Source organism: Canis lupus, chromosome 18 (assembly GCF_048164855.1).
Source record: "Canis lupus baileyi chromosome 18, mCanLup2.hap1, whole genome shotgun sequence".
Taxonomy (NCBI): Eukaryota; Metazoa; Chordata; class Mammalia; order Carnivora; family Canidae; genus Canis; species Canis lupus.
Window position 1 is genome coordinate 1468687 of NC_132855.1, and position 141809 is coordinate 1610495.

The 141809-nt window shown below is 48.8% G+C and overlaps 2 protein-coding genes and 4 long non-coding RNA genes across 11 annotated transcripts; 3 read left to right on the forward strand and 3 right to left on the reverse strand.

Moving 5' to 3' along the window:
- Nucleotides 1-15104: 15104 nt before the first annotated feature.
- Nucleotides 15105-18388, reverse strand: LOC140608566 (uncharacterized). Of its 5 annotated transcripts, none has more exons than XR_012010543.1 (4): nt 18004-18388; nt 17396-17926; nt 16327-17103; nt 15105-16184 (listed from the first exon to the last, which is right to left on the reverse strand). It is a non-coding gene; the product is annotated as an uncharacterized lncRNA (long non-coding RNA). The 5 variants fall into 5 exon arrangements; XR_012010546.1 differs by having other exon boundaries at nt 15105-17103; nt 17396-17623; nt 17755-17926; nt 18004-18386; XR_012010545.1 differs by having other exon boundaries at nt 15105-17103; nt 17396-17623; nt 17780-17926; nt 18004-18379.
- A 12485-nt stretch (nt 18389-30873) lies between these two features.
- LOC140609414 (uncharacterized) lies at nt 30874-32013 on the forward strand. Its single transcript, XR_012011246.1, has 2 exons — nt 30874-31329; nt 31741-32013. It is a non-coding gene; the product is annotated as an uncharacterized lncRNA (long non-coding RNA).
- Nucleotides 32014-46949: 14936 nt separating this feature from the next.
- On the reverse strand, nt 46950-50200 carry LOC140608568 (uncharacterized). Its single transcript, XR_012010548.1, has 2 exons — nt 49688-50200; nt 46950-49111 (listed from the first exon to the last, which is right to left on the reverse strand). It is a non-coding gene; the product is annotated as an uncharacterized lncRNA (long non-coding RNA).
- On the forward strand, nt 49978-51456 carry LOC140608567 (uncharacterized). Its single transcript, XR_012010547.1, has 3 exons — nt 49978-50387; nt 51001-51163; nt 51338-51456. It is a non-coding gene; the product is annotated as an uncharacterized lncRNA (long non-coding RNA).
- A 12677-nt stretch (nt 51457-64133) lies between these two features.
- FAM3C (FAM3 metabolism regulating signaling molecule C) lies at nt 64134-116774 on the forward strand. Of its 2 annotated transcripts, none has more exons than XM_072783301.1 (10): nt 64134-64264; nt 77438-77492; nt 81602-81706; nt 89458-89487; nt 90665-90788; nt 100892-100950; nt 102071-102121; nt 104323-104407; nt 113446-113572; nt 114361-116774. In XM_072783301.1, the coding sequence occupies exons 2-10, from the start codon at nt 77480-77482 to the stop codon at nt 114448-114450; spliced, it is 684 nt and encodes a 227-aa protein (XP_072639402.1). In that variant the 5' UTR covers nt 64134-64264; nt 77438-77479; the 3' UTR covers nt 114451-116774. The 2 variants fall into 2 exon arrangements, with proteins under 2 accessions (XP_072639402.1, XP_072639403.1); XM_072783302.1 differs by lacking the exon at nt 64134-64264 and adding an exon at nt 76969-77122.
- Nucleotides 116775-126870: 10096 nt separating this feature from the next.
- WNT16 (Wnt family member 16) lies at nt 126871-136445 on the reverse strand. The gene is made up of 4 exons (XM_072783269.1): nt 136351-136445; nt 135829-136091; nt 134131-134417; nt 126871-127416 (listed from the first exon to the last, which is right to left on the reverse strand). Exons 1-4 carry the CDS (start codon nt 136443-136445, stop codon nt 126952-126954), a joined length of 1110 nt encoding a protein of 369 aa, XP_072639370.1. The 3' UTR covers nt 126871-126951.
- Nucleotides 136446-141809: the final 5364 nt, after the last annotated feature.

Sequence of the window (141809 nt, forward strand, 5' to 3'; positions counted from 1 at the left end):
GTGCGGACCGGGCCGTGGCTCGCACTGCGCTCCTGGGCCATGCGGGGAATTCACGGACAAGGAGCCGGGAAGCCTAGACCGGGTCGCCGGCGCCAGCGTCAGGAGGTTGCCCGGGAGAACAGTGTTAGCCTCAATCTGAGGACTCGGCTTCACTTCGGTTTGAAGGGACTCTGTCTGGAGACTGGCTCCAGGCCCGGGAGGCCGGGGAGTGCCGCCGGGGCGCCCACCCCAGGGGTGATCCACATGCCCAGCGTGCCCCGACGTGAGGAAATGGATCCACCTGGAGCTGAGGGGAGGCCCTGCGCAGGCTGGCGGCGTCTTGTCAGGGAAACAGCAGCACGGCCGCATCTGGCCTTTGAAGGTGGCCACGTGGCCACCGAGCCCCACGGCCCCAGCGCCCCCCACGGCCGAGTCCCTTGGGCTCTTGCCCCCCCAACTCACGTCCCCCAACAGGAGGCCCGGGCCCCCCTTGGCCGAGCCACCAGCTTTGCCTTCCCGGGTGACAAGGGAACATGCTCCGTCCTGGGCCCTTCTCGGTCCAGTTCTAGAGAGATCTGAGCCTTCGTTCCTCCCCCTCGTTCCCTGGGGAACCACATGCACCCCCCACCCGCTGGCACGAGGCCCCCGTGTCAGTCTGGGGCCAAGCTCTCGGCCGCCGCTGACTTCTCCCCCGGGGTCTTTCCTCGTAACCCAGAAAGCTGCTCGGCCTCTGCTCCGTGCCGTTGGGGAACCTGCAGGGACCAGCCTCTGCCCGGGTGGGGGGGGAGGGTGACTCCTACCGGCGCCAAATGCCGGGCTCACGTGGGCAACATTACCGACCTCAGCTCGACCGTGGGACATCCTGCGACCTGGTGACCCTGAGCAGGTCAGTAGCCTCTAAAGCCTCGGGTTTTAGCGTCTGCAGCCAAGCGTCCCGTGTGTGTCCACGGGCGAGGCACGCGCCCAGGCTGGCCCACCACGGGCGCTGCACACGCCAGCCTGGTGCCTCTGCACACCTGCCGTTCCATCGCGACGGCACAGGGCCGTCGCCGTTTCCGAGGCCGGGGAGCCAAGCACCGAGGCGCTAAGGAAGTCCCCAAGGGCCCAGGCGAGCAAGCAGCACCTTCCCTGCGCCCGGGGTCCGACGGCGGGGACCGTCCCCTCTCGGCCTCTTCAGGGAGCCCGGATGAAGACACGGGCACGGAAGTCCACGGGGCCACTCTGCGGCTGGACAGCCGCTCGGGAAACCTCTCCCGCAGGTCCACGCTCCTCCATCGAGGCCCTGAGGCCGTGGGTGTCATCACTGCCCTCAGAACTGAGCTCTCCGCAGCGGGAGCGGCCCAAAGAGGGTTTCCTCTGAGCCGACGGCGGCTGCACGTCGGGGGAGCTGCAGAAATCCCACTCGGTGGGATCCTCTGCGGAAGGCTTGTGGCCCCGCCAGCCTTGTGCTGCAAACAGCGTGTGCGGTACCGGCCGGCCGTGCACGCGGGGCACACCGGGCACACTCACTCCTGCGCCTCCAGAGGTCACACACTAGAAGGTTCCCAGTAATCCCATCCGCAGAGCGGGAAGGGAGCCCAGGCCGCCGTTGCACACCTCTGGGGAGTCACTGAGGTCGAGGCGCGGGGGGGACACACCGTCCCATCCCCAATTGCTGGGCTTGGGCCTGCACCCTCGGGGCCGCCGCAGGACACAGGAGGCTCCAGAACCTGCCTTGGGCTCCCCGCGGAGCTGGTGGGGGGTCTCCAGCCTCCGCCTCCCCTCCCTCCTGCGACACCTGACACTTTCGGTATCCTGCTCCTTTTAACGTCACTGCAACCAGCATCATCCCGTGGCCAGGTGTCCCGCACGAGGCTCCGAGGTGTTGCTCCTCGAGGACACTGTGCCTGGACTATCCCCTTGTGAGCGCCGCCAGGGAACAGTCTGGAACACTGGAGTTGGGAGGGCGGAGGGGAGAAACACTGGGCAGCCAGGACCCACAGCTCAAACTGTGGCCGAGTAGGACTTCTGCCTTCCTGAGGACCAGCGAGGGAGCCCACGGAGCAGACCGGGGCGGGGGGGACACAGACACGCCCCTGCCCACACACGGGTTCATGCACCTGTCCACGCACCCCATGGGGTACATGCCAGGAATTCCTCAAAAACATTGGATCTGACTCAACTGGCCGAGCTGGCGAAGCGGCATCTGGAAGGCGGTGGTGTCCAAGTGTGAGGCTGTGGCTGGAGGCAACCACCTGGCAGGAGGTGGGGGGCCTGGGTGCTCGGTGGGGCAGCGGGCAGCCCGAGCCCAGGCCCGGGCTACAGCCTTGGGGACACACGGGGGCCTGGTCTCGGCAAGGCGGGAACCCTACAGCGGCTGCCTCTGCACACGGGCAAACGCGTACCTGCAGGCAACGGGGACGCGGAGGAAGGACCCAGGGGAACGCTGGGCACATGTGGGGCACCTGCACTTCCAGGCACACCCCCCCCACCTCCCGGGAGCCAGCACCCAGCGCACAAGGCGCCTGCTCCACCTGCCCCCCCCACACCTCCACCTCCAGGCCCCCCTGCACCCCTGGGAGCCGGCACCCAGTGCACGAGGTGCGCGCTCCACCTGCCCCCTCCAGCCCTCTGCACCTGCACCTCCAGGGTCCCCCCACCCCCGTGGGAGCCGGCACCCAGCGCACGAGGCCCGCGCTCCACCTGCCCCCCTCCCCCCGGCACCTGCACCTCCAGGGCCCCTCAAGGGATCCCGCGGGCCCGGCGTACACAGAAACGTGCACAGTAGGAGTTCGAGGGCCCGCAGCTGGGCCAGCAGGGTCCAACGTCGCTAAGCTCCACCAATAGGTCTGTGTGGACGCGGGTGTGGACACGTCTGTGCCCCCAGGAGCAGCCCAGGGCCCTGTCGGAGCGCAGAACCCCCTTGGTTCGCAGGCCGGGAGGCTGCGGTGAGGCAGCTGTGGCCCAAAGGCCCGTGGGGCAGGGACCTGTGTGCAGCGGTCACCAGAGGCCCACCTCGGCCGCGGGCTCCTCCAGGCTCCTCGGGGGCGCCCCACTCTCCGCAGTCCCCCTGGGGCCACAGGAGGCGCGGGCCCACTTGGCCACCACATGTCCCATCTCAGCACCGCCCGGGCCACAGCGACAGGTGCCGCAGCCCCTCCCGGGGACCCAGGCGGGGTGGGGACCCTGGGGACGCCGGGACAGCCACACCCTCCGGCAGACAGCAGGTCTCCTGGGGGGTGCGTCCTCTGCTCACGCCCCCCCCCCCAACAGGCTGTTGCCAAGGTGAGAGCTGGTGCCTCTCCCCGACTCCATGGTGCTGCCTTGTCCAAGCAGCCATCTGGGTCATTTCGGGTCCTGGGAGGTTCATAACCCATGACACGTTTAGAAACGTTTTTGGGGTCTCATGGGGGGCTCAGCGGTGGAGCACCTGCCTTCACCCTAGCGTGTGACCCCGGGTCCTGGGATCAAGTCCCGCATCAGGCTCCCTGCATGGAGCCTGCTTCTCCCTCTGCCTGTGTCTCTGCCTCTCTCTCTCTCTCTCATGAATAAATAAATAAAATCTTTAAAAAAAAATCATCGATGAAAATTTTGAAAACCCAGTGTCACAATTTTTGCGTTAAATTTCAGTGAGTTTTCTTTTACTTTCCATTAAAACCACACGTTTCCGCGGCTGAATGCGGCTCACCGGCCTCCCGTGGAAGTATTGCACTGCCAGGCTCTCCAGCTCCGGATTCCCGCTCTGACCCAGCCACCCGCGTCCTCGGGGCGTCTCCTGAACCCATGTCCCCCTCTCACTGCGACCCCTCGGCTTCCTGACTTCCTGACCCCTCCCTTGTCCTAACTTCCTGACTTTTCCTAACTTCCCTTTGCCAAAAAGCTGGGCCGGAACCCCATAACCGTGTCACGAATCCCTACCACGGGGTGACCCTCGACTTTCTCGGTCTCGGCTCCTGCACCGAGAGACCTGTGCGATCTTGCGTGCTCTCTAACTTGGGGGTCTCCCCTGGTCCCCCTTAGTGTGTGCTTATCATTTCCTGTTGAAGTCCTAGGTTTCCAAAACGGTTCAAAGAAGTATTTTCTCCCCTTAGCGCTCCCCCACCTCCTACCTTTGGCCGATGGTCAGCTTTTGTTTCTCTCCCCCGGTACCGCCCGAGCAGTCTCGGCACCAAGGCCACGCCGCCTGCCCGGGGGACGGTGCCGCGGATAGTGGGGACGTCCACCGCGTGACCATGTGGGACGTAACGTGTTCCCAAGGCCACAGATCTGGCTCAGGCTCACGTTCAAAGGCAGGTTTGCCCTAAGGCAGGCACGGCGAGCGCCGGGCCCTTCGTGGGTCGGAGGCCCGCGGCCCTGGAAGCGGCCTGTGCTCGGTTCCGCGGCCTCATGATAAAGCCCTTCCCGGGTGAGCGGCCTGGAGCGACGGGCTCCTTGGTTCAGGAATCCAGGCTCGGCCTGAGATGCCTCACGGGGCTTCCCGCCAGGACTCGACCTGAGCTGGGATCTCATCCAAAGGTGAGACGTGTCACCCGGGGAAAGTCTGCGTCCACATTGATGTCGCGGGCGGGAGATTTTCAGGTCCGTCGGGCCGTTGGGCGGCCAGGCTCCTGCCTCAGCTGCCGGGGCTGGTGGCAGAGGCCGCCCTCACCACCGTGGCACCCGGGCCTCCCCAGGACCACGCTTCGTCCTCCGGGGCAGAGGCCGCAGGGGAAGCGCCTGCTAGCCAGGTGGCAGTGATGACCGTCGGCGCCCTGCTCCCGTGACAGCCCACGCTCTGGGCCGCGGGGCCCTGGGCCGCCTACCCCGCGGGACGGCTAGTGCCGAGGCGAGCACATCCCGAAGGCCCGGGGCCCTCGGATCGGCTCAGTGGGCATGAGATACGCCGCCTGCAGGTGCTTGAGACGACCGGCTCCCGCCACCTCCCCGGCCCTTCCAGCACGCGTCCCCCGGCGACACCCGCTCCTCCTTGGGCAGTGGTGTTGGAGGGATCACAGGAATCTGGTAACAGAGAAGAAGAAACCGAGTTGGAGATTATTTGGGGCGGGTTTAGTGTGGTCTGTTCAGCGGGTCCGAGGCACTTCCTTCTGCAGCCGATTGATCCCTAGACTCTCAGGTGTAGGAAGTTTCTAGAAACACCCCCAGTTACCTCCTAGGCTGACTCAGCCAGCCTTGCAACACAGGGCAGAGGTCATGTCTTCATAGGACCCTATTTGCGGGTGTCCCGCCCCGTCAGAACTAGGGAGCGGGCGCAAGATCTGCAAGGCCCAGGGCTGAGGGCTCGTGTGGGGGACTCCCCAGCATTACACGGGTCCAGTTAGGAGCGGGGGGCCTGGGGGGCCTGGGTTCTCACCAGCGCCCGCTCAGAACCCTTCTGCTTTGTCAAGGATATACTCCCTCGTGCAACGTATGCAGTCATAAGGTGATTATACCAATTACTAATGTGTAACGTGGAATTAGTCCATTTCCAGAGGGTAACACGACAGCACACGTGACGTTCTGGGCAAAGTCTCACGTATCCTATCACATTGGAACCCGTCTTATTTTTTTTTTTAATTTTTTTTATTTATTATTTATGATAGTCACACACAGAGAGAGAGAGAGAGAGGCAGAGACACAGGCAGAGGGAGAAGCAGGCTCCATGCACCGGGAGCCCGACGTGGGATTCGATCCCGGGTCTCCAGGATCGCGCCCTGGGCCAAAGGCAGGTGCCAAACCGCTGCGCCACCCAGGGATCCCCTGGAACCCGTCTTAATGTGACATCACCAACAGCAAATTGTGAAGTTAGAAGAGAATTTTCTAAATTATCAATATTTTTTTTTAAACTGTGGTTAAATATACCGCGGGGGGTGGGGGGTGGGGACGTATCTTCCCATTCTCTCTACAGAAAATGGCATTACAGTACTGTTGTCACAGGAAGAGACTATAAATGAGTATGTAGGTGAAATTTAAAGAAAATAAAACGTTAGGGCACCTGAGTGGCTCAGTCCGTTAAGTGGCCGCCTCTTGATCTCTGCTCAGGTCTTGATCTCAGGGTTATGGGTTTAAGCCCCTCTTTGGGCTCCACGCTGGGCATGGGAACTACTTTTTAAAAAAGAAAAAGTCATAAACGTGTGTCAGGCTGTTAATTTTGAAAGGCCTGATATTTGTCACGATTTTTCATGTTTATGGTAGTTGTGAGCTGTTTAAGACCTGTACTTTGCATGACTTTGCTCCTTTAAATAAATACCTGCCGCTCGGTTCTGTGTTACTTTTCTTGCACTGTCCAATTGTGTCGGCTCCAGACCCCACAAAACCGGATCTCCCCCGTTCTGGCCCCAGTAGCCCGGACTAGCGTGCGCATCTTCCTAAATGACCTTCCCATTCACAGCCACCGCTGCCCTGAGGTCTTCCCCAGGAAACACTCTACCCACGTCATCACAAGGAAAAATCCTTGCCCCCCCTCATCACGGAAGCTCCCTAAAGTCTTCGGTTCAGCAAGTGAGGGCCCCAGTCTAATTTTTATTGTCAACAGCTCCCTACTTTTGTTTTCTTTTCTTGCCAATATAGCTACTTGCTATTATAGAAGCATCACTGCGGTTCCTTCCGTCTGGGTGCCCCCCTTTTCTCTCATCTTCATCCTCCAACATCCTTCTCGTTCCTTGAGATCCGCCTCCACCTCCACCTTCAGGAGCCTCCTCTGCTCTCAGAACCTGACAGTCTCCTCTTGTCTGTGAGTTTATGTTTTCTCATCGCATATTGGACCCGTACCTCCCGATTTGGGGGTATTCTGGTTCTATTTGCAAATCCTAAACTCTTGGAGAGAAAATGTCACTCCTTTGTCAGCACTGAAATCTCTCTAGCCACTCACAAAGCTGTACTTGCAGAACAATAAATATTACTGGCGATGAATGATTGGATGAACGCATATTGCATCATTTGACCAAGTAACACCTGAATCTGTTCAAATGCTATCCCATTCTTTCATTCATGGGCAATATTTACCGGGGCCATCCTATGACCCAACACTTGAGGTCATGCCTAAGAACCTAAAAACATCAGGCTGTGCTTGCCCAGAGGGAACACGGAGAGGCATGTTCCTGACATTCGCATGAGGCAGACAAATGATCAGAAAATCCCACAAATTAATAGCAAATTGCATCTTTGATGGGGCCTATGTCGTAAAGGTAAGTGGAGCCGTGAGATCGTCCTTGTGGGGTTTCAACCCGTCAGGGCAACTTCATGTCAGCTCCCATCATGGACAAGAAGGTACAGTTCTTTTCTTTCTCTTTCTTTCTTTTTCTTTCTTTCTTTCTTTCTTTCTTTCTTTCTTTCTTTCTTTCTTACTTTCCTTTCTTTCTTCTTTCTTTCTTTCTTCTTTCTTTTTTTTTTTATGATGTTCTCTAAGGGAATATCTGAATTACATGGGATTTCATTTAACCCCTTTCATACTGTTTAATTCCTTAACTAAATGATTGACTTGATCTTGAAACTTTGACAAGATCACAGCAATAGTCTGTCCCTTGTTTCTGTAAATTGGCACATTCTTGGTGCTGCCGCAGTCTAAGGGCGCGAATGAAGCCGAGACGAGACGCCCCGAGGGCAGGCTCAGTCCTTTCTCCGAGTACAATTCCCCACTTGCCCAAGACGCGGCTGCGGGTGGCTGAGCTCATGCTGCCCGTGACGCTCTTGCTTAGTCTACCCGCTGCTCGCTCGAGCTCCGCTTCCACGGACGAGCCTCGTCCTGCAGCCCACGCTGCAAACTGCTGCCACGGGAGTTTGCAGATCAGAGCGTTATGGGTTGAATTCCTTCCCCCAAGGAAAAAAGTGTTGGGATCCTCGCCCCCTGCCCCCCGGTGCATCAGAATAGAGCTTTATTCAGAGAGAGCAATATTCATTATAGAGGTAGTCAGGTTAAGAGGAGGTCACTGGGGGGGTGTTAATGTGACCCGTGTTGTTAGGGACATTTGGACACAGAACCAGAGGAATGACAGAGGAGAGACCATGCGAGGACACAGAGAGACTGGCGCCTACTAGCCGAGGCGACCGGGCCGGCAGCAGCCCCAAGGCGGCAAGGCCCTCAGAAAGGACCGTGGTCGTGGTCGTGCGGCCTCAGCGGAGGCCACGGGCCTCTGCTGTGTCAGCTCCTTAGCTGGTGCTTCGCTGTTGGAGGAGCCTGAGCAAACTGGTAGCGAGCATTTCCATAGAAAAATGTGAAGCAACCTGACGCCTCCCGGATGTCGTCCTGCGGCGTTCCTCCCTCTCCGATCACCGACTTTTCAGCCTAAGTGCAGACCCGGAAACCGCCCATGGAGTCGGGACGGAATACGGTCACTGACCAGCCACCGAAGCTGTCGGGGTGCGAACGCTCCCCCCCGGGAACTGTCTCCGCGTCCACCAGGCCACGTGGGCGGGAACCCGTCCTCGTGCCCGCTGCCCCTGCGCCGCCGAGAGGGAGGAGGGGACACCCTCGGGCCCGTGCAGGAGGCCGAGCGCCCCTGAGCGGGAATCGGGGCGCAGCAGGAGCACAAAGGAGCTTCCTATCCAGGTCTCTTCGTGCGCAGGCTACGGCCACACTGACTTGGGATATTGGGGAAAGCATCGCACGTTCAGGCTCAGCGTGAAAGACATTTCAAAATTCATCCCAACGGCCGTTCCCGGCGAAGGAGCGGCTGCGAAGGCCTGTTCCTGTCACACTAGGACAGCAGCCGCCTGCTTTCCCCCAGCCAGTGCGAAGCGGGAACTCAGAGAGTCACTGATGGCTATTTTATTGGACTTATTTGCATAGATACACATTTTTATAGGCTAAAAACTCTTTAAGAAAAATCGTCTCTGTACCTGTCAAGTATCAGATGTTGGGACACAAGCTGCGGGAGGCAGCGAACCGTCGAAAGAAATAGGTAATGTTCTGTGCATCCCTCTCTCTGCCTCTTTTTTATAGGGACGCCTGTGATGGCCTTCAGGGCCCACCTAGGTAGTGCAGCATAACCTCCCAGTCCCATGGCCCTTAATTTAATCCCATCCACAAAGTCTGGGCCATACGCGGTGGGTTAAGCAACGTCCTAGAACACTTCTTTGTTGACCTGAGAACTCAGAATGTGACTTTATTTGGAAATAGGACCTTTGCAGATCCGATGAAGGTGAAGACCGCAATGGGATCATCCTGGATTAGGACGGGCCCTAAATGTAATGAAAGTGTCTTTAGAAGAGGCAGAAAAAGACGCACAGAGACACAGGGAAGGAGGCCCCGCGAAGATGGACAGACGGGAGCCGCGAGCCCGGGGCGGGAGGACCGCAACAGCTGGCAGGCTGGGAAGGGTTCTCGCCTCCGCCGCCCCCCAAGGGCCCGCCGACACCCTGGTGCCGTCCTCCAGCTTCCAGAACTCCGACTGAATGCATTTCTGTCGTTTAAACCCCCAAGTTTACGGTGATTTCTTGAGCCGCCCTCGGAAGCTCGTGCACCATGTGAGATAACAAGCCCAGGACCCAGAGACTGGGGAACAGACACATTTTGGAGGCATCGTTCAGCCGGCCACACCGACGGGGGGGACAGTCACACATCACGTGGGGCCGCTGACATCACCGGGCCCTGCCTGCTGCCCGCGGCTGACCGGGACTTTCACCAGACAAAGCGGCAGTCAAAAATCTAATGAAAACGATGATCAATAAGCGCCTGGGGACTGGAGGATGACCCGGGACCGCCGCGCCCCAAGTGCGCAGCCGGTGACGCGTCAAGGGAAGCAAATGAGGAAGCATTTTTAAATGATAAACGGTGGGGCGCCGGGGGGGCTTGGCCGGTTAAGCGTCCCACGCTGGATTTTGGCTCAGGTCATGACCTCGGGGCCGCAGGATCGAGCCCCGCCTGCTCCACGCTGGGCAGGAGCCTGCTGAGATCTCTCTCTCAGCACCTCGCCTTCAGAACATGGGAAATGGGAGGGACCTCGTGGGGGGCACTCGGAGGGGACCCCCTGCAGATGCTGTGGCCTTAAAACAAAGAGCGAGAATCAGAGGCTTTTATTTCGCTTTATTTTTTAAGATTGTCTTTATGTGAGAGAGAGGAGAGCCCCCGAGTGGAGGGGGACGCGCAGGTGCCCTGCAGAGCGGGGAGCCCCACGCGGGGCTCGACCCCAGGGCCCGGGGTCACGACCTGAGCCAAGGGTAGATGCTCCACCGTGAGCCGCCCGGCGCGATTCCGAGAAGTTTATAAGGAAAATAAAGTTGGCCTTGAGGCAAGCGGTGCCAGTTTAGTGAAAAGAGCAGGATTTGAAAGGGGCCCCTCCCGGGTGGCAGGACGCAGGGACCTAGGCGGCCCCCAGCCTCCACCCGCCTCCCGTCTCCTGCCCACCCCTGGGCCTCCGACCCCCAGGCCTAGCCCACCCAGCGCGCCATCCCCCCCCGCCGGCCGCCCGCCGCCCGGAAGCCCCCTTGGGCTCGCTGGGTCCTGTGTGCGGCTCCACGTCCTTCGGAGCCTCGGGTTCCAGGGTCCCCGACCCCAGGGCGCTCCGAGCACCGGGGTCTGTCCTCTGGGGCGGCCTGCCTCGCAGCCCGGACAAGGCGCTGGGGCCACACCCCCTCCTCCGTGACCCCCCGGCACCCCTGCGAGCACCATCTCTGCCTCTCACCGCAGAGTCCCGGCGGAGACCCACCCCAGGTCGCCACCCCGACCCCGTCCGTCCCTGACCCCTGGGAACCCACGTGGCCAGATCAGGGGGGCGAGAAGCTGCTCAGGAACTGCGCCCTGAGCAGGGCTGCCTGACCCTGGACTTGACCCTGGACCCGCGCCGGGGCCTTTACTCGTGGGCTCGTCGGTCAGGGAAGGGTTTCCCAGGTGAGGTGGGCCCGGTGAGCCTTCCTGCGGGTATCAGGGACCCAGGAGGATGGGGACGGGGTTCTCCACCCGCAGGACGTGGGGTCCTCGGGCCCTGGGCTCCCTGGGGGGGGTCAGCGGCTGTACGCGGCCCGCGGCCTATGCGGGAGGAGCAGGTGTGGACACTGGCTGCCTCTGACGGGCCCTCAGCCCCCGCCCCTCCTGTCGCCCACCTCTGCAGCAGCTGGGGGCTCCCGTGGCTCCTCGGGCCCTCAGCTGCCCCCTGCTGACCCGGCCCTTGGCCCCCGCGCTACTGGGTCTTCCCCGCTGACCCCCGACCGCCCCCCGACACCCCACATTCTGCTCCGTCATCTCCTCCCACGTACATTTGTTCTTATGGTTTTATGTGCTCCTTAAAAAATCCTTTTCCACCCATCATCAGCGAGGTGCGGGGTGGGGGTCGGCGAGCCAGCCCCCACCCTCCGACCCGCCGAGCCCCGAGAGGACTAGCGGTTTTAGGCGTTCAGCCCGGGCCTCACCGCAGGCACCAGGTCAACCTCGCACCCACGAGCTGTACCTTAGGAAGAACTTCTGTCCTTGTGAAAGATGAAAGCTTTCGACTGTCCCCGGCCTCCCCCCTCCCCCCCGCCGCGGCTCATCCGGACAAACAGGCTGCAGTTTGCTAGACTTCGGGGACTGAGGGCAACCTGACGGCAGGTCACACTGATGAGCCTCCTTCACCGATGCCGGGCCGGCTTCTCCCATCGCCCTCCTCCTGAGTCCTGAAGCCTTAATGCATTTTTTCATGTTAACTATTTCCGATGGAAATTGCCCATTTTCCTGCTTCGGGAGGGGGAAGATTCCAGGCGCCTTCTCCGGGGAAGCTGCTGCTCGTTCCCCGCGGCGGCGAGCACAGGGGGCCCTTCGGCGTCCGGCGGCGACCGCTTGGCCGAGGCGAGCCGGGCTCTAGGTCACAGGAAGCATCGAGCCGAGCGGATAACGGCGCCACCCGCGCAGCGCGGCCGAGCGACCCTAGGCCCAGGGACAGTCCCTGAGGATGCCCCTGGCCGGGAAAATAGGTGCTTATTTCTTGAAGCTAACGGTCGTGCCCTTTCGTTCCATCACTTCATTCCCCCTCACGCGCTGCTACGTACCCTCGACGGATGCTCGAGCAGTGGCCAGCACCCGCCAGGTGGGAGGGCAGGCATGTCCCCGGAGCCTTTCTCCCTCGGCCAGGCCCGCCGCCCTGGCCCGCAGCCCCCGTCCCTCTCCCCTGCTCTGTCGGGCCTCTCTTGCTTGCTTTTTTCCCATTTTAAAAATGCTGTTCTCCGTCGAAAGAGCGCGTATTTCTGTAGTAGTTTAGGAGCAGGGCCGCGGTGCATTTCACGGGACCTTTAATTGCATGAAAGTGACTTCATTTCACCCTCACGCCTGGCTGACGGTGGGCCTGGTGGACAACGTCTACGCGGCACCTCGTTCGTCTCGGAGCCCGAAGGGATTGCCCGCCGTCCTTCCCTTCCCTCATCTTTTGGGTACGACCTATTGTTTTTTCCTCTCTGGAAGCTCTCGACACGCATGTGTTGCCCAACTGGGCTGAAATTTGACGATTCCTTCCTTTACTGGGATTCTTTGCAAGTTTATCACGTGTGGCGTTCCACGGGCCGCTCCAACTGAAAACGCGCGCATCTTACCAAGTGCTGGGCAACTTGCCCGCGTGTTCTTGTTGGTAACGTGTTCCTCTCCCTTTCCCTTCCCTCCTGACGTCCGTCGATCGGATATTGCATGCTTTCTTTGCATCCTTTATTGCAGATTTGTCCCATCCTTTATTTTCCGCCTAATTCCTGGGTATTTTGCTAAGAAGTGCTCTTCACCCTTAAACTTTAATTGAAATGTCTTATTCTATTATCTTGGTTTCAATCCCTAATGACTCCGTTTTCTGCCGTCCTTCTCTTATGCCTTTTTATTCTCCTTCCGTGATGTCATAAATACCACGTGTTACATCTGCGAGGCTGCAAGTTGTAGGGTTTTTTCCCAAGTTGTTTTCTACATTCTACAGAATCTGCCTACATTTCTTTATTTATTCATTGCCTGTTTTCATATATATATATATGGTTTTCTGGTTATGTATATATTTATTTATTGCCTGTTTTCTCATATATATATATATATATATATATATATAACCAGAAAACCATATGTATATGAGCAAACAGGCAATAAATAAATATATATATACATAACAAGAAAACCATATATATGAAAACCATATATATATATATATATATATATATGAAAACAGGCAATAAATAAATAAAGAACATAACCAGAAAACGAGCAATGAATAAAGAAATGTAGGCAGATTATATATTTATATATATATATATATATATACCCTTCAGTATAAAAAAAAAATCACTGCAGAAATCTCACCAATGAGACCCGGTGTCCAAGCGCAACGGCGTCAGGTGGCGGCCCTCCCGGAGGCCGCGGACCGTGAGCAGGTGTTTCCGCAGTGACCCCATGGCAGCAGCGGGGAAGGGGCAGTCCTGTCCTACCTGGGGTCGTGCCCGCGCCCTGGAGCCCTGGGCGGCCAGGGGCCTTCGGGTCCGTCCGCTGACCCCCGTTGTCGCCCCTGCACCCGGTGCTCAGCCTGCCGGAATGAGTCGCCCGACGGTCACAGTTTGTGCAGAGAAGGGCCAGCTGTCTCCTGGGGCAGGTGGGGACAGGCGTGTCCCATTGCCGGCCCCGTGAATGGCAGGGGCCCGTCCTCAGCACCCCCCGCTGCCCCGGGGTATTGGGGTCTGGTGTCCCGGACGCTCCCCTGCGAGGCCAGCGAGTGGCCGCCTACCGGGACCAGCCCTCCGGCAGCCGCTGCTCCCCTGTCCCCCCCCCCCCACCCAGCAGGAGCCCGAGTCCCTGGTCCCTCGGCTTCTCTTCCGCTCCTCTCATCTCCTCCTTTCTTCTTGTGCCCTGATCCTCCCTTGCTCCTTTCTTATCATTTTAGGAGATTTAGCAAAAGGGAACACTGGCAGAAGGGACGTTGCCCAAAGACCCCCGGACGCTGGCCTCCCGGTACTGGTCGGACTCCACGGTACAGAGAGGCAGTTGCCTCCAGGCGAGGCTGCGGGCGCGGGACCTGGCCCCAGACGAAGCCCCACACCGCCTGGGCCTCTGGTTCACTCCTGCAGGCGACAGGGCGCGTCGTGCTGAGAAGCTGGAGTCTGTCTACATTTCCTAGTCCAAAGTTTCTAGATCTTTTATTTAAAAAGATTTATTTATTTGAGAGAGAGAGAGACAGAGAGACAGAAAGGCCACAAGCAGGGGGAGACGCAGACTCACCCCAGGACCTGGAGATCATGACTTGAGCCAAAGGCAGACGCCTAACCACCCGAGCCACCCAGGTGCCCCCAAAATTTCTAGATTGTTAAAGGAAAAAAAATTAAAGGGGTGCCTGGGTGGCTCGGCCATTGGGAGTCTGCCTCCAGCCTGGGTCTGGTCCCGGGGCCCCGGGCTCCCTGCTCAGAGTGGGGCCTGCTCCTCCCCTCCCTCTGCTGTTCCCCTCACTTGTGCTCTCTGGTTCTCTCTGTGTCTCTGTCAAATAAGTAAATGAAATCTTTTAAAAAGGGGAAAATTAAGGAATAAGTGCTTACCAAGTGTCAATTTTGTGGTCTCACGAACAGAGCTCTCTAATTTCGCCCTCACAGAGACCCTCGGGATGGGTTTTGCTCTACACTCATGACTGTTTTTATAGACAAGAAACCCAAAGTCAAAGGTTCAAGGAACCTTTTTAGGGTCCTAAACACCTAGAAAATACTGGGGTGAGGGGCCATTCAGGATTGGTTGCTAAATCCACGCTGTCTTACAAATCAATTCATGTGATGCCTCAGCGTGAGGCTGAACATCCTGCTAAAATCCACCGGCTTCTTCCTTATTCAAGCGGTAGATTATGATCGGTTATGATCTCTTCTGAAGTTGCCCTATGAATCATGGCTTGCAAACTATTCCTTACGTATCACGTGTATCTTAGAAATCATGCATTTACATTGAAAAGCCAAAAACACACACTTCAAAAAACACAAAGGTCAGTTAAACTCATTTTTCTTATTCAAGTATTTTACTTTTAAAAGTCGTTTTGGGTCAAAGTTAAAGACACTCTTTTTTGTCTTTTCTTTTCTCTTTTCTTTCCTTCTTTGTTTTTTTTTTCTTTGACTTAAATCCCCATCTATTAAAACTACCCACATGAAAAAATAAGGAACTAAAAAGCAAAACTACCTAAATGTACTATCTTCGAATATGTGGAACGTAACGGTATTTACCAACTTTGGGCAAAGAGGGTTTTAAATTTTTTTTTTTTATTATTTATTTATGATAGTCAAACAGAGAGAGAGAGAGAGAGGCAGAGGCACAGGCAGAGGGAGAAGCAGGCTCCATGCACCGGGAGCCTGACGTGGGATTCGATCCCGGGTCTCCAGGATCGCGCCCTGGGCCAAAGGCAGGCGCCAAACCGCTGTGCCACCCAGGGATCCCAAGGTTTTTAAGACTTATTTTGTTTTCTGTCTTATTTTTAAAAAGAAAAGTGGTAAAAAAAAAAAAAAATCTTTGGCCAGGCAGTCTTGGGCTTGATTTTCAGCTCTGGGACTCACAGTAGCTAGGTGAATCTCAACAAATCAACAAATTTCCTAATTTAGCTTTGTTTTCATATTCTAAGTTGGGGGTAATTGTACCCAACTTGCAAGTGTGTTAAGAGGGTTAAAAAAAAACAGTGCCTTGAAAGGCCTAACGGAGTGTGTCCTTAGCCCTTGTCTCACCTAGATTTGTTTGTTGCAAAAATAATAATAATAATAATAATAATAATAATAATAATAATAATAATATGACTTGAGCTAGTCCAAGTAAAGCGAGGAACTGTTGTGAAGGTGTGTTGGGCGAAATGGAAAGTTCCCTGAAGATCCATTAAAATGAAGGCAACCTGCTAAACAAGCTGCACCTGCTTTCCACACCAGGTGCAGGGCGGTGGCCGCGGTGCCACGTCGCTGCTCTCTGGGCTCCCGTCCATCCTCCTCTCTGCTGACCCCGCGTCCTCTGCTTGGCTGTCGTTCGGCTCCTCCCGCTGCGGCTTGCGTGTGGTTTGGCCCTACCCCCACCCGCGCCCCTTGCTCGTGTTTCCCAGTGTGCCCTCTCGCTGCTCCTTGCACTCACAAGCAGTTGGCAGATGGCTTCTCCCCTAGTTCGGGTTTTCAAGAGCGGGGAGCTGATGGGCCCGTTCTCCTTGGCCGCTGAGGCCTGGGGGCGCCCGTCCTCTCCTCTCCTTTTTTTTTTTTTTTTTTTTTTCCTCTCCTCTCCTCAGAAGCTGCATTCGTCGGGCAGAGAACTCGGAGAATTCTGGAACAGCAACCTGTACCCTGTGCGCTTTAGTTTCTCTTTCCCTTTGATTTAGTGTGTCCTGAATGACAAGAATATTGTACAGAGTCACCTCATCGTGAATCTCATTCCATTTTTCTTTCTTTTTAAAGGAATGAGTGGCACGGTCAGAAACAGGCAACCATAATTCACTAATACCCCCTGCCGTGGGCCTTGCCACCTACCCTGGATCTATCAGAGTCCGTGCAGGTGGCTGGCAGGACGGAAAATCAATTTCCTGAACCTTTGCGGAGATGATTTACGAGCTCCGCACGGTGCCAGGCATCGGAGTTCATGTAAACAACTGTAAGGATTAGGCCTTATCTTTAAGCAACTCAGTCTTCTTCATTCTTGAGAGAATAATTCACAAGAAATTGTCTAGAAAAACTAATAGGGAGGTAGTGAGTGTGGTAGAAAGATAACAGGATTTGAGGCCGGATGTTGCTCTAGCCCGGACACCACCGTCCGCTACTCAACTTGCTCCCTGGGCCTCAGCTAAAGGAGGATGAGGGAATTACGCCAGGTTATCTCTCAAACCCACTTAAAAGCAATAATCTGTGTTTCCGTATTTTTCTCTCAAGACAAGAAAAGGTTTTTTCGTATGCCTTTCCCCCTTGCCTTCCACTAGTTGGATTTAGAGTTCACGCAGTAGAGTTTCTGTCGTGTCGTGTAACTAACTTTTCTCAACTGATGGAAATGCCCGGGAACGGCCTTTGTTGCCACCCAGCCGCACGCTGCTGACTCCTGCCGACCCCCGGGATGGGCGTAAAGATCACGCTCAGTGGGGGCCTCGCCCTGTGCTCTCCAGGTATTAGCCACATTCACCCTACTTCAGAGGAGATGCATCCATCCCTTAGCCCGCAACGTGCGGGACGTCTGGGCTTCTCCATGGGAGTCGGGTGATGGCTCCTCGTGGGCTCTTTGCGGTGTTACAGAAGACACTATTCTGGCCCTTGTTAAAACTGCAGAGACGAAAAAAAAAAAAAACTGCAGAGACGACTTCAGTCAAGGCGACTGCAATTAGAGAGAGAGATTAAGCTAAACTCCAAATAGAGCAGAGACAGCTGGAGATTTACAGCCGACTGTCAGGAAGGGGATCAGTGGATGGAAAACGGCTAAGAGGAGGCATCAAAGGGAGGAGGATTCCTAACCCATTAATAGGATTCTTGCTAAAGGCAGGTCGAGCACTTAGACATGACACGTGGGGGGCGAGGAACTGGATCAGGTGTCGAGGGTGGAGGGATTCTCACCAACCTGACGAGGCGGGGACGCCGGCTGCAGAGGGCTGGGAGGGCCTGGCTGAGGTCTGGTCAAGGGGAGAGCCTTTGTCCGTGATGGCTCTGCTTCCAAGCTGCCGCTTCTGCTCAGTCAGCCTGATTTAGGATGATTTACTGTCCCGCACGTGTTGTCCCTGCTCCACACCGAGTTGCCTCAGGTCACAGAAAACGCAGACAGAGCCCTGCGTGGCTCCAATGAGGCTTTCTGGAGAAAAGATTATACGGCGGCAGTGGAAAACCCAAACATCACAAAACAAAGAGGTACAACAGACAGTGGAGCACTGGCCGCCCGGGTATCACCGTCGCGGCCAGTCCACAAGGGTAAGCCGAGCCTACTCGTGCCGTGGCAAGGAGGACGGACCTCCACAGAGCGGGGCCGGTACCTCGGAGCAGGAAGGCAGGGATGGAAGTCGTGGGGAGGCGGACGTTTGGCTTCGGTGGTTCTTTCCGTTTGGGCGTTGGGCTGGTTCTTCGTGGGCAGGGATCATGACTTAGCAACCTAGGAGTGCTGGGAAGAGCGAGAATTGAGGCAAGCAATTCCAGGAGGCTCTTACTGTTTTCTATTGAAGAGCAGGTGGTTCTTACCTGGGACGTTCCTGTAACAATTCATCTATTTGCTTAGGCAAGAGACCCCGGGAACCATGAGGCCTGCCGGCGGAAACAAGGAGCAGTGCGGTACCGGCAACCTGGAGTCTACACTGTGCACGGTAACCCGGGTGGGTGGCAGGGAGTGTCAGGGTTCAGTGTCCAAGCCGTGTGCCTGCACAATGGCTTCGGTCCTCAGAAAGTAAAATTACATTTCAAAGCCCTGGTCCTCGGAACAAAGACTCGCACTTTGTTGCTCAATCCCGTCTTCACTCTCTTTCCTTCCTTCTTCAATCCTTCTTTCTCTTCTTTGGTCAGAAATTACAAAACAAACTCTTCCTACTTTGTTTTTTGTAATTATTACTCAAAGCTATCAAAGCAATACATCGCATGCTTTCAAAATCATCACAGGCAATTACATTTAGTTCACTGAGAGCACCTAAATCATGCTTATATTTCCGCTTCAGGATTCTCCACCGTTAGACATAATCTAATGACTTCCAACCGTAGAAGATGAGAATTTAGCTATTCTATTCCACTTCATCCTCCACTCTCAAATATTTCCCCTTTGTTCCTCTTTCAATTTAGTTTTCAAAATAATTTTGTTAAAAAAAAATAAAATAAAATAAAATAAAATAAAATAAAATAAAATAAAATAAAATAATTTTGTTTGATTGATATTCAGGGTCTACACTGATCAAAAGGGACACATGCACACCCTACGCTCATAGCACCATTATTTACCACTGCCACATCACGGAAGCAGCCCAAGTGTCCGTCAGCTGATCAATGGATAAACATGTGCTACATTGATCCAATGGAATATTATTCAGTCATAAAAAAAAAGAATGAAATCTTGCCATTTGCAACAACGTGGATGGAGAGTATTATGCCAAGCGAAATAAGTCGGTCAGAAAAAGACAAAAACTATATGAATGCACTCACATGTGGAGTTTAAGGAACAAAACACACAAGCAAAGGGAAAAAGAGAGAGAAATCAAGAAACAGACTCTTAATTACAGAGAACAAACTGGCGGTTACCAAAGGGGAGGTGGTGGTGGCGGGGAGAATGGGTGAAACAGGTGATGAGGATTAAGGCTCGAGCTTGTCATGATGAGCACTGGGTGTTGTATGGCATTGCTGAATCACTGTGTCGTAACCCAAAACCAACATCACACTGTATGGTAACAGATTCGAATTAAAATAAAAGCCTAATATTTTTTTCCTTCGATTTATATCCAGAGTTTATATTACTGTAAGTAGGTAACTGCCATTCACGTCGTAATGTTTATTACCATTTTCTTTCTTACACTGTTTTCATTTTCCCGAAGTTAATAGATTCGATTTTTACTTACTTACTATTTTGTGCCCCTGTTATATTACTAATTTGGCTCCACACTTTCCAACAGAGAGACAAAAATATCCTCAGTTTAATGACGTAAATCAGACAGGTCGCACAATCCCTAGCTTCCACCTCTGCTGGAAGCTTACAGCCCTAAATGGTGGCTTTGCTAGGGTTGGAGGCAGGGTGGCTGCCTACCTGGTCCACTAGGAAAAAGGGCTTGAGAGTGTGGTTGCTCCTTACACAGAGTCCCAATCTTTCTTTGTTCAGCCCCAGTACATGCCCTGAACTACAGGGATGCACTTGTGGGGTTCTCGTGGGGAATTTCCCGGTTCCTTCTCACCTTCTCACCAGCGCCGCCACGCTGTTCCATGTCCTCCCCTCATAGTTCCCAGGTATCCGACTTCTTTCCATCTCCCCAGAACATCTGGTTATCCTGTGTCTTCTGTGACGTTCAGCTCATATCCTTCTGGCCTCTGTGGTTTACATCCATTTTAAAAATATTTTATTTCTATGTTAGCATGATTTCCGGGGCGGGGGGGGGGGGGTAGGAAGCAAGGAAAGATGTGTACATTTGATTTACCACATTTAATTTAAAAATCCCTACTTTCCAAGGTGGAGTGACTCAGTTCTTCATAGCCCTGTCCCAAGTCCAGATAGCGCCTTTCTCTCTGTCCTGAGGACCCAACAGAAACCTTATGTGAAAGTACTTAGGGCAGCCCGGGTGGCTGAGTGGTTTAGGACTGCCTTTGGCCCAGGGCGTGATCCTAGAGCCCCGGGATCGAGTCCCACATCGGGCTCCCTGCATGGAGCCTCTTTCTCCCTCTGCCTGTGTCTCTCTCTGTGTCTCTCATGAATAAATAGACAAAAATATTTTTTAAAAATAGTACTTAGCTTTTTTTTTTTTTTTTTTTTTGAGTCTTTGGACTTTCAGCTGGAGTAGAAACGGAAGAGTAAGAACATCTAACAACCCGTCAGCAACAGCTAGTGAGGCGGCAGCACAGCCTCTCCCCTTAAGGCGCTTACTGTCTGTGGGTGACAGAGCCTGGTGGGCTGAGGTGCCGGGAATATGGTCACGTGAGGGCCTCCCATTCTGCTTAAACCCAGAACGGAAGCTGGACGATGCATCTCAGATCACTGAGGGAGCATTTGAAGTAGCACTTGTGGAAGTTGCTGAGAACCACTTCCTTGAAGGGAGCGGCTGATAGTTGACCGCCCCGAGCGAGCCTTCGGCTTGCAGCCCAAGCACACCTGCCGCCACGGCCGGGCCAGGACCACGGGGGGGGGCGGGGGGTACTGACCGCCCAGTGGGCATGGGAGTGACTTTGCAAGAGTATACAAAGGACATTCAGTTTGGCTTTTCCTGCGAGTGAGACACACACATACACGCACACACACACGCACATGCACACACACACACACACAGACGGAGAGGGCGGAGGGAAGGGGGGCAGGTTATGCACCTTCGCCAAGTGATGAAGAACCAGGATTACTTTGATAGCGGTTACACCATAACCCGGGTCTAACTGACACACGTTTCTAAGTCCTTTCTTTGCTGGCTTTCGTCTGAGCTGGAGTTTAGATTTGATCACCCTGAACTCTTATTCTCATTCTCCCACCTATTCTCTTCAAATGAGCTCATTTTCTTGCCCTAATAGAAACGCGTGCCCGGGATCCCTGGGTGGCGCAGCGGTTTGGCGCCTGCCTTGGGCCCAGGGCGCGATCCTGGAGACCCGGGATCGAATCCCATTTTGGGCTCCCGGTGCATGAAGCCTGCTTCTCCCTCTGCCTATGTCTCTGCCTCTCTCTCTCTCTCTCTCTGTGACTATCATAAATAAATAAAAATTTTAAAAAAATTAAAAAAAAAAAAAAAGAAACGTGTGCCCTTCTCTATCCTTTCTCTCTCTCTCGGGGTGACTAGGGGCATTAACCCCGGTGGCCGCAGATCCTTCATCCCCTCCTCTTGCCCTCCATTTCCAGGCCGCCACCAAGTCCTTCGATCCCTACCACCCGGCTGTGCGTAGAAGCCACACGCTGCTCCCCACACTGGTTCGAATCCAGACCTTCATCCCGCCCGCTCAGGCCTGGAACCTCCAAGGGGCCTCCGTGTCCCCAGGCCCTGCTCTAGGCCTCACGCTGCCGTGGCTTTCTTCCTGAGACACAGATAGGATCGTGACTTCCCCCCGGTTTTGGGTGTTTTAAAAGGTTTCCATGACCTGGGAAATCAATTTTAAATTCCATAGACAAGAATTCTAGGAGCTTTTCTGGTTTGACGGTGCGTTTCCAACTTGACGCGGGTGGTTTCCTCCATTCTTCCTCGGATCCCAGGCACATCGCTCACATTTGATATGCACGCGCCCAGCACTTGCTGTTCTCTCTGTCTTGTCTGCCGCTAAAATCATGTCGTCCCATCTTAAAAACTACCTTTCAAGACATCCCTTCCCCTACTAGTAAATGTGGGTCCTAAAGGCTCGTGGTCCTCTGCATACCCTTCCATTCTAGCGCCTCTCACATTGCAATCTGTTTGTTAGCCTTTTCCTCCAACTAGAGCAAGGAAAAAAGAGCGTTTTACTCCCCTCTGTGTCCCTAGCATCTAGTGCAGTGCCCGAGACAAAGAGCGCTCTCCTTTCATGTTGGCTGGATGAATAAAGGGTTTCCCCACTACAGGAGTCTTGGGGAGAAACCTAATTACTCTCCGTGCAATACGAAGTACCCGGGGAAGGTTCCTCTGCCGCACACCCAACGGTGACTTCAGGACAGATGTCTAGTCTGGGATCTGGGGGCACAGCCCTCATTCTGATACCTTCTATCACATTCCCTCCGAAGGAAATGAGGGGTTTCACATTCGAGCGTCGCATACAGTACATGAGTCCACTTCACCGCAGGAGAGGACGCCGAGCTCTTCACATGCACGGGGATGTCAGCGGCAAGATGACTCTGACAGGTTCAAGTGTGTTCCCACAGAAGACACGGAGAGGTCCGAACCCCGCTATCTATGGGACGCCACCTTATTTGGAAATAGGGTCTTTGCAGATGCAGTCAAGTTAAGATAAGGTCATAATACATGAGGATGGACCGTAGTCCAATCTGCCTGGTGTGCTTGCGGGGAGGTGAGGCAGGACCACCGTCCAGGGACAGACGCAGGGACAGGCGGCCCCGACAGTGATGGTAGCGGCAATGTGAAGACGATTTCAACCTGTCCTGTTACCAGAGCTTCGGGGGGGAAACTGAGGACCAGGCCCAGGAAGGTAAAGAAAGACTTCAGAGCGCTGCCAACACAGGAAGTGAACGCGAGGCGAGCGCGAGGTGCGGGTTAGCGCAGGTGGTGGTGCACACAGGACGCTCGCAGAACCTTCTCGGGCGGTCAGCAACCTGAGCTCTGCGCGTCCGTCTGCAGAAGGGCCACCAGCCCTGGCCTCCGCCCTCTTCGGCTCCTGTCCCTGCATCTGCACCCCCACCCGCACCCGCACCGCCTGCACCAGCACTCGCACCTGCACCCTGCCCTCGTACCTGCACCATTTGCACCTGCACTTGCACCTGCATTCGCACCTGCACCCACACCGTCTGCACCATCTGCACCTGCACCTGCACCCACAGTCTGCACCTGTACCTGCACCCACACCGTCTGCACCCGCACCGTCTGCACCTGCACCTGCAGCTGCACCGTCTGCACCGACACTGTCTGCACCTGCACCTGCACCGTCTGCACCTGCACCGTCTGCACCCGCACCCTCTGCACTCCCCCCCCTCCGCCCCTGCGTAGCAGTGCAAGCAACTCGAGGTGAGACAATCGGGGATCCAGCGGCGGCGAGCACCATTAGCCCCCTCGCCGTTGACACGGAGCAGCTACCAGGGAGGGGGGCCCCCCGCGTCCCGGAGTCTGACCCAGGGGCCACTCCGCGTGTGCTCGATGTCCCCCCGCAGCCTCCGGGGTCCCTCGCGCCCCCTTCCCCACGCCGCGGCCCCTCGGGATGACCTGCCGACGGTCAGCATCTCCGAGTCTAAAGAATGGCTCCTTCTCTCCCTGCATCCACGCAGCCCTGGGGACCAGAGCAGGACGGCCGGGCCGAGGCCACCTGTCTTGGGGCCTCTGTGGTCACTGTAAGGAAGGGCTGACCCCCCACCACTCCCTGGCCCCCTCCCTGCCCCCCCCACCGCTAGGCGCCCCCCCCCCCCCCCCCCCCCCCCCCCCCCCCCGGGCTGCTCAGGCGGTCCTCACCTCCGGGGTGGTTCCTCACCCCATTAGAGCACTCTCGAACCTGCTGCCTGGCTCTGCTGCCTTTAATTTTCCCTGCCCATCATTAAAAAAGAAAACCTAACAGTTTCCAGAATGAGTTTTATGGAAAAGAAGCCTCCTTATACCCAGCCCACCCCTACCAGCACTCCAGATGCACCCCTTTTCTGTGACCTATTCTTTTAAAATTTCCTGCTAAAATCCTCCTTTGGTCTCTCCTTCCTCCACAGGAGATCATCTTTTGTTATTTAAAAACACCCACACCGCAGTCTCTCAGACCTCTGCCATTCACATCCCCCCCTCACAAAATTCCCTGTATTTAATGACCACTTGAATAATTATCCATATAGAAACTAAGTGAATAAATAATTAAGTAACTATTCATTTAGCCCCAAAATCTTGGTGCTTTCTCTCGGTAGCACAATATACCATACTTTGGGAAACCTGGTTTTCAATAATAGACATTTTTCCACCAAGGAAGATGAAATCTATTCCTTCACATTACAGTATCATTTTGTAGATCCATTACTTTTCTAGAAAAAAAATCATAAATGTGTTAATTTTGTTCTTCATGTACACTTGCTATTGGTATTTATTAATGCATTTGTGGCGGTTGACAGCAAAGTTGGTGAATGAAGGAATAGATCGTAGAGAACAGGACGCTGAATCAGCAGGTTGTCATGTTATGGAACCCTCCTGAGTTCTCACTCAATACAAAATTTCCAAGAAACTCAGACCCCTCAGGCACCTAATCATGTGATTAAATTATTAGCCAAGCTCTTGTATGACTTCAGTGCTTTTTTGGGCTTCGCTGGTATGGTTTTAAGTAAACTCTCAATGAACCAAAGATAAGGTTGAGTATGATCTGTAAGAGGATCATGGAGTATTTTATAGCGAATAATGATATCTTCCATTTCATTGAGTGTCATTTACTAAAACGTGCATTTGTGTTTCAGGCTTTCAAAGTGTCTCTCTTCATGAGATCTAAAAGTTGGAAATAAACTTCTGTCATCTGTGTTTGTCTTCTTTGTGTATATAACTTTTGAATCACAGAATGATTGTAGGAAGTTATCAGGAAGCAGCAGCTTTCAAAAACTATTGCAAACAGTAGGAAATTGAGTTTTTCGGGTGTCCTGTAACCTGAGCAATGATCAAACACTGAAATATCCCATTCTAGTTAGTTTGCTCTTCAGAATCCAAGTCATGTCTTTCAAAGACTTTAGTGAGTTGAGCAGGTTTTGAGGCAAAATGACTCAATTCCCCAAATTGTATTAGGTTTCCCATCACTCTCATGAGAAAGAAATATGCAGACTCTTGGCACCAATGCCAAAGAGAGAACAATGCCCTGAATGTCTTTTCATCTGAAGTGGGGAGATAACATCCAGGAAGCCCTGAGTTAACATGAGTCTCTCAAGCGGCAGCCTCTCAACTTCGAGAAAGCAACTTTACTGTACTATTCGTGTCATTTAATTGTGTCCTTATTCCCTGAACACCGTCATGGTTAAATCCAAGGTCTGTAACGCTTTATGGGAGGCAGCATAATCCTATTACTTGGAATGTAATTCTAATCTGAATACAGAAAAACAAGAGATACTCACGTGGACGGAGTAAAACAGCCATTTGCCGTTACTAAATCATAATGGTTGAAAATGTAGGGATTTTGTAAGAAGACAGAACTGAATATTAAAGAATTAAATCTAAATAACTTTGACATCAGCAAGTATTTATAGTATGTGAGCATAAAGCAGTCTAAGATATATCATAGTTTTGTGAATTGAATTGGAAAAGGCTTGATGGACTGATGTGATGAATTCCAATTTTTACCTGATGAAAATTTTAGATTTGTCAGGTGAACTGAGCAATGACCCTAGTAGAAAAGCCTGGAATGGAAAGTGCCATATTACTCAGAAGATCCAGGTTTCTGAGATCAAAGCTCTGTGTGGAATGGGTTGGTACACTAGCAGGTGGGCTCCAGGTAAACAGGAGGCATTCTCTCATACAATGTTGCGTCCATATATAGAAGTAAACATTTACCCTTTGGTTATCATATTTATCATTGCAATTGTAAAATACTTATTTTTATGTCAGAAATCCATGTAATATAAACAATTCTTATAACAAAATCAGGCATTGATGAAATAAGAACTGAAGACCTATAGAAATACATTAAAATCTTGGAAATGAACCAACAGATAGATGATACCTGAAAAGATGCTCATCATCACGGATCATCACAAATCAGAACCACAATGAGATCCCACCTCATATCTGTCAAAATGGCTAAAACCAACAACACAAGAAACAACGGGTGTCGGTGAGGATGTGGAGAAAAGGGGAGCCCTCAACACTGTGGGTGGGAATGCAAGCTGGTGCAGCCACCGTGGAAAAGAGTAATGAAGCCACTCAAGAAGTTAAAAATAGAGCTACTCTACAATCCAGGAATTGCACTACTGGGTATTCACCCAAGGGATACAAAAGTACTAATTTGAAGGGATAAATGCACCCCAGTGTTTATAGCAGCTGCATCTACAATAACCAAATTGTGGAAATACATGCACACACACACACACACACGATGGAATATTACGCAGCCATACAAAGGAATGAAATCTTGACATTTTCAGCATGTGGATGGAGCCACAGAGTATCATGCTAAGGGAAGTAAGTCAGTCAGAGAAAGACAAATACCATATGATCTCACTCATATGCGGAATTTAAGAAACAAAACAAATGAGCAAAGGGAAAAAAAGAGAGACAGAGGCCGACTAAGAAGCCAACACTTAACCACAGAGAACCAAGTGATGGTTTCTAGAGGGGAGCTGCATGAGGAGATGTGTCAAAGAGGTGATAGGGACTCAAGAGGCCACTTGGCATGATGAGCACCGGCTGTTGTGGGGAAGTGTTGAATCGCCGTGTTGTATACCTGAAACTAATATTACACCGTAGGTTAACTCACTGGAATTTAAAACCTTTCAAAAAAGAAAACAATCAAATTATGGAAATGAAAACCTTGAGAGCTGGGAAAAACTCTAGAATGGAGACATTAATATATTAGAAGATTGCATTGAGGGGTTCACTCAACATGGAACACAGAGACAAAGAAATTAAAAAAATAGAAGAGAGATGGATCAGATATTAAGACGCTCCAAAATTTGTCTGATAAGCTTTATGGGAGAAGAGGAGGACGTAGTAGAGAAGCGATAGGTGAAGAAGTGGCTAAGAATTGTCCTGCACGGAGGGAGAGTAGGCGTCAGATTAAAAGCAGCTTCTGAGTATCAAAGAAACACCAATAAAACTGAATCCATGCCAGACATTTTCTAATGTAACTGCACATCCATCAAAGATAAAGAGAAAATCTTAAAGGCTATTAGAGAGAAAGACCATCTACAAAGGAACACGAATCAGGATGACGGGGACTTTCGAACACCGTAATGGATGCCGGCAGAGAATTATATAAAATACAAGGGAACAGTCACCTGAAAATGTCTGGTGGCGTCACACATTATACTCCCGAAGTATAACCTTCAAATATATAAAACAAAAACTGAAATTAAACACAGACAGTGAGAAATGTGCTGTCTTCGTGGGATACTCATTGTAGCGCTCGTGGTGGTTTCACAAACGCGGACACAAAGAGAAGGGACACCATCAGGGTAATGATTCAAGAGGTCATACCTGTGCCGTTGAATATCACTCAACCATCGCTTAGAAGCATGTCAGTTCCTGTTATGTCTCCACCGAAGAGAGAATATCACAATGGGGAGAGGTAGATAGGACAGGATGCCAATGTTTAAAACTAAAGTGATCCCTGTGTAGACAAACCCCATTCGGCTCAGGGGTGCACATATTTGTATATGATTAGAGGAGCACGAAGAAAGTCATGGAAAAATGCATATCAGCTTACTTCACTAAGGGTTGGGGGGGAGGATGGACACAGACAGCGGAAGGAATGAAAAACTCATTACATTTCAATTATTACGGCAAAAAACAACTTCAATCCAGAGTACTCGCCTAAAATTCCTCCGTAAAGGCTCCGATGCAAGAAGGAACAGAAAGGAAGAGGGGGAGCGCAGCGTGCGGTGTAAGGAGGATGTTTTGTTGTATCGATGTGAAGGGCACGGAGGGCACAGAATGTATTGACCGTGTTGTGGCCCAACGTCGCCTCGCCTTCCCGTGTACAGGGCTCACGTCTTCATTTCTTCCTCTTATGGTACTTTTGTCTTTAACATACATTTCTGATTAGAAAAACATTACTTTCTGTTATGAGTTGCCCAAGAAACAAGGAGAGTCATTAAATGATTCCTGTCCATTGTGGACTGCCTTGTTTTTGAAAAAAAAAAAAAAATGCAAATGATAAAAACCACACCTCTTTGACGAGAAGTCAAAATATCCTTCTCGGGTCCATGAGAACGGAGGCTAAAAGTAGAGTCACTGAGCGCGGAGAAGTCCGCTGTGGAATTCACGGAGAAGGAAGTGGAGATGGGGATTGGTGGCTGGGGATCTGCAGTCAGGAAGGTTCCAGTAAGAGCTGTCGCGTTTGCAGGAGTGTGGTTAGGAAGCGAAGCATAAAATGGGGATGGGAAAAGCCTGACGGAGGAGGGAAGGGTCATGGGAAAGAGAAAATCATTTCTGAAGCAGCAGCCCACAGCCGCCCAGCAGAGCCGGGCCTGCAGGTGTCCGCGGGGGCCTGGGCTCGGGGGGCAGAGGCGCATCACGGGGGGCAGCCGAGCGCACCCGGGAGACACGCCAGGGCTGGGGCGCGGGTGTGACGCTGGAAGAGGAGCACTTTCCTAGGAGCTTCCATAATCCCCATGAAATCAGAAGCAAGGTCACCGGCTACAACGGAGGAGACGAGGGAGTGCTGGAAATTTAAGGTGACTTCAAGGGGAAACAAAAGCAACTGGAAGAAAGAAAAGGTCAGAGGAGAAAGCAGGAAGGCACTCAAGCAGCAGATATTCATAAGTGAAGCTACTTTAGTTCAAAAGGAAATCGAGGCGTAATTATTTACGATTATCAAAGGCCCAGAAGAGCGAGGGGAGCATAAGGCCGAGGCGCTCCACCGATTTGCAACGTGGGGAGTTAACACCCAAGGGAGTGGAAGAGACCCTCCTCCCTCACGTCCTCGCTGGTCTCTGAGCCGCTTCTGGCCTCGAGATGCTCCAAGCGGCAGGATCTGCTAAGGCTGTAGCCCAGCGGTGGAGCGCGGGTCGGGCTGAGCTGCTCAAGTTTCCTATGACGTGTGCCATTTATGTATGTTTTATTTTATTTTATTTTATTTTATTTTATTTTATTTTATTTTATTATTTATTCATGAGAGAGAGAGAGAGAGAGAGGCAGAGACCCAGGCCGAGGGAGAAGCAGGCTCCATGCGGGGACCCGACGCAGGACTCGATCCCGGGACCCCGGGGTCATGGCGTGTGCCCTCTCACGTGACTGCCCTGCCAGTGGCCGCGTGGCGTGCAGAGAAGCGCCGCCCTGCCCGGTTCAGCAGCTCTGGTGTGCGGCCCGGTGCAGGCCGGAGCTCCGTCCCTGGGAGCACGTACCTTGGCAGGAGCGTGCGTGGTCACGGGCCAGGGAGCCCGGGGTTGCGTCGCTGTGCCCGCGTGAATGCACCTGAGCACAGAGGGACGTGCTGTCATCCCGAGGGAGCATGAATTTGGCCACACTAAATACGAAGATCTAGAGAAGTGCCTTCCACCTGCGTCTCAGAAACCAGTGCAACTTGGACCCGAACGTCGGGGTAAGTCCAGAGCTCTGTGCCACCAGCCCCTGGTAACTGTTTAAATTCAAGTTTAAGGAAGGATAGAGAAGGTGACAACTGTGTTCCTCGGTTGCAGCGGCCCCGTTTCCACGAGCGGCCAGAAGCTACCGCAGCGAACAGCCAAGCTGGAACCCACATCACCTGCGCAGAAGGTCCTGTGGCCGGTGCTGGCCCCGAGCGGGCACCTAGCTCGTCCGCCGGTGCTCAGGGTGGCTCGGCCCGGGAGCATGAGGACTTGGGGCCCTGGCACGGCCTTGGGGCCCCCGGAGCTGAGCCCCGCTGGCCGGGACCTTTCCTGGGGTGGGCCCAGCAGGGGCCGCATCGGCCCGGGCCTTGGAGGAGCACGACACCCCTTGGGCCTCAGATGGCAGGACGGGCCTGGGGAGGCTTTTGGAAAACTCTAGAGTGCCAGGCAAAAATAAAATAGTCCATTTGGCCACGCCACGGCTCTGTGGCTGGTCTGGAGTGTCCCGGGGCATGGGCCAGGCCTGGCGGCTGCGGCCTGGTGACCCGGAGCAGCCCTGAGGAGCTGCTGCCAGGGAGCCGGTGCAGGCCGAGGCTGGGAGGGAGCCGCGGGCCACCCCCCACCCCCGGGCTCCCGCAGGCCCGCCCCTCCCGGCACTTCCTGGGCCCCCCCCCCCCCCGAGTTGCTCCTAAACTCGGCCCCTTAACCCCACTACCACCGCACGCACTTGCCCCTAGTTAGACACTGGCTGACCTTCCCCCCACGGAGGTCCTGTCTCCAGTCTCTTTTGTCCGCTGCGGTTTTTTCCCTTTTCTTTAGCATCATTTCCAGGTGCTCTCGGGAGGGAGATGAATGTCCCCGGTCACTCTGTCATCTTTAAACCCCTTTAGTGGTGAGAATCTGCCACGGTGCCCGGGAGGAGCCCGCATGCGGAGAAGGAGCTAAAGCAAGGCTTCCTGTGCACCGGTGGTTGTCGCAAGCCAAGTGGCAAAGGTCGGGATGCTCCGGGATAGGCCATTCTCTATTAGAATAATCCACTGAGGCCAACAGCTGACCCTCCAGGGAGGCTGGAGGGGCCCGGCCTGCAGGTGTCCCGGCGGCCGCGCTCCCTGCCTCAGTGACAGGGAAGTGCGAGCCCATTGCGTTGCTCCTTTCCCTGTTTGGGTGGTTTTCACTTTGTTTTTTACTTTTGGATTGATTTCAGGTCTTTGCTGTTAGACATTTTTTTGTTTGTCTACTTAACAAATATTTAATAACCAACTAGGAGGTTCAAAGTATTACGTCGTGTCCTAAAAGACAACGATGAAGACCCAAATCTTGCTTCAGAAGAGGTTTCGGTCTTTTCAAGAAAAAGCGATCTGTATGCGAAAAAATACAAAGGGAGAAACATTTTTGAGAGAGCCGGGCAGGCGGGAGAGAAGACGAAGAGGAGTAGGTGGGGCAGCAGTTACTTGATTCAAGAGGAAATATTTGGAAGGAGGCAGCCTCTTGGTGCCAAACTGGAACGCTGGCGTTTCCAGATGTCTCTTTAAAATCCCAGGATTTTAGCAGGATTAATACCGGAGAGACTCACCCAGCCCGAAGGGCGGGGCCGTCTGTCTGTGAAGGTCTCCCGCTGAAACACGCAATTTCACTCTACCCTTGAACTATAATCTACGATCTTTTATGGCCCTCAGTTTTCTCATTTAAAATGTCTAAGGTTGTTTCAAGTTCTAAAATTTTAGCATTCGAACCCAAATTCTGGCTTCCGGACAGCCTTCCCATCGTCTTCCTCTTTATACCACATCCTGTCCCCAAACCGATGAATTATTTTACTTTCACCCCGACTTGGAATTCTACATTACTTATTTCAGTCTCCACCCTAAACATATTTCTTCTTCCCAATTTATTTTCAAGGTTGAAGGAAAGTTCAAGTGAAACCTAGCAACACATAAACCTAGAAAAAGAGAAAGAAGGACATAATTTCTTTTTTGGTGTAGAAGACGTTATTTGCAGCTGAAAGCGTACCAAGCGCTCCTAAATCCGTGAGTACAGTTATATTAATTATATTTTCAAGGATGCCCTGAAATGGGATTTCTCTGACCTAAATGAATCATCCATAATAATAGCCCTTCCAAGCTGAGAAAGCCCAGGTTTTTTGATACTATAATGTACTGCAGAGTCATCATCCCTCTATCATATAATTTGGACAACAAACTCTAATTTTGTATTCCTCCATAATTAAAAAGGATGTCTTAAAATTGGATGACCTTTGGAAATGGTTGGGAATTCTTTGGGTTTTTTTTTTTTTTTTGGTTCTCTATTAGAATAATCCAAGGTTATATACCTCCCTCCATCCCACCCCCCAAAAAACTCTAATGATACTAATATAAAACTCTGAAAAGATAGCGCCATCTAAACAGTGCTTCGCCCCTTCTTCTCATTTTGACACACAGGAAAAATGATCATATTTGCACGGCATACAGAGGTGAGCAAGCTTCGGAGACTCGTCAGCCAGAGGCAACACATCTGGTGCGGGTAGCAGCCCCGCAGGCGGCGGGACCAGTATTACAGCATCGAGATTCAGTGCCAAGGCACCCCGAGGGGAAGCTCTGGGGTGCAGCCTGGGCTGTGGTGGAAGACTTGCCTAAAATTCCTCCCACTCCTCTTCCAAATAGCCCACCAACCCTCTACCCCGACCTCACTCTCCAAAAAACCATTTTGCTCAAGGTGGGCTAAGCATGTGTGATCTCACGTTTACGGTGGTTTAATGATTTTGGAAAGTCACAAAGAAAACATCAGATGAAAACAGAATCTTACTATTTCACATTAAGGTAAGATTATTGTGGGCAGCCCGGGGGGGCTCAGTGGTTTAGGGCCACCTTCAGCCCAGGGCATGATCCTGGAGACCCGGGATCGAGTCCCACGTCGGGCTCCCTGCATGGAGCCTGCTTCTCCCTCTGCCTGTGTCTCTGCCTCTCTCTCTCCTTCTCCTCTTCTGTGTATTTTCATGAATGAATGAATGAATAAATAAATAAATAAATAAATAAATAAATAAATAAATAAAATCTTAAAAAAATTTATTGCATTACACATACGGTTTCATAGGTAGGCCTACCCTGGGGAAAAGTCAATAAAATCGTTGACCTTCGTAATCTGTGTTTAGTAGTGACCACATGACCCACTAGAGGTACGTGCTCACCCTCCTTCACACGACTTGAGCTTGCATCTTTAATCAGAAAGCCCAGCAAGGCATTAAGAATTTTTTTTATTTATTTATTTTATTTATTTTTTTAAAAAAGATTTTATTTATTCATTCATTCAGAGAGAGGCAGAGACACAGGCGGAGGGAGAAGCAGGCTCCGTGCAGGGAGCCCGATGTGGGACTCGATCCCGGGTCTCCAGGATCACGCCCTGGGCTGAAGGCGGCGCTAAACCCCTGCGCCACTGGGGCTGCCCAGAATTTTTTTTAAAAGTGTTTCTGCAGTTACCTAGGAGTTTAACTCTTTATTGCCTCTATGGACGTCGGTGTGTAAAAGACGCCACGGAGATCATTAAATTAGATGTTGGTGGTTGCTGTTGCACAGCATTACCCCCAAATCAGTCCCATTTCATAGAGCAAGAGGAGGGACAGCAAAGGGAGAGTGAGGGACAGAAGGGGAGTCTCGGCAGGGATCTTTTCTCCTTTTTCAGAAATTAGTTTTGTAATAAGGCAAGACCTATATACTCCTCGTGAGATCTCTGGAGCATAAGTAAAGAAACGCCCGTGTCACTTTCTCAGGTGACTTATTCCGGCTTGGGGACAGAGCACAGAGATTAGGAGGCTACAAGGTCCCAAGGCCTGGAGAGCGACTGTGCACCAAACGTCTCCCTCGCACAGGAGGCCCGGACGTGGGCATATCCTGGTCGCCTACAGGAGGGGACAAAGCAGGCTGCGTGGGGGGCCCCCGGCGGGCACGAGGTGACTGTTCGGAAGCTAAACCTCCCCACTGTTAATTTGCAGCCGGGTCCCCACCTGTGTCCCACGCCGCAGTCGCCCGGGAGCATTAGGGTCCCAAACACCCAGGCCTTGGCTCATGCGAGGTCAATCGCCGTGTTTGGCGAGGCTGGGCCCGACCACATGTCCGTAGTTTGGGGTTTTTAGGAGATCCCTGGTAACGTCAGATGCAGTGCGGCTGGGGCCCGAGGCGGTGCTCAGCGTGGAGGTGGCGGCCGAGCTGCTGTGGTGCAGCCGCAGCCGTGCCGGGCCTGCCGGGGTCCCCTGCCCGCCGGGGTCCCCTGCCCGCCACTGCCCGTGCCCGTTGGCGCCGAGCGGTGCACACAGGCCTGGGCAGCCGCGCCGGGTCCGGCCCAGTGCGCTGAGGCTGAACGACGTCGGCCACCGGCCGCTGGCTGGACGCTGCCACACAGGCCGGCGGGAGGCTCGGGCCCAACACTGGCCCTGGGACCCACCGACCCCCCACCTGCTCACCCGCCTTCACTCGCCCCGTGTGCCCCGCGTGTTACGAGCACAACCCCTCACTGTAGAGCCTTCTGTTCCTGCGACCTTTCATGCTAGGCGGGAAGTGAGGAGGATCTCACAACTAACCCAGGCCTACGCCTTCACGATAGAGTTGGGGAAAAGGAGACCCCCAGCCGCCCCCCCCCCATTGTCTTATTCTCCCAGCAAAGCAGCTGCAGTCCTGGGGCGTCCCGCTGTGGCCTGACCCTCGGGGACCACGGGGCGGACGCTGTCAGTGAACGCGGCTCCTCCAAAATGTATCCGTTAAAACTGGTTTGTTTGGGTAGGAGCTGTGTCGGGTCCACCCGCATAGGCCAGTCGGGATCTGGAAGCAGGTAGTGTCTCTTCTGAGTCTGCGTTTCAGCATCTCGAAAGCCAGATACGCGTCTACTGTCCTTTTCATTCCCACGTATCCCCCCACCCCCCCCTCCGGCTGCAAAAGAAAATCTTATCCACCGTCGGCTGAAAATCTCCCATCATCTCCGATTCTCCATCCCCACTGCTCTAGGCAAAAGCCCGTCGCCCCCAAATCTTTTGAAATTGTATATCCCTCCACCCGAAGCCCATCTGTCCCGACGCCAAAACCTCCCCTCGGGTGTTGGCTGCAGCGCGTTTGTAACAGGAAACAAAAATTGCTCTTAAGGGAGCTGACCCGAGCTGGCTTCCAGGCCCCGGGCAGCCGCGCCTCACGGCCTTGCCTTCAGGCCTCCTTATTTATAGGAAGGTGGACCTGGGAGCTCAGCTGGAATTGGAATAGTTGGGATGGTGAAGACATAAAATTATCTGCATGATTAAGGTGTTTTTTCCCCCCAATTTTCCCTTGGAAGTCAGGGGAGGAAAAGGATTAGAATTCTGGAATTGGGAAAGAAACTTCAGAAAAAAAGATTTAAATGGAAAGTGAGAACGGGCTGGGGGAAAAAGCACAAGCCAGACCATCCTTCTGGCGAGGGCGTCTGTGGACCTCGAATTAAAATGGGGCTTGGGATCTGTCTCTGCCAGAGACCACGGAGCCCCCTGCCCCACCACCAGCCTGTGTCTGGTTGGAGAACCTCCTTTTTTCTACCCTGTTTCATAACAAAATACACCAAATTCGAAATTATCTGGGTTAGTTACAACACGGAGGGAAAACGGCATCTCTAAATTACTAAGATCATTAGGAGGAAGGACGCTCCCTAACAGGGCTGTCCTGAGCTGGGAACTGAGGGCATTGCAGGAAAGAAGAGCCGCCACCGTCCTCGGCAGGAGCGCGGGAGGCCCTGCACCCGGGGAGGAAGGCGCCTGCCGGCCACCCCCACCTGCAGTGGGACCTGAGCAAAGACCCCCAGGGCCACGCCTCGCCCCTGGCCTCCCCGGGCCTGTGAGGGAAGCCGCTGCCTCCAAGGAGGAGCCAGGCCCGCGCTGCAGCGCCGGTGCCATCAGGCGTCTCCGCCGAGGCCTTTCTCTCTCCTGGGTTCTCCTGTTCTTCAGAGACACGGGCTGTGGGGAAGAGTAAGCAACCAAGCCCAGTTTTCCCCTGGATTCTTTTTTCTTTTTTTAAGATTTTATTTATTTATTCATGAGAGACCCAGAGAAAGAGAGAGAGGCAGAGACACAGGCAGAGGGAGAAGCAGGCTCCATGCAGGGAGCCTGACGTGGGACTCGATCCCAGGACCCCAGGGTCACACCCTGAGCCCAAGGCAGACATCCAACCACTGAGCCACCCAGGCCTCCCTCCCCCTAGATTCTTAAATAGTCATGGAACTGCTTGTCTAATAAAGAAAGTGAATTGCAGCCTTAATGGAGTTTTTAAAATTACTTATTGTCTTGGTTGCAAACAAAATATAAGCAACATGAAGACAGAGATTTCTATCTTTATTGTTCAGTGCTTAATGCCCAGCACCTAGGAAATGTGTAGATGCAGATGGTGCTGAAATCTATTTACTAAATGGAATAAATGACCTTTGGTATGGCCCTATTGGCCTTAAGCCCTAGGTGGATAGCTGGTTTATAAAACAGCCCGGGGTCGGGGGTGCCTTAGCGGGTGCCCTAGTGGGTGCAGGAGGAAGAGCAGTGCACTCATGTGGCATGATGCGGGGCAAAGGTGACAGCTGCAGGACTCAAGAGCAGAAGCAGGAAGTACGGATTTAGGCAGCACAGAAACTATGAATAATAAGAGATCAGAAAGACGTGGAAACATGGGGGAGGAGGAAGGGCGCTTTCTTCCCCAAAGCACACAAGACGGCAGGGGCCCACACCAAGGATCTGGATGAAGGGAAAGGTGACCTGAAAACGCAGGGTAATTTAGGAACCATTGAATGAATAAACTGTAAAACCATTTTTTTTTTTAAATTATGGACAAATTTTCCTTCAGTTTAGACCTTTATTTCAACCGGGAATTTGGAACAAGAGACCAAACATCAATTGCCACTTATCAGGTGAAGGCCCAAGAGTTAGATTTCACTCTGTCCCATTGTTCTTAAAACTGAATCAACAGCATGAAGACACGATGAGTTAATGAAAATGAGGTGAGGTCTTGCCAAGGTTCTGTCTCCGTGAAACATCCTCACATCTTCCTGAATCTGTCTCTCTGGTCCAGACTCTATCCAGCTCTTGATCGAGCAGAGGTAATTTCAAACTTGTCTTCAACCCTTTGGGTTTGAAACCAAAACCAAAGGCAACCAAAGTAAAAATAACAAGTAAAATAAAAATATACACCGAACTAAAAAGCTGCCGTACATCAAAGAAAATCGTCAACAAAATGAAAAGGCAACCTATGGAAGGAGAGAAGATATCTGCGTATCGAATATAAAAGTAGTTAATATCAAAAAGATGCACGGAATTCATACAACTCAATAGCAAAAAAGCCCAAATTACCCAATTAAAAATGGGCAAAGGACTTGGACAGACATTTTTCCAACAAACATATATAAATGGCAAACAGGTGCATGAAACGTATTCAACATCACTAATTATTTGGGAAATGGGAATCAAATCCACAATAAGGAATCCCCTCACAACTGTTAGGATTACCCAAAAGACAAGAGGTAACTAACGTTGACAAGGATGTAGAAAAACAGGAACCCTGCGGTAGAAATGTTAACTGGTTTGGCCACTAGGAGAAACAGTTTGGAGATTCCTCAAGAAATTAAATTAGAACTAATAACTTATGGTAAAAATCCAAAGGACGAAAAGCCATTATCTCAAGAAATATGTGTATTCTCGTGTTTATAGCAGCATTCACAACAGCCAGGGTATGGAAACACCCCAAGTGTCTATCGACAAAGGAGTGAATAAAGAAAATACTCATGTGTATCGACCATGGTGGATTACTCAGCCTTAAAAAAAGAAAGAAACACTATTATTTGCAACAACGTGGATAAACCTGGGGGGGCATTGTGCTAAGTGAGCCAGAGAGAGAAAAAGAAATGCGCTTACTCGTTTCACTTAGATGTGAAATCTTTAAAAAGGAGAAAATAATAATCAAACTCCTAGGAAAAAAGAGCAGAAAAATGGTTGCCAGGGGCTGGAGTGGGGGAACTAGGGAGAGGTTGGTAAAAGAATATGCACTTCCTGTTATGGGATGAAGAGTGTGTGAGAACTGATGTACACCGTGGCGACCCAGCTGATAGCACTGTATCGTACGATCGAAGTTCACTAAGAGAAAAAAAAAAAAGAAAAAAAAAAAAAAGAAATTCACTAAGAGAGTAGAACTTAAATGTTCTCACTGGAAAAAAGAAATAAATATGTGACGAGATGGAAGTGTTACTAACTTTGATGGAAAAATCCTTTCATAATACGTGTATATATCAAGTCATCACATTGTACCCTTTTACAAATATTTATTTCTTTATTTGAGAGAGAGAGAGAGAGAGAGAATCTCAAGCAGACTCCATGTTGAGCATGGAGACTGGTGTAGGGCTCGATCTCACGACTCTGAGATCACCAACTGAACCGAAACCCAGAGTCAGACGCTTCACTCCTGGCATCACCCAGGCACCCCATGCTGTACACTTTAAGTATCTTATGATTTTTATCAAATATCTTACGATTTTTATAGCTCAACAAAGCTGGGTAGGGGGAAGATCTGAGCAAGATTGTAATATATCCATGTAGTGAAAAAATACAATTTCCTATGGGTAGCAAGGCCATTGTCCTATTGCCACTAACATAGTCCAGGCTGAGGACTGGCATTCCCACGTGGACGTTCTAGAGCTCGTTCCAAGTTTCTGCTCTCCAGTCACTGCGAGAACTGCACTTCTCTAGTCTCCCTTTTCTTGCATTTTTTTTATTGTGATAAAACACACATAACATAAAATTTACTATCTCAACCATGTTTAAGGGTGTGGTTGAGTGATATGAAGCATATGCACGTGGTTGTGCAACCACCACCTCTGCTTATCTCCAGAACTCTTATCATCTTTCAAGACTAAATCACACCCATTAAACACTAACTCCCCATTGCCCCTTCCCACCCCCCTTGGCAGCCACCGTTCTATGTTGTGAGTTTGACCACCTCAAGCACCTGCGAGTTTTTTTTTTTTTTTGCAATTGGCTTATTTCACCTAGCGTAATGTCTCCAAGGCGAATCTGTGTTGTAGCATGTGTTAGAATCTCATTCCTTTCTAAGACTGAGTAATACGTCCTTGCGCGCACACTTACCACATTCTGCCCATCTATCCAATCTGTCGATGGAACGTAGGTTGCTTCCACATTTTAGTTTTTGTGAATGCTGCTAGGAGCATGGATGTACCAGTACCTCTTTGAGATCTTGCTTCACTTCTCTTGGGTGCACATGTAGAAATGGATTGCTAGACCACATGGTAAGTCTACTTCTAATTTTTTGAGAACTGCCACACTGTTTTCCACAGTGGCTGTGCCATTTTACGTTCCCACCAACAGTGCGTGAGGGTTTCAATTTCTCCACATCCTCATCAATACTTTTTATTTTCTGTTTATTTTTTTTTATTTTCTGTTTTTGGTTTTGTTTTTGGTTTTTGGATAGTAGTAGCCATCCCAATGCATGGGAGGTGGTATCGCATTGTAGTTTTGGTTTGCATTTTCTTAATGACTAGTGATGTTGAGCATCTTTCACATGGTTATTGGCCATTTGATACTTTTTATAAAAAGATGTCTGTTCTGGGCAGCTTGGGTGGCTCAGCGGTTTGGCGCCTGCCTTCGGCCCAGGGCGTGATCCTGGAGACCCGGGATCAAATCCCACGTCGGGCTCCCTGCATGGAGCCTGCTTCTCCCTCTGCCTCTCTCTGCCTGTGTCTGTGCCTCTCTCTCTCTGTGTCTCTCATGAATAAAAAAAATTTAAAAAGTCTGTTCAAGTTCTTTGCCGATTTTGGATTGTACTGTTTGCTTTTTGTTGTTGATTTTTAGGAGTTCTGAATATATTCTGGATATTAATTCTTTATCACATATGTAATTTGCAAACCTTTTCTCCCATTCTATAGGTTGCCTTTTTTACTCGTTGGCAATGTCTTTTGATGCACAAAATTTTTAAATTTGTGTGAAGTCCAATCTGTCTACTTTTTCTTGTGTTGCCTCTGCCTTCAATGCCATATTACAGAAGTCATTGCTAAATCCAATGCCATGAAACTTTGCCTTATAATTTCTTCTAATAGTGGAATCCCTGGGTGGCGCAGCGGTTTGGCGCCTGCCTTTGGCCCAGGGCGCGATCCTGGAGACCCGGGATCGAATCCCACGTCAGGCTCCCGGTGCATGGAGCCTGCTTCTCCCTCGGCCTGTGTCTCTGCCTCTCTCTCTCTCTCTCTCTCTGTGACTATCATAAATAAATAAAAATTTTAAAAAAATAATAATTTCTTCTAATAGTTTTAAGTATTAGGTCTTATGTTTAGGGTTTTTTTAAATATATTTTTGAGTTAATTTTTAAATTATTTTAGAGATGAGGAGAGAGAGAGAGAGAGATGGAGGAGGGCAGAGGGAGAGGGAGAGAGAATTTTAAGCAGGTTCCATGCCCAGCATGGAGCCTGACTCAGGGCTTGATCTCAGCCCTGAAATCATGACTTGGGCTGAAATCAAGAGTCAGACACTTAACTGACAGCCACCCAGGTGCCCCTTGAGTTAAGTTTTAATATGACATTTAAATTAACATTTCCCAGTGCCATTTTTTGAAAAGACTATTCTTTCTCCCACTGAATGGTCTTGGCACCCTTGTCGGAATCATTGGATGATACATGTAGGGGTTTAGCTCTGTACTTTCTGTTCTATTGTGTTGGCCTATATGTCTGTCTTTATGCCAGAATTCCACTGCTTCAATCCTACACTTTGTAGTCAGGTTTGAAATCAGGGAATGTGAGAAGAGCTTTGCTCTTCTTCAAGGTTGTTTTGGCTACTTAGAGTCTCTTGCAATTCCATGTGAATTTTTACATCAGCTTATCAGGTTCTGCAAAAGAATGTGCTTAATACTAAAGTTAAATGTGCCAACAACCCAATGTAGAATCACCTTAGATCATTCAATCCAGTGCACTCAACACTATGGATAAAGAGCCGGAGAAGCTGTATGACTTTCCAAAGTTAGGAGACGAGAGGTGCCTGGCTCAGTCTGTGAAGCATGTGACTCTTGATCTCAAGGTGGTAAGTTTGAGCCCCACGTTAGGTGTAGAGATTAGAGATTACTTAAAAATAAAACCTTTAAAAAACAGAACAGAATGAAACAAAGCCATAATACGAGTTGGTTGTAGACCCAGGACTGGAGCCTAGTCATCCAATCTCCCAACACTCCCCACCAGGCCAATAGAACATTCTTTCTACATCCTACTCTTCTGAGAAAAGACCGTAGCACCCACACTAGAAAAAAAAGGGGAAAAAAGCAAAACAAAACAAAACAAAAACACCAAACGTCTTGTTGACGGCATTCTGTGATTAGAACTACTTAGCTGACTTTTTCCCACCCTGAACTCTCCAAATTTTCCAGTAGTAATAAAAACTACTTTTAAGCATTTACTAGGCAAATGTGCTAAGTAATTTATATTCTATATTATTATGGATTCTTGGGTTACAAGCAATAGACAATGACATGGCCAACTTGAGCAAGAGTGTTGTTCTCTTTACAGAATCAAAGGAAAAATTGAACAATCAAGTTTTAGAAAGAGCTGGTAACAGAATGGCTCCCCCGATCTCCGCGGCAACACCTCTCATAGAATGCACGCATCTCAATTTGTCTCCACTTAGGATTCAGAGGTCTGCATAGAGATTCTGATTACCTTGCCTTGAGCCTCTGCCTATACTTGATGCTGTGGTGTGGGGCCCTGTGACCAACAGCCCTCTAAAAATTTTATTTTTATTTATTTTTTTATTTATTCATGATAGACATAGAGACACAGAGAGAGGCAGAGACACAGGCAGAGGAAGAAGCAGGCTCCATGCAGGGAGCCCGACACGGGACCTGATCCCGGGTCTCCAGGATGGCGCCCCGGGCCAAAGGCAGACACCAAACTGCTGAGCCACCCGGGGATCTCCCCAACAGCCCTCTAGAGTCACAGATAGTAGTGGCGAAGCAGGGCCTCAAAAGATGAGATGCTGCATGACCACAAACACAAGTTCCCCATTATAGATATTTTATCTCATTGAACCCTGACAACACTATGAGGCAAGTAGTATTATTCCCATTTTACTAAGGAGGAGCTTGAGGGTCAAGGAAGTTAATGACTTGCCCAAGTTCACACACAGAGAGAAAGTGGCACTTGCATGTCTAGTATTTCTCTTAGCTCAGCCCTGAGGCTCTGTCTCTTTTCTAAGTACTGTCTCTCCGACATCTGTGTTTCTTTCTCTGGGTAGAATGTTCTCTACCCTGTTGCTGAGTTAGGGTAAGTTGTAATAGGCTCCTCTTGGTAGGAAAAGTCGCTTGCTGATTTGGTTCTGGATTCAAAATGGAATGCACAGCTATGATGCTGTATTTCTAAAACAACTAAGTCCTCTTTTGCCGCGGGATTATTATTTAACGCCTTCACATCCACTGTGGCGTGGGCACAACAATATGCAATGCGTCTGTTTTGCGTGTGTTCAGTTCTGTTGCTGGTTGTGTTCTTATCTATCACTTCCACAGGAGGTGGTAAAATTTGATAGAGATAAAATTCTGTACTTTTATAAATGCAGGGTGATTGTTAACAGCTCCCATGGGACAAAAATAAACAGTGTAGGTTGGGGGAAAATATAGATCTGCCCACAGCTTTGCAAGAAATGTTCTTACTGCTTCTTCATAAATGATGATAATAACCAGCTCCTAATCGATTGGATTTAATAGCTAAAAAAAAATTATCTGGCAATAAACAAGACACAAAAACTCTTTCCTATAAGGAGTTTCTTGCCTCATATTTTAACTGTATAGCTTTTTTTTTTAAAAGATTTTATTTATTTATTCATGAGAGACACAGAGAGAGAGAGAGGCAGAGACCCAGGCAGAGGGAGAAGCAGGCTCCATGCAGGGAGCCCGACGTGGGACTCAATCCCCGGTCTCCAGGGTCATGCCCTGGGCTGAAGGCAGCGCTAAACCGCTGAGTCCCCCGGGCTGCCCAACTGCATAGTTTTTTAATTGTTTATTTTGACTTGTATAAAAAGTGATTAGACGACCTCCTTAAATGGATGCTAAGGTGTTTTTATTTTTTTTAACCTCTAGTTATTTGGTATAGTTAATGGAGACTCTTCCACAGCATAAATGAAAATCAAAGTTTTCATAAATCACTTTTTTCAAAAGATTTTATTTATTCGAGAGAGTGCGCGTGCAAGGGAGCTCAGGGGGGGCAGGGAGGAGGGACGGAGGAAGGAAAGGGGAGGGAGGGGGGAGGACGGGAGCAGGGCGCCTGGTGCAGGGCTCATCCCAGGAGCCCAGCATCATGACCTGAGCTGAAAGCAGATGCTTAACCCACTGAGCCCCCCAGGCGCCCCTCATAAACCACTTTTATCCAGTATCAAGAATGCAACTAGCAGTAACATGAGAATAAAATTATTCAGGTCAGAACTCTTGCTATTATTATTATTATCTGTGATGGTTACTTGTCATGTCCACTTGGCCAAGCCATAGTACTAGATAGTTGCTCAAACGTTATTCCAGATTCCATGGAAATATTTTTAGATTAGGTTAATGTTTAAAACAGTCACCTTTGAGGAAAGCAGAGCATCCTCCATGATGTGGGTGGATCTCATCCAATCAGCTGAAGACTTAAAGGGGAAAGATTGGCCTCCCCCAAAGAAGAGGAAATCCTGCCAGTCAGCTCTATTCACCCTTGGCCTGCGACGTTCATTCTTCCTGGGTCTCCAGCGGCCCACACACCCTCTAGGTTTTAATCTTGCCACAGCCTCCATAATTCTGTAAGCCAACTCCCAATTCCCTAAAAGTTTCTCCGCACGCCCCATCTTCTTATACACACACATACTTACTACTGATTCTCTGTTGCTGGATTACCCTGACTAGTGTGCTATCACTGCTAGTAACAATCTAGCAACATATTTTTTGATTACTTAAATACTTAATTTATTTAAATTTATTTATCACCTATTTTCAAGACTACTTAAGTTCTGACTTATTTGTTATGAGATAGTTATTTGTTTCACGCATAAGCTGGTGTTTTATAATCTTGGTAAACTGGTAATAATATAATATAAAACTGTTTTATAATCTTGGCAACTATATACTTGCATGTATATACCATGCAAATACAATGCATGGTATATACAAGTTGCTTACATATTTTTTTATTGAACTGAGTTATTAACTGGACAATATTTCTATCATAAAATTTTTTTTCTACACATACTATATACATGTCGATGAAATTAGTTTCTACACATACTGTACATGTTGATGAAGTTGGCTTCTCGTGGGAGAAGAGCACTTTAAAGGATATTTAACCTGGAAGTCCAGAATAAAGTGTTAGAAAAGCACTTTTGTTGTCATCCCCAACTGTACTTTCTTTGTCGAAATACTTGTTCTCCAGGGAAGATATTATGTGAGTCGTGTGCCCTTTGAACAAAAATTTACTGGGTGGTAGGCACAACTCTATGTCCTAAGGAAGGGTGCTTGAACAAGACAAAGCGAAGCTTCAATCCTCATGCCAGAGATAAACAATAAACAAGTGAACAGATAAAGAATATAAGCCTACTGCTAATCCTGTGAAGAAACGGGGGGAGAGTAAGTGGCCACGGTGTTGACCGGGGAGGTCAGGCAAAGCCTCCATACTGCAAGCGGATCGAGGACAGAATGGTGAGGTGGAGCAGTTGTGCAAAGGTCTGGAGGAGAGAAGTCCAGGGAAGGAGGGCAGCAAGTGCAAAGTCCAGGAGGCAGGAGCCAGCCTGGCAGGTGGAGGAACAACGAGAAGGCCCAGCTGCACGGAGCAGAGTGAACAGGGGAGGGGAGGGGATGTAAGAAAGTGCCTGATGACACTGGGTTGTGTAAACTTTGGGCAGGAGTTTAGATAAAGCAGAAGTGAATTACACAAAGATCATGGAAAACAAATATTTCAGGGTTACTACTAACGTCTACAAGTCAACCTAGAACAAGGTTCTAAATCTGAGATACCCAACTGTACCTGAGACTTCCAAGCTTGAGAGCGGCCCACTCTTACGTACCAGCTGACAGCCAAGGGGCTCGAGCCCCCGAGGAAAGCCCCTACTAGAAGGTAGAAGGGCAGAGATAAAAACAAATATAGACTAAAAAGAAGAAAGGGCAGAAGCAGGAGAAAGGCCATTTTTAACCACCTCGTTCGGGCCTTCAGGGTGGCAGCGAAGTCCCACAACCTCAGTGCAGCAGCCTGGGGCAGACGGATGGAGGGGTGGAAGGAATGAAGATGCCGTAAATAAATGAAGCTGATCCGTTATGCTGTGTGTTGTACAATACTGACGAGAGGGTCGAACTCCCCAGGAAGTTGAAAGCAAATGGGGAAAAAAAAATCCAAGATGATTATTAAGTAGGAAAAAAACAAAAGAAAAAACTTGGCTGAGCTTCTAACATTTACGTGGTCAGAAGCACTAAATATGCATTCAATTCTTTCATTGTTGAGGAGGTATCCTGTATTTCAGTAAGTTTTGTTTTAAACAATTGGGAAGGGGCTCCTGGGTGGCTCAGTGGTGGAGCATCTCCCTTTGGCCCAGGATGTGACCCCGGGGTCCCGGGATCGAGTCCCACATCGGGCTCCCAGCATGGAGCCTGCTTCTCCCTCTGCTTGGGTCTCTGCCTCTCTCTGTGTTTCTCATGGATAAATAAATAAAACCTTAAAAGAATTTAAAAAAATAAAAATAAACAACTAGTAAAATTGATATCTATGAAAAATATCAAACTGAGGCAACTATAAAAGAAAGATAAAGGGCAGCAAACTCGTGTGTGTGTGTTCAGGATGGCAATGGGCTCATAGATGAACTAGCTAAAAATGTTAAATATCTAATGACTAGAGGTGACTCTTTTTAAGAAGAATTAGTTACTGTTTATTGTATTTGAACTCTAAGGTGGCAGCAAGCTTGTCAAAAATGGTTCCTGACAAAATGAAAACCCAGGATCATGGGCCTAACAGTCTACAAACTAGTTGAGGTGATCACTGTGTGCTCTTTTTTTTTTTTTTTAAGATTTTATTTATTTATTCATGAGAGAACAGAGAGAAAGATACCAGCAGAGAGATAAACAGGCTCCCTGCGGGAAGCCCAATGAGGAACTCGATCCCAGGACCCAGGGTCACGCCCTGAGCCAAAGGCAAACGCTCAACCACTGGGCCACCTGGGCATCCCTCACTGTGTGCTCTTAACTGGAGGCACTAAGAGCAACAATAGGAAGAGACTAAAGACAATTTAAAAAAAAAGAAAGAAAGATTGGCCTTTAAAAGACAGATTTACAAAAATAAAATAAAATAATAAAATAAAATAAAATAAAATAAAATAAATAAAATAAAATACAGATTTACACACTTATATACTTGATAAACATCAAGATTTATCTAGGAAACAAAAACTTGAATGAATATTAAAGCGTAACGGGTTGAATGATATGCCTATATTCTAATCCCCAGAGTCTGTGAACATTATCTTATTTGGGAAAAGAGTGTTTGCAAATGTAATTAAGGATTTTTTTAAAGATTTTATTTATTTATTCATGAGACACAGAGAGAGAGAGAGAGAATGAGAGAGGCAGAGACACAGGCAGAGGGAGAAGCAGGCTCCATGCAGGGAGCCCGAGTGGGACTCGATCCTGGGAGTCAAGCCTTGGGCCGAAGGCAGACACTCAACCCTTAAGCCCCGGGGGGCCTCTGTAATTAAGGATCTTGAGATGGAGAGATCCACCGAGATTATGCAAGGCCCTAAATCCAATGACCAGTGTCCCTATAAAGGACACACGGAAATGTGAAGATAGAAGCAGAGATGGGCGTGATGTGGCCACAAGCCAATAAAACCAAGGAACGCCATCAGCCAGAAGGAGCTGGAGGGGGCAAGGACTGAGTCTGTCGTCAAACCTCCAGGTGAACTGTCGTCCAGCCAACACCTTGATTTAGGACTTCCAGGATTTTAGCTTCAGGAACTACGAGAAAATAAATTTGTCATATTAAACTGTTACTTTACACCATCAAGTTTATAGTGATTTGGTTAGGTGGTCACTGGAAGCCAATACGCTTTATTGGTATAAAGGCCACTTCCAGGGGCTTTCCTAACAGATATTGTATATAAGATATGTAAGAGATTATATATCAAATACCTGTCAAAAAAATGAATATTAGGAGTAGGAAGGCAACACACACCGACACGTACAACTGCGACAGGCGGTGAGGACGTGGGCTCTAAGTGTGCCAGGATAGCAGTGGACCTTTTCGGGTACATATCAAGATAATCCTCAGTTTTCTTTTCAATGGACCAGCTTCCGTGACCTTGGGAGGAGGGGAAATGCATACACAGCTACCGAGATACAGATAGCGCTATTAGCAGACTTGCCTCAGTGTACAATAATTTACAAAGGTTAGTTCTTAATATTTTCAGGGATCTCTAATTCAAACCCATGACCACCACCACCACCACCACCACCACCACCATGGAGCTTCTCTCCACCAGTCGCAGTATAGATTTGCTCGTTTTATGAAGACAGGGATAAAACAAATCTGAAAAATTGACCTCACTAACAAGTTCGTGGTGGTATTTCTCAGGAAGGATTTCAATTTCATTAAAGGGTGAATGAAAAGGAAGAAAAGAAACTTTTTAAACTTTGTTTTATTGTTTTGTGCAGTCTTTGCTTTTTATTTCAACCTTGAAAGAGTGGAAATGCATTCAGGTCATCGGGGTCAGACCATCTCAGAGTAAAGTAAAATGGAGGCTGTCGTTACAGTTTCCCCACTGTTGGCGTTTTTTTTTTTTTTTTAAAAAAAGAAAGACCTGAGGTTCATATATATAAATGTAATCTATAATTCTTCTCTTAGTATCCAGTCAAAACTGAAAAACACACGGTTATTCCTTCTGCAGGATCCAAGACCATGTACCCCCTTGAATGTATAATCCCTTCCTCGTTCTGCCTTTTCTCTTCCAGATTAAGGGTTGCCCTTGGTGCTTATCCTTTCTTTAGCATATTTCACCTATATACACATCCACGCGGGGAAGCACACTTCTCCGAGAATGGTGTTGGTCCCACACTCTAGAGAGGATTCGTGCACCAGGTTAGTCAAACAAGCTCTCAAAAATAGCTACTGGTCATCGCACACACTCTCCGTTCCTTTGGATTGTTGCAGGCTGTGGGGCGAATAAATATAAAATCGGGGCAAGGGAACAAAAGTAAGATTTATTTTATTTCTCTAAGTAAATGCCAAGTATTTCCCTAAGTAAATGCTTTCAGGAATAGACCTAACGTTATATAAATATAATGATGAATCTAGCACACTGGAAAAAAAAATACACAACCCTATGATAATCAATTAGCTTTTAAGACCGAGGATAAAAGTTTACCCACATTCGTTTCTGTTGAACTTTTAAATGATTAAACTTCATATGAATAATTGACAGCAAAAATTGGCCAACGTAAGAAACCTTACCAGGAACATAAATATATCCCTGCTTTGTTCACCATCTTAGTAATATCAATTATGTTTGATTAAGAGTTTATGAGAGGGCCATTGGGCCAAATGCATCTATTTGCTGAATATTATTGACCAAGGCTGTGAACTGACAAAGTGGGACCACTTTGGGGAGGGGAGCCATCAGTCAGCTTCTGGGAAGACGGATGGGATCCTTACTGGGTGCAGGTGCATTGCCCCATGACCTCTCTCCCACAACCAACCAAGGTGAAGTCACACATCTGATCTGTTCACTGACTTCCCCTGAATTATAGGATCAGGAGTTAAACTTATCTACCGAACTATTTTAATAACGAATGGAAAGACATTAAAGAATTAAAAGGAAAATGTAGATGTCATTGACCTTTCCTACTCTTCCTCTTTTTAAAAATGGAGGACTATTTTCTATGTGAAATAGAAGACAAAGCTGTAGAAATCATGACTTCAAGTGGCGGAGGTAGGTTAGCCTAGCACAGGATTAGGGTAGGCCTTCCGATCCGTTCTCTGCTTTGAACTTAAGTTCATCCTTTCTTATAAGGACACACATGCTGTGAGATAACAACTTCCATTTCCGTTTCTGAAAACTATTATTTTCTGATATTGCGTAATCCCTCTTGATTTTGATTCATGCTGGTTAGAAAGATACGCGGAGTCCACGTAATCCGCCACCTTTTTTAAACATTCTGCGGCCAGCCAAGGTGGGCTTGGAATCCACGGGCTGATAGAGATTCGTACTGACGCTGTCCTTAGGATACACTCCAGTCGAGGAGAAGTTCATATTATTTGAGTGTTCAGAAGTCTTCTCTTTCCCTGAGTTGTCCTTCCTCCTTCATTCTCTATCAGATCTCCTCTGGGTATTGGCCTGGGCCTCTGGTCGTGAGCTGGCAAAGCTGATCAAAGTTTCCTGCCCTGGAGCCTTCGCCATCTCAAGTTCCCTCGTACCCCAAATCCTCCCTAACCTTATTGTAAACCCGTGGAGGGCATGGACTTTACATAGTCCTCTCCAAATCCCCAATTCCTACAACTGTGCTTGGTACACAGTATATTCAATAAACGTGTGATCAGAGAATAAATTTTGCCAGGCATTACTGGAGAAACGAAATGAACTTCCTTCTGCTGTACCGGTCACTTTATGCTTCAGGACCGTAAGGGATCTGACTGGAAAAGACAAAGAAGGTGAAGGAAATGGAAAATCCTCTCCGACTCGCATAACCAACCACTTGTGGGAGGGGAGCCATCAGCCAGCAAGTGGGAAGGCCGGTGGGATCCTTACTGGGTGTAGGTGCGTTGCCCGATGACATCTTCCCGCACCTGCCAGGATGAAGTTACACATCTGAAATCTGAAACCGGAACTCAGTGGTGAGGGCGTTAGCAGACGGGCATTTGGGAAAGGAAAATAAAAGTACTTTTCTGATGGGCAGAGAGCACGACATGAGACAAACAGCCTTTGAAAAGATGGCATCACCATCAGAGCCCCCGTGGTTGCCACGGAGATCAGGCCAAGATACCACCCTTGGCCAGTGGTGGAAAAGTCAGACCACAGAACCGTGAGGTCACATTAATGTTCATCTAGGGCAGTTCTCCTCAGTAGGCGCTCCTGCCCTCTTTAGGCTCTGAATTACTTAGCATGTAGGAAAAGGGGGAGGGAGACATCACTGGAAAGGGGTCAAAAAACTAAAATGTGGTTAGAAGTAAGGAGAAAAGCCAAAAACAGGGCAGCCTAACGTCAGGGGGTATTGGCTCTCTCAACCAGACGGGGCTCTTGGGAGAGCTCTTGGGACGGTCGGAGACCAGGACCAGTGATGGATAAAAGCATAAACTCCAAAAGGAAACTAGAGAGCAAGGCCTGGGAGAGACAGAGATTCCCCCCCTAAGTCACCCACGTACCTGCGGAGGGAACCACACGAATATACCAGAGATCGGGTGTCTCAGGGCCTTGTTGGCTTGCACGCTTGGATGTTTGTCCTGAAAACTTTTTCCAGTCAAGTCCACGAGTAGCTTGATTTTACTTACTCTAAAATATGCCACTTTTTGCTCCATGATGTCCTTTCTTCCTGTTTACCCTCTTCCCTTTCCCCCGACAGGACAGGCTCAAAGCACATGAACCGTGATTCATGTGACTGTTTAAGGTCACTGCAACCTTGCAGTGAAAGGGAACCACACAGCACGCACAGAGGTGTCAGGGGATGACTTTTAAAATCCTAAAGTCCATCTAAATTAAGCAGTGAAACGGGTCAGGTCAAATGCACATAAATCGCCCACCACTTAGCCTCTGCAATACGGCCTTTCTAAAGGATCTCACAAAATGCTGATCCTATACAGTGAAATTCCGGACTCAATCGCATTACGTGTTGTGCAGAAGTGCTTGAGCGGGTTCCAAAAGCAACCGTCTTTCTTGCAGCCCACTAACTCCGTTTTCCCTTAAGGAGGCTATTTTTGTATTCAGAGAGGAAATAATGGTGCAAGAAAGGGATCCGGCCAATGGGTGGTTTGCTTGACGGCTTTCTGGCATCTGGAGGGCTGGCTCGGGTGATTGCAACGTGATGTCCCCGGACGCGCTGCAGGACGCCCACCTACCTCCTGAACGGTGAGTCTATCAAAGAGGGAAAGTGTTCTCAACTATGACGTCCTTCCAAAGAAGCCGAAACTGTTCAGGACCCCAGGAGGTCTCGGGAAACGCCCGATGCGGCTACACCGTAGGTGCCCCTTTATTCCCTGGGCGCCTGGGTTCTTCCTTCAACGCTTTTACCCTGGGAAGAGAATTCCTTGGTGTTTACCAGATAATTATCTGCACACGTGGGCCAAGGAGCTGAAAAGGAAAGACACTAAGAGAGAAGGGACTTTTTTTTTTTAATTTTTTTTTTTTTTATTTATGATAGTCACAGAGAGAGAGAGAGAGAGAGAGAGAGAGAGAGAGAGGCAGAGACAGAGGCAGAGGGAGAAGCAGGCTCCATGCACTGAGAGCCCAATGTGGGATTCGATCCCGGGTCTCCAGGATTGCGCCCTGGGCCAAAGGCAGGCGCCAAACCGCTGCGCCACCCAGGGATCCCAGACATTTTTAAAAGTAATTTTACATTGCACCTTTCTGGGCTCCTTTTGTCTTTTTCGAAATCGTCATGTGCCTCCGTTTTGCAAAGACATGTCAACATCTCCAGGAAAGGAAGATTCATTTTGGCATGTCCCCTTTTTCTTCTTTCTAGATATGTGTCCTTTGACCTCGCTGCAAAGATCCTTCCGGAGCTACGATGACCCATTGCTTTCCCTAGGTTTCTCTTTCACATTTCAAAGGTAGAATTTCCAGCCTCTCCTTTGGGAAACTCATCTTACAAATTTCCATTAGCTTTGGACTCAAAACGCACCCGCGTGAGTAACATCTGCCCCTGGCGCGTCGGGATGTAGCCGGGATGGGGGTCGGGGAAGGGCCTAAGGCTCTCCCAAGCCCATTTGCTCATCTCCACGTCTGGGTTACTTGTGATTACTGATCGTTGCCAATGCAGGGGGTTGAACGTTATGTACCATGTACCCGTTTTCTCACAGGTTGTCCCCAAAGTGAGCCTTGGACCAAGAGCTGCCACGTAGACATTTATTAAGCAGCATAGTTGTTAGCAGTGGACACAAAACAGAATAAAGCCATTCGTATAAAACTCTTCCGTGAACTCTTTGAAATCCCGGGTCTCTGTACCCTGCAGAGGTTTGAACATAACTGGCAGAGGAGGTTCATTGGACAGCGGCCCCTCGTCTGAAGTAGGAACATTCTAGATGCGGAGCCTCCGGGGACCGACCTTCAGGATTAAAGCTCACTGGATTCTCCGCCCTCGTTCCTGCAATGGGGAGGGGGAGTTGTCGGCTTTATTTTAATATTTTTTTCTAATATGTCCATCACAAAAGCTCTCATTCACCAGCGAGTGAACACTCCGTGTCTAAATTCTGCCGTGCTGATTAGCGAGACCTTTTGTGGTTACGGGAGATGGAAAGGTCATCTGTAGCCCTTGCACTACAGCTGCGGCGGGGCTGCAGCGGTTGTTTGTTTTATTAATTTTTTTTTTTTGGATTTTATTCCTTTTATTTATTTATTTTTTAATGAATTTATTTTTTATTGGTGTTCAATTTGCCAACATATAGCATAACACCCAGTGCTCATCCCATCAAGTGCCCCCCTCAGTGCCCGTCACCCAGTCACCACCACCCCCCGCCCACCTCCCCTTCCCCCACCCCTAGTTCGTTTCCCAGAGTTAGGAGTCTCTCATGTTCTGTCTCCCTTTCTGATATTTCCCACTTCTTTTTTCTCTTTTATTTCTTTTAAAGTAATCTTTACACCCAACACAAGGCTGGAACTCACAACCCCAAGATTGAGAGTCGCAGGCTCCACCGACTGAGCCCACGGAGCCCCCTGGGTGGTGCCTTTTGTAAATGTGAACAGAGGATGCCCAAGTTGTGACTTTCTGGTTAGAGACCCAGGGAGCCTAGAGCTGACTCAGGCCAGAGCAACGTGTCGCGCCTCTGCAGGGCGCCCGGGCTCCCTGGACACGCACCGACCTCACGGCGGCCCCTTGAGCGTTGCCCTGGTCCTTGAGACACCTGCACATGCCTCGGCCAAGGAGAGTCGGCCTCTGGGCGCCTGCTGCAAGGAGCGGCCCAGCAGCGGGCGGAGGGCTGGGCGCGGTCCGGGTGGCCCCGCAGCTGATGGCCAGGCCGGCTGAGCACTGGGTCCCCTGGGGCGAGTCCTCCCATGTGGTGATGGCCCAGGGCCAGGGCATACCGGATCCCCTGGGATAAGTCCTCCCACGCGGTGACGGCCCAGGACCAGGGTGCACCGGGTCCCCTGGGGGGGGAGTCCTCCCCTGCAGCTGACGGCCCAGGACCAGTGGGCTCCAGGTCCCCTAGGGCGAGACCTCCGAGCGTGATGACCCCACGTGTCTGGTCTCAGGCACCCCACCAACAGCCCTGGGGACCGGTCACGTTTGTCGGACACCAGCCCCCCCGACAGGCACTTTCTGGCAGTAGAGCTTCCCCGGAGTCCGCCACCAGGTCATCACCCTGCCACGTCTTTCCGTGCCTGTGGCGTCCACTCGAGAGCACAGGCTGCCTCTCCCTTGGGGCGCTTCCCGACTCCCCACTTCACTGCGGGCCCAGTGTGGATCAGAACGCAGAATCATATTCAAAACCAACCCCCAGAACGCTAGTGCTAAAGGAACTAAGCGTTTCCCTGTCCATCTGTCCTGCGCGTGTGCCCGGCACTCACTCCCTGGCGCAGGGTCACCAGGCCGCGGCCTGGAGTAGGGAGCCGCTGCCCAGATCTGCCCACGGTGAGCCCAGGATCGTAGCCTTGGGGCTGCCTGGCCTGGGGGGTAAGAAGCCCACTCCCCTGGGATGGCTCCCTGCAGCGGCTTGGCCCTGACAGCTGGGGTGCGCCTCCAGCCCCCCAGGAGCCGCCGCCTGGCCTGCACCAAGGGGTAGAGGGCAGGCGCTGCACCAAGGCCTGCACCAAGGCCTGCACCAAGGCCTGCACCAAGGGGTGGAGGGCAGGCGCTGGCCACGAGGCTGGGGCAGGGAGGAGGCCGGCAGGAAGGGCCTAGGGAAGGTGACGGCCTGGGAGCTGCGGGGAGGGGGTGCAGGAGGGGCTGCCGTTGGGGACCCCTCTGCCTCTTGTGCCCGGTGCCGGGTCTCGCTGCTTCCAAGCTGAGGGCGTAGAGCCGCTGAAGAGTGGTGGGCAGCATAGCCAAGGTCACTGAGCGAGGAGGGGGGCCCGAGAGGGCAGCTCCTGGAGTTTGTGGGTTTAAGGGTTTCTATGAGCGCTTCAGCGGGACTGTCTCAAGCTGACGGGGTGTTCCGGGTCCTGCCGATCCGGGCTTTGGTCCCCCGTGTCTCTCTTAGGTTAATGTCCACGTGCTGATGGCCGTTCCCTTTTTCTTCCCCCTGACATCTAGGAACTTATGTCTTAACTGCCCCTCGCCCGTGATATGGATGATTGTTTTTGGTTAACTGCCTCATTTTAGGACATTTTGCAGAAGTCATTGCTGCCAAGGCTGCAAAGCAGAATGGCAGTGCCGTCCGTCGGAGCTGCAGAACAGGACGCCAGGCGCCCCGACTCCGTGTTCTCCTGCCGGGGGCCTGGCCCCGACTACCTAAGGGTCCAGCCAGCTCCTCCCATTAGGGCTGCAGGTGAGCATTGGCTCCGCACCGCCAAAGCATGTTTCATCGTCCCATCAGCCTCCGCTCACAACACACTGATGCAGATAGAATCCTTTAGAAGGTAAGACAGTAGGCACAGGGCCTCGAACCCCAGCCGGGTCCTCCTACGTGTGGAGCCCCGTGACGGTTACTTGTGTATGCAGCTTGGCCAGGGGCCCACATATGCGGTCCGACGCTATTCCGGGTGTTTCTGAGGGTATTTTAGGATGGAGCTCACATCTCCATCAGTGGATTGCCCTTGCTCGGTGGGCGGGCTTCCTCCACGGGGTCGGCGCTGGAGCCCAACAGAGGGCCTCAGGAGGGGAGGCTCCCCCTGCCCGCAGCCTTCACACCGGGAGACCCCCCCCCCTTTTCTGCCTTCACACTCTTGCTGGGTTTTCAACCTCTGGCTTTCCGACTGCGAGCACCCTGTGGGCTCGGCGGCTCAGCCTCTGGATGCGGGCATGGGTCAGGCCCCGGCGCGGCCGGAGCCAGCTCCCGGGTCCTCTTCTTGGTCCCAAGTGTCCGGAGCACCATGACCGCAACAGGCCCTGTGGGTAGGTGGCCGGTGGGAGCCTGGCTCAGGGACCCGCACCCCGCAGTGCCCTCTCCCGCTCTCCCTCCTTCGGAAGGCCCCGGACACAGCCACTAAAAGCCGGTGTACGACGGGCCAGCCTTCCGGAATCTCCCATGTGTGACCCATGCCCTCATTTGTACGGATGTTTGCAAAACTTCTCGAAGGGGAACCTCTTCCAGGCTGACGTCGGGGGCCGGCGGAGGGAGGCCTATGACTTCCTGCCTACGACTCCTTGACATCGCGAGCCCAGCAGGCAGGTGGACCCGGACGTGGACACCACTTCACTGTGTCAGCAGGAGGAAGGGAGGCCTCCCGCTGTCCCCGCAGCAGCTAAGCCGACGGGACGCTGCCGCACCTCAGCCAACGAGGAGCCCCCCACTTCAAGCTCCTAGTTCACCCCGATGCACCTGCTGTCTGCGACGGCCCTCCCAGCCCCCGCCCTCCTTCACTACAGGGTGTTCCCCTCGTTCCCTCCGTGGAGGCTCCCGTTAGCGCCGTGGCCTGCTTGCCCGGGATGTCAGTTCCCTGCTGTTTGTGAATAAACTCATTTTTTTGATGGTTAAACAACTGGCGACTTTGTTTTTAAGGTTCACAAGGCATTCCTTGTATCTACGGTCTCTAAGCTTTGGCGGGTGTTTTCCCCACAATGCGATTCCAAGGCCTTCATAGACGCCGCGGGGCGTGGCTCAGTTTCCCCAGCGTGCTATTACGTTTCTACTAGGAGCTCAAGGGAACGTTCCCGAAAGGATGAATGAATACGTTGGTTATTGCTCATGGTAGTAGGTTGAATGGCACCCTCCCCCCAAAAGAAGATACACCCCTGCCCTAACCTTTGGAACTTAGGAAGGTGGCCTTTGGAAAAGTCGTAGACGTAATTAAGGGCCTTGAGATGAGATGACACTGGTTTGCCCCGTGGGGTCAAACTCAATGACAAGCGTCCGTGTAAGACACGGGAGAGGAGAAGACACGGAGAGAAGAGGAAACGGACAGGTGGGGACAGAGACATTGACTGAAGTGAGGCATCCAGGGAAAGCCTACGTGTCCCAGAAGCTGGAAGCGGAAAGGGGGGGACTCTCCCCTGAGCCTCCGAAGGGGCACTCCCCAGTCCTCACCTTGCACCCAGAGTTCTGGCTCTAGACCAGTGAGCAGAAGGGCCCTGGGCCGGAGCCCCGGGTGCGCAGCGGCGCTACGGCCACGCCAGGAACCTAGTCTGTCCATCTGGGTCTCGGGCCCCTCGTAGGGAGTCGTCTTCTATCCGATCTGTACGCAAAGGGGAAGCCACAGAGGCAGGTGCCCCGGGCTCCCTGCAGGACGTGTGCTCTGAGTTCTTTAAACCAGCAGGTGCAAAATTCCTCCCGCCCCTTCAGAGACTGACGGGCATGATTCCCGGGAACCCGGAACGCTGTCCTCCTCCAACCGTCAAAAATGCCTCCCGTGTATTCTGAGACATTTATTTTGGGGTCACTGTAGATTCACTTGCAGCGGTGAGAGGTAACGGGGACATCCCGTGTACCTTTTACCCAGTGTCTCCACGCGGTGACACCTTACGAACCTACAGGGCCGTGTCCAAGGTCTCCAGTTTTAGTTGCGCTCGTGTGCACGTGTGGAGTCAGTTTACATCACTTGACCACCTGCGTTGGTTCCTGCATCTCACGTGTCGGTCATCACAGCCCAAGCACAGGACTGTTCTGTCGCCACGATGGTCCTTCGTGTTGTCTTTATAACCGCGTCCACCTCCTTCTGTGCCCCGCCTGCACCCTTTGTCCTTGAGGATAACAGATCGGTGAATCGCAAGGGAATTAATTGTGCTATGTGGAAAAAAGCCAATCCCCAAAGGTTACATATCATATAATTTCATTTATATAACATGCTTTTTTTTTTAAATGTTTTATGTATTTATCCATGAGAGACCCAGAGAGAGAGGCAGAGACCCAGGCAGAGGGAGAAGCAGGCTCCACGCAGGGACCCGATGCAGGACTCGATCCCGGGACCCCGGGGTCACACCCCGGGCCGAAGGCGGGTGCTCCACCGCTGAGCCCCCCGGGCATCCTATGTAACATTCTTGAAATGACAAAATCATGGAGATGGACAACAGGTCCCGGCTGCCGGGGGCCGTGCACTGTCCTCAAGGTGGAGTTTATCTACGTATAGTCAAGGGACTCGCAGGCGTCCTATACAGGAAGTCAAATTTTTCACGCAAAATGTTTGGGGAAATCTGTTTTTGAGCCCGGGGCCATCCTGATGCCGGGAACCCTGGGTCGCTGCCTGGGGAGACGCGCTAGGGTGCCGGAGGGGACCCCTACACGTGTAACCGCACCCCAAGCCCCACGGTGGGCCAAGCCACGTGCCACGCAGGAGAGGCTCCGAGAGTGTGGGCAGCTTAGCTGAGGCCACAGGGAGGGACCAAGCATGGGCCTCTGGGTTTCCGGTAAGGGGACCTTCTGGGGACCAGCCTGAGCCCCTCGGAGGGTCTGCAGGTGGGAGGAAGGCCGTTGCCCTGGGCTGGTGGCCGCCCGGCGCGGGGAGGCCCGGGTGGGCCCGCGGGAGGAGGCCGGAGCTCACGGGGGCCTGTGGGCCTGGGGGGGTGGGGGTGGGATTCAGAATTCTCTGGGACCACCGACCGTGGGAGGGTCTCAGCCCCGCCTCTAGAGACTCCACCACTGAAGAAAACCCAGACCAAACCCAAAAGTCTGCGAGGGAATCGTTCTCGTTCCAACCCCAGGGCGCAGGGTGGCCTCGACGGCCTCGCAGCCCTGCCGGTGGCCCCTCCGCAGCCGGTGACCCCGGGAGCCAGGGCCTAGCTTTCTCCCTGACTCCTCATCAGCCCACCGGCCCCGCCCAGGACTTAAGCAACGACGGCGTCGGGAGGGCCGTCCTACGGGGACAGAGGACACGCGGAGTCGGCGGGAGGTGACATTATTTTGGAAACTCCAGAAACTGAAGGTTCAATTTCCCACTCTTGGTTTTTTTTTTTTTTTTTTTTTTAAGCGAAATGAGCAATTTCCCTGGCTTTTGCTTCATGAATAGAGATGGAAAATTTGACTATTGGATAGAACTCTACAAAATACCAGATGCTCTATTTGAACAGAACTTCTCGGGGTAAATAAATTACACTTAAAAACATGTACCAAACCTCAGGGAGGCCACAGTTCTGCAAGAAACATTTCAAAATAAAAGTGCAAATGAAAAAAGAAAAGAAAAGAAAAGAAAAGAAAAGAAAAGAAAAGAAAAGAAAAGAAAAGAAAAGAACAGCTAGGGACACACAAATAACCTTTCAAATGTAATCAGGATACAATCTCGGAAGAGCTCAGATGTGGTGTCTTTAGGAAGGGCTGGGGTGAGAGTGGGAAACGGCAGTAGAAATCGGCCTGAAATGGGAAACACGGCTGGGGAAACGAATCTGGGTGGGTAGGTTAATTTTGGTTCCCTGCCTAGGCGGCGGGGACATCAAGGAACGGCCGTCGGCACGGACAGCCTTGGAGAAATCCTAGGGTCCGCGAGGCCCGACGGGCTACGGCTTCGTCTGGGATTCCACGGTTGTCAATCTGGCTCCTCGGAATTCTTACAAAGATGGCAACGGTGCATGGAATGGGTTTCGTTTCGTTTTAGTTTGCTTTGCGACTCCTGGATTTCTCAGGTCGGCTGCAATCTTGGAGTGTTGCTGGATTACCCTCAGTGGCTGTGAGATCCAGCAGAGGACAGACGTTAACGGGATCCTCAAAGGTGGACGGAGTTTGGTCGCTGGTGTTCCCAAGGCCTTGCTTTTCAAAGCAAACACCGCATTCCAGTTGGATGTAACCAGAGATCTTAACGTTTAAAAGAAACACCCGTCGCAGTGAACCCTTTGGTGCTTAGCCTAGAGGGTTCCCACCTTCGGTTCTTAATCAGAGTTGAGCTTGCAGACGGAAGCGACCGTATTTTAGGGAAACACAGATTTTGCTCCACATAGATGCTCGGTTGCTTCTTCTCGGAGGACTTTCTGGTGGACTCTTTTTTTTTTTTTTTTTTTTAATGGGATGTGGAAAGAAGTGTTTTTGGATGACTTCATGTGAGGCTTATTCATTCGTTTATTTAGAATTCTATGAATGTCAGGGGTGTAGTCACATTTTCCCATTCAGTGTGTGGCAGTTAGAAAAGAAAGTATTTGGGCTGATCCATCATTTTTTTTTCACCTTTGCTTGGCCTTACAAATACCTAATGGACTATGTGTATGTTATGCATCTGCAAGGGATGTGATGTGCGTGCGTGTGTGCGTGTGTGTGTGTGTGTGTGTTTGGCTGATCCATCATTTTTTTTTTTTTTTCACCTTTCCTTGGCCTTGCAAACAGGTAACACTGCCATAGGAGACTTCAAAAAGTAGTTTTTAGATTCTGGCGCCGAATCAGAAATTTTCCTAGGAGGTAATATTTTATAAAACAGAGTAATAAACGATTCTTCTGAAGAAACCACCAGTGACCTTAATAATTGCTTATAATACACAGTTGTGCATGATTTCAGGAAAAGGGAAGTCACTTTGTAGTCATGGTTCCAATACGTATTTTAGATGTGGGTTACCATAGTCACTGCATCATTTAATATGATTTATCACCAAGACGAAAACGCCAAATTTCGCCACACTGGAAGATCTACTAAAAAGATCTAATCCAAACCAGAATCTCCTAGGGAGTAAAATCAGGAAGATATTTAAAAACCCAAATTTTTATGGTATCTAGAGTTTTCTTGTACGTTGCCATAAAAAAGTAGTAATAGATGGAAAACCAGAGTCCTTCTTTAAGCAGAAACATGTGATATGATTTCACTGTATCTTACATATGTTTTATAATGTAAAAACCCACTTATTTTGTATAGACTGTGTGCTTATGTATCAAATATAGTGTCATGAAATCTAGGAGAATGCCGGCTTTTAAAGTACACTGATTTGCTCATATGAGTCATCTAAAGTCAAACTCACAGGAAGAGAAAGTAGGACGGTACCTGTCACGGACTGGAGGGACCACGGAATGGGGAATTATTGTTCAATAACTACAGAGCTTCAGATTTTCAAGATGAAAAGAGTCCTGGAGATGGATGGTAGTGTGGGTCGCACAATAATGTGAATGTACTCGATACGACTGGGCTGTGCTCTTAAAAATGATTAAAATGGCAAAAATGTGTGTTAAAATCGTAAATGTACATCAACTGTGCTATGGGATCTGTGGGTATTCCAGCCTTCTAAAACTTAACTATTCTGCCCTCACAGGTTCCTAGAAAATAGAAAAAAACACAACTATTGACGAACAAAGAGGGTTATGTTTTAGCTTCCCCCCAAAAAGAGCACGGTGACCCCCGAGCTGAGAACCCCTCACTGACGGGAAGGAGGATGCTTTTCCTTCCCCCACAGCTCTTACACTTCTTTTTCACGGACGTACCCCTGCACACGATACCCCTGGGCAGTCACTATTTAAGATACAAAAATGATCATCTGGGAGTCTCCAGGGTCCTCAGAAGAAAGCCTTTATCGCGTCCTTGAATTTGAGTTCGGGTGTCCAGGCGCGTCACGGCCGGGCCCCCTTCGGGGATCCATTCATACTTCTCCTCGTGAGAACGTCGGTAAAGCCAGAGAAATGTCAGGGCTGCAACACGAAAGGCAGTGAGAGCGGGGACAGGCCTGGGGACGTGGCCCTGGGCCGGGGCCTGTCCTTGGCAGGAACACCCGGGAGAGGAAAGGGGGGGCACTTAGGGCGAGGCATCTAGCAAAGGGCCAGCCGGCAACCCGGGCCTGCACAGGCTGTGAGAAGCGCCGTCGGGAAGCGTGGAGTCCGCGTAGACAGACACCTAGGGCTCAGCCGGGGTCAGCTGGCGACCGTCCAGCCGCGCAGGAGGGGGCCGGCGGGCTGCGAGGTGACACTAGCGGTGCGGGGCCTACACCACCAGGCCCACGCGGCCCGGGAGGCCTGCGGCACACTTCTGGGAGCATTCTGAAGAGGGGGCTCCAACTCGCACCCGGGTGGGTGGGATGTTACCCAGACAGGTATCAGATTTGACGCTTTTATTCTTGTTTTTATTATTCTACCTCTGTTTCCCGTCCCCCCCCCTCTGATATTTTCAAAAAGCTACGCAAGTTTCTGGCCGACTCTCTACGGGGTCGACTTTATGATCCAGTATAAACATGCCTTAATATTTCAAAGTAATCCTACTCCCTGAGCTGGTCAGCTTTGTTGTTGTTGTTGTTGTTGTTGTTTTAACAAAATTTCTTTCCACGTTTCAGATTTCTATTGCTATGTGAAAAAAAATACTACATGATTCAGCAACTCCAAACAACAGCAAACAGCTATTTCCCAGGATTCTGTGGTGCTGGCTGGTCTCAACCAGGAGGCTCCCAGGCGGCACCGTGTGGGGTCACCCATGGGGCGCGCTCCACGGGCCCGATGACTTCACTCCCACACCTAGGACCTCGGGCAGGGTGTCTGGGGTGGGTCGTGCCGCACGAGGTCTTGGTCTCTCTCTGCGGTTTCTCCTTCTCCAGGAGCCTCGTCCGACCGTCCCTATATGGTGACTGGCTCCCAAGGCAGTGGAAATGGAAGTTCCAAGGTTCAGCAGTCACACAGCATTGCTTCCAGCATATTCTGTGTATCAAAAAAAAGTCCCAGGGCCAGCCTAGGTTTGAGAGCAAGGCAGGCAGACTGTACCCCTCGACGGTAAGAGTGGCGTGATTTGCAGGGATGGGAGGAATTGGACTCGCGGGCAGTGCACTAGTGCAGGTAGACGAGACTGATGCCCAAGGGAATCAAAATGGGTCCGATGTGAGAATGGGTCCGGTTAAAGTTCTGAGGCTTTTCATCAAGTTTCTTTTTTTTTTTTTTTTAAGATTTTATTTATTTATGAGAGACAGAGAAAGGGAGAGAGGCAGAGACACACAGGCAGAGGGAGAAGCAGGCTCCATGCAGGGAGCCCGACGCGGGACTCGATCCTGGGACCTCAGGGGCACGCCCTGGACTGAAGGCAGACACTTAACCGCTGAGCCACCCAGGCTGCCCTCATCAAGTTTTATATTTAACAATATTATGTAATCCGTATATGGGAAATAGTGTAGTATGTTAGGGCTCTACATAAATCTCTGCCATCATCGAAGAGAAAATGAACTTTTCTTCCCAAGTACACATGAGGTGGGCTGGGCTCTGAGGCTGAACATGTGGGTTCGAATCTCGGCTCTATCACGTACTAGCAAGGGGACCTCGGGCAGTTTTCCCTTTCCCTCTCACATTTTCTCCTCTATACTTATAGGATTGTCCTGAGGATTAAACGAGCTAACATAGCTGCGCTACTCAGCAAGGATCCTGGCACACGGTAAATATGTAATAAATATTGGCTGTAAAAATACAAATTATTAATGCGTATTATCATGTCACACAGCAACAACACCTGTTTGGATTAAACCTCCCAGAGCTGCAAAGAACTCTGTTCTCTGTAGTCTCATTAAACTTAATCACTAATCTTCATTACTTCCTGACTCTCCTACCTCTTGCCAAGTAAAAAAGGTAGGTGAAACACCGGGTTGCTGAACAGGTGTTCCCAAAAAAAACCCAAAAAAACAAAAACAAAAACAAAAACAAAAAAAAAACCACCAACTTTTAACCATTGCAGCTCATGTGAAGAAATATAGTTTACATTGCAACACAGGACACTGTCACCCAGACACTCACCCACACTTGATACAAACGAACAAATGTTTCATGAACCGACACTTAGCGTCACCTTGTGCTGTGAATGCTGAAGCTTTTGTCCTATTCCGTTCAATTTGACAACAGAATATTGGTTGTGATCCACTAGTATTATTTTCATTACCTACTGAGGGGCTCTAATCTGTATATCGTGGCCACGGGCACGTAGCCTATTAAATGCAATTTCAAACCACAAATTGTTCCAAGTATGGTTGCTGTAAGAATACGGCCCGGGTCACGTCTACACGGGCCAATTCAGCTAAGGATGGGAAAGCTGCTGCATAAATAAGGCCTGACATCCTTTTCAAGAGGTTTCAGAAATTCTTTCGGTGGGACGGGGGCGGGGGGTGTCTGGGGGGAAACACGTGTACAGTACATGTTGTGGGTTTAGGCACCGTAAGAAATAAAACGTCTCGGGGAGCCTGGGGGGCTCAGTCGGTTAAGCACTGGACTCCCGGTTGCCGCTCAGGTCCTGATCTCAGGGCCCTGGGCCTGTACCCCAAGGGGTTCCCCACTCAGCTGGCCGTCAGCTTGAGGATTCCCTCTCTCTCCCTCTCCCCCTACCCTGCTCTCTCTCTTTCTCTCAAATAAATAAATCTTTAAAAAAGAAACAAAGCGCCTCATTGTTTGGAGCTGGAGGGACCCAGGCTGGAGCTCTAGCTGCACAGCTCACTGCCTCCTACTTGCGAGCAAGTGATTCAAACTGGGTTTTGGAATTGTGATTTTTTTTTTTTAACTTGTTAAGAGTGACACGCAGATAATGTCTATTTTGCCTGAGTCGTGAGCCTTAAGGGAGAACACGCCCTTAAGAGGCGTGCAAAGTCCTGGGCACCAGCGGGGCTCCAGAGGGCCTGGTCGCCTCCCCCTGCAGGTTCCCAGCTATTGTTTAGGTTCCGTGTTTTATACTTTTGGAGAAAAGCTAAGGCTTCGTGGGACACTAAGCACTGTGAAGCCCTGTTAAGCCCAATGCAGTGTGGTCTCCCCGGCCACGTGCTGTCCTGATGGCCGAGGGGCCTTCACAGTCACCCCGCTCCCCGGCACTGCAAGGCCTGGGCCTGGGCCTCGGCAGGAGGGGATGTGCGGGCCCCACCCAAGGGCCGGGGCCTGGGGCTCACCCAGCCCCGACCCTGGGGCCTGACCCGGGGAGCCGGGGCTCCGACCTTGCAGGCCCCGCACACCGCGCCGCCTTCCCCCGGGCCCGGGTCCCCTGGCCCTGGCACCTGCCCGGCACGCCGTCGCCCTCACCGCTTCTCTGCAGACTCCGGCCTTTAGGGTCGGGATGCGGTGACGGGGAGGACGGGGAGGATGGTGGACCTGGCCTCGCACTGCCCCTCCCCGGGCCCCGCAGCCCCCAGGCGGCACGTGCAGGGACCCCCGTGCAGCAAGGGCAGGGGCCCCCCTCCTGCCGCAAGTGCAGGGGCACCCCCCTGGGGCAGCAAGGGCAGGGGTCCCCCTGGGGCAGCAAGGACAGGGCACCCCGGGGAGGCAAGGGCAGACGACCCCCTCCTGCCGCAAGTGCAGGGGCACCCCCCTGGGGCAGCAAGGGCAGGGCACCCCCCAGCAAAGGACAGGGGCACCCCGGGGAGGCAAGGTCAGGGCACCCCACCCCGGGGCAGTAAGGGCAGGAGGCCTGCAGGGAGGCAAGGTCAGGGCACCCCCCCACCCCCGGGGGTTAGCAAGGGCGGAGGGTCCCCAGGCGGCAGGTGCAGGCCCCCCTCCTCCCCCCTCCCCCCGCCCGCGCAGCCCCGCCCCCTCCCTTCCCCTCCCCGCGCCCTCCCGCCCTCCCTTCCCGCGGGCCGCGCGGTCCTCCACCGCCAGGGGGCGGGCGCGGCTCCCCGGCGCGGGGCGCGGAGGCGGCGGGGGCGGGGGGGCGGCGGGCGGGCTTCCTCGGGGCGGGGCGGGGGCGCGGAGGAGCCCGGGAGGAAGCGGCGGCCGAGTGGCGGCGGTGCGGGCGGCCTCCGGCAGGACTCGGCGCTCAGAGGCCGGAAGGCCCCGCCGGAGGGCGAGTCGCGGCGGGTGAGGAGGGGGAGGCGGGGGCGGGGCGCTCGCCCGGGGCGTCGTGGCGCATCCCGCGGGGGGGGGGTGGGGGGGGCGGGGGGTGGAGGCCGCTGCTCCCCCGCTGCACCCCCATCACCCCCCGCTCTCCCCGCTGCACCCCCTGCTCCCCCTTGCACCCTCCCCTGCTCCCCCGCTGCAACCTCCCTCTGCACCCCCTGCTCTCCCCCCTGCTCCTCCCTGCTCTCCCCCCTGCTCCCTCCCTGCTCCCCCCCGCTCCACCCTCCCTCCTGCTCTCCCCCTGCTCCCGGCCCGCTGCACCCTCCCCCTGCACCCCCGCTGCACCCTCCCCCCTGCTCCCCCCCTGCACCCCCGCTGCACCTCCCCCTGCCCGGGCCTGCACCTGGCCCTCGGTGGGCGCCCCCGCCTGGGGGCCTGGAGGGTGGGGGGGTGCTGGAGGCCGGCTCGGCTCGAGGAGGGGGAGGGAGCGCGGGCCGGGCCACTGCTGGGCGGCGAGGGTGGACCTGCTGCTGCCCCGGCCCGGCCCGGCCCCGGGGAGGAGGGGAAGGGGGGGCTTGGCTCCCTTGCAAAGTTTGAGGTCTCCCGACCTGGAGGCACTTCTCTCCGGCACGAGCTCGTGGACACCCGGTGCCACCCAGGAACGTGCTGCTCCTTCCTCGGCTGCTGCCCGCAGAATTCCCAGGGGGCCAGGGTTAGGGACCTTACACCCAAATAGCACACGTGTCCAACCGAGGACTCCAGGTAGCGACCTACCCCTGCGTGTCACCATCCCCACCCCCACCCCCCCAGTTCCGTGTCATACAGAGCTGCTGTCTAACCCACAGAACCTTTTTCTCTCCCTTTCCCAGGAATCTAGGGATACAAGGTAGGACACTGTAGTACCAGGTTGCTTCCTGGGCGCTGTGCCGAATGCTTTCATACCTGTTGGTTTCCCAACAAGCCAAAGAGTTAGTCCTTTTATCTTTCTTATTTTTGCAGGTGAAAATGGGGGGCTGCTCTAGAGGTTAAGTGAAGGTCAATGGTGACGGTCGATGCGGGACCCCCTTGGGCCCTTCCCGGCCTTGGGGCGCCCGTGATATACTGTTAGATGCTACAGGGTTTGGGAAACATCACTGATATTCATGTTGTGCATTGTACGGGGTGCAAAGGGAGCTCCATTTAAGTTAGAAAATAAAGTTGCTAGCTTAGGCTCTTCAACAAGAAATGGGCAGAATCAGAGTCCGTTGGGTCATATCGTTAATTGTACCTCTTTCTAAAGGCTGCCAGTCTCTTGAGTTCTCTAGCAGTTGACTGAGGTTACCCCCCCCACACACACACACCCCTCCCCAATCTTATGCAGGTGTTACAAGCTTTGTTTCACAAATTTCCATGTAATGTCTTCCCAGCTCACCCAAGACTAGCATTTCTTGACAGTGAGAAATAAAAAGAGTTCGATGGAGTGATTCTCAACCTGGGGATCTCTTAGAATCAAACACGAATGAGGCTTTTTAAAAAAGACACAGGCCACATTCCTTCAGAATCCCCATGGTAGGGGGACTTGGGTTTCAAAAGGGAATCACAATGAGACTGTGCAAAAGCCACTTTCAGAATGGACTTAGAAGATACTTTGTTACAATCACCAACTTTGGATTGCTACCTTAAGCATTAGTAACTAATATTTCATAATGAATGAAGATACATTAAAAACGAAGGTGATTGCAGAGAAGGGGCTAAGGGCTAAGAGATTATTGAATGGCAAAAAGTAGTATTGTCAGTTTTGGATCATCAGAGTTTTACCTTTTGGTTTTTCCTCCCCCACACACATATTTTAATCGTATACGGTGTCCCTGTTCAAAAATTTCTATATTCATTTAAAAATATTCAAGTGCCCAGTATGTGCCGATTATTATAGGAATCACGGATGCTAAGATATAAGACAGCCTGGGCCTGCACAAAGCTGTTTTCTTTGAGGCAGTGAGTCTTTCTCTTTTTTTTTTTTTTTTCATTTTTATACCCATTTCTTAAAGCTGAAAGATGCAAGACCCAAGAACCAACAAATTTTGCCCCGAGGTCGCACAGAAATCCATTTGGCTCAGAGCTTCACACAGTAGCAAACATTTGTTTTGTACTTAGTCCAGGAGGGTTCCCTCCTTGGGATCACAGAGCCTGGGTTTAAGCAGTAATTCTTCATTAGGTGCTTCATGAATGGCATTGACTGAATTCTTGAATCCCGTGCAGTGCCTTTTTTTCCCCCCCTTAATTTGGGGAGATTGAGCAAGATCCTCAAGATATTTAAGCTTTAGGAGGTTTTTGTGATTTTTATTCAGCTCCTAAAATACAGTCAGCTGACCTTCTTTCAGAGGAGGAAATTCCGTTTCCACCGCTTACCCCACTGGTGTTCTTTCAATCTTTTTCCATGGCCTCTTCCATTTGATTGAAGCGATTCTGAGATGACTTAACATCTCCCTGATTTCTAATCCAATCACTTTTTTCATCTACTGTTTATATTTACAGTTTTACTCTACTGTTTACGATTTTTACAGTTTTACTCTGATTTTTTTTTTTAATTTCCTTCTTTAGGAAATTAAATTCATTTCACATCAGCATTTACCAGTTTTAAGTGTGCGGCTCAGTAGCGTGTAGCACATTCACGGTGGTGTGCAGCCGTCACCGCTGTGTAGTCCTGAGACGTTTTCATCATTTCCAGAAGGAGAGCTCTTGTCCGTTAAACAGTCACTCCCCTCTCCCCGTTCCTTGAGCCCCTGGCAACCGCTATTCCTTGTGGCCCTGTTGGTCTCCCCATTCTGGGTGTTCCATACAAATGGGTCCTACAAGAGGTGATCGCTTACGTCTGGCCGCTTCCACTGTGCACGGTGTTTTAGAAGGTCACCCACGACAGCGCGTAAGAGCACTGGGATCACTTTGTGACTAAGTGATAGTCCAGGGACCGATGCATTCCGCGTCTTGTCTAGGCCTCCCCCCGCCGATGACGCCCTGGTGGTGTTTGTGTGCTGGGGGAAGCAGCTCCGTGGACATCACTGCCGCGGTCGGGTCCTGAGGCGAACTTCATCCTAGGTTCTAGCCAACTCCAGGCCCAGTAGGGCATCAGGACTGTCATCGCTGCCATTCACCACCTGCAGCGAAGGGATTGCCGGACGTGTCCTGTGGTCGGCGAAGACGGATTTCTCCACGGGCTCAGAACAGTTGACGCGAGCAGCTTCTTGCTACCTGTGCTTTGCAAACAGCTGCTAAGCCTCGCTAGGCCTTTGGGGTGGAAGCGGTGTGCCTTCCGGGGCACGCAGACGGCTCTGCTCCTGCATTTCCTCACGTGGGAGGTGCGACCAACAGAATGACGTCTGCTCTGGCTCAGTTAAATTCTGCACACTACTTAGTTAGGTTCAGGCTCAGCCGACGAGCCCTGTAGGGGAATCCTTAAACCTTCATCCGGAGCAAGAACTTGTATGTGCTCCTCTGGCCCCATGTAACTTAGCTGTAGGACAGGAAGATGGTTTGATTGTAAGTGTGAGCCTTTCTCTAATCCTTTTTTGGTTGTTGCAGTTTGTGAACTGGACACTTGCGTGCCCTACTGAGTTTCTTACGTTTACAGCGTACTTAATTTTATTTTTGCCGTGGTTCTCAGCGATCCCGACTTCTGCTCTGCGTGTCCTTCTTTGGTTTCCCGGAGGGACAGCGGGGTAGTGAGTGGCTCCCAGCACACCTGTTGCGCGCACGGCTGTAGAAGTCCGACGGCGCTTGCAGAGCTCGATGTCACTTTGGCCTCTGTGTTTGGCCTGCTGGTGCTCTCAGTTACAGAAACCTGATCATTTAATGTCTTCCGCCGGATTATAGCTTTTTACGCGAAATTCTGCTTTGGTAGGTGAGGAAAAACTGCAAGAGAGCGTGGGGGTGATTTTGAGGCGAATACTCCTATAACCTTTGCAAACAGGAGCTTGCTCTATGCTGTTCCTCGATCCCAAGTCTCCAGACGGATCGACTGGCCGCCTTTCCCTCCTCTCCCCTGCTGCAGACCTGGCCCCGAGTCAGGCTGATTTCCATTCATTGTTAAGGAAAGAATGAAATTCTTGTTTTATGAGTTTTACCTTTGGGCTTTTCTGGCCTAGATCGGCCAGGCCTCCCCCTCGCCTCTCCAGACTTCTCCATGCGCCTGGATCTCCGCTGTGCGGGAGTTCTGAAGTTCTCAGATCTGAAGGAGGGTGAGAACCACATGGGGAGCCCATTAAACATGCGGGGTTTTAATCCTCCTGAGGGATTCTGGGCTCAGGAATTTGCATTTTAAAAAGCCCACCAGTAATTGCCGTGGCCCTGCTGTGGGTCCCCTCCAGCTAGAGCTTCAGAGGACCGGATCTGCTGTCTCAGGGCATCGGGGCTGTTGGGGCTGTTGGTAGCGTAGGCCTCGGCCGCTATTTCGTATTCTGCTCTGGGGGAAGAACGTGGTTGTAAATCTCGTCTCGGTTTGAGACCTGTTAAAACGAGGAGAGTAGTGTGCACCGAGGAATCGGGAAGTTGTCCCAGGTGCCCGAGGAGCCACAGCCCCTCTTAGGGTCAGTGGTCTAGGAATCCTAGAAGCCACGAGGTACAAGAACCACAGTGTAGCATTTCTTCAGACCTCTCGCCACGTAAACTATTTGTCTACCATGGCTTCGGTGCCGGGTGTCCTCACTGGTGTCGATTGGTGACGAGGTTTCTACCGATGACTTGTTGTAAAACACAAGCTGGCAGGGCGTACCGGCCTCCAGTGGGGCCCCGCGTCACCTTCATCCTCAGTCCCCGGGCGTGTACGTGTTGAGAGTTCAGAAGTCTTACTTCTAGCTTCTTTGTACTTGAGTGATTTCCATTTTGCGATTACAGTTCACCGAGCTATTGACGTAACGCCACGGTGGCCTCGCGGACGGCTTCGTCGTCGGTCCCGTGTTTCCCGGTAGCCTCTCCCCTCATGGATGCCGGGCGCTGCCGCTGTGCGTGTGCACCAGCCCGCTCCTCTCCCTGCTGCTGGAGCAGCTGCAGGAGACAGGTGACAGCACTGTGGCTGAGCCGCCCCGGACCCCGGCTCCAGCTCGGGCCGGGCCTTGGTGGCATAGCAGGGACCGAGTGACACGGTGCCCGGGGGTCGGAGCACGTCTTTTGGCCTAATGAGGATTCAACGAAGAGCAATCCCACCTGCCTCGGGTGGTGTCATCTTAGAAAATGAAACATTTGGGACGCCCCGGGTGGCTCAGGGGTTGAGCATCTGCCTTTGGATCGTGAGGTCGTGACCCCAGGTCCCGGGATGGAGTCCCACGTCGGGCTCCCTGCATGGAGCCTGCTTCTCCCTCCGCCTGTGTCTCTGCCTCTCTCTCTCTCTCTGGGTCTCTCATGAATGAATAAATAACATCTTTAAAAAAAAAAAAAAAAGAAAAAATGAAATCTCCTTCTCAGGAAGACGTTGTCTCGCCCTGTTAGACTTGGGAGAGGAAGCAGAGCACGTGTCCATTTCGTTTTTAATCACCTGAAGTATTTGCAGGAAACGTGGCTGGAGAGCTTGTCGACCAACTGAAATCCTTCCCAAGCCTGATACCTCAGGGTCCCAAAGAAGCAGGGACTGGAGCTCCCAAGCTGGTCACCAGGGGGATGGGGCTTCCCCCAGAAATGCGAGGTATCCTGGCTCCTGGCAGGGTGGGGTTGCAGCTCCCTGCGTGGCGTCTGTGGGGGCAGAGCCGGTGCAGGAGGGGCAGGCACGTGACTGGCAGCTCCGTGTCCCAGACTTTGTCACATCCTGGCAGGTGGAGGCCACGGAGGAGTTTCCCGGGGTGTCGCTGCTGCCCCGGCCCCTGCCTGGAGAGCCAAACGGGAGCAGGGTGCAGGTGCTTAGGGGCGAGCGGCAGGTTCGGGTCCCGCGCGGAGTCAGAAGCAGCCTCTGGCTCCTCCATCCGGTGCTTCCCATTCTCTTTGTTCCTTGGCCACCGACAGGGCGCGGGCCTCTGTCCAGGGTAGTTTGGGGAGGACGTGCCGGCAGGCGGGGCTCCGGGTCCCTGCGAACTAAGATTCTATCCTCCGACCGTCGTCCTGGCTCTGAGACTCAGATTTCAGTGTCGGCCGTTGCTGCCCAGCCTCCCCTTGGAAGCCGCCTTGCGGGTCGGGTGGTCCCGCCCGCCCGTGTCCTTCCCGCGACCACCTGAAGCACTTGTGGGCCTTGGCGATGCACACTCCACGCAGATCCCGCTCCCCAAAGCAAGCAAGACCTCGTTTCTTTGCTCCTTTTTTCTTCTAGTCTAAGGAAGGTTAGTCCAGTCCCTTAGAGACCCGGGATACTCTTCTGTTAGGTGGTCACTTAAGTTTTCCCCTTTAGGGGCACCTGGGTGGCTCAGGTGGCCGAGCGTCTGACTCGTGACCTTGGCTCAGGTCATGATCTCAGGGTCATGGGATCGAGCCCCGCGTCGGTCTCCGCGCCGAGCTTGGAGCCTGCTTCAAATTCTCCCTCTCCCTCTGCTTGTATGCGCTCTTTTTTCTATAAAAGAAAAAACAGATTTTTTTTTCATTTAATTATTACCAGGTTATATACCCAGTTTTTAAAGATGTGTAACGTGTGTTTGTTCAAGCGTTAGATTTTTTTAAACAGATGCATGTTCTATGATTGACCATCAGAGTGGCCCGTGCGTACTCCGATGCTCTCCGAAGTTAGCAATTGATTTTTTTTCTATTAAGCATTTAGTGTTAATAACGCCAAATTCTATTAGGTGCATAATATTTATGACACAGTGAGCCGCTCAGGTATCATAATTTGTTTTTAAATGTTCTGATTCTTTCAAATGAATGCAGCCCTCTCTCACCTCTCTTCATTTTGTTATTTCAAAAACGTATCCAGCCCGGCAGGGGTGAGCGTGCAGTAGCATCTGGGTGAGACGGGGTACCCGATAGCAGTTGGCAGCTACTGTATGGTTTTTTTGGTTTGTTTTTTGTTTCTTTTTTAAAGTAAAGATCTTTGAAAGCTTCAATTTGTAATATTGTGGGACGCCTGGATGGCTCAGGGGTTCAGCACCTGCCTTCAGCCCAGGGCGTGACTCCGGGTCCCGGGATTGAGTCCCACGTTGGGCTCCCTGCATGGAGCCTGCTTCTCCCTCTGCCTGTGTCTCTGCCTCTCTCTCTCTCTGTGTATCTCTTATGAATAAATAAATAAAATCTTTAAAAATAAATAAAAATGATCAAACACCAGATAACCCTCCCTTGAGCTATCACAAAAAGAATCACTTTTAAATACCCATGTAAGGAAAACAGAAGCGTGTCTCTTCACCAACATAATTTACAATTAATGAAGTGGATTGTAATAATATTAATATTTATTCATGTCTGTCTACCTGCTGGGATTGCTTTGGAAAACATTCCAAAGTCTAGATTAGATCTGTCTTTGCCGTAGATGGACCGCCTCATCTATGGGAAGGGAAGGTTTTTCCTTCCTTTTGAAGAGGACCCATTGTGTTGTTCATTGTGGAGTCTATGCCTCATCCCACGGAGAGCAGCTGAGTATGGAAACGTGTGACGGACACGTACTGCACGTGGAATTCAGGGCTGCTCGACTGTCCTACATCTGTAGTCGTACTTCCCCGAGGACAATAGCAGCCTTGCAGAACGTGTGTCCTGCAAGTAACCCTGCAAGAAGTGTTGGAGTATTGGAGACTGGTCTACTTTAAGTCTTTTTTTTTTAGTTAAGATTTTTTATTTAGATTTTTATTTATTTATTCATGAGAGACACAGAGAGAGAGGCAGAGACACAGGTAGAGGGAGAAGCAGGCTCCATGCAGGGAGCCCGACGTGGGACTCCATCCCGGGACCTGGGGTCACGACCTCACGATCCAAAGGCAGATGCTCAACCCCTGAGCCACCCGGGCGTCTGTAGTTTAAATTTTATTTTTGATTTCTCTCTTATGACCCATGGGTCAGGGTGGCCCAGGAGCCAAGACAGGTTTTTGTGTTTTTAAGTGATTGGGAAAAAAAAAAAATCAAAAGTAATGTTTGGTTACATGAAAACTTTTATGAAATTCAGGTTTCAGTGTTCATAAAGTTTTATCACAACACAACTGGGCCCGTCTGTTTACGTCCTGTCTACGGCAAGTTTCCAGCTACGACTGCAGAGCAGAGTGGTTGCTATGGGGACTCTGTGTATGGGCCACGAAACCAAGGATATTTACCATCTGGCCCTTTTACAGAGAAAATTTGCTGACGTTTGCTCTGTTTTCTTCACATAAGTGTAGGTATCTTTTGCAAATTGTTTTTATTTTTATTTATTTTAAAGATTTTTATTTATCCATGAGACACGGAGAAAGAGGCAGAGACCCAGGCAGAGGGAGAAGCAGGCTGCCTGCGGGGAGCCCGATGCAGGACTCGATCCCAGGACCCCAGGGTCACGGCCTGGGCCCGAGGCAGCTGCTCAGACACTGAGACCCCCGGCGCCCCTGCAGATGGTTGGCAGCGCCTCACGTCTGTTTGTAAACGACTCGGGAACAAGTCACCCCATGACTCTCAGGTGTCCGTGGCCTCCTGTTTTCAGCTTTAGCTCATTTCCCTGGTCACGGCTCTAAGTCCGAAAGCCTCACGTCCTGGCCCGGGGGCTCCAGAGACCGCGGCTGCGAGGGGATGAGCTTGAGATGCGCGGGGTGTCCCCACGAGCCGGCCCGCGGGGTCGGGGAGGCCGAGAGGCCCGGGCCGTGGCCGCACCAGGGGCGGCTCCTCCGATCAGAGGCCTGGGGCCAGGGGAGCCGCGGCTGGGGGTTCAGGCCAGGTTCTGGGGCGGCGAGCGGATGCTCCGGGGCGAGGCCGCGGGCGGGCGATGGGAATCGGCGGTGCTCGGGCTCCTCGGCAACAGCCTTGTGGAGCCGCACAGAGCGGCGCAGACCCGACGCAGCCGTCACAGGCCTCTCCGGGCTCGCGGCCACTGGCTGTCCTCGTGTAGGGTCCGTGGGGACCCGTCTCATGTCCACCTGCCTCCTCGTGCAGGGCCCATGGGGACTCGTCTCACATCCACCTGCTGTCCTTGCGGAGGGCCCGCAGGGACCCGTCTTGGTCCACCTGCCTCCTTGTGCAGGAACCGTGGGGACCTGTCTCACATCCACCTGCTGTCCTTGCGAAGGGCCCGCGGGGACCTGTCTGGCGTCCACCTGCCTCCTCATGCAGGGCCCGCAGGGACCCGTCTGGCAGCCGCGGTTGGCGTGACCTTGCCGTTGGCCCCCCCGAGCTGCAGCTGCACTGAACCAGCGATGCCCCTTCGCAGCTGAGGAGAGTGACCCAGGCGTTTCGTCTGGTTTACGGAGTGTGAGGTGTTGGCCGCGCGTGGGTGTCCCCGCAGCCTGGTCATGTCCTGTGGTTTCCAGGGGGCTGTGACCTGGGTGCCTCGTCCCGCGGCCTTCGGGGCCTGGAGTGGGCGTGGGCAGCACAGGCGAGCAGAGCCCCGAGCAGCCTGCGAGCCCTGCATGGGCCGGCGTGGACCCTGGCCCGTGGCCGCTCCTGCGAGCACGTCGGGAGCCACCGAGGTGACAGGGAGGTTCGCAGCGTGAGCCTGGCGCCTCCGCTCCTCGCGCTGGACACCTGCCCCCCGTCGGCCGCGCCGTCGCGCTGCGGCCCTCTCCTGCCTGCTTTCTTCCTGCTGGCGGCCCCCCCCCCGCCCGGGAAGTCGTTGTCCCGGCTCATCTGTTGGTGTAGGACAGTGCTCCTGTCACTCGCCTGTCCCAGCTCGAGTCGCCTTCTCGAGGACACCGTGGAAGTCCCCATCGGCCTGTGTCTCCATCTTGTCCTGATGGTGGTTGATCCCACGTCGAGGCTTCCGGACTCGGCTCTGCTTTGAATGAAGCTTCACCGCCTGAGACCAAAGGAGGTAGTTGGGTTAAAGGAAGTGTCTGACTTGCAGGGTATCCGAGGCACTGGCCGTGCCAGCCCGCGATCCTACAGCCCCTGCCCCTAGCTGGGGCTCCCCTCTTCGGCCGGCACCACGCCCTGGGGTTCACTGCCGGGCAGCGCGGGGCTCTCCCTGCCGCAGGCTCTGGGGTGTGCGCATCTCGCGTTCCCAGCCCCCCTGCGTCTCCGTGCTCATTTAGGACGGTGGAACTGGCTCTGACTTCTCCCACCCTTTTGGGGAGCAAATGTGCTAGCAGAGGCTTTTCTGATTTTGTTCCTTTTTAGTGGATCCTCAATTCCTCTTCCTACCACCAGTAATCTAGTTTTGCTAAATAGCCCTAATTTCTGTATCTCTACCTTTTTAACGAATGTGTAAGGAAAACTATAAATTCGCCTGTTGCTCCCGGATTGAGAGCGGTGAATTTGTACCTTTTTTTTTTTTTTAACACTTTTACCGTCGTGAATTTTCTGTGAAGCCGTTTCACCCCCGCCTGACCATTGGAGGCTCAGCCTGAGGCTTATGCCAGGTGCATTCCACTAAATTTCTGCTTTTTTTGCTTTTTTTTCTCCCTGAGGCGAGTATATGTAATGATTTTCCCTGTTTTTTATTTTTTTTATTTTTATTTTTATTTATTTTTTCTTTTTTTTAAACGTCATCCTAAGAAGACAAGTTAGGAGCGCCTTGCAGTTATAACGCACGTTGTAAACACGTTCCTTGATTTGCGCTCAGGTACATCCAGTGCTTTCTCCTTATGCTGATCGATGCTCTTGCGTCATTAGTTTGTCGTAAGCAAACTAATTAAACATACGTTATGGCTGAGATTTGATGAGATTTTAATTTAGAGATTTTATGAAATGTTCTCCCGGAGACCTAACGGGAAACCCGAAGGCCTGGAGACATCACCGGCGGCTGTGCCGTGGTCCTCGGGGTACCTGTCTGGAAGCCGGGGGTGGGGGAGGGTGCAGCCAGGTGGCAGGTGCGCGAGGTGGACCAGGGGCGCCTCCTCCACAGGTGGTGGAAGCAGTGATGGGCCCGCAGGCGTCTGCCCCGCTGCTAACCCCACCTCCGACGGGACTTTCCAGGCCACGTTCAGAGAAAAGTGAGGTTATTTTGGAATATTAACGGGGAGGAGGGCGTGTGTGTGTGTGGGGGGGGGAGTGAGCATCGTGTTCCATTTTGCAGGAAGTCCAAAGAGGATTTAACCAACGAGTCAGGGATGTCGTTTGAAGAGCTAAGGATTTTTTCCCCCTGCTTTTACGGGATGGCCTGTGGAGCCCTTAGTATCATCCGTTGTTTCCTTTTAGTATTTTGGTGGCCTGTGGGTAAGTGGCGTAAGTAGATGGTAACACCGGATGTTCGTCTTACGTGCGAGGTGCTCAGATAACAGAGGAGAAGGCATCGGTAATGCTCAGATCACTGTTAGCCTAAATGTTGATGTTTCCTTCGGGGAGAGTTGGGCAGCAGGAAGGGGCCGCCTCAGCTCCGGTGCTCGGATGCTCACCGCCCCCCCCGGCCCGTGGCGTGGCCGCTGAATGAGACACCGGCACGTCTCGCTCCCTGTCTGTCCTTCAGGGGTGTGCGGCTGTTTTTATTTAAAACATTCTGGGAATTACCAGATCAGACGTCAACACTGGAACGTCAGGACCGGGAAACTAATGCATCAGTTATCCATGTGATTCGTTAATCAAAATTTTCTTTCGAATTCCTCTCCTGCACCACAGATTGAGTGGACCGGGACAGCTGTCTCGCTAGACTTGTGCATGAATTTCCTCTGCAGCTCATTTACTTGCTTTTTCACTTTCGTTTTAATATTTCACCTAGCTAGAGTTATTTCCTAGGGGGGAAACACACATCTGTGAAATCGTTTTTCTTGCATCTATTTGTTCTTGTTCTTAGAATAATATCAGGGAATAGTTTTCTTTCTTTCTTTCTTTTTTTCTTTCTTTTCTTTTTTTCTTTTTCTTTCTTTCTTCCTTTTAAGATCTTCTTTCTTTCTTTCTTTCTTTCTTTCTTTCTTTCTTTCTTCTTTCTTTTTCTTTCTTTCTTTTTCTTTCTTTCAGATTTTATTTATTTATGAGAGAGAGCATAACCAAGGGAGGCAGAGGGAGAAGCAGACCCCCTCCCCCCCCGCCGAGCAGCGAGCCCAATGCGGGGCTCCATCCCACATCCCACATCAGGTTCATGACCTGAGCCAGAGGCAGATGCTTAACCGACTGAGCCACCCCAGCCCCTCAAGATCAGTTTCTTTATTTGATGTATATTTGATAATACATACTGCCCGTAATGATAATTACTGTAATATTTAAAATTGCAATTCCATACTTTTGAATATATTCTTTTACGAACAAATTGAAAACATGGGGCAGCCCGGATGGCTCAGCGGTTTAGTGCCGCCTTCAGCCCAGGGCATGACCAGGGTCCTGGGATCGAGTCCCACGTCGGGCTCCCTGCATGGAGCCTGCTTCTCCCTCTGCCTGTGTCTCTGCCTCTCTCTCTCTCTCTCTGTCTCTCATGAATAAATAAATAAAATCTTTTTTTTTTAATTTTTATTTATGATAGTCACACAGAGAGAGAGGAGAGAGAGAGAGGCAGAGACACAGGCAGAGGGAGAAGCAGGCTCCACACACCGGGAGCCCCACGTGGGATTCGATCCCGGGTCTCCAGGATCGCGCCCTTGGCCAAAGGCAGGCGCCAAACCGCTGCAGCACCCAGGGATCCCAATAAATAAAATCTTAAAAAAAAAAAATAAAACATGAAGAGGAAGAGGATGCTGGTATCAAAATAAGTCTTTGCTCTAAGGGCTTGTCATAGCGACACCTGAATTAGATCCTACTAAAAACGAAGTAGCATCGCAGCCTGGCGTGAGCCCTCGAGTAGCAGCCAGCACCTGCATCCTAGCCCCGTTTCTGCAAATCATCTGATTCACGACTGGACAAGCAGCCTCCCCTCTCTGGACCTCCCCGGCACACCGGAAGTCTGGAACTCAGTACCCAAAGGTGCCAATAAATGCAGAGTCACCGAGAATAACGAGGGGCGGGATCTTCCATTCACACCCTTGATGGCGGAATTTCGTGCCTCTGCTCACCGAAGTTAGGGAGCTAGAGACACAACAGGATCGAACACAGACCCTCCTCTCAAGAGCCTTATGTCCCAGTGATAAGAATTTCTTCATTCAGTGTCCATATTAGTAGAATTCTTAGAGATGTCATGACATTTGTTGCTTTAGTCTATCATGTATACTCCAAGTCAAACTCCGTCTAGGCAGGAATGCTCGTTCTAGACCTAATGTTTGCCTTTTCTTTTGATTTTAGGAGATTATTTAATGAAAAGTGACAGAGACTGAAACACGAAACATGAGGGTAGCAGGTAAGATATTTAATTCAGTAGAAATAATTTTACTTTTTGTGTAAGTTGGTTATTTAAGTGGCTAAAGGGGAGGCCAAATAATCTCTTTCTATATTAAGAACAGAGCTGATGTATATAACAAGCTAAATCACTGCTTTGTCTGCTCTTTTGTATAGTTGGCAAATCACAGATTGAACAAACTTTTGTTGGGATTATTTATTACTAGAGTTTTTAAAGTTCCTGTAATGTTTTGCCCTTCTACATTAAGCTTATTTACCTAATACACATCAAATGCCCGTGTAAAGAACCGTTTTGATCGCCTAGGGAGACTTCTCTTTTGGCTAAATTCTAGCTTTTTGAGAAAAATAGGCTGTAAAGTTTAAGAGCTTCTCTCTTTCCTGTCTGTGTACTTAAATGGAAACTAGTGTATGTGACGGATCAGTAAAATGTGGGTTTGCTTAAGGGACTATTGGCTTGTTTGAGTTTGGTCTGCGTAGGTGAGGTTACGTGTAAGAACATCTGTTCCTTTGGCAGCATATGGAGGAAATTGCAAAGCACAGCGATGTTCATAGCATTAAGGTAACTATCTTTAAACATTAAAAAAAGGTGTGTAAGTAACGGGAGAGATGGATGACCTCTTGCTGCCTTTATCCCAAAAATCAGTGTGTTTTCCCGGAAGATTATAGAAGAATATCTTGCTGCCTTTATCCCAAAAATCAGCATGTTTTCCCGAAAGATTATAGAAGATACCTTGTAATTCCTCAAAATCGAGGTAGTCGTTCTTGTAATTATCATCTTCTCACCAGCGCACAACGTGTTTTCCTACGGGGCATCTCTTAGAAGGGCCTAGAGTCAAGGTGGGCGAACAGACAAGTCTGTGCCTCAGTCATCATCCTTCTGTAGAATCGGGTACAGGTGATGAAGCATCTTGCTCATGCAGCAGAGACACCAGGGTTGTCCACAGCTGCCCTTGTGGAAATGTGAAAAATCTGGACCCTTTGGTTGTGAACTGACGAAATTATCCTTTATGGAGCAGCTATTTAATTATTGAAGGAAAATATTCCCAGAAACTTAGAGCTTGTTTGTGGTGTAAAAAACATATTACGATGTCTTTTTTTTTTTTTTTTTTCCCAAATGCTCTTTGAATATGGTAGGACTGCCTATTGGTAATCACATGTTTCCGCATGATTCTAAAAATACATTAATTGAACATAGTGATTGAAATAATCAAGTTTCTTCCTCACATAATTCTCCATTCATTCGACTTGAAATTAAATTTTCATTTAGCTCATTTCTCTGATTCGGACGATTAATTCCAAGGTTAATTGATAAGTAATTATTCATTGAGTACTTAACTGTGTTTTTGGCACTGTTCCTAGTGTAGGTCTTAAAGGGATTGGCTTTGATGAGCAAAGAAGGAAGATTAGCTGTTAATTTATTGCCTTCCATGTGATTAATCCCTTCCAATTTAAGAAAATCTGGTTGCTTTGAAATACTCTTACAGCCTTTATTCTTACAGCAAGGCAACAGTGTCTAAAGTGTATGCTTTTTGGTTGTGAAAAATAGGGTCGCATTCAGATTAGTGCAGCCCCATGGCTAGAAGGAAGAGAGAATCTCACGGAAAGTTAAGAATGGGGACTGCAGTGTGGTACGGTCAGAGTCCAGAGTCGGGTGGTGACCGGCTCTGGGGGAGACCCCCCCCCATGTCCTATCCAGAGTCGGGTGGTGACTGGCTCTGGGGGAGACCCGCCCCCCGCCCCCGTGTCCTGTCCAGAGTCGGGTGGTGACCGGCTCTGGGGGAGACCCATCCATAATGGAAGCCCTAGAACTCTACCGTGATGGAGGCTGCACTAGTCTGCACCTGCCTGCGTCTCTCTGAGGCCATCTGTTTAGTCTGTCACTAGTTCACGTCTCTCATCTCTAAGTGTCCTCTGCCCTAGAGCTTTTATTTCCCCCAAGTTCCTCCTTGGTCCAGTGTCAGGGAAGCTTTCGGTTGAAGACTTATTTCTGCCACTGACTAGTGGCGAGCGATGTTAGGCAAGTGATGTAAAAATGTTCAGCTTTGATTTCTGGTCTGTAAAATGAAAATAACACCTTGAAAAAAAAAATAACACCTTGGAAAGCTGTGCAAATGTGATTATGCTTGTAAAATATTTAGCTCTATAGCAGGCACTCAGTGAACGGTGTGTGTGTGTACCGTGTACACAGGTGTCTGTGTGGACATGTGGGGGTGTAATGTGCATAGCTTGTTTAGTGTGGCCTCAGGTCTAACTTGGTATTGCATCTAGTCTGGAACGTTCCTGCATTGTAACCTTGATATTTTACTCATTTTAGTATTCTAACCTGAAGCTGTAAAGGTTTTGTGTATCTGCTGTAAGGGGCAGGGAAAGGTTAGCTCTGGTTGTGCGTGCCCATGATTACTAGAAGATGAGTCATCAAGATGTTTGTGATACACAGTCTTCAAGTCCTCGGTCTTAAGTGATCAAGAAGGAATGTGTCACCTCTTAACCATCCATCTGTTTAGCCAACACTTGTTGAGAGCGTGACCGTGTCCAGGCACTCTGCTAGATCCTTGGGGGCAAAGGTCAAAGCCTGTTGGAATTTTGCTCTCTTACGCACTAAACACGTAGGCAACTTGTAGTTGCTTTTGCAAATAAGTAATTTTTGGAGGGGAGATGTCAGAAACAGGATGTGGGGAGATCAATTAGGTTAGTCGCGAGGCTTGCTCACTGCTCTCTCATTTCTGTGTTTATAGAGCACTTTTCAGCATCCCCGGCCCTTCCCAAGCAGCACTGGCCCTTCCCAAGCATCAGCAGTTCATTCTAGTCCTTCTCCGTAAAGGATGTGGTCCTGGGTCTTTAGGTTTAGGAAATTAGAATGAACGTAGTTCTTTTTCACTCCTCCTTACCTACTGGTGGAGATTTGGTAGCGTTTGAGGAGAACGTGGTGATTGGTGTTAGAACGGGGTACCGTAGGAAGCACGGGGGCCTGTCAGGATCCCTGGTTTCTGGGCCTTCTCCTGCTCAGTTATTTGTAATCTTGGGCAGTTGCCTGACCTCTGGGCTTCTGCTTCCCTAAGGTTAGAGTCTTGCCTGCTGATCCCATCTACCTGTTTTAGATCAATGTACATTCAGCTTTTGGTAAGAGCGGGGAATGGAGACGGTACGGGCCAATACTGGTATTGTTCCTGAATAACGTAATGAGATGCTCTGAGATCCTAGAGGAAAGAGAAGGATGTCTTTTCCTTACCATTTTCCATTTCTTTTTGTGTCTTGCACTTTTTTCCCTTTCCTAGATTTGCCTAGCTACGGAGAAAAAAAAAGACAAGTCCTTGATTCCTGTTAAGCCGTTAGTTAGCTAGTAGTTGGCAGCACTGGCTTTGGAAGGCGCTCAGGAATGGTTGGAGACGGAAAGGTGTGAAAGTCTACAAGTGTGTCTTGATGGAGCTATTATGTGACTGCATTGTGGGGTGTACGTGCTGGTGCCTAATTAAGTCCTCTAGACTCCAGGGGCCCGTCTTAAAGTGGCATCAAGTATGAGGGTGAATGCTCTGCTGTTCGCCACGCCGGGAGCGCTTGCGTGCTCTGTCTGAGAGGTTGGTCGGTGGAAGGACAGTAGACCTGTTAAAATCTCACTGGGGACGCTCACACCTCCTTAGTGAGCGTCATGGTGGTTGCCTTAGTGTCTCCATGAGGTCCAGCGTGTTGGTAGCCCCGGGTGGTATTACCCTTTATACCGGGAAAGGATTAGGAATGGGCTACCCAGCATCCTCGTGATGGTGTCCCACTAGCCATGGTACTTTTGTGTAGCCCGCCAGCCCTTGATTGCAGGTTTGTTGTTGTTGTTGTTTTCATTTTGTTTTTTTTCATGAGAAAATGAGGCAGATGCATCAAGCAGTCCCGTGTTTGGGTTGCTAACCGGTCTGATACGTCTTCAATCAGGAAAATCCCTTATTTTGATGGATTGTTGATACAGTTTTTATTGCAATTCAAGTAAAATTAAGATCCAATAGATAAAATATATTAGTTTTGAGAGATTTTTTTTTATAAACTTCAATTTTTCATGAAAATGCATTCATAAAAGTTCTGTGGTCTCACACTCATGCCGAATTACTTCTGCCCTTCATCTAGGTGCTGCAAAGTTGGTGGTAGCTGTGGCAGTATTTCTACTGACATTTTATGTTATTTCTCAAGTATTTGAAATAAAAATGGATGCAAGTTTAGGAAATCTATTTGGTAAGTTCCATTTTTTTCCCCCTTTCTTAAATCTTACCTTTGATTGATTGTCAATACATTTTTACCAGTTATCAGCCCTGAGTCACTCTGCTGTTTAGTCTGCCTAGAAAGGAAAATGTAATTATGTCAAAAGTGCGATCCATTAGAATATCCTAAAATATACAGCAGGAAGGCTTAAAATCAATACAGTATAAAGCATGACTCTTCTGTTCAACCTTCTGAATAGATTTAATGGGGTCCATTTCATTGATGCCTGGGACATTCATCGTGGCATCCTGAAGGAACATTCTGGAAGCTATCACACACTATTTGAGTTGGCAGCTAGAAAACTCGGAACCAAATCTAGCCCCGGTTAGCAAGTGGAGTCATAATAATGCATTTTAAATACCAGCCACAAAAATCCATCTTCCTTTCTTACCGTTATTTCCTTCTTCACCATTTTTCTCCTTACCGATTTATTTAATGCCGTATTATAAACATACCATTGTAACTTCCTTAACTCGGCCTTTTAACAAAATTCTTGAGTTAATAAGTTAACTTCTGAAATGTTTGAATAAGCTTTGGCTGAATGAAGCATTAAGGTATTAAAAAATGACGCGTGAAAAGTGAGAGCATGAAACCTAGACACAGTATTTTGACGCATGAGACAGAAGTCGGACGGAACAACCTTGAGATCTCCGGAGCAGCGAGTTTTGCTTTCCACGAATTAGTATTTGGAAGGGATCCCAAGACCTCATTCACTTCTTCTCACATGTAGTTTCAAGACTGGGTTACACCGGCGGTCCTCAGAGGAATCCCCCTGGAATCTGGGTGTGCAGATTGGGATCCAGGGTCTGGGAGGGAGCCTGAGAGTCCGCGTTTCTAACAAACTCCCAGGTGATGCACACGTTTCTACTCCCCACATACTGAGTATCGAGGTTTAGACAATTCTGATGTGTAATCATCAATTTCTGTCTAGACGTTTTCAGGTGATTCTTCTTGCAGGAACTGCCTTAATAACTAGCCTTTCTATTGCACTGAATTCTTTTATACTCCCGAGTAGTATCAACCCACTGATCTTCTATCTGGTCGAGTTCTCTTTCACGCCAATGATTTCTCAAATAAACTGCAGTCAGATTCTTTCAGGCCATCCTTTTTATAAGTTTTCATCTTCTCCAGTTATGGAATTCCCCCCTTTCAACCATTCCACTCAACGTCCTGGCCGCTTTCCTCCTGAACCATCTGGTTTTCAGCATCCATTTTTCTTTTCTTACATTTTTTTTTTTTAAGATTTTATTTATTCATGAGAGAGGCAGAGACCCAGGCAGAGGGAGAAGCAGGTTCCCCGTGGGGAGTCTGATGGGGGACTCGATCCCAGGACCCCGGGGCCACGCCCTGAGCCAAAGGCAGATGCTCAACCCCTGAGACCCCCCCCAGGCGTCTCTTCAGCATCCATTTTAAAACCAAGTATCAAAAAAAATAATCAATCAATCAATCAATCAATCAAACAAACCAAGTATCCTGGGTGGTCAGCGTTTGACTCTTGATTTTGGCTCAGGTCATGATCTCAGGGTTGTGAGATCGAGCCCCCTGTTGGGCTCCGTACTGGGGCCAGAGTCTGCTTATATTTCTTTCTCTCCCTCTGCCCTTCCCCATAAAGAAAAAAAAAAGTATCCAGGATCCAGCCTAGTGTAGACCTTACAAAGTAAGGGACGTTTGACTTCTACCTACTTCTGGTACTACGACGGGGCCAGCTTGGTGTCCTTTGAGAGTACAGCCGGTTGCCAGTGGGATAATGGAACAGGAAAGCGGTGAAGGCGTTGAGGACGCGCTCACTGTCCTGGGGGAGCAATGTGTATGAGCAGGTCAGCTACGAAAGGTTGATGGTGAGGGACGATTACGGGATAGTAGCTTGAGGCAGAAGCAAGTGGAGTATTTTTTTCTTTTTTGAAGGATATAGAGACTCACTTGTCTGTAGCCTCTGAGCAAAGATTTGGGGAATTACGAGTCCATGGGACGAGACTGAACCAACAGGAAAAGCAGGGTCCTTGGTAGAAGGGAGACGATGGGACCCTTGGTACACGTAAAATAACGACTTTGGGAAGAGGCCCGGTGTTTGCGGAGAGAAGGGGCCTGGGTGAAGCCGCAGCCCGCGCTTGTCCCGGTTTGGGCCTTCGTCCCAGGCCGGCCGCGTGTGAACGGCTCAGGGATGTCCGGGTCGGGTTCTCCTCCCCCGTGGCTGAGCAGCGCTCTTAACCCTCCTGGGCTTTTGGTGCCTCTGACGGCGGCCCAGTAGATCACGGCCCTGCGTCGGGGCGCCCTCCAGGCCGACCGGCCTCTGCCCCCTGCCCCCTGCCCCACACCTGTTCCCTGCCCCTCCGCTCGCCGGGCCGTCCACACAGCGTCTGCAGACACACCGCCCGCCTCTGCTCGTGCTGGCTCCTCCGGGGCGCGTCTCCTCAGCCCCCCTCCTCCGTTAATGCGCCTCACTTTTCAGAAGTGCATAAGTGCCCCTTCGTGCCAGAAACTGTTTGAACCTCCCCTTTCCTCTTAGAGCGTGGTGCTTCCCCCATGGTACCTGTGTGTCAGTCGGGCACTGGCCGTCCTGCCTTCCGTCCTGTAAGGTCTTTTATTCATTCCCCTTACTGGAGAACGAATCCGAGGGGCGGCCACACCTCGGTGCCTCACGGGGCTCTGGGGCCGGGCTGTCCGCGTGGACAGTACGTGCTGACCGGACGGAAAATGAATGCCGGTGGCTGAGGATTAGGATTAGTGGGGTTCATTTAAAGCTGTGCTAGTTGAAAAGCCACTGGTAGTCAACCATGAACAAACGCTGAGCTACTTTAGGGTTATTGTCTCTTAATTTTCGTGTTGACTTATCCCAGTGTTGGGAATCTGCAAAGCTCTGTTGTTTTTAGTTATTGATTTACACGTTCGTAGGGCTGATGGCGTATTTTGTTGTCGTAACTGAAGTCATACTCTGTACCTACAAAGCCTTAGTGGATTCCAGTTTATTGCATTGGTGAAAATTTGTTTGTTATATTTTAATTCTCATTTCAGAATAATTGAGCAAAGATGGATATAGTTGTGTTTGCCATCTGCTTAGCCTCTAACTTTATTTATTTATTTATTTATTTATTCACCTCTAATTCAATTTACCAAAGGGTGGTAAGTTTAACTCTACATTAGAATTACTTCTATAATTAGTATATTAGGTGAACTATATAGTTCTGTTGGTGGTGAATTTTTCCTTTTTCCCTACTTGTTGATATATTAGCTTACTTTTAGATTCTATACATTTAGATTTTAGACCGATTATATACTACTGTTGTAGGAAAACAAAATGAACTTATTTCTAGAATAGAAGAATGAAAAATTTTGCCCACAGTTAGATGAAATTGCTAAAATACATTGTGATTTTTTTTAAAAACAAGTTTCTCAACACAACTTTTTGAGATGATTGTAGATGCACATGCTTCTGTGAGAAGTAATATGGAAAGGTCCCGTGTACCCTTTACACAGTTCCTCGTAGGGGTAACATCTTGCAAAAAACCACCTACATCTTACAAAACTATCACAACCAGGATATCAATGTGGATATAATCTGTGAGTTTTAGTTATGATTGCATTTTAACACAGTATTAGTTTTCAGCGTGGATACTTAGCAACTGGTGAACGTACTAAAACACAATCTGAATTATTTTTGCATATTTGGCTGCAGTAAGTACTTACTGTTCTGTTGAGTGGATTTATTTTTAGCCTTTCGGATTTATACCATTGAAATAGAATATACATAGATTACTTGACGTTATTACAAACTAGAGTATGAAACAGCTCTGATTTCTGTCGCTTGGCTTGTTTAACGGCGTTCATTGATGAAACCCAAGTCTGAAAAAAAAATTCCAAGTGAATTCATTTTCTTAACTCAGTGTAAAAATAGATAATAATGATTAAGGCATTAACCTTTTCCTTGAGGAAGGTGAATGTTTTAACTCTATCTGATGTTACTTATTTCATAGATACTAGAGACCTTTGTTTTCCAGTCACTTTAAATGATTTTTAAAAAATTGTTCAGTGATTATATAAGCCATAAAAACAACTGGTGATTTGAAAATTGAACTCAGTAAATATAAAAGATTCAGCAAAGATAGGTTATATCTAAATCATACCAAAGCACAATTTATCTTGATGCAATTAAATCTTGAGTAATTCATGATAATTTTTCCACAGTAAAAATAAAATGATGCCTGGCGGTTAATTTTCTTAGAATAAAAAGTTTAAAAATTAAAAAAAATACCAACTGAATCAAAAATGTTTATTATTGCTCCTTAAAGTGAAAAGTTGTATGCATATAGAAATAAATTAAGAATTAAAGAAGCTAGTTGGAGGAAGACAAGTTGCAGGGAAGGAGGGATTTTTGCTGATATGCTGTGCCCACACTTTATGTGTGGGAAAATCCTGTTTTATTTGTGAAAATTTACCTATTTGGCTTCCAGGTGTTAAAATCCTCTCAGAATTGAGGGCTTAGTAGAGGGCTTTTGGTTTTAATAAACATTAAATAAAAAGGAGTATTCATCTCGTCTGGAAAGAAAAGTCTTTCCAAGAGTTTTCTTGTTTGTTGTTGATGATGATGATGCTTAAAGATTATTTATTGAGAGAGAGCATTGAGGCGGGGGAGGCGCAGAGGGACAGAGAGAATCTCAAGTGGACTCTGAGCTAAGTGTGGAGTCCTACGTGGGGCTCCATCTCACGACCTGGGGTCATGCATACCTTGAGCTGAAACCAAAGAGTTGGATACTGAGCTGACTGAGCCACCCAGTCTCCCTTGTTTGTTTGTTTTTAAAGCTTTAGTGTCTTCTCTCCTTATTCTTATACAAAGTAAATGGAGGTGACGTTATGTATTTAAAAGCCTGATGATTCAGAAACTGGTTTTCCCAAATCCTATCCCAGTAACATTTTTTGAATTGAATAGCATTTACCATTTTTTTTTAAGTCTCTTAAGTTTTACAAGCAAACTAGTTTGACCATGCTATAGGCTCCTACCTGGCTTTGCCTCTACCTCCCTTTGCTCAGCCACACTCCTCTCTGACCATTAGCTGATTATTGATGTCTCTAAGAGTCCCTCATCGGCCCCCTGACGAAACCTCTCTCTGGTGGCCTCATCTTTTGTGAACTGTCCCGTTTATGTCTTCACCCCAGATCTCACTTAGAGCTGGCTTTTAGATCTTCCCGCTTGGATCTTCTCCAAGTATCTAAAATTCACAGGTCCAGCGTATAGAACTCATCACCCATCCCCGGCCCCTATCTCCTCACTAGATTATGAGCATCTGAGTACAGGCACGGTGTTTTTGTTCATTGGTTCATGTGAATGAATAAATGAAGGCTTCTAAAGCCAAAGGTAAACTTGATTCCAAGAGGTAAACCTGACTCCTCCCTTTCCATTGACCCTGCATCTGGTCCATTCCCGGTCCCATCAGTGTCGCTTCCTTAGATGTTCTGAACTGGCCTACTTGTTTCAGACCCACACCCTTTTCTCCGGCTGCTACCTCCTTTTGTTTTTTTAACCTGGATTGCTTTAGCAGCATCCTTGCCTTGTGGACTCCCTGTTTTGAGTCTTGAACCCTCAGAGGGGTTATTCTAAAAGCTCCCTATTCTGGCTTCGTGCTCTTGAGCAGTGTTTATACATGTGATCAGAAGACCACAGACATTTCCCGTTTTGCAAGGCAATATGAGTTTGGGCGCTAGATATGACCTTGAAAACTAGCTCTGCCAGTGATTAATTGTGACTTGGAACAAATCAAATCAGTAAACCTCTCAGTTCCCAGTTGCTCTTTGAAACAGGGATGATGATTAAATCAGTAATACATGTAAGATTACTTGATAGTGTACCCAGCATGTGTGAATGAGCTGTATTATATCACCTCCGTTCTGATCCCACTGTCTTCTCCATACCTTGTTACCAAATTCCTGATTTGAACAATGTTTTTCTGTACATAACAGCTGCGTCTGATGGTCTGTGTTTGTTCAGGGCAAAGTGGTGTTGAGAAGGTCTGGTGTGTATGCTGCTAATCACTCCCTGGGCTTTCATTTTCTCATTTACAAAAGTGAGAGCATTGGACCAGATGATCTCTAGAATTGATGTTTCCCTTTTATAACATGATTAAGGAAATTAAAAGAATGAGCCCAGTAGTCCCAGCACTCTGATTTACTAAGTAGTCATTCTTTTGTTTCCGTCAGGTTTTTGTTGTTATCCATGAATATTTTTCGTACTTCTAGATAAAGCTTGTTTTTTTTTTTTGCTTATATTTCATGCAGTAGACTTTCTCCATGTTATTCCATTACCTTTATGACAATATTGCATAATATTCTGAGTATTTTATAGAGTTCATGAGACTTCACTTACTTGGTCATTTTCCTCTTTTTAAACATTTACATATTGTTTTTCAACTTTAACTTTCTGTTCTCCAGTTTGAGTTCTGGACTTACAGGAAATTCTCAATTATCTAAAATAGAACAGAACTAAAAACCCGGTGACTATTTATAGTCCAACAGCTGGCAAACTTATTAGCCAAATCAGGAAATGGCTACCCACAACACTGTCAATGATCTGAACTGTAATCCCCTAGGCTGGGGTCAGATGTTAGTGCTTTTATAAAGCTCTCCGTGTAGATGGCCAGGTTGAGATCTGCATTGAAGTTAAGATTCGATCATAAGATTCTGGCTTCCGTGAACTGATAAATTATAAAAGTCTTTGTAATTGACCTTATGGTTTTTTATTACACTCAATACATTTCTGTTTTAGAGAAATTAAACTCCTCACCACTGTCATCCCTCTTGTATCCCCCCCACAACCTCCTAGCCTAACCACCAAGATACGTTTATTTATAATCTCCAAGACTTTATATGTGTGTGTACACAACGCCGTATAGCAGCATCAACTTTGAAACATCATAATAGTCACCGAATATATATTTAAAGTGATTTAAAATTTGAAATAGTGCATGAAATCGGTTGTATGTGAAATCTAAAAAGGACAAACTCAGAGAAACAGTAAAATGGTAGATACCAGGGGTTGAGGAGGTAGGTACGGGGAAGACTTCGCTCATAGGGTCTAGATTCCCAGTTATAAGATTAACAAGTCTGGGGATCTAATGTAACATGGTGATTATAGCTGATAATACTGTATCGTATACTTGAATGTTGATTAGAGAGTAGATCTCAAATGTTCTCACCACAAAAAAGAAATGATAACTATGTGGTGGGGTGGCAGTGGTAGCTAATACTATACTGGTTATCATTTTGCAATTTAATAGTTGTATCAAGTCAACATGTTATACACCTAAACTTACACAATGTTATATATCAACTATGTCTTAAGAAGGCTGGAAACATTGAAAAATAAGTATAAAAAGAAATTAAATTTGTAGAGTATCTTTCTGATTGAGATTTATTAATGAAATAAAAAAAACTAGATAATAATAAAAAAATAAAAACTAGAAATATATATAAAATGTAAAGAATAAAATGTTCTACCGGTAATAAAATGCTACCTTCCATAATTATGTAATTGTTTATAGTGAGTTTTGTAGCCTAAAGTTATTTTGTACTTTTTCTCTAGAGCCATATTCTGGGTTTTTTTATTGTATAGTATTTATAGGCCTATTAGTTCCAAATATATTTAATGTTTAAGTTTCAAATATGTTTTAAAAAGTAGATACTTGCCAGTAGCTTTATTCCTTCTAACAAAGATGACCTTTTCTTGTTTTTCCTAGCAAGGTCAGCATTGGACACAGCTGCCCGTTGTAAGTATTTCATCTCAATATTTTGCAGATGGTTTATTCTGTTTTATCTTAGGCATATGAGCACTTACATTCAAACAATGGAGAGATTTCAACATGAGCAAAATTGATTTAGAACTTTTTAAGGTAAAAGGATGCTCTTTGACTGGACAGGTCAATATTCTTGGTATATAACAGTATTCATAATGGATATTTTGTTTTGGCTTCAGTAGTTTAAGTACAGAACACGTGTAAAAGAAGAATTCCCTGTGAAAACTAGAATGTGAGCAGATATTCAGTGATGTGTTAGGCTTTTTACTCATTCTAGAGTTAACCATGTGCTGTGTGCATATGGACTAGAAATGTAAAGTAGCAATTCAAAACCTCTGCCATCCTGAATTTTTTTAAAAAAGATGTATGTACTTATTTTAGAGAAAGAGAGAGAGTGAGAGCGAGCATGAGCAGGAGGGCCAGAAGGAGAAGGAGAGAGAATCTTAAGTGGGCTCCGGGCTGAGTACAGAGCCCTACACAGGGCTCGATCTCACAGCCCTGAGATCAGGACTTGAACTGAAACCACGAGTCTGTCGCTGCCACCCTGGCGCCCCTCCTCCATCCTGAATTTTAAAAATAAACTTAAAAATAATTAGAAGGTAGATGGTTGAGGGATGGGCCAAATGGGGAAGAGGGGGTAGGAGAAGTAAGCTCCCAGTTTAAAAATTAACAAGTAATAGGAATAAAAGCTATCACATAAAGAATATAATCAGTTGTGTTAAAAAAAAATAATCGGTTGTGTTTTAATAGTGTTACATGGTGACACTTGTGGTGAGCATAGTGTAATAACACGGAGAGTCGTTGAATCACTGCATTACACGCCTGGATCTAATGTAACATTGTTTACTAAAAAACTAAAAAATAAAATATAATATAATATATATATATATATATATATATATATATATATATAGCCTCATCAAAATCAACTACTTGATCCATTTATGTCAATTATTAGCTTGTTTCCTAGGAGGTTCTGTGTTTTATTTTGAGGTTCTATGAAACCCTCAGGGGGGAAAAAGGCATGTATTTTGAGAGATATATATATATATATATATGTGTGTGTGTTTTTACATAATGCTCTTTCTGGTTTAAGGTATGAAACTGATTATAGAGTCTACTAATATTTTTTAAAAATTTCTCCCCAAAGCTACAAAACCTCCCAGATATAAATGTGGAATCTCAAAAGCTTGCCCTGAGAAGCATTTTGCTTTTAAAATGGCAAGTGGAGCAGCCAATGTGGTGGGACCCAAAATCTGTCTGGAAGACAATGTGTAAGTATTTTATCAGTTTGGAAGTATATGGTGTGCTATTAAATTATAGCAAATTGACCCTGAGTTTTAATGGATCTTTTGAAAATGTATTGGGCATGTTTTATTAAAAAAGAGCGATCTCAGTTTTCATTACTCAGTTATCTTCTCCCATGCATTTAAAGAGCCTTACAATTCTGAAATTTCACATTAGAGTGACCGAAGAGCACAGCACTTATCCAGCTTCGCGAATCCTCCTGGTGTGTGATATCCCACCTGGTAGCCGTGGACCCGTGCGGTGATTTAATTCTGATTCTTAAATAATAGGAGAGACGTTAATTCATGTAAGTTAACTGAAACTGAAAGTTCCGTTCTTCGGTCACACCAGCGCGTTTCCCGTGCCCAGTAGCTGCCCGTGGCTGTGCCCGCCCAGCCGAGCACCGCGGGTGTGCCCGCCGTTGCACGAAGTCCCATCGACAGCAGCGCCCTAGGTAATGAATGCTTTACCCTGCAGGCAGCTCGTTCTCGGTGTCTCCACGCTGCTTGGTGACCTGTGCAGTGATCCAGCAGGAGCCTCCCCCTGCTGTGCTGCGGAACCGTTTGCCACGAAGCCGAGTGGTTTTCTATCCCGAGATGCTCTGCCAAGGACAGTTTTTTTTAAAGATTTTATTTATTTATTCATGGGAGACACACAGAGAGAGAGAGAGAGAGAGAGAGGCAGAGACACAGGCAGAGGGAGAAGCAGGCTCCATGCAGGGAGCCCAACATGGGACTCGATCGCGGGACCCCAGGACCACGCCCTGGGCCGGAGGCGATGCTAAACCGCTGAGCCACCCAGGGATCCCCCCAAGGACAATTTTTGAGGTTGCAGCCTCCTACCCCGAGCTGACTATCACGTGGACGTGCGGTTGGTGTGTGGAGGTCGCAAGCCGCACCTTTAGTCGGTTGCCTTTCATGTGCTCTGCCCCGGAAAATCAGACGCAGGAGCTGTGCAGGCAGCAGGTGTGATGAAGGCGCCGGGGGTGGTGACATGAGATGGGGCTAAGGGCCAGGCCAGGACGAGCTGACGGGCCCTGAGCGCAGAGGGGCGAGATCGTTTTCTGAGCGAGGAAGTCACCGAAGGGTTTCAGATTCGGGCATGTTGTGATTTCATTTATGTCGAAAAAAATCATCGGATGTTTAAAATGATGAGAGGAGCGGGATAGAAGCGTTGGAAGGCCGCCACCAGTTGCTGCCAAGGCTCCTCGACGCTGCCCCTCTCCACGGTCCCAACGGGTTGTTTCATGTGCATTCACTAAATGTAGGAGTGGATACTAGAAATATGTGAGTAGAAATTTCAGTATTTTCCCACACATGCTCTGAGTACATGCACCCTCGTTTTGGCAACTGCCGGCCCACATCAGTGCTTGTCAGCGGGTGGGACCTTGCTCCCCGGGCACACTGACCGAGGGCCACCGGCATGTAGTGTCCCAGCTGTCATGGCACAACTTAGAAGAGCTAGGATGCTCCTGCGCGTCCCCCCGCGGAGGGCAGCCCTTCCACGGGAGTTAGCGGGCCCATAATGTCGTCGTAGATGGAGTTTGAGAAACCCCAATACGGACAAAAGATGATGGTTAAGATTAGGGTGGTGGTTATGGTTTTAAGGACAGGTCAGATGCCTCGAGGTATATTGTGCCAGACTAATGTGGATTTCAAACCTCTCATTAGTTTGGGATAGAAAATCCAGGGGGGGGGGGAGAAAAAAAAATCCTGGGTATACACATCAAGTGTCACACAGTGTGGAACTGTGGCTTCTTTTTATTTTGCATTAGAGCACCCACTAGAATTTACCTATGTTCAACACATGCCTTTTCTTGTACGCATGTGTGCGCTTGCTTTCCGTTTATATGCACTTGCTATTAGGGTGATACTTCACCTTTTATTATAATCTTAATGTTTGGTATAGGAATATATGGCAAACTATTTTGAGGGATTTATTCATTTATTACAGTATCTTTGACTCTGAGGGTCAAGAGGTAAAGGAGAGTGTATAAGTACTTCTAGAACCATTTAAAATGTAACCATTTGGGCAGCCCCGGGGGCTCAGTGGTTTAGCACCTGCCTTCAGCCCAGGGCGTGGTCCCGGAGACCCGGGATCAAGTCCCACGTCAGGCTCCCTGCATGGAGCCTGCTTCTCCCTCTGCCTGTGTCTCTGCCTCTCTCTCTCTCTCCGTGTCTGTCATGAATAAATAAATAAAAATCCTAAAAAAAAATTAACCATTTAAAAATATAAAGACCACTGTAAGCTTATAAATAATAAAACCAGAAAAAACAGGCAGTTGGCTAGATTTGTCCCACGGGCTGTAGTGTGTGAAACCCTGCTCTACACGAATCGTTTGAAGATGTTGGTAGTTAACACGTGTGGCGAGCGGCACAGGTATTTGAAACAAAACTTCGATCAAAGACGTATTACGTAATCTGTCTAGATTATGTGACATTTGGGTTTTTGTCTGGAGGTGTGGCAGGGTCGTGAGGGAACCTTCATTTTCACGAAAGATCAAACATTTCACTTGTGTTAATGAGACTGGTTCATGATCTACTTAAACGTGTGGAGTAGTTTGTCGTTTGCTGGTTACAGGTTTCCTTGCTGGAAATCCAGGTTTTAAACACCGATTAGCTGCTGCCCTCTTGTGGGAAGCCTGTGCCACGGGGCCTCCGGATTGCCTTTCCGTCCCTGAGGAGCCACCGTGAGGCCTTAAGGATTAGAGCCGTGGTCTTAGGGAACGGGCTCCCGTAGCTGTTGCTTCGAGGCATTAATGACGGAGCTCGCTAGCGTAGGAGCAGAGCAGATGCGCTCTGAAGCTCCCCTCTTTGGAGTAGTAGCACTTGAGTTGGTTTCCTAACGGGTCACCTTCCAGAACTACTCTTGAACACACATGAAAAAAGCCTGCGCTTTATCACGTGTAAATTTTAGAGAAGGATAAGCGAGATGTTGAGGGCAGATAGTGCAACCCATATGGGTGGGTAGATGATCAAACGCTACTGAGCTTCAAAATCAGATTTTTATCCTTTTCCTCTTTTAGTGGACCTTCGAAAACAGGTGTTTTTTTTTTTTTTTTGACTCTTTATTTGGAAATAATTATAGAAATCACAGGCAGTTGAAAAGACCGTACAGAGGAGCCCTGTGCACTCTGTACCTGGTTTTGCCTTGACTGTATCTTTCAGAGAACGACACCAAAGCCAGGAAATTGGTGTTGGTACAACGTGTGTGTGTGTGTGGTTCTGTGTCATTTTATCACAAGTGTGGAGACATGTAGCCCGTCCAGCAGTTGGGATGCGAAATCATTGTGTCGCCGCAAAGATCTTTCACACTACCCCGTTACTGGTCACCCCTGCCATCCCTGACCCCGGGCAACCACCCACCCATCTCCATCATTTCTATCATTTTGATGTTTTGAGAATGTTAGATTAACAGAGTCATGCAACATATGACCCATATGAGATTGGCTTTTTTTTCACTCAGCATCTCAGCATAATGCTCTTGAAATACTGATGCCTAATAATTGCTGCTTTCTTTTTTTCTTTTTTCTTTTATGTTTTTGGCTGAGTAAATAGTCTGTGTTATGGCCATACCACACTTTATCCATCATCTGTTGTCCTCAACCAGACAGTTTGGTTGTTTCCAGTTTTTAGCTGCTAACCAATAAAACTACTGTGAGCAACCGTGTACAGGTTTTTGTATGGACCTACGTCTGTATTTCTCCGCAGTAAAATCCTCGGGCATTCTGGGTTGTGTGGTAAGCATGTGTTTAATTTTGTAAGAAACCTGCCAAACATTTTCCAGCGTGACCGTACCGTCTTACATTTCTACCAGCAACATATGAGAGATCCAGTTTCTCTGTGTATGTGTCAGAGCTTGGCGATGTTACCATTTTTTGTTTTAGCTGTTCAGATGTGCGGTGATACTCCCATTTTATTGCTTGCGATGTTGAACGTCTTTTAGTGTGGGTCTGGTTTTTTTGTTTGTAGATTTCAAAGATTTTCTTCTGCATGATCTTCTAAAATCTCTATAGTTTTATGTTTCATATTTAAATCTATGATTCATCCCACGTTAATTTTTGAATAAAGTATGAGACATAGGTTGAGGTTTAGTTTTGGCCTGTGAGTATCTAGTTGCTTCAACACCACTTGTTGGAATGACTGTCCTCCCTCCATCAAATTGCTTTTGCTCTTTTGTTAAAAAAATAAGTTGGCTATACTTCCAACTGGTGCATTTTTTGGTTCCACTTGGCTTTGGGTTCTCTATTCATTCCATTGATCTGTCCACTAATACCACATGTTCTTGATTATGCTAGTTATGGAGTAAGTCTTCAAATGGGGGTAGAATGAGTCCTCCCCCCCCCCTTTTTTTTTTTTTTCAGAATTAACTACTCTAGTTTCTTTGCCTTTCCGTATACATTTTAGATAACCTTGCCTCCATCTCTAGAAAAATCTTCCTGGGATTTTATTAGGAATTGTGTGAAAACTGTATATTAATTTAGAGAGAATTGGCCATCTTTACTGTTCAGTTGATGAATATGGCTCTTTTCTTCTCTCTCTTTATATATTCTTCATGATCTTCCCTTAACCTTTGTGGGTTTCAGCTTATAGGTCCTATACGTGCTTTATTAGATTTATACCTAAGTATCCCGTTTTTTTGAGCAATTGTAGGTGACATTGTATTTTTAGTTTCAGTTTTTATAGTGTTAGTACATAGCCACACAATTGATTTTTGTGTGTTCGTCTTGTATCTTATAACTTTGCTAAATTAATTTATTACTCCTAGGAGTTTTTTTTGTTTTGTTTTTGTAAATTCCTTGAGATTATCTGTACAAACATGTCCTCTGCAGATAAAGACAGCTTTATTTTTTCCTTTCCAATTTTTGTTCCTTTATTTCCTTCTCTTGCCTTACCGTGTTGGCTAGGATGTCCAATACTGTGTTGAATAGTAATGATGAGAATGGACGCCCTTGACTTGTTCCTGATCTTATGGGGAAAGTGTTTTCCTTCACCATCCAGTAGGATGTTAGGTGTAGATTTTTGTAGATGTTCTTCATCAAGTTGAGGAAATTCTCTATTACTAGTTTCCTGAGACTTTTCATCATGCGCGTTGAATTTTGTCAAACAATGTTCTGTATTGAGATGATCATGTGATGTTTCTTAAACCTGTTAATACAGTGGATTACAGTAACTGTTCAAATATTAAAACAACCATGTGTCTGTAGGCTAAACCTGACTCGGTCATGGTTTATGACTTTCTTTTAATATAATGCTGAATTCTATTTACTAATGTTTTGTTCAGGATGATTTTTGACTGTACACTGATGAGGCCTATTGGTTTGTAGTTTTCTCGTGAAGCCTTAATTCTGGTTTTTGTATTTTTATAATATTGACTTTATAAAATAAAGTTGGAGGTATTTTGTCTTCTGAAAGAGTTTGTGTAGAAGTACTGTTATTTCTTTTTTTAAACATTTGGTAGGCATCTCCAGTGAAACTGTCTAGGCTTGGAGATTTTCTGGTGAGGTAAGTTTATAAACTATGAATTCAGTATCTTTAGTAGTTACAGGACTACCTAAATGATCTGTTCCATAATGGATGAGTCGTGTTAGTTTGTACTTCTTGAGGAATTGGTCTAATTAATCAGTTATCAAATCTACATGTGTAAATTGTTCATAATATTCCTTTATCTTTTTGATGTCTGTAGGGTCTATAGTGATAACCCATTTCACTCTTGATATTGGTGATTTGTGTCTTCTCTTTTATCTCTGTCAGTCTTACTAAAGGTTTGTTGATTTTACTGACCTTTTTAAAGAGCCAGCTTTTTGTTTAATTGATTTCTGTTTTTCTTTCCTTCTGCTTACTTTAAGGTTATGGCATTTTTTTTAAGTTTATTTTTTAACGTAAGTACTTAATGCTATAAATTCCTCTCTCGGTACTCTTTTAGCTGTGCCTCATACATTTTAATCAGTTGTATTTTTGTTCATTTCAGTGTGTTTTTAAATTTCCCTTCTGATTTCCTCTTTGACCCATGGATTATTGAGAAGTATATTGTTTGGTTTCCAAGTGTTTGGAGATTTTCCTATTATCCTTCTGTTACTGATTTCATTGTGGTTGGAGAATAATACACTTCGTGTGATTTCAATTTTTTAAAAAGGTTGAGGTTTATTATCATACCTCATGACATGGTCTGCCCTTAGTGTATGCTCCATGGACACTTGAAAAGGATGTGTATTCTGCTGTTGTTGGGTGGAATGTTTTTTAAATGTCAGTTAGACCTTGTTGTTTATTATGGTTGTTGAGTTCTTTTGTACATTTGGTAATTTTCTGTCTATCAGTTGTTGAGAGGGGGCTGTTGACATAACCAGCTGTGATCGTACATTCGTCTGTTTCTCCTGTCAGTTCTATCTGGTTTTGATTCACATGGTTTATACTTCAGTTACTTGATCTGCACACATTTCGGTTTACTCCATCTTGCTGAAGTGACCCTTTGATCATTATTATGTAATCTCCCTCTTGTAACTTTCTTTGCTCTGAAGTCTATTTAATTGGTGTTAATATAGCCCCTCCTACTTCTTTTTGTTTAAACAGCTTTATTGAGATCTAATTCACATGCCATACAGTTCACTCATTTACCATATACAGTCAGTGGTTTTTAGTATGTCCACAAATATGTGCAACCATCTCTACAGTCAGTTGTGGAACATTTTTAGATCTCAAAAGGAAATTGTGTCCTTTAGCTGTTACCCTACTACCCCATTCCCATCCCATCCCACTCCCTTCTCCCCTGCCCCTCCCACCCAACCAGCCCAAAGTAACCACTATTTTACTTTCTCTAGACGTTTGCCTATTTTGGACATATCATATATAAGGTGTTATGTAGTATGTAGGGGTTCTTCTGTCATCAGCTTCTTCACTTAGTATAGTGTTTTCAAAGTTCATCCGTGTAGCATGTATCAGTACTTCATTCCTTTTCCTGACAGAGTAATCCTCCATTGAGATAGATCCCATTTTGTTTATTTACTCGTCAGTTGATGGACATTTGATTTGTTTCCACTTTTTGGCTATTATGAATAATGTTCCTATAAACACTTGTATATAGGTTTTGTATGGACATGTTTTTATATTTCTTGTATACATACTTAGGGGTGGATTTGGGTTCATATAGTAATTCTGTGTATAGCTACCTGAGGAGCTGCCGGATTATTTTCTGAAGTGGCTGCATCAATTTATCTTTCAACAGCAGTGTATGAGGGTTCCAGTTTTTCCACGTAACACTTGTTATTTGACTTATTGGTGACAGCCATCCTAGTGGGTGTTGAGTGGTATCTCATTGTGGTTTTAATTTTCATTTCACTGATGGTTAATGATATTTAACATCTTTTCATTTGCTTATTGGCTATTTGTGTATCTTCTTCAGAGAAATGTCTATTCAAATCCTGCCCATTTTTAAATTGGATTGTTTCTTTATTATTGAGTAGTAATCCTGTGTTCTTCTGATTGTTTACAGGATTTGTCTCTTTCTACTCTTTTACTTTTCACCTACCTATATCATTATATTTAAAGTGAGTTTCTTGACCTGAAACCATAAAACCACAAGAAAATCTAGGGAAAAAAGCTTTGTGACATTGGTCTAGGCAATAGATTTTTTGGATAAGACACCAAAACCAAGACAACAAAAGTAAAGGTAGAAAAATGGAATTACATCAAACTAGAAAGCTTTTGCACAGGAAAGGAAACAATCAAGAGAATGGAAAGTCAACCTACTGAATGGGGAAAAAAATTTTCAAACCATGTATGTGATAGATTAATATCCAGAATAGATAAGGAACCTCCTTCAACTCTAGCAAAAAAAATATAAAATAAAATAACCTGACTAAAAACTGAGAAGAAAGCCTAAACAGACATTTCTCAAAAGAGAAATACAAATGACCAACAGGTATATGAAGAGGTTCTCAATGTCATTAATCACTGGAGAAATGCAAATCAAAGCCACCATAAGATAATCCCCTCACATCACACCTGGTAGAATGGCAGTGTTCAGAGAGATGAAAGAGAACAAGTGTTGAAGATGTGGAGACAAGGGAGCCCTTATACACTGTTGGTGGGCCTATAAATTGATACAGCCGTTATGAAAAACAGTGTGGAGTTTATTCAAAAAATGAGAAATAAAACTATCGTATCCAGTAATCCCACTTCTGGGTGTATATCCAAAGGAATTAAAACCAGGATCTTACAGAACTATCTACTCCCATGTATATTGTAGCATTATTCACAGTAGATAAGATGGAAACAATTTAAATGTCCATCAGTGGATGAATGGATAAAGAAAACGTGGTATATGTGTATATATATGTGCAGTGGGATATGATTGAGCCAACTAAAAGGAGACTGCCATCTGGACAACATGGGTGAACCTGGAAGGTGTTAGGCCAAGTGAAATAAGCCACCTGTAGAAAAACAAATACTACATGATTTCACTTATGTGGAATCTTATATATTCAAATTCATAGAAACAGAGAGTAGAACAGTGGGTCCCAGGGGCTTAGGGGAGGAGTAGATGGAGAAGATACAGGTGACTGGGTGCTAAATATTAGTTACACAAGATGATTATATTCTTGAAATCTAATATGTGATGATTTGACTGTATTACAGTACTTTATTATATACTTGAAACTTGCTAAGAGGGTAGCTCTTAATGCTCTTACTATAAAAACACACAATATAAGTAACTAATGTGTTAATTAGTTTGTGATTGTTTCACAATGTCTATCAAATATACACTTAAATATATACAGATTTTGTGATTAAAGATACACTTTAGTGTACCTATATGTTAATATCCTCAATAAAAGAAAGAATGTCTTGTAGACACCACATAGTTGGGTCATATTTTAATCCACTGTGTCAATTTCTGTCTTTATTTGATATGTTTACACTATTTACATTTGTTGTAATTATTGATATGGTAGGGCTTAAGCCTGCCATTTTATTATTTTTTGTTCTTTCTGTTTTTGTTTTTCCCCCCCGTTTTCTTTTACTGGCATCTGTGAGTTCATGAACATTTCTAACAATTTATTTTTGAGGATACCTGGGTGGCTCAGTCCATTAAAACATCTGACTTTGGCTCAGGCCATGATCTCGGGGTTCTTGTTTTGAGTCCCTCATCCTGCTCCCCACTCGGTACGGAATCTGCTTCTTCCTCTCCCTCTGCCCTTCCCCTTTTCCCCCTGACTCGTTCTCTCTCTTTCAAATAAATCTTTAAAGAAAAAAAATTCTTTTTTGATTTATTCATATTGTTTTTTGAGTGTATTTCGTGTATAGCTTTCTTTGGTGGTTGCTCTTGATGTTATTCATTCATCTGACTCTTTATAGAAGAACTTTACTGACCTTGCATTTTTAGAATTGCAGGTACCTACAATTCTGGTTCAACAAACTGAACCGAAAGAAGCAAATATTCCCCTCATACCTTCTATTTCACAGAATCATAGTGGTCTGTAAGCTGCCACTGGATGGTGATTACCTCAGGTGTAACAGTACAAGTGATGGTGCTTAGATGCAGCAATTAAATGAATACAAGATTCCTTTTTCTGAGTATAGAGGAATTTTACATTGATAATCACTGAGAGAATGTTCACAGGTGAAGTAGGTGAGACGTTTCTTGCTTTCAGATTATAAGAGCGTCTCACTTCTGTTTCATGTCAGATGGATATCACAGAAAGTAAAAGAGATGATCAGTTGTTTGATCCTTTGAGAACAGTGCAGACGGTATATGTGCATAATGTCTACATGTTTTACGGATTTTCTAAAATGGTATTTTATAACCTGACACAGAGGAGTAGCTAAAAATAGTCTGACGTTTGGGCCCTGATGTTTTTAAATATATTGATTTGTGAAATCTTACTTAAGGACATTGCTTTAAAGTTATTTAATAGTAGACTGTCTTCTGTGATGTGGTACAAATCTTTTAATCTCCACTGCAGTTCTTAAACAATCGTGTGTATATATAATATTCCCAACTTTTTTTGGGGGGGGGGGCATAGCTTTATTGGTCTGATACATGTATATGCACAAAATCTAATTCTAAATTTGTCTTGACTTTTCCCTTTCAGTTTAATGAGTGGAGTTAAGAATAATGTTGGAAGAGGGATCAATGTTGCCTTGGTAAATGGTAAGAATAATTATTTTAGCTTACAGATGTGGTCAGTGGATACTCATGTGGCCCAAAGTAAAATGCACTCTGATATCAAGGGATCAGGTCAGAAAGTGCTATGCTTGACACTAAACCCCTCTGTCCAACTTCTTCACATCCTCCTAAAAACTAACTGGAGGTGGAAACTTGGGTGTCTACATATTATAGCATCCTTTCTTGAAAGCCTCCCACGTGTGTAGTGTGTGGAGAGTTTCCCATGAGGTCGTGAGGATAAAACCAGCCTAACATTAAATTGATGAATTCTGAAGATGTTAGAGTCTAACAATAGAAAGATAGAATGACATAAGGGTGTGTAAATGACAAAGGGTGATAGACTATGAAAGGAGTAGGGAGAGGATTAAAGGATAAGAATTAATTGTAACTTTTCAGTATCGTCTGCATTTGTCACCCAAGTTCATTAGTGAAAATAAGTTTATCAAATCCTGAAGGTCTCAAGTATTCTTGCAGAATCAAATCTGAACATATGAACCCGTGAAATAAGGCCTAACTGCATGCATGCTTGTCTTTTCCTCCTGGTACAATAACCCTGTAAGGCTGTATAGTGCGATTAGGGACCACAGCCACCTTACCCAGTTCACAGTGTAGGAAAATGTGTTTTATTTCTTTCACAACAAAAAATAAGCTTCCGCATTTTTGCTTTCTTTGTTTTCTTAAGTAAAAGGTTCTTTACATATTTTTCTAATTGATAGCAAAAAAATACATTTTAAAAGAGAAGTAAGTGAAAACATTTTAAAAGATCAATTCAAAAAAAAAGATCAGTTCATCTTTCTGTAAAAGGTTTACGTGTTTTTTGGTAATTCTTAAATTAGAAAACGTGGTAACATGAAAGGATGAAACCTAACTGAATTTGAGTGGTCTACACTCAGTTTTAAGATTCAAAGATTTGTGAGAAAGTCAAAAATTTTAATTTTTCTAAAAATTACTCTTAGAAATATATTTTAGATTTTATACAATTCAGATTTTAAGTCTTAAAATAATTCTCTGCTAAGGGATCTACATCCATCATTGGATAAGATCACTTGTCATATACGCTGTATATTTCAATTGCATATTCTGACATGAATTCCATCCCTTTCAGGAAAAACAGGAGAAGTATTGGACACCAAATATTTTGACATGTGGGGAGGAGGTAAGTGTGAATAACTCATAACTGTTCTGTTGCCAGCGCCAACTTACTTTTTAAGCCTCTTCAATATAATGTGGCCCATTAATGAGAGATCGATAGTGTATTTGTGTTAGTTCATTTTCTCTTTTCCACTGAACATCCAGCTATATTTAAGTCATTGGTCATATTGCATGTGCTTTGCTTTATTGTAGAAATTTTGTGTGTAATTAAGAGCAATAATATCAAAATTGAGATCTTAAAAATCCAAGTCCTGTTTTCTGCAGGACAACTAATTGAAAGCCTTGGATCCTTTAAGTCATTAACTGAAATTTTGTAAAAAAATAAATAAATAAATAAATAAATAAATAAATAAAAATAAATAAGTCATTTGGAGAAGGATGTAAGCCATTTAAGCATTTTTAACTTAAATGATTTTTTTGCATATGATTTGTTCATCTCAAAAGTAAAATATAACTAGGATTAATATTAAAATACATGAATATTTGAGAGAAGGAGTTTTCTTTATAGTTTAGGGCACTTAGAGCAATTCGCAGGTCTCTTCCTCATGTGATGTTCCTGGAGGAACAGATGTGAGTCCGTCGCCCACAGACAGAAACAAGGACCTAGCATCTTAAACAAGAGTGTGTCTGGAAAAAATTCCTTCCTCAAATCTGAGCAAGGCCAACACTGATTTATCTTTGGATTCTTTTCTCAGTTGCCGGTTGGGGATATTTATCAGCATGAGGCTGTCCCCTGCACCTCCCCATTTCCATCCCCTTTATATAGTTCCTGGAAGCCAATAGCTGCTGTTCTTGAAATTTTTGTCAAGTTTTCAGACCATTCATTTTTCTTTTTATATTCCTCTTTTTTTTAAGATTTTATTAAGTTATTCATGAGAGATACAGAGAGAGAGACAGGCAGAAGCAGGCTCCATGCAGTGAGCCCGACGTGGGACTCGATCCGGGGTCTCCGGGATCAGGCCCTGGGCGGAAGGCGGCACTAAACCGCTGAGCCACCCAGGCTGCCCAAGTTTTCAGACCATTCAGCTTTTCTAATATTTCTTCAGCTTGTAATGAGATGCAGTGTTTTATTTAGTTTTCACCTGAGGCTCGGAGGACTTCTCGTGGAGGTCAGACAGCGTAAACTTAAATGCTGCCGTCGCCCTGAGACTAGCGGCGTCGGCGGCCCTCCCAGCACCTGTTACGTGGAAATACTCTCGCACGACCCTTGTGGAAATCAGCCACGTGACCAGAAGCTCTGTTGCCTCATCACCGGTTGATTAATTAGGCCAAAAGTCTCCTCCAGTGAAGAGCGTTGCAGCTGACGTCCCTCTTTGCGTTGGGAAGGAGGAGACTCATTAGCTGCTCTGTTGCGTTTTCTCAGAATTGGAAGTGCTATTTGCGTAAAACAGAATTCAGTTGGGGACAGCTTTGGAATTTTTGCTGTGGAAAGAACCTGAGTAAATTCGAAGTGATCCAGCTCTGCAGTGGTTAGATGTGGGGACTACAGGCAGACCTGATGTCAGACTCCGAGACGTCAAATAATGGGTGGCACGTGCGTGCCTCTGGCAGTGCCAGCCCGTAGTCCCCGCAATGGTCTCTTGTCAGCTCCTGTGCGTCTTGGTTCACCAGGTGAAGCGCACAGAGCCGGGTTTGCCGTAATTAGAGAAGAACCTCCATTCCTTCCCCCAGGTTACAGTGATTAGACGTGCCCGCCGGATCCCTTAAATCAGAGTGTATACGTGTGTGTGCGCGCGTGTATATATTTAACTTTTTAAGAATTTACAGAACCTTTTATGAATTAAAGGCTCTGTCTCCTCCTCTTAGATAAGTACCCACACAAGCAATTTTACATCCGCTCAGAGACTCCGTGAGCCTTTCTTCTGCCCCCTTCCCCATCCCTGTCAAGTTTCATTCTTCACATCATTAAGTCCTACTTTTAATACAGCTTTGCTATGGTTTTTTCCCTTAGCCCCTGCAGTATCAGGACAAAAGACATGTAGGATGAAAGGATTGGGAAGTTCTAAGTTGATGATGGGATCCTAGTAAGGGACAAACTTCATTCTTGACCTATTTATAAGATTTGTCTCCTTTTACTGATTACTGATCAGTAAATCATTACTGATTTGCAAATACTTTCTATTTTCATTAATATGAACCTGTAAAAAATTATCATGACAGCTATTTAGTTATCCCCAAACCCATCAATCCTTTCTTTTTTTCCAGATGTGGCCCCGTTCATTGAGTTTCTCAAGTCCATACAAGATGGAACAATAGTCTTAATGGGAACATATGATGATGGAGCGACCAAGTACGTAAACTTAAAAGCTTGTATTATTCTTGGAACTATGATTAATTATAAAAGCAATTCACTTTCAATGAAAAAATTTATAAAATAGAGCCAAGTAATCACATTCCAGATACACACTATTAAAATTTTTTTAATTTGCTTCCTTCTAGTTATCATACATCTCTTGTCATAAAATTAGAGCCACATACCTGAAGTTTGTTATACTCTTCTGTTTTTAACAACCTTGTTTTCTCTGACATTGCTATTCTTCAGTAGCATTTTTCATGGCCCACCAACAGTTGACCGTATGCCCCCCCCCATTATTTAACAGTTCCCTATTATTGCCGCATGTTTTGTATTATAAATAACATTTCGATAAACAGCCTTTTCCATGGATGTTTTAGCACTTTTGCTTATGTCCTTAGGGTAGGTAAGTTCCTAGAAGTGGAGTTAACTGTGAAAGAATAAGTGATATGTTGTTCATAATATTTAATACACGGTAATTTAAAACTTTTTTTCTTCAAATTGTCTATGTTGTAAAATTTGGAAAATAGAGAAAAGCACAAAGAAGACGACCAGTTATAGTTCATCTACTCAGTGATAATCATTGATAATTTGGTTTCCATCTCCGGTTTTCTTAATACACGTATTTTCTTCATCTTAAACATTTGGAATACTAGTATTTATAGCGTTTCTTTTACTTATTTATGTGGTGAATATTTTCCCATAACAATAAATAGTTTTCATAACAAAATTGTTCATGTCTGCCTCGTATAGTTCTCAAACATGTGTCATAATTTAAAATTTACTTAATACCTACTGCTGGACCCTCAGGCTATTTCCAAATTTTCATACTTAGCAAAAATGTACTGTCTTAAAAGTTTTTGAACAATCGTCTCTGTTTCCTTAGGACAATTTTATTTTAATTAAAGGATGTGTATGTTTTTTTAAAAAGGATTTTTTAAGTTTGTACCAATTTAACATGACTCTCAGAAGTTCCAGGACGCTGACTGTTGTTAAGAAGTTTACTAATTCTAAAGATTTTGGAAAGGGATTTTATTAATGTGCCTTTGTTTGGTTACTGGTGAGATTGCATTTCTTTTCACAAGTGTTCTTGGCTCTTTCTCTTGTAAAGTGTCTTTTGACCATTTAGGTTGACTCCTAGGTTGACTCAACAGAGGACAATGTGTAAGGAAGGGCCCTTGGTTTGTTAAGGATATTAATCATTTCTCACGTAAAAATACCTTATTTTGCATTTATTTTTGTTAATTTCTGGTGCTTTTTGACTTTTACAAGTTTAGACTAATTCTTATTTATGTATTTCATTTTAGTTTTTTCTACTTCTGTACCTGAGAAGTATTTTCTCATCTCCAAATTGAATACTTAGTTGATTTTACTCTTCCAGTGATTTTACTGTTTTCATGTATTTTAAAAAATACATTCATTTTTTCTTCAGTGATTTATAATGCCAATTTTTAAGTATATTTGACTTTGTTTTTAAAAGTTTTGTTCCATTCATCGATTTTTTTCCAGCCCCAACAAGACACTATTACAATTTTTTATAAGTATTTTATAAAAATTAAGTTTACTATCTTTCTGGGGTGGCTAAGACCCCCTTTGTAGTGTTTCTCAAATCCTTTCTATGATATTTTATCCAGATGAAACGTTTGATACTTTTATCAAGAATGAAAGCATTCTCTACAGATTTTAATTGAAAAGGCTTGAAGTTCCACCTAGGAATATGGCATGTCTTTCTATTTATTGATTTTTTTCCCACACATATTTAATGTGTAACTACCTTATTGCAGATTTACACTAAGAAAACAGTGCTATTTTGTAAATGTTTTAAAGTGAAGTATTTTCTTTGACATGCATTTTACCTGGTTCAGCTAAGGATGTGTTGAATCCACAGATTGGGGGTTAAAGAAGACTGGCAAAGGCATCCATTGCCGTTTAGCTGGGTAGAACTAAACAGGGTAATTAGGCTTTCATTTTCAAAAAAACAAGTAACTTGCTATTTGCTTTTGCTGATAGAATAGGATATTACATGTATAATTTGAGGTTTTAAAATTTTAAAGCACCCTGCTTTTCTGAATAGACACACAGGACCTCTTTTTTGCATCATGTTGTTTCATTATTATACCTTCTTGGCTTCACCCTTGTTTCCCTTCTTCTAATAATAGATTGTGACCAAATCTAAGAACTAAGGCAAGATGTTTATCCTTTAACTGCTGTGTGTTAGTGCCCATCACATATACCAAAAGTAGCTTCAGAAGATGTCCAACCTGTAAGGCAAAATAGAAACCCTAAACTTCAACGTCTTTACACTTGGTCAGTATGTGTTTCAATTTCTGTGCATTTAAAACGAATTCAGTTGTCTGCATTTTTCAGTTTGGGGCACACAGATTTGTATGTCGAATGCTTCCTTCATCTATACACTCGTGAAATAAATTGTGTCATATCCTTTATACAAAATGGACAAACGGTCATTATAAACGGCCATCGGCATCTATCAAATGTGACAAAATATAAGCGTACACCTTGGCAGGTATCTGGTCGTGGAACGTTTGAAAGGACGCCTCAGCTGCGGGAGACGTAGGCTTATAGGGGAACAGAAGCTCTGCTGCGACTGATGCATTGGGGGTTTCTTTACATAAGGCTGCTCACCTCCTAAGGAGTGGTTTGTCCTCCCACTTACACCCAGGAGAGTTTAGAATACGAAACGCATGCGCCTGCTTTCTCCTTGACAGGGAGCTGGTATGGGCTCCCCGGAGTTACTCGGTCTGGTCCCGGTCACTGCTGCCTGCAGTGAGCCCCTTGGCTGTGCTCTGACCCTCAGCGGGTGTCTGGGATTGGTCTCCGTGTGTTCTGGGGGATGCCAGTCCTTCGGGCCTGTGCTGGGTGAAGAAGTTTGGAGACGGCACCTTGCGTTTCGCCTCTTCCGGGGATTCACAGCGCACGGCCCTGAAGTTTGGTTCTTGGGAAACCTCTTTACCTTTGTTTATTCCAGGACTTCTTGATCTTAACAAGGAAGCCCATTTTAATGTATTATTTTTGAAATATAGTTATTTGAGAGTGAGCGAGCAAGCACGCAGGGGGAGGGCCAGAGGGAGAGGGAGGAGGAGAGAAGAGACTCCCCGTGGAGTGTGGAGCCCGACGAGTATCTCAGGATCTCAGGATCTGAGCTGAAGTCAGGAGTCTGATGCTTACCAGCTGTGCCGCCCAGGTGCCCCTGAAAACCTGTTCTAGAAACAAAACCACAAACTGTATTGAAGAGAACCTACATATTGGAGAGGGCAGGTGTCCGACGGTGCCTCCCTTCCAGCCAGAGCCTGCTAAGGAAGTTGGTTGTCGTTCCCCCAAGGCGGGAGGATGATCACCAAGCGAGCCGGCCACCTTGCTCCAGTGTCCTGCCTCTGGTCACAGCACGGTGGGCGGGTCGCCTCGGGCTGCGGACAGGTGGGAGGGCGGGTGGCCCCAGGTGAGGCATCCCGGACGCCTGCCAGGGGCAGAAGTGCACGGAATGTCGCATATGTGCCACCTCGCAGGGCGCCAGTGGCTCGCCGTTTCTCCGGGTGACACGGCACAGGGCCAGAGCCATCCTCAGGTGAACCCCCTGTTCTCCGCTGGTTCCCCCTCCCCCCCCCCCCCCCCCCCCCCCCGCCACCTGCCAGGCCTCATCGTCTTAGCGGGAACCATGGATCCGCTCCCCGGGGCAGGTGATGCTCGACGTGTTTGGAACTAAGAAGTAGCATTTCTCCTTCTTTCCCCCTCCCTGCCAGTACGCAGGGCTCCGTCACCCTCGGCGGCGGTCAGCTTGTGGGTGCGCGCACCCTCCCGGCCGCACCTCTTGGCCCCTGCTTCCCTGGCTGACCGTCGGCTCCTAACGTGAGTGCCCAGTGGCCCGCAGGGCTCCCGAGGCGGCCTGGCCACGTCACGGTGCAGTGCGGACGCGAGCTCTTAGGCAGCTTGGAGACACGCTTCTCTAGACATTTATACAGACTGGTATTGTATTAGTTTTCTTTAAAAGGTGACATCACGTTTTTGGCTCTTGAATTTTTGGTTGAGTTAGATTCTCAGATCGTTGCGTTTGATCTCAGACTTTTTTTTTTTTCTTCCCCCCCCCCCTCCCTTTTGTTTTTAACCACTGCCAAGTCAGGTCTTCCTCCTCTTTCAGGACTTGATTTTGTCTAATCTAAATGAAGGACTTTATAGTCATTTATCCTTGTTATCCTCGTTAAATTTAATTTTGCTGATTTGGGCCCATTAGGTCATGATTCTGACATTCGTCCTACAAGATTTCCATGATCCAGGCTTTGTAGTGTCTCCAAAGTCTCTCTTGTGTCCAAATCGAAGACATTGATAAAAATGTTCCCCCGGGGCAGCGTGCCACCCTCACCAGGAGCCTCTTCCAAGGGAGTCCTCTATTAATCAACTACGGAAACTGTTTTTTTAAACAGCTGCCAACGTTCCCTGATAGGCATGCCGTCCAGCTGCGGTGGCATTATTTTATTCATGGAGGCTGTTTTCTGAGACTCTCAGATGCTCACTTGAAGTCCATGGGCTCTACTGGGTGTTATTCTGTATGTTGGTAAATTGAACACCAATAAAAAATTAATTTATTAAAAAAAAAAAAAAAAAAGAAATCCATGGGCTCTGCTAATTGCAGTGCCCCGATGTCCTGCCCGCAGACCTCTCCAGATGCTGAAGTAGCTGACATGACCGCAACGTGGCGTGATTCATTCCTCCCTCCTTCTCACTACTCCCTCCCTTTCCTCCTCTTTTCCTCCTCCCACCCGTGGTGGTCGTTGTTGTTCACAGGATCTCCGTGGTGTGATCCGTTCTAGAATTCGCTGAGAACTGGAGGTAGCTTTATCGACCCAACGTTTCTAAAAATTTCCTTGACGTTTTTGGAGCGTGGACTATTCCGTTTAATGACTTAGCATCCTCTTCATTTTCCATGTTTCTAAACTAGCAGACACCACCTTGAAGATTTTACTAGAGTTCCTTAGAATTTCACTGTGTGATGTGTGTGGGCCCAGAGGCTTCGGTTTACTTGCAAGCGGTTGTGTGGACGTTCCTGAGCTACTCTTCCCTTTTTATGTCCATCAGAGTGTTTGCCTCCCTGGAAAAGGCAGGCGTGCTCTGATCTCAGACCGTCCTTGTGAAACAGCGGCTCCCTTCGCCGTTTCCGCGTAGCAGCGAAAGTTCCCTGTGTGGCCTGTACTAGTTTTAGGGAGTCTCGTGTTACCCTGAGCCCCGCCGGTAGTAGTAGTCAGAGTTTCCTCGCGAGTAATCTGATTTGCTGTAGATCTTTGGACACTTTTCTCGGTTGGAGCCCGACACAGAGCACTCCTCCAGCAGCGCTGGTTCAGAACCTATCCTCCTCTTTCCTGGGGTCGTTAGCAATTGCATAGTGAGACTTATTAGGGGTTTTGGGTTGTTTTTTAAGAGTCCTATTCTCAGTTTCTAACCTGAACTATCTGTAATGTGCTCTCGTTAAGGTCTAGGCTACATGGTCACCTGTGCCTAGCGTTGCTTATTCTTCAGTGTCCTGGAGTAATTAATAAGGCAGTTTTCTTCCAAAGCTGTTGACACCTCTGCTTCTACTCCCCAAGCGGTCCTCCCCTGTTAATCAGACTATTAATCCTCCCGTGTTGGCTTTCAAGAAAGGGAGCATCGGCCCGTCGTGGTGGCGTGGCGGTGGGGCTCTCAGATGCTGCACCTTCCGCCGCAAAGATGGAGGCAGATCTCTGACTCGCCCCCCACCCCCCTCCCGCTCCCACGTCCCCCGTCGCTGCTGCAGATGGCCTCCGTGCAGTTGTAGAATCTCTTCTAGGAAGACTTGGTCCCTGTCTGCTTTCTTGTTTGTCACAGGATAATTTTTGATTCGTTTTAAAGAAAATTCTTAGCTAAAAGAATTTATTCCATAGAAATTTTTATCGTCTCAGCTAGTTTATAAATAGCATTTTATTTATTTGTTTATTTATTTATTTATTTGAGAGTGAGCGAGTGCACACAAGGCGGGGGTGATGGGCAGAGGGAGTGAGAGAGTCTTAAGCAGGCTGCACGGCCCAGTGTGGAGCCCGAGGGCCGACCTGAGCTGAAATCAAGAGTCGGACATTTAACTAACTAAGCCACCCAGGCACCCCAGCATCTCAGCTAGTTAAGACCGTTAATAGAGATTAAAGTATATGTGACAAACTTAACGTGCTCCTATGTAGAATAAAAGCTTGTGTCTTTAGAATTTATACCCTGTGTACATTAGTTACACTGGCTTTTAAAGAAAGGAGGATATTTTGATATCGAATGTGTATTGAATGATGAAAATATTGAAAGTACTGGCCGCGTTGCATGATTCTAAACCTCTTTTTGAAGCAAATCGTTTTTTTACTTAACGATGTCGAAAAGGAATAATGAAATCCTCCAAATTCTACATAAGCGGAGCAGACAACTGTAGAAAGTGTTGAGAAACTTGTCTTGTTATAAAACTGTAGGGAGATGCACCTAGGGCCAGGAGGCGGGTTGCCCCACACCACCCCAGGTCTGACGGTTCGCTAGGACTTCGGGACGCACGCAGCCTGCAGCCCTGCTCCCCTCCCCTCGGAGCCGCAGAGCCTCGGCCTGCTGCCCGGTGACCCTGCCGCCCACCTGGATGGCGCTTTGGCTTTACTCCCCTGATAGCAGCGTGACTCACCTGGTAGTGTTGATGATGCAAATAAAATATTGTAAGAACGTATCCAGGAAACAGAACATTTGGATCAACTGAAGACTGGGATTTGACCACCTTCCAGATCCTCGACATGCAAACACCGTTTGGAAACAAGTCGGGCCAGGCAGCGCGTTCAGGGGTGTCCCTCTCACACCCAGGTCGCTTACCGAGTGAGCCGACAGGTGAAGAGCGGCAGCTACTGCGTGTGAGCGCGGCGCGGGGAAACCCTGCCCCCGACTGCGGGGAGAGCGCGGGAAGCGGGTACACGGGACTCTCGGGGGACTCAGAATCTTCAGAGGCCAGGACTGCAAGGGTCCTTTTGCACAACCATTTTGTTTCTTTTTATTTCACCAGGTCATAAGTGCATCACTTTATATAGACTTGAGTCTGAGTCAGGTCTAAGTGTTCTAGGGTTGGAGCTGGTTTTCTCAGCGATCCTAGGGAGTTTGGTCCAGGAGGACAGCAGCGCCCGGCTGGGGTTACAGCAGCTCCGCGACCGGGTGCTTACCCTCAAAAACACAGAAATGCTAATTCAAAGGGGCACGCGCACCCCTGTGGTTATAACTGCGGCACTATTTGCAATAGCCAAGCCACGGAGGCCGCCCGCGTGTCCATCCGGCGATGGACGGATAAAGAAGAGGTGGTGTATCTGTGTGTGCACACGCACGCGCTGGAATAGTGCTCAGCCAGAAAAAAAGAATGAAATCTGGCCATTTGCAACGACGTCGGTGGAGCTAGAGAGTACAGTGCTAAGTCAGTCGAGGCGACAAGTGCTGTATGATCTCACTCAGGTGGAATTTAGGAAACACAGGCAGGAAGGGGTGAGACAGAGACACCAAGAAACAGAGTCTTCACTATAGAGAACAAGCCACTGGTCACCAGAGGGGCGGCTCCATGGGGAGCTGGACGATGAGGATGGAGGAGGCGCGGGGGGGGGGGGGGCGTAGGGAGTGTTAATCACTATATCTACACCCGAAACTACTAGAACACTGTATGGTATCTGTACTGGAATTAAAATTAAAAGATTTTTCAAAAGCAGCTCCACTGCCTGTGGATGTGATTCGCATGAATTGTGGAAGTCTACCACGTAGCCTGTTCTTTCTTGCTTTATGAAGTTTTTTTTTTTTAAATATAAATTATTTTGTTCATCTTTAAGTTGCTTAAATGAGAACTCTTACGTGTAGCATTTCTTTCTTTCACGAGGAAGGGGGCAGACTGACGTTAGCGTGAGCTGTCTCAGATAAGGAGCGCCTGCCTCGCCGACCCTCGTGCTGTTTGCATTTAACGATCCCCCAGCTGTTTGCAAATATAAAACTTACCTTGCCTCAGATTTTAGCAGAATAAACCTAAGTGACCTGTAACTGCCGTCTTTTGGGAGATACATAGGATTTACTGCCTTTTTCCCCCCCTCTCCATCTAGCATGTATCTGCTGAACTTCTCTTTTGTGAGTGACACAGAGGGGAGATTGAGAATACTTGCATTAGGATAATAACCGACGCAGATTTCTTTTTTTTTTTCTTTTTTTAATTTTATTGATTGATTCATGAGAGACACAGAGAGAGAGGCAGAGACACAGGCAGAGGGAGAAGCAGGCTCCATGCAGGGAGCCCGATGCAGGACTCGATCCCAGGACCCCGGGGTCATGACCTGAGCCAACGGCAGGTGCTCAACCGCTGAGCCCCCCAGGCATCCCCACAAAATGTCTTCATGCCATTTTTCATTAGCTCTTTCCTCGCCACATGACTTTAGCCACTGCCCTTCCTCGTTGGCAGGTACCTCACCGCTGTCTGGTTTCCGTTCATTTTTATTAAGTAACCACTCGACAGTTATTACTGAAGTATAATTTATATACCTATTCTCAAGGCTCATGTAAATAAAACATAGTATTAGAAACACCTGTATTTCTGCCAGCGTCTACCTTTATTCAAATGTAACTTACCAAGGGATTAGTGGAAATTCAAAGTGATTTTTAATGTCATGAAGAAGGCAGTGGTGGCTTTAAGACCTTGTATTCGCCGAGGTAGGCACCTACTAGCTGCGGCATCCCTTATCTTTTGGTGGATGTAGATGAAAGTGAATCATTGTAAGACAAAGACATCCAAAAGGTGTTTCCTGATAGAATAAACTTAAAAGGAAATGCTCGATTTCACGTCTTTTGTCAGTAGAGAACTCAAATAGGAATGGTGCTCTGAAAAGAAATTCCGTATTTTTTAATGTTCTCTTCTTTATTTAAGCTGGTATTTTCTCATTTTATCTCATGGTGCATGTTAACCTACTGGTGCGTCAGTATTACTTAGATAATATACAGTGCTCTGTGTTGATGATTTTTTTTTCTTCCTCTTCAAGACTCAACGATGAGGCACGACGGCTCATTGCTGAGTTGGGGAGTACGTCTATTACTAACCTTGGTTTTAGAGACAACTGGGTCTTCTGTGGTGGGAAAGGCATCAAGACAAAGAGCCCCTTTGAACAGGTTAGTGTCTTCTCTTAGACTTTCACAATTAACGGACAAAAGGAAATTGCGTGAAACCGTGTGGCATGTATATTCCTCTCCTGGTTATTTGGCCCTTTGACAAAGCAGCCATTAAGTGTGTTCACGTATTTTTCAGAAGCTCCTGGTAATCAGGTATTTGGAATGCCCATGGCCCTGTTTCAAAATCAAACCTGAAAAATAGTCCGATTCTGTTCTGCATGGGAAATTTTTCCCTTCTGTGACACAGTTCCCGGCATATATGTTTGCTGCTGTCACGGGCCATTTAGGAAGCGTTCATCACTAACGAGTCCAATCAGGCTTTTGACTCTATAATCTGCTAAGTTTAGAAATATTCCAGAATGTGGTCGAATGTAGGCCTGACTGCTGTGTTGTTCTTTGGGCTGTTCCTCGGAAGCCTGCCCGGCCCGAGGGTTCTCGTTGCCTGTCTGGCGCCGTAACATGTGTGGCCTCCTCGCGGCCACGGGTGTCGCAGAAGCGAGTTCGCCAAAGCCGGTGACGGGAGGCAAACTGTTCATAAAGCGTTTTCTTCCTTTAAACCGTGTGTATTGGGAACCCTGGGTGGCGCAGCAGTTTGGCGCCTGCCTTTGGCCCAGGGCGCGATCCTGGAGACCCGGGATCGAATCCCACATGGGGCTCCCAGTGCATGGAGCCCGCTTCTCCCTCTGCCTATGTCTCTGCCTCTCTCTCTCTCTCTCTGTGTGACTATCATAAATAAATAAAAATTAAAAAAAAATTTTTAAACCGTGTGTATTACTGTATTCCAACAGCACATAAAGAACAACAAGGACACAAACAAATACGAAGGATGGCCCGAGGTGGTCGAAATGGAAGGATGCATCCCCCAGAAGCAAGACTAACGCCGGGGACGCTGAGGGAAACGCACTTTCACTATTCCTGGCAGAGCTGAGACGGAGAAGCCACGTGTAAATACTCCCGGAGCATGCGGCCATCTCGATGTGTGCATGAGCATCATCCCTTTTGATATCAGGATTATTTATTGCTGACGTAAATAGATGCCTTTGTAAATAGTCATCATAATGAGCAAATCACTGAACCATTTCTAAGCACATTTCCCTAATAATAGTAGAGTGTTAGACGCCTGCAGGAACGACGGCCTTTATTCTGGAGGCGTACCCGGTGCCACCTGAACAGAGGGTGAAAAACATACTGATACATAGACTGGTTGCTGTGAAAACCTATCGTCGTCGAGTAATAAGGATTTTGAGGAGGAGACTTTCTTTTCTATATGTATATATATATATACGTTCGTGTATAGATATGTATATATATATATATGTATGTTGCCTTTTAATGATAGTATCTTTTAAATTAAAAAGATGCTTGGCTAGTTGCGTGTGCGCGGCGTTATTTTGCAGTCTGACTCTCTGGCATACCTATTTTCTTAGTGTTTCTCTTCTCTTCCCAAAAACCTAAGAGTAAATGATATGAAAACCTGTATCAGATGTGTGAAAAGCACAACAACATGTTTTTTTTGTTGTTGTTTTTCTTTTCTTTTTTTTTTTTTTTTAACGTACCCAGTAAAAAACTCTGTAGAGGTAGCTGGTGTTCAGGGCTGGCGCAGTCTGGGTTTTGAGTGGGCAGCGTGAGTAACTGGATTTTACAGACCTGCGTAGCGCGCGGCCCCCAGGACCCCCCCGGGAAGCGGCCGCCTGGCTTCCCCGCCCGGACCGGCTGCTGGGGGACAGTCGCGGCGGGGGCCGTGGGGCAACGCTGGCAGATGTCTCCTTGCCTGCTTGTTATCAGCATTGGCCAAGCGGTTTGGAAAGAGACATGCTTTAATATCACCATCATTTTGATGGTAAACCAAGAAACACAATTCTGTAGTTACTTCATCTAATTTCGTAATAGTTTTTGCCTGAAGATACGACGACGTATGTAGGAAAGTCTTCATTACTGAGTGGACTGATAACATTTAAAAAAGTGATTTTGTTTGACTCCAGATGACTTCATACCCAGTTCTGCATAAAATTTTGTTCATTTGAGATGTTCACTAAATGACTCTAGTTTATTTTGTTTTTGTTTTGTTTTATTGTTGGGGCATTAAATACCTACGGTGTATGAAGTATCTTAAACTGGAACATAAATTAATGATCAAACTACTCACCATAAAAGGCAGCACTTAAATTTTGAATCTAAATTTTAGAAAACTTGTATAAAAAAACCTAAAGGCAGTATTTTTATTTTGCTGTAAACCAACTTGGAAGCTGTTCAGCTATTTCTTAAATATTAATGAACTTTGGGGTACTGGTTCTTCTCTCAAACTGAATGTAATTCAAGGATAAATGCACCTTACACATTTAAAAGAATTTTTGTGAACTTTTCAGACTCCTGGTGCTTATATGCTAACCCACATTCCGCGCGTGCATTTTGACATTTAAAATACTTCCCTAGATTCTGTAAATTAAAAGAATAGCTATTTTCCAGTTCCAGGGATGGTGAAATAAATGTTGCTTTTTTTTGCATTTTTTTTTTTTAATGATTAAAATACTCTCGGTTTTGCATTGCGAATTGTTTTGTATTGTCTGGCAAAGTAATATACCTACGGAACTTCACAGTAACGTCTGTCTAGCATTTATTGTACTGGTTAATATGGAAAATTTAAGACATTCCTGTGTTTAAACACACTAATATCCTCAGGATATATCTTAACATGTATAGAATTTAAGTATCCAGATGGCAAGACATCCCTTTCAAGGTAAAAACTACAAAACGATAGCTTTGTGAAGCTGTACAAAATGTCAGAAGGGATAAGGACGGATCCCGTGGCAGCTTCGGTGCAGTTTGCTCCTCTTTCAGTTCTGTCTTGTATAGATTGTGCCAACTTTGGAAGCAATAATTATACTACTTTTCATATTCAGATATCTTTTAAAAGTCCACAGTATAAATGAAGCAATGTTCCTTTAATGATAAGACTTTTCTTCATTAAAATCAGAAATTTGGCATTGACATTTTGGTATATTAAATGGTGTATAAGGATTTTTGGATGCATTTTTTATTTGTAATCACAATTTTTTTTTTCTGGAACAAATGTATTATAGTATGCCTATTACAATTAAGCTATGACAGTAGGAAAATAAGTGATATTTGGGAAATTAAAGAAAAATTGAGCCAGAGTCTTTATATTCCTGACTTTAATTTGATTAAAGTAAAATTTATCATTGTTCTGTCTACCTTTTGTATTTGTCTTGAAGTGGATCAGCTAATATTTTAATGTTTTATTGCAGGTGAAGCTCAAAGCATTTAGCCTGTATTGCCCTTGATACTTTAACACTTTTTATAGTTTATAATTTGAACCCCCCCCCCCAAAATATGGCAATTTCAATTCAGTTGACATACCCCCATTTTTAATTGAAGGAATGAGAAGTGTGTTCAGTTAGAAAATTAAGAGTAGTGGGATCCCTGGGTGGCTCAGCAGTTGAGAGCCTGTCTTGGGCCCAGGGCCTGATCGTGGAGTCCCGGGATCGAGTCCTGCGTCAGGCTCCCTGCATGGGGCCTGCTTCTCCCTCTGCCTGGGTCTCTGCCTCGCTCTCTCTGTCTCTCATGAATGAATAAATAAAATCTTTTAAAAACAATTAAGACTAGAAATTTAGAATACTTTTTAAAATGAGTATAAAAGGGAAAAAAATTTTTTTTTAATTTAAAATTTAAAAAAGGGAAAAAAAATGCTCATGTTGCTCAGGGAAAAGATTTGCCCCCTAACCTCTTGAGTGAGGCTGTGGGCCGCAGTCGTACTGTAGATAACAGTAGCGGGATAAAATGCCAACTTTTACCTTTTCTAACGCGCCCCTCGGAATGCTTTGGCTGCCTCACGCGGGCTGATTTTTCTCTCACACACTTGGTTTTTGACCGTCACATGCCAATAGCTAATCCCCAGCCCTCTCAAAGCCACCCCCCCCGCCGTGTCCCTAGGCCCACCCCGCGGCTTGTGTCCCCTCTCCCCCACCCCCTTTCTTGGGCTTCCCGGCACGGCAGAGCTAGCTAGAGCCGCAGCTGCAGGCCTGGCCTGGAGTGGCCCGGGGAGGCCCCATCCAGCAACCTGGGGCTGCTTCGGCCAGAACCTTCCTGCAATCCAGGGAGCGTGCCGACGGCTGGAGGGCACCTCCATGGAGGAAATGCTTTTAACGCTAGGATGTCTCCTCTGGGAAGGGAAAACGACTGGCTGGCCGTAGGTTAGAGACGCAAAAAAGGTTCCTCCTGCCTCGTGTCCGGGCACTTCATAAACACTCCCCACGGGGAGGCCACCCTCCCAGCAGCTGGCTCGAGGTACAACTGGCTGCCCTTACTCACCGCTGTTCAGGGCGCCTGACTGGCCCAGTCAGTAGAGCAAGTGGCTCGTGACCTTGGGGTTGTGAGCTCGAGCCCCCCATTGGGCATAGGGATTACTTAAAAAGCAGAAAACGGAGCTCGCTTGAGCTCTGCATGAAGTACTCATCCCTGGGGCGCACTGAGCCTGGAAGGAAGCTAGACCACGTGGGTAGAGGTGGCCCTGTGCTCGGGGAAAGGGATGAACCTGCAAGCTCCTGACGTTCCAGGTCAGTAGCCCGTCTTTTACTCGGTCGCCAGAGAAAAGAGGCCTCAAAGCACGAAGAGGAGGGTGCTGTGTGCGGAGACGGTGGCGGGGCTGGTGAGAGAACAAACCTGCCTGCCTGCGTGTCCCTCTGGCCGTCGAGTCCACGAGGAACTGGCGGAAGCGCGTCCTCCCCCCGCCGGGTGCCTGGCACACGCTCGCCCGCTGCGCTGCTGGGACTGCTGCTGCCCTCGCCTCTCGGACGCTAGTGATGTTGCAGCCAAAAGGTGAAGCAGCCTCCGAAAGCTTCCCAATCCCATCTTCCAAACGCTACGGCCTGAATGTTTGTGTCCTGCCAACGCCCAGCGTGGAGGGGCCCTTGGGAGGTGATCGGGGGCGGAGGGTAGAGCCTTCATCAGAGACACCCCAGAGGCTCCCTGCCCCTTGTGCCATGTGAGGCGACAGCAGGAAGACACGTGAACCAAGAAGCCAGACGCTCAACCCGCGACCACCTTGATCTTGGACTCCAACCTCTAGGATCATGAGAACTGAATTTCTTGTTGTTTATGAGCCCCCGAGTTTGGGGGCTTGCTCATTCTAGCAACCTGAACAGACTGGGTCGCCCACCCGAAAGGAGCCACGGGATGACTGGGGCGGGAAGGCCACACGAGGATGCCGCTCCTCGCCAGAGCTTCTCCCCGCCCTAAGCCTCTGACCCTGCCCCCCTGCGCTCATTGAACCCGCACCCACACCGACTCCTTCTCACACGCAGGGTCGGGGCTTCTGTCGGCTCCAGGCAGCTGCCAATCCAAACGATCCCATGAAAGAGCTGCGCCTGCCGTGCCAGCTGGAGGGCAAGGTGTGCAAAAGCGCGTGACTTGGGCCAGCGGCGGGGAGTGTGTTCCGATTCCCTCTCGCGGAGGCCGCTGGTCGATGAGCCTCATGGGGGGGCACACAGGGGAGAAGCCCCCGTCTGGGAGAGCACGGAACATAAGACCCGGGACCCTGCTCCTAAGCGGCTGCTCCCGTGCAGCCCAGTCCCGCTGCAGGCCCAGGCGGGACAGCCCTCGGGTCGGAGGAGAGGCTGGGGCCCGGCAGGCGCCCTCCCGCACGGAGGGGCCGCGAGGCTCTTACCCACCAGCGTGTGGCAGGGAAGAGAAGGATGTCTCGGGTGTCTGGAAACGTTTTTGCTTTTCTGAGGTCAACACTTTCCCTCTAACAGTAAATCCACTCTTTGAACTTTGTACACTTGGCTTTCAAACATGTTTCCAGCAACGCCTCGGGCCGCCGTGTGCTGTCCTGCTGGTGCGCTGCTGTCGCTGCCCCTCGGCTGCGGCATGCCCGGTGGACGAGCTCGGTACCGGAGCCGGTGATTCCCCCAAGTCTTTGCCTCAGTGCCCGTAGCCGAATGCGAGCGGAATTGCTCTGCTTCCTGCGGGGACGCCCTCGGAGCTGAGGAGAGTAAACGCCCACCCTGTGCTCCAGAGCCCAGTCTGCGCCTGAGGCGTTCTCTTATCCTAAAACGGCACGTGAATTTCTCAGCTTGTTCGACCACGTCCAGATGCTCATCCTCACGTAGAAATCTTGAGGATTGTTTTCAGTTCCAGCTTCCAAAGACGTTTAGCTCCTGCGTCCCCACGAGTACCGAGAGCCTGATTAGAGAAGTGCCCTGAGCCTTATTTGGCCAGAACAGAGAGGGCCTGTGAGGGAAAGGCCTTGGAAGTCCCCGCTCTGAGCAGAGGGGAGGTTTAGGAGCAAATGATGCTGACAGAGTTAGAAGCGGGGCCGGAGGAGAAGGCGGTGGGGCCGAGAGCTGCGCTCTCGGTGGGGGTGGTGGTGGCGGTGGGGCCTGCGGAGCAGACGTGGGAGGGTCACTGGTGAGAATTTCCTCAGGCCCGGTGAGCCAGCACCGGGCCCCTTCCCCCGGGTGTGGGTGTGCAGCCTGCCCCGCGGGGCTTCCCCTCGCCTCCGAGGGACAGGCCCCGAGGCTTCACATCAGTCAGTGAGCTCGTACTTCTACAGAAATTGGAAACTTGTGACCCAGGAGTGAGGTTGGAAGCCAGTTCTTGCGGAACTTGTGAACACCTTACAAGGGCATGTTCACATTCGGTCATGGAAATCGTCTGTGTGGGGGAAGTTCCCTGTAATTCTAGAGCATCCGGTGTGTCAGGCAAGGACACAATTACAGTTGTGACAGTTGAACGTTGGACATTGCAGTTCTCCAGCTACAAAGTTTGGTTTCTCAAGAAATGATGAAGTGGGCATCTGGGGAAAGAAAAAGGGTTGACGCCCACAGCAGAGAACTTCTTCTCATTCTGAGCCAGTGAGACGTATCTTCGGGCTTGTGAAGGTATTTAGCCCGTACCCTTAAGTAGGGGGCACGCTGAAGAGGCCTCATCATATGCACTTTTTCAGGTTTTCCATTTTGCTGGCTTGCCGGGTACAAACCCACTAGGAGCACGTGGGCGGTGTCTTCCCGGGAGCTTGAGATGAACCTCAACGGACAGACGCTTACACGCACACGATGTTATATGTCAGTTATACCTCAGTAAAGTTGGGGGGATACAGAGACCATACAACTCACCAAAAAATAAACTTTTTTAAAAAAGAAAACTGTGGATTATGTACTGGAAACAAATAGGTAATTACTGACATCACTTTGTACATTCACACCTTTCCTTAGTTAGTGAAGAGTGGGAGGTGTATTTTTTTTTTCTTTTAAGCACAGTCAGTGTCCTATAGACAGAGTTAGAGGGGCCAGGGGCAGAGTGGGTACAGTTGGGAGGAGGTGACAGGGGACCTGGGCAGCACTGCCAGCTGGAAGCCAATAAGACAGAAGGCCGGGGGGCCACAGCCAGGGGGGCTTAGGTCAGCAGGCAAAGCAGGTGGGCAGGTACGTCTGGTGACTCCTCTTTTATCAAAGGAAAATTGGTGACAAGAGGCCACCCTTCTTCTTAGCTAAACAGGACCGAGTGGTTATGGGCATATTTAGGACGGTTTGATTTACCAGCGTGTGAAGGGGAGGCTCCTTGGCCCCTATGGAGGTGAGCCTCCCTGAGGCTGAACGGCAGTGGGACGGAGGGGCCCCCGAAGCCCTCCACCCCCCACTTCTCCTGTTTTTCCATTCTCACACGTCCATCAGATGCTTTCACTTACTCTGCGAATTAGGAAGTCACATATGGGGGATCCCTGGGTGGCTCAGCGGTTTAGCACCTGCCTTTGGCCCAGGGCAGGATCCTGGAGTCCCGGGATCGGGATCGAGTCCCACGTCTGGCTATCACGTCGGGCTCCCAGCATGGAGCCTGCTTCTCCCTCCTCCTGTGTCTCTGCCTCTCTCTCTCTCTCTCTCTCTCTGTCTATCATAAATAAATAAATATTTTTTTTTAAAAAAAAAGGAAGTCACATATAGAACTACAGCCTGTGTTGCCTTGGTCCACATTTATTATTACTTTCCCTTTACAGTCAAGGGCAGAGGCTGTCTTTTCGATCTCAATTTTGTTTCGAGAGGTTTTTTTTTTTTTTTTTTTTTTTTTGCCCTTAATCATGCAAACCACCTCTAATGGTTTTGCTTTGGATTTGAATGTAAATCGTCACCCGCAGTGAATTTCATGGTGTATTAAAAATGACACCTTATGTAACAATTGGCTGTAAGCACGACAATAAAAAGGATGTAGGCATTTATTTAATGTCGCACTACATTAGTTTGATCTTCACCCCTCGTCATTTCCTTTTGGAATGATGGTTGGGCTCCCGCATAAACCAACTGTGAGCCACCGGGAATCTTAAATCCCTTGGAGCTTAGAAGTCAAGAGGCAGCTCTCTCCCTTCTAGTTCCCGGTGAGTTCTAGACTCCGATTCCTATGTAGCAGTCACTTGGGGGAGTGCCTGGCAAACACTGAGCGCCAGCGAAGTGTTTGCTGTTATTTTCTTTTGCAAAGGAAATGAGTCCCCGGTGGACCACCGTGTCCCCCTTTGATGCTGGGCCACTTGCATTTGTCCTCCTCAGCTCACCTCATACCCTGACTCCAAGAAATGTTATGACTTTATCACATCTGGTCTGTAGTGAAACTGAAATTAAAAAAAAACAAAGACTGAAACAAGGCCCCCTCGCCAACTTTCCTTAAGAAGGACTCCTCTTGAGGAGGATTCGGGGCTCCCGGAGATAGGATTTGGAGTTTTCTTCTTGGAGGCAGCTAAGTGGATCCTCGTGCTTGTACCACTAAGTGACTCCGAATGGTGGCTGGGACTCTGCAGTCTCCAGGGGCCTTCGGGATGTGATGCAACAAGTACCAGCAGCTCCTCAAATTGCCTATAAACAAATATTGTGATGGAAAGCTTTCCTGGTTCCAGATTTTAAACTAAGTAAAAACCGAACATACCAGTGCTAGTTTCACAACGTTCAAGTGCGTTTCTAAGATACCTACTGTGAATGTCACACGGCTACGAAGCTGCAAAAACACACAGGGTCATAGCATCTAACTGAAATCATTGAATTCTACTGTTGTTGTAAATATAACTGGTGTCTTTCAAAAGAGAAACAAAACAACTATCATCCAGATTGTGAATAAGGAAATAATGCAAATGTTTATATTCAGACAGATTAAAGGGTTGTGTGTGTGTGTTTTTTTAAGAATTTATTTACTCATGAGAGAGAGAGAAAGAGAGAGAGAGGCAGAGACGCAGGTAGAGGGAGAAGCAGGCTCCATGCAGGGAGCCCGACGCGGGACTCGATCCCGGGACTCCAGGATCACGCCCCGGGCTGAAGGCAGGCGCTGAGGCACCCAGGGATCCCCAGCCAGACGTTAAAGTGTTTTTAACGTTTTGTAAAACACGCCCGTCAGCGACATGTGTTAATTAGGAAACTTCTCTCTCTCTCCGGAGGTGACAGGCCATTCGGTGTTTCTCCCGGGGCGGCCCGCGCTCAGCCCAGCATCCCCGCCTCTTAGCCCGGCCCGTATGAGGCGGTTCCCAGCTCGCAAACAGCTGGACTCCCAGGTGGAGAGTTAGTACAGCGGAGCACCTGCCCTCCCCTTCGACCCCTGTCCTGTCACAAGGGGCATTTAAGCAGATGAAGCCGCGGTGTACACGCCGTCGTACATAACTCGTCTGGCTGGAAGCACAACCCAGGGGCCGGTGTCAAGCACATGGCCAGAGGGGGACGTGCCACGTCTATGCGGCCCAGCACCCAGGCGCCCTTCGACGCTGCCCCCCCGTTTCCCCCGTGGATCACCCTTCCCTCCTCTCCGGCTGTGGGGTTTAGTCAGCCTTGCCCCGTGCTTCCTTCCCGGGGCTCATGTTCTGGCCCCCGAGCCCGGCCTCCAGGGCCCTAGTGACCGACACAGTCACCAGCCGGGCCAGGGAGACCCAGAACGGCCTTCGCTGGGCACGGGGTGAGGCCGCAAAACCACAAAACCCAAGCAGCTTTCCATGTCTCCTCCGGGAGCGCCCGGGAAGGGATACGTGGCCGTGTCCTCAGGACGGGGCATGGGGCTCAGGGAGCAGGGGAGCCGGCCGGCCAGGGCGGGGGACACTGCAGGTACAGCTGGTGGCCGAGGCGGGGGACCCAGCGCGAGCTCTCGGCGGAGCCCCCTTGCAGGCAGCCACGGCTCGGGCCCCCCCAGGGCCCCCCACGGCTCGGTCCCTCCAACGCCGCTGAGCCGGGCTGCGGTCGGGGCCCCAGGCAGCGCAGGCCGGGGCTCTCGCTGGTGGCCCCGGGGGCCTGTGCGGCGACAGGCAGGGCAGGTGCAGGGCCAGCTCAAGGATGGCTCGGGCGCTGGTGCTGGTGGGGGGCCGGGGGTGGACAAGGAGAAGCCGGACACACGGCCTGGCGGCCCGGACAGCAGCGCGGCCTGGGCCACCCGCTCGGAGCCGGCAGGCCGCCGGGTTCTCCCCACGCACTGGCAAGGTAATCACGAAGCCACTTCTAGTTAGTAGACACAATTGGTTGCCAATGGGAACTCTTCTTTACCTTTACAAAAAAAAGTGCTTATTTTCAATGCACAGAGTAGATTTACTGCACACACACAAAAAGACATGAAAACAAGTGTCTCTCAGGTCATTCTGATCAACGGATGCTAAAGATTGGCAAACTACTCTCTTAAATAAGCGCTGTATTTATTCAGTTGTCACTTCTGAGTGTCTCGTTTATAAATAATATCTTTCTGGTTAAACTTTAAGAGTCACAATGAAATGTTTTGCCTTGAATTTAAGATTAGGCAGGCCTGAGACATTTTCCATGGGTTTGCTCTTTTTTTTTCACAAACAATTGCTCTGCCCTGGTAAATAAAAATGGAAAGGCAACAGAATGAGACCTTTGGGCAAGGAAACATTTCTTTAGCTCATTATAAGAAAAGGAATATTCTTCCTTTGTCCTTTCTGAATTTAAACATTTTTTTCCTATATAATACTGAAATATTTAACAATTCATTAAAAAAAAAACATGTGTTTACATTAAAACACAACCTTAAATATAGCCTGGTAATTTTTACCAGGAACCTTGTAAAATATGATGAATATACATGCATGAATACCAAACTCAGAAAGCCCGTTCAACATTCACATGGAAATGCAGCATTACATACAATATAATAAATATCCGGGATATCAGATCCACAAATTGATCGTTATTTTGATTTAGATTCTTTTATCCAGTTAACACTTTTACTGCATAATTTATTATAATAACCTTACAAGTTAAACATAACTAATTAAAAGCAGAGCTTAACTGATCTGCTGAAATAACACAATTCCTCGATAGTCTGCAGCATATTTTAATCTATAACATGTAAAACTGTCATTTTGACAAGAAAAACACGTTCATATAACTAACTACTCAACTTCTTTTTCAATGTTTAAAAAAAGTCAGAGTTAATAGTATGAAAAGAAACAGAAGCTAATCTTATTTCTGAGATAATTTTATTGCCTTAGTTCTTGGGCTTTGGCAATAAATGTCTTCAGTTTTAATATATATCATATAACTTAAATACTGTATTTACAAAATATATAACTTCTTTTTAGCAAAATACTATACAAAATACTGTCTTTACACATTTAAAGGGTGCTTCACCTTACAATGTATGAGAGCCCTTTGTGTTGTTACCTTTAATTTTCCCACCTGCTTTCAAGATCCCTCTCCTCCCCATTATTTCCGAGCTGGGGTTTTCCTAGTAGAAACTGGCCGACCTCTGAAGAATGAAGCCAACTACGCCGTACATGAACTAACTTGAATTTACATCTTAACAATGAAACCAAAGATAAGAAGATTGCTGTATGTCTTACTGAGATTTTTCTAGATAAATGTTCCTAGTGAAAAGGCACTTAAAATCCAAATCATACATTTCACTTTTTATGTCTGGAGTCTTCCCTTTTGTCTCTGAACATCTCTAGGAAACACTTTATAGGGATCCTGCATCACTTACGGAAATTCTTTTTAATCGCCTTTCTTCTGAAATGCATGAAAGAGAAAGTAAGCATCCACCACTTCTGTTAACCCTTCATCCTCTGTACGCACGAGCAGTACGGTTTCTGCATCTAAGATACCGAGAGACTACATGAGCTCGTGTTTGCTGCTCCTCGCTGCTACAGGAGGTGTCTTTAAGATGCCTGCTAGCCGCCCAGCACTAGGGTTCCAAGCCCAGGTCCACAGCCCAGGGCCTCATCCTGAGTCTGGACCAGGTGTCCTGCGCCGAGGCTCCTTCCTGGCTTGGCTTGTTCAGGAGCCGGATTAGCGTCCCGAAGGTCGATTGATGCCTCCAAACCAGCAAGGGAGGAACCCACAGGTCCTCAGCGGGGGCACGCCCCGGACTGCGCATGCTCAGCCTGGGCCTGGGCAGCGGGGCAGGGCCGGGGCGGGGCCTGGGCAGCCAGTGGGGGCGGGGGCGTGGCCGAGGGCGGGGCCCGGGCAGCCAGCGGTGGGCGGGGGCGGGGCTTGGGCGGCCAGCAGGGGCCGGGGGCGTGGCCGAGGGCGGGGCTTGGGCAGCCAGCAGGGCCCGGGGGCGTGGCCGAGGGCGGGGCCTGGGCAGCCAGAGGGAGCCGGGGGCGGGGCTTGGACAGCCAGCGGTGGGCGGGGGCGGGGCCGAGGGCGGGGCCTGGGCAGCCAGCAGGGGCGGGGGCGTGGCCGAGGGCGGGGCCTGGGCAGCCAGCGGTGGGCGGGGGCGGGGCCGAGGGCGGGGCCCGGGCAGCCAGCGGTGGGCGGGGGCGGGGCCGAGGGCGGGGCCCGGGCAGCCAGCGGGGGCCGGGGGCGGGGCTTGGGCAGCCAGCAGGGGCCGGGGGCGTGGCCGGGGGCGGGGCTTGGGCAGCCAGCAGGGCCCGGGGCGTGGCCGAGGGCGGGGCCCGGGCAGCCAGCGGGGGCCGGGGGCGTGGCCGAGGGCGGGGCCCGGGCAGCCAGCGGGGGCGTGGCCGGGGGCGGGGCTTGGGCAGCCAGCAGGGACCGGGGGCGGGGCCGGGGGCGGGGCCTGGGCAGCCAGCGGGGGCCGGGGGCGGGGCCGAGGGCGGGGCCCGGGCAGCCAGCGGGGGCCGGGGGCGGGGCCCGAGCAGCCAGCGGTGGGCGGGGGCGGGGCCGAGGGGGGGGCCCGGGCAGCCAGCGGGGGCCGGGGGCGGGGCCCGAGCAGCCAGCAGGGGCCGGGGGCGTGGCCGAGGGGGGGCCCGGGCAGCCAGTGGGGGCCGGGGGCGGGGTCTGGGCAGCCAGCAGGGGCCGGGGGCGTGGCCGAGGGCGGGGCCCGGGCAGCCAGCGAGGGCGGGGCCAGGGCTCTCCCAGCCCCTCCGGCGGCCGCGCGTCCCTCCCTCCCCGCGGGGCACAGGGCGCGGGCTGCGGGCTGCAGGCTGCGGGCGGCTACTTGCAGGTGTGCACGTCGGTCATGCTCTCACAGCGCCGGCAGCGAACGTAGCAGCACCAGATGAACTTGCACTCGCACCTCTCCACGTGCCTGACCACGTGCGTGTTGTAGCCGCGGCCGCAGCACAGCAGGTTGCAGCCGCCGGCGCCCTGGGAGGTGCGGTTGCACTCGCGGCCCCGCGTGCCCGGGATGCCCAGCTTCTTGTCCTCCACGCAGTAATTGGGGGACTTGTTGACGTACAGCAGGTCGTCCTTGCGAATGGGGATCCGCCTCTGGTCTTTGTCTCTCCTGCGCATCTTCCGCTGCATTTTGTCTGAGATCTGGATACTGTTTTCGTACTTGTCCTTCAGCAGCCGGCCGATCTTCTCGAACGAGGACATGGTTTTCCAGCAGGTCTTCACGGCGCAGGAGCCCGAGACCCCGTGACAGCGGCAGTCCACCGACATGAGCTTGGCGACAGCCTGCAAGCGGCGGGAATGGACAGGGGTCACTCGCGGGGCACTGGCGGGGCCTCGCCCCTCACCCTCACCCCTGCGGCCGCCCGGGCCGGGAAGGGCCTCCGCAGGTGCTCAGGGTGCTCCCGCCCTGCCCTGCGCTGACCCCCGCGGCTCGCAGCCCCCGGCCTAGGGTGGGCCAGGCGGCTCCTGTCATCAGGGAGTATCAGAGGCAGCCCAGGGAGGCCGCGTTTATTCCTTTTCGTTTAATTTTGGCTGTGAGAGGATGTTCGTGCGACCTCTGTGCTCCCGAGGCCATCACCTGCGCTCGGGGTGTGACTCACCGACCAGCAGCACCAACCTCACTTGGGAGAAAGGCAGATTCCCAGGCCCCACCCCAGACTCTGCGTTAAAAGGAGACTCCGGGGTGACTCGTATGCACGTGAAGATTTGGGGGGCAATGGGAGGACAGTCGCCCCGGACGCACAAGTGCGATATAGAAGCATCTGGGTGGGTAGCTTTACCAATAACTGATGCTCCAACCCCCAAGAGTCTGATTGAATAGGCCGAGGCGGGGTCCAGGCCGGGGCCCCTCCGTCCGGGGGCTCAGATGACCCCGGTGGGCATCCGAGCATGACATCTGTGGAACTGAGCACTCTCAGGTTCATCACAGTCTACCGTGGGCCTGGGGGTGGGGGGGACCATGTTATCCTCTGGTCACAGGCCACGTGAGAAACCCTGACTAATCAACTTAAGTTGGTCAAAAGGAGAAGGGGCTGGAGAGTGTGGTTGCTCCCAGCACATTCTTCCCCTCTTCTGGAAAATTAATTCGAAACATATGTCCTACTCTTGATGGATCAGTAGCACCACCCTAACCTAGAAGAGGGATAATAGATGTATGTAATTTTTCAATTCCAAGCGCTGAGTTTGGTTTATTCAGACTCAGGAATTAAATGAAATTACATAGATCTGTAGGAGCCCCCTGCCTGGCCCACATCCGAGTCTGAATAAATGTCCCCTCTCCCTGAAGAAGAAGGTAGAGGAAGAGCAGAGAGAAAATTTTAAAAGGGGGCTAACAGGGCAAAAGCAATACAGAGGTTTCAAGAATTTCAAGGTTCTCATCTGTTACGCACCAGGCTGGTGAGCACAGCTTCCTTCAATCCCCAGAGGATGGCAGGGCAGATTAATAAATCGCCAGGACTAGCTACCGCGCTGACTGTTCTGTCAACATGCTGGGTAAAATGAAAAATTGATCTGTCCACTCGGTAACTTGGAAATTACGTGTGTAATCTCACCAAAGAAGGGGAAAACCTCGCGGCTTAAGTTCCACTTACGGTTCTTATCAAAACTATAAAATGACAGGGGTCTACACTTTGCCATTTTAAACTAAACCCGACGCTGACATGTTTGTGGAATGTTATGTTCCCTAACAAATGAAAGTTTCTGAACCATCTAGTGAGGCGGAGGATTCCGGACGATTTATAATATCTGCAACCTTGGGCGAGAGCATATGGTATTGATTTGTGCAATATTCAATACTTCTTATTAGTGTTTAGAATAATAAACGGGATACTATTTAAACTCCGTCCTTTATAGAACAGAGCACATATGCTCTTTTTGAATTCACAAAACCGAGAAGCAAGTAGCTAGGTCTATATTGTATATAAGGGAAAGACAGACCCTTCCAGGCAGGCAAAAGATACCTTCCGAGGATATGAAAGCGATTCAAAGAGTATGGCACAAAAAAATAAAGTATGGCACAAGGGCTTATTTGCTTAAATTTTCGGCATTCGATATTCACAAATACTTCAATTCTTTAAAATGTCTCCAGGCAAATAAATGTTCAAATGAACGCCACCTTCCTACGTTTGTTCAGATTTTAAGGGCTCAGCGGATAGGAGAAAAAGAGCTCGATGAGTACTAGGTAAGAACAAAACAAATTGTCCGAAGAAAGCCAAAAATCTAAGCATGTCTGTTTGTGTATTTAAACCTGATCAGCATTCCTCGCAGTCATCGCTTAGCGATTTAAAGCTGCCTCTCGCTCGGGATCTCACTGCGGGGCCGACTTCTCCCAGTACAGACATCACGAATGGTGTTGCCAACTGGCGGGAGGCAGCGTAGACGCTCACCAAATACTTGTTAGAGTTAGGCCAGCTCACTCGAACGGATTTAACTCCTTCTCCGTGGGTGACCTGGATCGGAGGGAAGAACTAGAGACCACCTTGAACCAAGGAGTCACGGCCGTGGGAGTCAATGGTAGGGGGACCTCGGTCCTGCTGGGGTTCTCCTCTCGCTGCTCAGCCCGCAGCACGGTTGGTCCCCAGGGACACGTGACGTCACAGGTTGGATGGATAAAAAGAGACCCCGATTTTCAAATCTGATGAAACCAACCTGTGGAATGTGGATCAGAATATGGGGAAGATTTTCCTGCCATAGGAACACTAAGATCTTTTAAATACCTGGAGTAGATTACATTTTCCAGGGATGATATTTTTCCGTAGTATTCTGTTACCTTTCGATTCCATTATCTTCTTGCGCTTAACAAGAAGTATAAAAATAGTATTTTTACCATATATATTTTATCATATAAATATTTTATCGCATATATTTTATTTTATATATGTTTTTACCATGTATGTTATCATATATATAGCCTGGGACAGAAAGACAAATAAACTACAAGGAGAAGCATGCCAATAACTTGACATGCAATTTAAATGATTATAGCCCCAAAAAACTCTAAGGGAGAAACTTGGACAAATAGAGATTAAAATAAAGCAATGTAATTACCACTAGGAGAATGTGATGAAATGGAGAGTTCAAGGGTGGATCACTCTCTCTCTCTCTCTCTCACACACACACACACACACGGTTTAAGTGCAGAATTTAAGTGTTTCTCAGAGCACCTTCGCATCAATAATTTTCCTTGATTTAGTTTTATGGGAAGAAATACCTCGCCCGCAGTAGGTCATTGATGAACATGTACTTACATATTATCCCAGTTTTACCAAAAAACAGACAGCGTGGTTAAGACACTCGTATCAGGAAAGTTGGTGACATACGATATAAAGTCTTTATATCCAGCAGGAGAATTTCGGTAGAAGAGAGAAAAATCAAAGTGGAAAAATGGAGTATATTTAAGGAAATTGCACGAACACTGCACGAAAAGGTACGTTCTGGAGCCGTGTGGCTGGGATTCTTAATTAACGTCAAGTAGCCATTCTGAGCTGCGGTGATAGTCTTTTCCTGCTAACAGGAGAAGAAAGAGGGGAGCAACCGTCTGAGTAGCATGTGGTTATGAGAAAATTCTTTTCTCTACTCCAGTTGAGTTGTTAGGGTTTATAACGATATTAACAGAGGAATGTTTTGTGAACTATTGCAAACAGATGTGCACATTTTGGAGGAATATTTTTAAACTATGGGAGAGCAATTAGGAGGGTAGCATTTAATTTTCTGGGCTCTTTGTGTTAAGTTTTGGTTTGATAAACTCCTAATGAGCTGAACTAGGAAAGACATACCCGTAACTCTTGACGTAAATATAGGAACTACTTAAGACCTGGGCTACGGCGTGACTGGTGCCACCATTTTGGCTCTGAGGTAACACGGCGGGCAATGATTGTTTCCCAGTCTATTGCTTTATCCAAAGTTTACAGAAGTGACCCAAAAAACTGTTGTGGAACATTTTGTTACGAGCAGTTCATTTTGTCAACTATCAAATGATCTGGTTAAGTTTTTAGGGAAGCTGTGACATAAGGTTGGATGGTTGGATGTGGAATTCCTACTCCTCTGACCCATTTTGTCTCATTCAGTCCAAAAATATATTTGAACCTGCTGAAAGGCAAAACACTTATGTGTTGTTCAAGTACTTATAAATATTCTTGAAACAGGTCAATGAACATTTGGGGTTGGGCCCTTCCCACTTTTTTGAGTTACTCATCATAAAACAAATTATGGGGTAGGGAAACTTAAAAGTTTATGAGGTGGACATGGGAAGAATGGAAATATTTTAAGCACACCAAAAGAAATACCCATAAATATTCCAAGTCACATTATTCCCAGAAGTTCTGCCCCTGGAAGACATCACATCATTCTGTTAGCCAATCAGCATTCAGCAACATTATTCTTGGAGTCATAACTTTAGGAATGGTGTCAGAAACCAAGTGGGAATCAGAGTACTTAAGGTCAGCGGTTAGAAAGTCATCTATCCTGCTCACAGCACTACTAAGCGCCAGTACCCACATTTCTCTGAACGCTTTCCTACATTTTGATTTTGGGATTTTGAGACCAGGAAAATCGACTCAATTGAATGCAGACCTTGAACTTTACCCAGAAGAATATGCCTATTCGATTAAAATCCTAATCGCCAATCTTAAAAAAGGAGTTGATGGTTCACCCATGTTAGATAATAGCCTGCAAACTTGGTTGGTTTTGTTGTTGCTGTGGTGATGATGGTGGTGATGGGGGTGGGGGTGGGGGTGGGGGTGGGGGTTGTTTTTGGCCACCAGTGGAAAGAAAAACACAAAAATGCTTTCAGTTGTAATACTTTCTGAAAAAAGACCAGCCAAAACACCGGTCCAGGTAATATTTTGTGATATTTTAAGATTGTATCTAGACCAACGAGGAACAAAAAGATTCGGTAGAGAGAACACTGACTTTTGAACAAACTGTATGTATACGTATAGGCTGAATTATTTTCTGCATTATTAGAATAATAGCAGAAACCCCAGTAATGTGAGAAGATTGTTTTTGCCAACAAACACAGTGGATTAAAATTGAGGCTAAAGAGTTGCATGTTTTTAATAAACTCAGAATATAAATAATAGTTTAAGATCAAATAGTTACAGAGGCAAATATTGCTACTTAATTTGAAACAACACACAAGACAGAATAAAACTAAATAGCTGCCTAATGATACCAATAAAAAGATGAGCGCTTCCAAGCTTCTCACAAGTTTGGGGATAAGCATTCTTCAAGGGAATTAATTATGACATGAATTTCCAAGTTCTGTCCTCTAGTTAAATTTTTAAAAATCTCTACCAAATTATTTGAAGAATGACTAAAGAAGATTTAAGATCCAAATTGATAATAAATATTCATTTAATTGTTTTTTTGTTTGTTTTTAAAATATACTAATTTGACTAATTTGACTTATTTTAATGGCTTTCTCATTTTAACTCTAGAGTTTTAAAGAACATGTTAAAAAATGTAAAACTGTATTTAACCTCTTTTATAGTCGTGTGTTAGAAATAATTTTAAAAATCCTTTATCAGAGAATATTTAAATTGAGGCAGAAACCCATTCTTTGAATTCTTTTTTCCTGCAAAACTTTAAGGAGAAGGGACATGTGCATACCTGTGGTGTTAAACAAGAGTTGCTTTAACGTGCTCAGTTACACTTTAAAATTTCTAAACAAAAATATGAAAAGCCTACCCATCTATTTACTGACCTCCCTAGTTCCTATTTTGCTATTTAAAAGCAATATTCAAATTGAACTGAAAATTTAAATTTGAATTGAAGTGTTCCGGTGATAATAACATTCATGGAGTTTTCTGGTTTTATTCTAAACCGGAGTGCTTAAGTAAAGAAAGCTGGCTGAAACTTGCACCTATTCAAAGTGGGTTCCATTTATTCACTTTCCAAAAAATGTAAAACAAATGCAACATACAACTTTAAATATTCCTGACTCAGATACTTGTTTTAATTTATTTCAGGAGACTGAGGCAGATTGCAATGACCGCTTTGGGACTTTTACAGATTATTGGATATTTACAATAATATAGGATACGTGCTGATATTCCTGTCCTGGAGAGATTATTACGGCATAGAAAATGTCTATCTATAAAAACGTTTTGACCGTTTTAGGAAAATCAGTACGAATTGCCAAGTAATTCAGCTATGTTGCAGAACTCAAACTTTATTGTGTCAATATTCATTAAACGTATAAAAGTTAAATTAAGCTACAAATTTATTTCATTTTAAGAAAATTTAGTATGAAAAACCAGAATTCATAAAAGAGGTTCATTAGATGGTGGTTCTTTAAATTTGTCTACCCCTCAATCTTTAATATGTATTTAAATCATCCATACGTTTTATATATCTATAGCTTCTTTACACTTATCTGGATTGATCGTTTTGTAACAATGTATCTATTTCATTTTATAATAAAACAACGAATCCTCTTTAAAAAAAAAACCTTTGTTTTACCAAAATGTTAGTTAAAAGATGTGTATTCCCGGACGTATTCAAGAATGTTTGCTAGAGAATGTAAGGACAAATTGGTAACATGTTTAGGAGCCACTGCCCACTAAAAATAGATTTTAAAAGATCAAAATTCAAATTTGGGATGGAATCTTATTCAGTCCCATTAGAAAGGCAGATGCTATAGATCTTATTCTGGCTCTCTCACTAACCAGCTCAGGGGACGGAACAAAATGACCCAAAAACGTATGTGTACATCTATTATTTCATAATTCAGTGCTCTGGGTATACAAAATACAAAATCACCAGTAGAGCCTATAATGAGATTCAACTCCTATCAGATGGAGGAGGACTTAAACTAAATCAATGCAAACGTTACACACATACAATAAACACGTATATATTACACATATGCATGACACGTATATTTCTTAGACTGCAAATGTATGTTTTTTAAGTCATCTGGACTGATTCACTCAGAAGTGTCATCCCAGTGTTATTTACCTAAAGGCATGAGATATCATTCCACTTTCTCATACATACCTGCCTTCCAGCTTCGTTGTTGTGCAGGTTCATTGCTAACAGTACTTTGCTTTCTTTTCCTGTGGTGTTTCTGATGGGGAAATCTAGGAACTTTCTGCTGAACCACATGCCATACTGGACATCATCAGAGCAGCCCCCCCAGTGCCAGCCTTCGCTCGCTGAGCCACCGTTCTGTAGGGTGGTGTCACAGGAGCACTCCGTCATGTTGCCGGCACTGCATGACCTGGTCACAGAATGCACCAGGCCTGCAGCCATCACAGCATAAATAAATGCTGTTTCCTTGGTGCCTAGAACAAAACATAAATTGCTGAATGAAAGAGCCGTATCTCTGTCTGGTTTTGTCCATAACAAATCTTCCTACTTATCCTCTCAGCAGGGAAGTGATTTTTCGATTGCTTTCGATAGACGCTTTAAGGAGCATGTATTTATAAAGGACAATTTCAAATTGTTTTAGTCTTTTAAAAAGGCGACATTAATTTTCAGTATTCCACTCTGGGGGGGGGAATTTTTATATATTGCATATCATAAATTGTCTTTAGAATCATCTGCTCATTTAAAACATTTGAAATGGATGCCAGCACCCCGTTAGTGCTTAATAGACAACAGAAGTTCAAATCCGTATTGAATTTAAATAGAAATTCAAATCCGTGTTGAATTTAAAATCCTTTGCATGGATACGGCAAATGGTAACACGATGCCCCAAAAGAGTCCAGATTACGTTTATCTTTAAATTTCAAATGTGTTTTCACGAAACACACGCCGAAAAATCTGCTGTGATTTTTTGTTTGTTTGTTTGTTTGTATAAATAATACGTATCTCAACGCAAATTAGAGTTAAGTAAAGGCCAAAGCGGTCAGTAGATGTCACAGTTTACTTTCATATCAAAGACTGGTCTTTTTTCTTTTCTTTTTTTTTTTTTTTAAGGCTGCGTTATAAATAACAATCACACATATTAATACAAACACTTAAGTATTTTATATGATAGCAGCTAATCCTCTTACAGGCTTAAAGACAGTGAAAGAATCGAAAAGTCGCCAGAAAAAAATAAAAAAAGAGTCGTCATGGAAGATGATCGAGTATGGATGGATGCAGCACACCTGCAATAAGGCTTGAGCTACAACGTCTGCAAATTAAAGTCCCATTAGGACATTAGCGAAAGGGACTGGAAGAGACTCAGCAGGTGACCTTTCTGTCCCTTGGGATGTGAGGAGCGGGGTGGGTCGCAGGCTCCCGGGCTGGGCCGATAAACCTTTCCAGCGGCTGACGGCCTCGCCTTCCAGCCGCTGGAACTTTTCTTCATCTTTTCTCTCCGCCTCCTCGTTTCTCCGTCCTTTCCCCTCCTTGTTCCTCTCCTTTCTTTTTCCTTCTCCTGGGCCTTCCTCCTCCTTCCTCCGTCTCCCTCCTGCGGGGTCGGGGCCCCGGGGCAGACGCGGGGTGGGGGTCGCGGTCGCGGGGGGCGGGGCGGGCGCGGACGGCAGCAGCGGGGACCCCTGCGGCGCCCGGTTCTGCGGCTGCGGGACCGCAGGGGGGCGGCGGGGGGGGGGCGGCCAGGTGTGTCCTGCGCCCCCCGCCGGGCGCCGCGCCCCGTCCCGGGAGCCCCGCGGGAGGCGCACCTGCAGCTCCTCCCGCACGCGGCCCGCGGCCCCCGCTCGCCCTCCCGGGGCGGCCCCCCCGCCCGCGCCCCGCGCCCCGACTCACCGCTGCTCAGCTCGTAGCCGAAGAGGGGGCCCGCGCCCGGGGCGGGGACGGGGGCGGGGGCGGCGGCGGCGGCGGCCAGCAGGCAGTTCCAGCGCTCGTGTCGGAACTGGCTCCGGCACTCCTGGATGCCCAGGCGCGCGCCCTCGCCGATGCTCGGCAGCAGGTGGGGCTTCCGCCGGCACAGCTCCTGCTGGCGGCCGCTCAGCGGCAGGGCGGCGCAGCCCAGCTTCTCGGGGGCCCCGAACGGCGCGACGCCCAGCCACCTGCGGACGGGCCGCGTCAGCCGCCGCACAGCCCTCCCGCCCCCGACCCGCCCCCCGACCCCCGCCCCGCAGAGAGCCGGCCGTGCGCCCGGACCCCGGCCCCGGCCCCCGACCCCGACCCCGACCCCGACCCCGACCCCGCCGGCCCTGCGCCCGGATCCCCGGACCCAGACCCGGGCCCCCGCCCCCGCCCCGCAGCCCCGCAGCCCCTGCGCTCCGGACCCGGACCCCGAGCCCGACCCCCGCCGCCCGCGCTCACATCCAGTCGCCCCGGGCTCCGCCGGGCAGCAGCGCGAGCAGGGCTGCCCACAGCGCGCACAGGCGGGCGGGCCCCGGGAGCGCCGCTCCGCCCATGGCCCCGCGCCCCGCAGCCCCGCGCTCCGCTCCGCGCCCCCCGAGCCGAGCCCGAGGCGGTCGCGCGCTCTCCCTGCAGGCGGCCGAGGCCAGGCGAGCGGCGGCCTCCCCGCGGGGGGCGGCGAGCGGGGCCGTCGGGCGGCGGGCGGCCGGGGTCGGGGAGGAAGTGCCGGCGCGAGCGGCGCCTCCATGGCCCCCGCCCCGCCCCCCCGCCGCGGCCGCGCCCCGAGCCCCATTGGCCCCGCACCCCGTCCTGCCGGGCCTCGGGCTCCCATTGGCTGCGCGGCCTCCGCGGGGGGCCGGGCCGCTGCCCCGGACGGCGCGTCCGCACCCTGCGCGCTGGGCCCGGGGGCGCCCCGACCGGCGGGAGGGCGGCGGGGGCGCCCCGGGAGGTGTCTGGGGCCGCCCCGGGGTCCCTGCGCCCTGGCGCCCCGGCGGAGCGGCCGGAGAGGTCCCTGCCCGGCTCCTTCCCGCCCTTCCCGGCGGCTTCGGGGCGCGGCGGGCGGCGCACAGCTGGCCCCAGGTCCTGCGCGGCGGGGGCGCTAACTGGGGGGGGCGCTAACCGGGGAGCGCTAACCAGGGGACGCTAACGGGGGGCGCTAACCAGGGGACGCTAACCGGGGGCGCTAACGGGGGGCGCTAACCAGGGGACGCTAACGGGGGGCGCTAATCCAGGGGCGCTAATGGGGGGCGCTAACCGGGGGGCGCTAACCGGGGGCGCTAACGGGGGGCGCTAACGGGGGGCGCTAACGGGGGGCGCTAACCCGGGGACGCTAACGGGGGGCGCTAACGGGGGGCGCTAACCCGGGGGCGCTAACGGGGGGCGCTAATCCAGGGGCGCTAATGGGGGGCGCTAACCGGGGGGCGCTAACCGGGGGCGCTAACGGGGGGCGCTAACGGGGGGCGCTAACGGGGGGCGCTAACCGGGGAGCGCTAACCAGGGGACGCTAACCGGGGGCGCTAACCAGGGGACGCTAACCAGGGGACGCTAACGGGGGGCGCTAACGGGGGGCGCTAACCCGGGGGCGCTAACTGGGGGGGGGCGCTAACCGGGGAGCGCTAACCGGGGAGCGCTAACCAGGGGACGCTAACCGGGGGCGCTAACCAGGGGACGCTAACGGGGGGCGCTAACGGGGGGCGCTAACCCGGGGGCGCTAACCGGGGAGCGCTAACCAGGGGGCGCTAACGGGGGGCGCTAATCCAGGGGCGCTAATGGGGGGCGCTAACCGGGGGGCGCTAACCGGGGGCGCTAACGGGGGGCGCTAACCGGAGGTGCTAACCGGGGCGCTAACCCGGGGGCGCCAACTTGGGGGGGGCGTTAATCGGGGAGCGCTAACCAGGGGACGCTAACGGGGGGCGCTAACTGGGGGCGCTAACCCGGGGCGCTAACCCGGGGGCGCTAACCGGGGGCGCTAATCCAGGGGCGCTAACCCGGGGGCGCTAACCGGGGGCGCTAACCGGGGCCCGGGGGCCGCGACCTTGGGGGCCCGCTGTTCCCAGGGATGCGGAGGTGCAGGCCTGGCCTGGATGTACCGTCCTCGCACTGCTGGGCGCCTGCGGCTCCAGGCAGCCTCTGCAGGCGGAGGGCAGGGCCGGGGCGCCCCAGGGCTCGGCGGAGCGCCCCGCAAGGGGAGGCCGCACCCCTACCCCGAGCCTCGGACGGGCCACACACCCAAGGCACAGCCTAACCCCTGCTCGCTCGCCCACCGAGGGCCCAGCCCTGGGGCTCTGCAAGGACAGGGTGCCTCCCCCACCCCCACCCCCCGCCCAAGTTCAGGAGCCCAGACAAGGCCCAAAGGAAGTGATGGGAACTCTCGGTGCAGGAGAGCATAGGATCCAGCCACACGCCCTTTGGAGCCACAGACTTGGGAAGCCAGACAACGCTTGGCGCCTGGCAGTTTGGGAAACTGAGTCACCCAGTGCTTCCCAGGGTAGAGGCCCGAGGGCGAGCACGGCCTGGCCTTGCCTCACCGACCGGACGACCTGGAATGCTTCCGAGAGGCGTCACCTGCGGCCCCGGAGGTCCCCTGACATGGGGGGACATTCGCACGGTACCCGGGCCGGCTCAGCCTACGCGGGATCCAGACTTACTCACATAAAAGGTTGGCTTCACTGGCCTCAGCCTCAAATAAAGGATTGCATTTGCTGCGTCTCTCCTGTATCAGCCCAGAGCAATAAAAGCTCACTGGAGTTCCCGTCCTGTCCCGTCCCATTCGTTCCTTTATCCAACAAATATTTGTTGAGTGAACGCTATGTACCAGGTCCTAAAGCCACATTGTAATTTTTAGAGAGTCAAGTTGATGATAGGGTGTAGTTACTGATCCAGAAATATTTTGGCTAATGGCTAGTGGCCTCTCTCGAAATCAGAGCCTTCCTCCAAGCTCACTTTATTCTGCGAACCTCTCCTGGGGGGACCTCGGAGCACTGGCTGCTGTATCCCCATCATTGGGCCCAGTGCATGAAATCTTGGTTTTGAATACAATTTGTTGAGTGGTTTACCGGGAGGAGGAATGCCCCGGGCACATACCCAAGGGGCTAAAGGATGAAACAAGAGAAATGACTTCCTTTGCAAGGGGGGGGGGGCGGGGGCATTAACACCTAGGGGTTATTCTGTCCCTACCTCCAAAGCAAAGGATACTTTTTTCTAGGAGTTGATGGAATTGAAGAAATACACTTTTCATCCAATGAAGGGACAGGTGAGTGCCTTTTTAATCCCCCCAAGGCGTTGTGAACACTCCTGCGCTGACAGCCTCACAAGCACCTCCAGCATTCAGTCTCTTTCTCTCTCTCAGTCTCTGTTTCTCCACGCAAAATTTCAACTGCCCCCCATTGGTACTCATTTAATAACAACAAAAAAATGAATTTGGAGTGGTTAAAGACTTGCTCAAGATCCCTCAGCTAGTAAGTACTACCGTGAAAAATCAGTCTTAATTTTAGAGGACTTGTTCTTTCCCTTTTTTTTTTTTTTAGATTTTATTTATTTATTCATGAGAGATACAGGCAGAGGGAGAAGGGAGAAGCAGGTTCCCTGTGGGGAGCCCGATGTGGAGCCGGATCCTGGGACCCTGGGGTCACACCCTGGACCAAAGGCAGACACCCCACCGCTGAGCCACCCAGGAGTCCCAGCCTCGTTCTGTTCTTTCCACTACAATATGCTGGTGCATAACCTGATTCACAAGGTTTTTTTGTGTTTTTTTTTTTTTTTTTCCTGATTAAATCCCACATCCCTGGGCCTCGGGATCTAAATCTCTCTTTTGTGTCCCGCGGTTCTCTGTGGTTCACTGAGTTGTCCCGTTCTCTGAAGGTAAACAAAACCCACAGTGGGGCTCCATGAAGTGGGTGTCATCGAGGCAGGTGTCCCTCTGCATGGACATTTGGCGATCTGGTTTTTGTGGACGGGAGGAGCGGTGCGGAGGGCGGCGGGCGAGCTGGGCTTGAGGTGCCTGCCGGTCAGCCAGCGACAGTCTAAGAAACGTCAATACTGAGCCTCAGTTTTCTCACCTTTAAGATGACGACCAACCGTCAGACCTGAATCTCCTACTAGATAGAGTTCAGTAGGGCTGGAGGGAGGGAGGCGGGGTGTGTGTGTGTGTGTGTGGGGGGAACTGCATAGTGGATTTGCACTCTCGCGAGGAAGATGAACCTTATTCATCGACTAGGCCATGTCTACCTGGGTGCTGGCCCGGTTTTCAGGCTGCGGCTAGAGTGTTTTGGCATCTCCAGTTCTCATTTTGCTTCTGGATTTCGATGAAAGTCAATTATTTTAATTGCAGAAATCGTTTAAAAATGGTTGAACGTTCAAATACATTATAATCTTGCCAGGCCATTTGAAATTTTATTTCGAGGAGAAAAGAAGTTGGATTTTTATTCTAGAAGAGGAAAGGGAAGACTTCTTTCGTGATGTAATTTATATTCCTAATAGAAAGTGGCTCATCTCTACTATCACGAGGGAGGAGTAGACTCTTTGGAGAGAAATAAAGTAAACGGTGGGTAAAATCCAAGCATATACACAACTGCACATTGCAGATTGTCAATTTTTTAAGCAGCAAGCGGAAGCTTTATTAGTTTCCTAATTTGAAGGGGGGACAAAATACTGACTGGCCAATGGAACATGACTTGAGGGTTTACTGTGTTCTGCAAGCATTTCCGAGCTTCTGGTGCCCCTATCTGTAAAATAGTGCAAAGGTCACACCATCCGTTGTTCACAAACACCAAGTGACACCGCACCAGCTACCTAAATCTGATGGATGCTGAGAAAAGCACCTCGAGAGTCCAAGTTCTCACAGGTTATCGAAGCATCTAGAGCATCTAGAGCTTTTTTTTTTTTTTTTTTTTTTTTTTGCATCCAGAGCTTCTTGATTCCACGAAGAGGGTATGTATTTGAACCTGCACTTTCCTAGCAGGGGTAAGGGGTTTTGAGCTATATTCCTGAAAAGGACTTTGTGGGGGGGGGGGGCCAGATCCCGAGCACATTCATTCGCCCAGAAGTGCTCTCTTCGAGGGCCCGGACCTGTTGGGCCCCGGGTCCTCTGTGACCAGCGGGCCGACGGATAAGGAGTTGGCTGGCCGTAGATCCTCCTGCTGCCCACTCGGGACGGTGGCAGACTGTGGGCTGTGGGACCCAGCGGAGCCTGGTCCCCGGGCGCTTTCCTCTCAGTCCCTGGGAAACTCCGCAGCAACGTCTGCGGGCACAGATGGGCCTTGGCCTCTGCCTCTGGCTTCCGAGGGGCCGTCTAAGGATTTCTGCCGCAGATCGCAGGGACTTAGGTCCTGGAAAGTGACCCCAGACCCACCCGGCTGTCTTAACTCCGTGGTGGGACAGCAGACCGGAGGTGGCTTTTCACGTAGCCGGGTCCCCATCCGTCCTATTTGAAGTCTCACCTGGAGGCCCCCGGTGTGTGGAACAGAGCGCGGGCTGTGCCTCCCGGCTGTCCGGCGGGCTGGAGTGCAGCATCGCCGCCCTGGCGTCCTTCGGTGGCTGGAGGGTGGCCGTGGAGGACGGGCCTGCAGCAGCCAGGCCACCAGGGGCAGACCCGGGAGCAAGGGCGGGAGCTGAAACTGGCGGCTGCCTGCTGTTTAGACTTCCGGGGGGGGGGGCTTGTCTGCTTGGCCTGGAGGTGAGGGCTGCAGAGGAGCTGCCGCCTCCCTCCAGCTAAGTGGACAGTCTGGGCGGCTGTTGGGAAAGAGGGGGCAACCGGACCACCCCATCCTTCATGCTGCCTGGGGGCACGGGGGGCACAGGGAGGGGGGCACAGGGCTGGGGGGCACATGGGGTCGGGGGCACAGAGTGGGGGGTACGGGAGGCATGGGAGGGCACGGGGCGGGGGGTATGGGGCAGGGGACACGGGGCTGGGGACCCGGGGA

What these genes read in the sequence shown, in the direction of transcription:
- FAM3C (XM_072783301.1), top strand. An exon ending in CAATGTTGCCTTGGTAAATG is followed by an intron (nt 100,951 to 102,070) that starts GTAAGAATAATT and finishes CATCCCTTTCAG; the next exon opens with GAAAAACAGGAGAAGTATTG. An exon ending in TTTTGACATGTGGGGAGGAG is followed by an intron (nt 102,122 to 104,322) that starts GTAAGTGTGAAT and finishes CTTTTTTTCCAG; the next exon opens with ATGTGGCCCCGTTCATTGAG.
- WNT16 (XM_072783269.1), bottom strand. Translation starts at nt 136,445, where the DNA reads ATGGGCGGAGCGGCGCTCCCGGGGCCCGCCCGCCTGTGCGCGCTGTGG. An exon ending in CGGCTACGAGCTGAGCAGCG is followed by an intron (nt 134,418 to 135,828) that starts GTGAGTCGGGGC and finishes GTTTTGTTCTAG; the next exon opens with GCACCAAGGAAACAGCATTT. An exon ending in ACAACGAAGCTGGAAGGCAG is followed by an intron (nt 127,417 to 134,130) that starts GTATGTATGAGA and finishes CGCCGCTTGCAG; the next exon opens with GCTGTCGCCAAGCTCATGTC.